We start from the raw sequence: 121,896 nt of genomic DNA, 5'->3' as shown, positions 1-121,896 counted from the left end.
TGATATCACAGTCACTTTAAGTTCAAACAAAATCAAAGAACAAACAAAAAATATCTTTAGAATGACTAACCTCATAGACTTGTACAGAAAGTGCATTAGTGATTTTTGCTTAGTTTTACAAATCAGAATGATTTTCTGTGGTCATCAACAGAATGTGAAGATGCAGTCCATACAGATAAAACATTGTATTGAACCTGAAACATTACTTGAAACTTCAGAAAGTATTTGAAAGCTAAATGAAGCGTAAATTTAGAGCTGCTAAAACGGCTTGCTACAGTAGAATAATAATATTTTATATATATATATATATATATATATATATATATATATATATATATATACACACACATACACACACACACACACACACACGCTAAATGAGTAACTAAAGAGTTTTCAAACATACACCAGTCAGTGCTTAGCAGTTCATGAAGATAAAGGTTTATTTGTTAGCAGTAGTATGAATTAGATCTATACATCTTAAACACAGCTCCTGATATCCGTACATAGATTAAGCTTGTCATGTCAGCCTATTCCCATTCTACAAGAAAAACACAACCATGATAACAAAAGAGGCTGATATAATTTAAATTTCCAAGAATGAGGTAACAATTCACAGTACAAATCCTTCAAGTTTTCTTTCTGAAGAACATAAAACTTGTATTTGCTTAAAACCAGAAGACAGTAAGAGAACAAAATGTAATGATCAAATAAAAATAACTTTACAAATACCCTTATAGCTGTCCCTACATGTGACAAGGCTGTGCTATCTGACCTTCCCTTCTCATGTACATTTACACTGTGTGTGTGTGTGTGTGTGTACATGAGTGTGTGTATGTGTGTGTAAAGTAGGCTCCTGAGCTAAAAGAAAGAGTAGTGGGGGACGGGGTAGGCGGGCACTTTCATGACGGGCAACAGAAGCATTCTCTTGGGCAAACCTAGAGAGAAAATGAAGAGAGCACTCCACATAAGTCCAGGACAAAATAAAAGACCTGAGGGTGTTTTGTTTAAAATGAAGCTAATGCCAATTGAGTCTCATTGTAGCATGGGGACATGAACCCAGGAGAGCAGAGGAGAGCGGAAGAACAGGAAGAGTGAGGTCAGGTGAAAAGAGAGGGTAGAAATCAAGCATTAATGCAGATAGGAGATGACACACATGTACCTGCTGCCTAATGTCATGTGATATGATACGCGCATACAGTTGACCTTCTGAACTACATGGTATACCCAGTCATCTTATGAATAATGGTTCTTGAGTAGGGCTGAATGATATACTGTACATTAAATAAATTGTATAAGTTGCCGAAATCATAGTATACTTATACTGTGATATTTTTTTTTTTTATTATTTGAATATTTTGAGATTTTCTCAAAGCCCTGGAAAATTTAACTGAACTATCATCAATTTCATCAATGTATAAATCTAACAATAAAACAGTAAAATTACAGTTAAAAAATAATCATAGTATGTTTTCCAGTTTTTCATGAAATTAAACTAATGCAATAGCAATAAATTATTTTATTCATAAAATAATTCATGACAAAAACTAACTAAATACAGAAAAATTCTAGTTAAAATAATCAAGTTATTGTTTTCAGTTTTTCACAAAATTAACACTAAATTAAAGGAATAATTATTTTTATTTAAAATCTATAAAAATCAAATATAGAGATAATATAGTTAAATAATAATTTACAGTTGGATCACATAAAAAAATCACATAAAATTAACACTAAATTAAGGGAATAATTAATTGGTTTTATTTTATTAATAATGTACAAATCTAATAATAACAATAACATTTTAAAGTCTAGGTATATTTTTCAGTTTTACACAAATTAACGCCAAGGTTTTTTTTTCATTTTATTCAATGTATAAATTAAAAAATTTTATATTAATAATTATATTAATACATTTGTATAAAATGTAAGAAATGTGATAAAATTCTAGTTACAATTTTTTATTTGTTTATTTTAAACTGTAACTGTTGTTTTGAAAATGAATTTAATTTAGAGTCTTTAATTTAAAACATTAAATTAGAGAATTAGAAAAAAAAACAGCTTAAGATTGTTTAGATCATGTGGTTAATTTTAAATCAACTTAATATTATACATAAATATTCAATATATTGCCCAGCCCTAGTCTTAACTACTAGACAGAACTATCTAATTGAAAATAATAAAGTTAAACTTAGCGTCTGAAGAATACATGTGAACTGTGGGTAGGGGAACATGGAGGGTTACAGGAGTGATCTGCCGGCTGGCGCTCTTATGTGGAGTGTTCATTCTGTGCCGTGTGTGTGTGTGTGTGTGTGTGTGTGTGAATAGTAGTCTTAGTCTCACAGTCGTTCCCATTTAGAAATCCCAAAGCAGCAACAGGAGGAAGAGGGTTGGACAGCGTAAGATGACTGGTGAGAATTACTGCATGCACACAGCTCTCAGGCACCAAACCGGACAGACGCCAAAGAGAGGGGCACACTGTTCTCTTACAGCAAAATACCGGGTTTCACCTTCCACCTAAAGGAACAGTCTTTATGTGGCAGGCAGAGACCAGGGCGCTGGGAGCAACTCCATATCTACCCCCCACCCGCCCCCTCATCCTCCGAGAAATAAACACACAAAACCCAGCAAACACCATCCAAATTCAGCCTGGTTCCCGCTGAGCCCACCTCACCTAGTCCCCCCTGCACATAAGGCTCATTCAAAGCATCTTCATCTGGGCCTGACCAGAGAGGCGCTCCTAAATCAACACACTACACAGACGGGTGAGGAGTTTTTGTTTAGAAACCCGACGGACTGTGTGCGTATTCCTGTTTGTGTGTTCAAGTGTTTATACGTTTCTGAGCTGATGAGTGTCCCAGAACGGTGTGTTTGCGCGGAGCATAATCAAATAAACTATAAAAATATCCCTGACATGACATTTCAAGGTTTCAAACAGTTACGATAAGAGCGCATGATGAATTTTAAACATAAAACATGGCAGTTATCTGAAGCTAATATTTATAAACGAATATATCACATGACTTTGGTGGTTTTCACACAGTACAGGTGGTCCCGCAGAGGTGTCAGACTTTGAGCTCTGTTTACATCGATGTGTGAGAAAGACTGAAGATCTGCATATCAGTGTTGTTATTGTTGAAACTAAAACTAAAAGCGCTGAAATTTGCTTTTAATTAAAATAAAGCTGAAATAAAATAACACGAATATTCAATGAAATTTTTTTTACTTGCATTCAGCTAGCTGCCAAGGCAACATTTAAGTTTAATTTAAATATAAAATAAATCCCAAAATAAATATTAAAAAAAACTAATAAAATTGATAAAAGCACTTGAAAATACTTAAATTAAAATTAAAACTGAAAATATAAAAATAAAAGCAAATTCAAAATATTAATACTTTAATGGTATAAAAAATAATACTAATCACTGTTCTGGATGTGCCTACTTCTCTACTGTACAGTGTGCAATAAAGCAGTGCATGGTATGTCTGAAATTACATGATATAAATCAATAGGTGAAACATACTGCTGAGATTTTGAAGTGCACATCTGATGGACAGTTTACTGTCCCATGAGGCCATGGGAGAGGAGCGGTGAATGTCAGGGATCTTGCACTTTTCTTAATGGTCAAAGACTTCGTCAGAGCTTTCTCTAGTATGCAGGTGGTTTTAGGATGAAGGAAAGTTTGGAGATTACACTGGTTTTACTAGTATATTAAGGGCTGTCAATTCAGCACATTGATTCAGTGTGATCAATTATTAAATTATGCCATATAATTTTAACCAAGAAACCATAATTTTCTTACTAAGAGAACAATTCAAGCACAAATTTGAGGGTTTTAACAAAAAGGAAGATAACTATGACATTTTAATAATTATCCGAATTCTATGAAAATAGCGAAGTCCACATCACAACTACAATGAAATCAACACAGAGGAATGATTTTGTTGTTATCACTTAGTGAATATTATTTTTTCCAGCTAATGAATGATAAAACTGACAGCAAATCAGAATCCAGCGACTCTTAAGAGTCTGAAATTTTCGCATGCGTTTTTTTTTCGTATTCGTCATCGTTTTCTAACAAAATGCTTGATACGGATGCGAAAACGCAGAAATTGAACCTAATCCGAATTTTTTTTCTTAGACAGACGAAAGTTTCGGAGGCAGCGTGTAAACGTGAGTGATAATGTGAGGTCATATTTATTTTTTAACGTGCGAAAATTTCGGATGAGAATATCGGACAAAGACCTGAGCATTTAAAGTTGATACTAATAAAGTTATCGTTAGCTATTTTTCTTATTGTAAACAGGTCTTTAGACGACACAGACTGAACGTTTAAATCGGTTTTAATGTCGTTCTTAAATTAAAAAGAAAATCTGTCATCTTTTACTCACCTTAAATACCAAAGTTTAGCTATAATCCATAAAAGTGTTCTTTTGTCTCTACAATGCAAGTCAGTTGTTATTTAGGTCCCACAAAAATGGTTGAAAATCACTTTTTCTTGTGTTTTACAGTTTGAAACAAGATGAGAGTAAGTAAATGATGACAATTTAAATTTTTAGTTGAACTATCCCTTTAAAATGTATATGCTCCATGTTAGCTAGTCGCAGCACTAGTCTTAAGACTGTGTTTAGCGTGATCTTCCTCTCAACCCATCAGGCCCAGCGGCTGTTTTGAATGGTGTAACTGTGTGCTGTAGACAGCAGCACTACGCTGACGCTTAGAGAGCCGGCCAGAGTCAGGAGAAACGGGCCAAGCGTCGAACAGGCAGACTAGATGAGCAAAGTCACACTCAGGCCAGGTGCAGCAAGTCTTGCTCCAACCACAGTTAAGAACCAAAAGGTTATGGTTCGTTTCCATCGTCCAGGGAGTCATTTCTCTACGGGATTCTTTGGGGATGTGATTTTGGGGTTTGAAAGCCCAATTTGAGAGCTGAATGGGGGGAGTAAGTGGGGGCAGATTTGGACCCTAGACCCTGACTGGAGGAAGGGAGGATGGGAAGGAAGGGGTACGTACCGTATGCAGGAGTGGCGGCCGCTGCGCTGTACCCGTATGGGGCTCCGAAGCCTGCGAGAACACAGCATTCATGATATATGGTGAAGTGTTAAGACTCCTTCACGTGGCCTCAACACTACCGGTGACCTTTGACCTCACTGTCATGAGTCATGTGACAGAGCCTTTCTGAAGACTATTATGCAAACTACATACACTGCCTGGCCTTGGCATTCTCATTCTTGAATATGGACATGGGTATGTCTTCTGACAAAGAAATGAAAAGCTACACACTGCATTAGTTAGGGTTAAAATAATTGTTGCCAGAAACATTTTAATCACTGCAATAATGATTTAATCCTTAAGTATTTACGTATTTAAATCCATACAGTGACTTTTTTGGCCAGGCAGTGCGATAATTATATGCAAATAATACATCTACTCATAAACAAGTAAACAAATGAAAATAACATAATATCATGCTAAAAACAAGAGCAGGTGCTCCCATTCAAAATTAAGGCATATTAACTCAAACTATGATACAACGTGACATATATTTAAAAACATTTCCTTATTCTATGAAAGTGTTCAAAATACTGTATCTGAAGGAATTATACAAAGTCAAATGTAAAATAAAAAAATAATAAAGTTTCATAATAATAAACTTGATCACCTGTGCAGTACACCATTGGCGATTGTAAAGATTGAGTATAGATATTGGTCAATAGCAACAAAATTATACGATTTTAATATTAAATGTATTATTTTTTACTTTAGACAAAATAGTATCCAAATTTAGTATCGTCTATTTATACACAACTGTTGAAAAGTTTGGGATCAGTACAAGTTTTTTGAAAGAAGTCTCTTATGCTTGCCAAAGCTGAAATCGACTTGACAAAAATACATTATAAACAGTAATATTGGGAAATATTAAAATTTCAAATAACCGTCATGTATTTTAATATATTTACAAATGTAATTTATTCCCATGATCAAAGATGAATTTTCAGCATCATAACTCCAGTCGTCAGTGTCACATGATCCTTCAGAAATCATTCTAATATACTGATATTTTGCTGCTTACTATTTTTGTGAAAACTATAACACATTTTTATTTTCAGGATTCTTTGATGAATAGAAAGTGCAAAAGTTCAGCATTATCTGATTTAGAAATCTTTTGTAACATTATAAACGTCTTTACTGTTACTTTTAGTCAATTTACTTTTGGACGCTAGTATAAATTGTAGCTCAATGGGTACTTCTGTAATATAAATACATTGTTGCATGAAGTTTACATGTGCCAAAAGGTAAACGGGTCTTTAGTCACTATAGAAACACTGTCTGGCATCAAACACACACCTGGTGTGACGTATCCAGGAGCTGCCGCAGCGCTGACGAAGGCTCCTCGTGTGAGGGTGGGTCTTCCTCGCCCTCGTGCTGCTTGGACCGCGGCGGCAGACACAGCAGCAGCTGCAGCTAATGCCCCTTTACTCTAAAATACACACACAGGCTTTAATCAGCAACAAGAAGCTACAGCAATATCAAGTGTAGGGTTGCCAAAGATTGATTTCTGGAGAAAAGAGATGAATTAGCCTGCAGGTTTAAAAGAGGAAATATTGATCACAGAATATCTAATAGAGCAGTCATGGATTACCAAGAGCTGACCCTGGTTATCCCAGGAACAGACTGAATACTGAACAACCCTATCTGGATGTTATTAGTCACTAGTCAAAGCAACTGATGACCTACCTGAGGGATTATTTTTTTCTTCTTGTTGCCAGCAGCATTAGGCCCGGAGAAGAGTTTTTCTAGAGCCGCGAGGGCAGCGCTGGCTTTGGCAACTTTCTTATTGGGCCCTGCACCACGAAACTTCTGCCCGTCCACTTCCACCTGTCCACGAGAGCATGGGATGAGGATTTTGAAATGACAACAATGACTGAAATCTGAGATTACGTGTATATTTTGGTAAAAAAAGAAAAAAATTTGGAATAATTATGATTTTTTTTTAAGTTTTTGAAAGAAGTGTCTTACGTATGTTCACCAAGGCTGCATTTATTTCATTTCATCAAAGTAGTATTGTGAAATTTTTTTCTTTTTTTTACTGTTTTGTATTTGAATATATTTTAAAATGTAATTTATTTCTGTGATGCAAAGGTGTGATGCTGAAAAAAAAGCTAATAAAAACAGTACCTTCAAATTCTAATATTTCACAATATTACTGTTTTACTGTATTTTGGATCAAATAAATGCAGCCTTGGTAAGTATAAAAGACTTCTTTCAAAGACAAAAAAAATATTCCTCCCACCGTCTAAAGCAAATGTGAATGATTCTTGTCACTGAAAAAGTAAGCTCTACAATGCTACATTATTGTGGAATCCCCAAAATTCTTAAAGGATTTATTGTACATTTTGTTTTCCACCAAGTTAAAAACCTATTTGATTTGGATAAAGTAATGGCACACCTCTCTTATCTAAATTCAGGACAGAGTAATTCATTAAAAGGGTCATATGATGCTCTTTTAAAGATCATTAATTTACTTTATTATTCATTTAATTAACTTTTCTTTAAGCCAAGTTGCTGCTGCTGTTCTTCTTCCGGTGGCCTCAAACCATGCCTTACTGTTTCATTGGCTTGTCACGTCACCTGACTCCACGTGAAGTCGAGTCGGCTGACTGGTCCAGATATTTGGCATGCTAGATATTTGTTTGGCGTCAGCGAGGTGCCGGCGACGCATCAGCGAGCCTCTTTGATGCATCGTTGTGTAGTTTACACATAAAGATTGCGGATTACAGCCCCAGGGCTCGCAAAATTTCAAAATCCCTGTTAGCCCTTCGGGCAGGTACTCGTCAGATTTTGGTAGCCCGAAAATGTATTTAACTAGCCCAAATAAAAAAAGACCATAAATGTCAATCAAAAACATTTTCAATACACAAATATCAACGAATATCAAGGAAAGTGTTTATTTGACTATTTACAGGGTATCTGCAGATTTGTAAAAAATCAATTTAAGGCAATTTATGACTGAGCTGCACAAGTAAAATGAACACTGTATGAGTGGGGTTGGACAATATCTGTGGTAACATATTAAGCCATAAAATGAAATGATTTACAATTCAGATACAGGTTTCCACAAAAATAAAAATCTTATAAAAAGGTATTTCAGCCTTTAAATCATTTTTATGAAAAGGGATAAGTCAAACATATGAATTATTATATTAATTTAAAACATAAATATTACTCTCTAAATTGTTTAGATTTTTAGAAGGCACCCCACATGAAAAAAATGCTATAGTAATTTATAGTAAATACTATAGTGTTTTTGAAGCATACTATAGTAAAGTGTATTATGCTGTATATATTATAGTATTATATATATATTATAGTAACACTTTAATGAATGCTACAGCATACTGCAGTATTAAATATAGTGAACATATAAACTGTATACTGTAGTATACTTTAGTTTTTACTACAGTAAACCGTAGTGTATTGTAGTATATCCTGTAGTTGTAGAAAACTTAACTTTTGTACAGTATTGGGTAAAGTAAATTCTTTATATTACTATAGTTGTTATATTACCACATCATCTATAGAATTACCACAACAAATTAATTCAAGTACTTTACTATAGTATGGTTCAAAAACACTATAGTATTTATTTACTATAAATTATTATAGTGTTTTTTCATGTGGGACATTCAATTCTTTCACATTGCGTAAAAACATGGGTCGATCTAAACATAAGATAGGCTTTTTGGAAATGCACATTCATTCTCTGCCATGAGGTGGCGCTTTAAGAGCGGCCTCTGAAATAAAGGAGTCTGTCCTCGCTGCAGCCTGTAGCACGATGACGTACTGGATCAGATTCAATACGCATGGATGTTTGACGCGCATACGCAGTATTGGATTTTAATGCTTGTGCAAAGTGGGGCTGACATTAAAGCCAGTATTAAATGTAAATTAATTACGAGATATATAGGTGTGTTTCATAGGCTTACACAAATTATAGTATACTGTGATTTTAAACCAGTAGTGCTTAAAATCCTGTAGTGTGATCTAGCCTTTAGTCTTTGCAACTTTTGGGATCTCATCTATGCACGAACAGCTTGTAACACTCCAAAGAAAAAGGAAAACTTGAAATCTCATCATATGACCCCTTTAAAGTCATGTCTACAGCACAAACTGTGTGGGACATGTTGCACAACAAAGATTAATTCTTGGGTTAGAGATTCATTCAAATCCCTCTCCCCCAGTATGAGTAATAACAATAAAAGTAATGCTCACCTTAACACACACCACTAATAAACAGTCTTATAGGCAAACAGGGATTAAGTGGTACATTTGTGTCTGGTGAGGCCCACCTCCATGACGAAGCGTTTGTCGTGACTTCCTCCGCTCTCTGAGATGAGCTCGTACTTCAGCCCGCGACGTTTCTCATTCAGCTCCATGACTGGGTTCTTCCCGCTGGCCGTCAAAATAGGACCCTGAGTTCGCACCTGGATGCAAAACATGTTCTTCAACAGAACTGAACCAACACTGAACTGGCTGAGAACACCACCGCGAGTGTCACACACACATCACGGGTCTGTGCCATTCATTCACACAGAGACACGCAGAACATGCAGATTCATATTTAAATTGTATTTTTGCGGATTAATATTTACAGACATATCACGTTTTGATTTGTGTATCCATTCCATTCAAAATTTGGCAAATTCCATGACATTCCTCGTTTTTGCAGTAAATACCATTTTTATGACTGGATTCCACGATTCTGTCTGTTTTCTGCATCGCGGAAATCATGTTATTTTCTCATTTATAACTGTGAAACTGCTTTGAAACAATCTTGTTTAAAGCACTATATAAATAAATGTGACTTGATTTGACTAGAACATAGTAAAAACATTTACTAAGCATTCAGTGAGTGTGTGTGTGTACCTCCAACGTGTTGGAGCTGTCTGAGGCGTGTAATGTGTTGTTATTGCTTGAGTGTGTGGACGTTTCGCTCTTGCCCTCCCCATCCGACTTCTCATCTGCACTCATGGAGTCCAGGTCTGTGTCAAAGCCTGTGGGGTAACCCATCGCCTGTAGCACCTACACCACAAAAACAGCATCAAAACTAATCCAGCATGGACGTCACACAGAACATGACAGAGAACTACAATGTAATAAGCGAGCAGTGGCTTCCGATGACTATAATGCAAGACTGTCTTTTATGTCTTTGGAGCAACATGACTATGAATAAATGGTGAAATATTGTAACTTTCCTCATTTAAAAATACGCCACATCAGCCCTCATTTTAATGAGGACTTTACTTTTGTATGGAAAATGACATCATGAGTAGAAAAGTAAAGTAAAAGTATCTTTAAACAAGAGACTTCGAGTTTTGGCATGAAAGATTCACAAAATGATGAAAGATGCTGGGAAAGTTCAGTTCATCTTTGTGGCCATCAGTGAGCAGGCGGAATCAAAAGTGGACAGTTCCTTGGATACCGAGGTCATTATTGAGAGTGAAATCATCACTTTGAACAGACTCGCTTATATAAAAGTTCACAGAAATATGCCCACACCACAGATGCGAAGCGGAGCTGCAGATCTCTGTAAATCAAGTTGGATGTTTAACCAAACAAAACCCTAAATAAAGTATATTACACAAAAATATATTACACATATACTGTATATTGGGGATGTACAATTTCTTATTAAATACTGTATCAGTTATCAGCCAATGGGATTTTTTTTTAATTATCAGTATTGATACATATCTCAGATCCAGGGTGAATACATGCTTTAAGTGTGAGTTTACACAGGGGTAAAGGATATCATAAGAGCACCAGTGTTCATTTGTCAGTCTGACCCAAATTGGGGCTTTCGTTGCCGTTAATGGCTGCGCTCTCACAGAACGAGGATTAGTGCGGTCCTATGCTCCAGAGCCTTTATTCACCAGCACTCTGGGATTACATGCAATTCAGTTCTTTTTGCATTCTGGGAATCACTGGTGTGTGTATGTGGGAACAAGCTTAACCCCTCTTCCTGAATGACACATTGCTTTACTGTCCTGCTACAGTGACAAGAGGGTTGAATCTACAAATCTGGTTGAAGAAGGGTCATCTATATCACTAAGAGACTGATTTAACCATCAAGTAACGGCTATACACAGCTAACAAGAGCTTAACACCAGCACACCAACTTGGTTTGCATATGTCAGAGATCTGATCACACTGGAAAATGTCTAGTAGTGACAACTGAAGAGTCAGTGTGAAATCAAAATTGACATTTTTTACTTCATTTTAATACATTCATGGTCTAAATGTGCACAATGTCAAAAAAAGTTTGCTTTGTAGTTTGTAATTTCGCTTAATTGAAATAAAACCAAAATCTTGATATGGCTTAGTACGATTAATAATAATATTACTACTGCAATATTGCACTGTACATTAAAAATAGTATTTAAGTATAATAATATACTATTTTGTAGTGCTGTCAAACGATTAATCGCGATTAATCACATCTAAAATAAAAGTTTTTGTTTACATTATATATATATATGTGTATACTCTGTATATTTATGTATATATACACACACATACAGTATATATTTTGAAAATATTTCCATGTATATATTTATATTAATATAATTTATATTATATATAAATATTTGAAATGTATAAACATAACATTTTTCTTAAATATACATAATAAAATACACAGTACGCACATATATATTATGTAAACAAAAAACAAAACAAAAACATTAATCGTTTGACAACACCACTATTTTTACTTTACAGTGCAATATTACAATAGTTATATTTAGATTTTAATATTTGTATTTAGTAATAACAATTATAATAATAAAAATAATTTGTAATAATCAATAAAAATGTTTGCTTTTTTATTTAGGACTAATCAATTTAATTGAAATCAAAATCAGGACCAATAAAAACAGTTGTTAGCTGAAGCTTCATTTTCATTTTCGATTACATAGAAAATGAAGAAGAAAAAAAAGGGGTCAAGAGGATCTGGGAATTATGCAAGCCAGGCTTGAACTCAGGTCAGCCGCATCAACGCTGTAGTTATTATTAAAAGGAATAGTTCATCCCAACATAAAAGCTCTGTCATTATATACTCATCCTCACCCAGTTTTTTGAAACTCGTATGACTTTTTGTTCACGAACGAAGAAATTAGGCAGAATGTTCAAGCTGCTCTTTTCCATACAAGTGTGTAAAGTTCCAGTATCAGAAGGCTTCAAAACACTTAAAACACACCACACGGGTCATATGGACTACTTTTATGGTGCTTTTTTATGCATGACAGCCCCTAATCAACATTAACTTTCAATGGATGGAAGCGAGCAGCTCAGACATTTTGTCTGATTTCTCCTTATACGCGTTTCAAAAGACAAAAGCATGAGTAAATGATGACAAAATACACATCTGTGGGTGAATTAGTCCTTTAACACCTTACATAATGGTCACCCCTCCAATCACATGATGCAAATACGACTGACGTCCAGGTGTACCTTTACAGCCACGTGCAGCTTGGCGGTCTTCTTAGAGGAGCCAGAGGCTTCGTAAACAGTGCCGTCGACGTCTACAGACATGGTGAAGACGGGGGCGTGAACCGGACCTGACTGAGACAGCAGTTTATACTGCAGCCCCGGCCGGATCTGGTTCAAGCGCATCAGAGCGTTCATGGGTTGATTTGAGTCTATTGCTTTACTGTCAAGAACTGCTGGAAGGGAAAGAGAACAGAAATAAACGTTAGCAATTATAGCGCAAAGGAAGTGCTCCTTAAACACACAGCTCATCTTCTATCTTTCTATGATCCCTTCGTTCCTAATTCTGCTAATTGCGAAATTCTGCTGCTTTGAAAGCGATTTATTTGAGTCCGGCGAGGAGCGCAGACTAGGGACAGCACCGCGGCTCCAAGAGAAATTAAGAATCAATGGCATTGATTTCCCAACGGTTGTCTGCTTCCTGTACGAGAGAGCAAGAGATGGAAGTGCAGCAGGATGAGGAGCGAGAGAGAAGAGACGGCAACAAATAAAAGAGCAGAGAAAACTGGACAGCTTTCCGAAGTGAAAGAAGGTGAGAGATTAGCAGAAAATATACATAAAAAAATGAGACGTGTTGTTCTTTAATCATTCTAGAAAGAGGCCAAACAAGGCCATAATGAAGAAGGAACGACGGAACGATTAGCGTTTCCTGCTATTTGCAATTTAAAGGGATAGTTCACCCAGAAATGAATGCTCCATGGTACTCTCATGAACGCATGTTGAAGACTGACACGGAAGAGAAGCATTTGTTGAATAAAGTCCTTATTTTTGTTTTCTTTGTGCACAAAAAGTATTCTTGATGTCACATGGACTATTTTAATGATATCCTTACTACCATTCTGGGCCTTGAGCGTGTTAGTAGTATTGCTGTCTATGCCGGGTCAGAAAGGTCTGGGATTTCATCAAAAATATCTTAAGGTTTTACGGGTTTGGAACGACACAAGGGTGAGTAATTAATGACAGAATGTTCATTTTTGGGTGAACTATCCCTTTAATGATAACAAATGAGAATTATTTTTCACAATGTTTAATAAAAACGTTTTTAATTAAAAAGGAAATTACCATTAATCAACTATCCGAACTGCTTTTGACAGATGCACACAATCTCAATAATTATCTCAATTACACATTGTATAATTACAAATGAACTGGTTTAACCAATATATGTCGATCGTTGCTTAGACTGACCTTTTCTCAGGTTGCGTTTCATCTTCTTGATGAGGTCTTTGTCGTCCAGCAGACCATCTTCATAAGGTCTCTTCAGCCCTAGACCTGATACAAAAGAGCAGAGTTAACATGCTGATGAAACACACCTACAATGAATTACTAAAACGCATCAAAAACAGACTCATAGAGCTGTATGACAGTGTAATATTTCAGATTTATTTTATTTTCATGACATTCAGCAGCACTAAATGGATTTGCAAAACTAATGGCAATCAGTTAGCCCCACCCCTAAACTCACACCAATGACTGAGTCTGATTTGCTGTTGTCAGGCAGATTAGGATGTTCAGACAAACAATGTTAAAACTAATGTTTGAAGATTGTTTCACACTTTTCAGAGAAATCAACCTACGAACAACTTATAGTTGTATCTACATATTAAACTAGACCTTGAGTATTTCAAAAAATATCAATATCACTTAATTGTGTGTTCTCACCTTCTTTATCTGACCAGGGGAATTTCTGTGAAGGTTTACTTGAGGGGAGAGGGTCCATTTCTAAGACCTTATAGATCTGCCCAAAGGCCATGAGCCGCAGAGCATGCTGGAACACACATAAAAAAAGTATCAAAGTTATCACAGAGCAAACCAAAATTAGCTGCTCCTGAAAGAAAAAAAGTCTCAAAACATACCCCGATGAAACACCCACACACTTATTTTTTAATAATAAAGCAATAACTCTCCGCTTGAGCCCACAGACCGCCTGTAGATGTGGAACATCGGCACTGAATCACCACGTTCAGAGGAATTATGGGGGACAGACTGCCTCACAAATAATTCATGCTACAACTAACTCACATTATCCCATCTCAACAGATATTGACAAAGCTGTTTACTTTAGTTATAGCCCGTTACGAAACCACATAAGGTTTGGTTCCAAAAGTATCCCTAGAAAAGATTTGTGAGCCCATTTTGGGAACCACCTTTAATTACAGTAATCAGACCATCTGTGTAAACTAACCATTTTAATACGGTCCCATACACAAACATTGACTCTAGATGAACTAATGGAATTGTTACATAATGTTTATTTGGGTGGTTCGTCACCTGATAAAACTAGATTGCTTACATTATAATCAACAAAGCTGTTATCACTGGAAGTGCCTGATGTTCTTTCACTTCTTTTTTGATGTTTGTAAAGGTTCATGCTTAAACTATCTATATATTTTTTCTATTTGCTACCGTTAAAAAGTTTGGGGTTGGTAAGATTCTGTAATGTCCTCTAAATAAGTCTCTTCTGCTCACATAGGCTGCATTTATTAGATCTATAATATACAGCAAAGACCGTAATATTGTGAAATATTACTGCAATCTCAAATAACTGTTTTCTATTTGAATATTTTGAAAAATTTAATTTATTTCTGTGATGCAAAGCTGAATTTTCAGCATCAATACTCCAGTCTTCAGTGAATGAATAAAAAGTTCACGTAACAGCACTTATTTAAAAAAAACAACAACAACCTTTTCTAACAATACAAAAATGTCAAATCTGATCTATTTGTTACAACAACGTTGAACACATAATTATTTGCCCACTTGTTTCCCAAGTTTAGCATTGATGGTTACATATTGTTCCTAAACTAAAGTTTGAAGTGATATTTTAGGTTGATAAGCCTTAAGAATAGCAATTTAATAAGATACAATTGCATTTCAGTGAAGTTAGATTTACATTTTCCTTCCATCAAATTCAGTGATTACACTCACAGGTCATTTTGAACTCATGAACTCTTCATCGAGTAAATTGCATCAATAAGCACCATCTTTCAGCCTCATGTGTGACGACAGAAACTCTGCAGGTAGGCGTTACTACGGCATATCACCGCAATGCATCTCATTTATGACTACGGCAAACTGCAGTAAAAACAAATGCACTTCATATACTGCTGTTTAGTTTTTTTTCAAGGAAAAATACAATATGATATACATGTTAAGCAATCAACCATATTCTTAGATACAGTGGTGTGTGTAGAGTCAGGAAGGGTGTGCGTGTGTGTGTGTGTGTTTGTACTGAACCTCTTCGATCTGCTGCAAAACAATTAGACACATTGTCATTCTGCTCTCGACTGCATGAGTGTTCAAAGGAAAAGCGCTACCGAAATCTACTCCGAGATGCAGCGTACGTACACACACACACAGTCCCCGGGGCAAGGAGGAAGATTCACGGGCCGGCACCGTATAAATTTTCCCACGCTCATTAGAGAGCCAATCATCAAGGTGCTCTATCAGGATAAGTGTGTGTGTGGGCGTGGGTGTGTGTTTAGTCTGGATGATACATGGAACATTCACAATATATTTTATACGATTTTACTGGTGATGTAAAATTAGATCATTTTAATGCGCAGGGTTTTTTTTTTTTTTTTGTCTTTTAGTTTCCTGCATTGTGTTAACACCATCTCTGATTTACTTTTACCCCCAGATGTTTTCCCAGAAGACAAAAATGTTAAAATATTTGTTCAGGACAAACAAGGGACTCAAGAACAGGATCATCTAGGCAATCAAGTGTATGTAAACTTTTGAACATGGTCATTTTTATAAATTCAGCTATTATGTAGGATAATATATAACCTTGTGGATTATATATAACCATCTTAAATGTAAAATATCTTACGACAGTACTAAATAAAAGAACAACACGCATTTTATAAGATAACTCTTATTTTGGTAAAATAATTAACATTTTGACCATAATTGTTTATACATAGCCATTGTTGGCAAGTAGGTTCCAATTATATAACAGATCTATTAAATATTAATATTCAATCAATTTGAATGGCTGTTTGGTCAAAATGATGCCTCAGGAATATTGTATCCATATGTGGCCCAGGATCACAAAAAGAGTCAATTTTTTTTTTTAATTTAGATTTATATGTCATCTGAAAGCTGAATAAATAAGCTTTCCATTGATGTAACGTTTGTTAGGACTGAACAATATTTGGACGAGATACAACTATTTGAAAATCTGGAATCTGAGGGTGCAAAAAAATCTAAATATTGAGAAAATCGCCTCTCAATAAGTTGTCCAAATGAAGTTCTTAGCCATGCATATTACTAATCAAAAATTGTGATATATTTACGGTAGGAAATTTATAAAAAATCTTCATGGAACATGACTTTTACTTAATATCCTAATGATTTTTGGCAAAAGAAAAATCTATAATTTTGACCCATACAATGTATTTTTTGGCTATTGCTACAAATATACCCAAGATACTTATCATTCCAGGGTCACATATAGGCTAGAATCACTGATAAGACCGGTGTGTGTGAGACATGGCAGTAATCTAGATAGCACAGCTGAGATAAGCATCGCTGAGAGCAGCACCGCTCTCCTTTTCTCACTGACACCTGCATCTCACACACACCCCAACACACACTGCTTGTACCTGTGCGTTGTACGTGATGGCCTCCGCCTCCTCGTCAGTCATGGCCGACAGGGTGTTCGTCGGCTCCTTCTCACAGGGATCATGCAGGCCTGGTCCACCTGGAGAGGACACCAAAAATATTTATATTATAAACGTGAAATACATTCTACAATTTAATATGATTTACATAGCTGACAAGAAAGACCCGGTCAAGAGTTGAGGTAACTACTGTAAACTGTAATGTTTCATTATTTAGTGAGTTACTCCCCATCACCGCAGGTGAGCAGTTAATTTAACTCTTATCGTTTAAATTATGCCCTGAAGGTACAATACAAATATATATTTTTATGTTCACATGAGTATATAACATTTTTGCTTATTTCCCATGCAAGCCAATCAAATATTACTGCCTGCATCTCATTATTAATGAATAAGTGAGAAAAGAGTATAAGAGTAGCGAGGGATGGACTAGTTATGTCAAGAGCAGATAAATGAGGCTCCATTATTCCTCTAGGCCTCAGAAAGGAACTAGAGCTTTGCAAATGAAACCCAGATCTGATAGTGACACCGCTGCTGTCAACACACCGCACAGGACTTATTCACATTTATCTTGCATATGCAGATATTTAGGAGGGTTATTTAAAGTCAGTTCAGATTAGGGATCTATTAATATACAATGGATAATTTTCTCTGTTTCACTTTTTTTTACTCTTTTTATTTTTATTAAAAACAGCATTCATAATCAAATCAGGTACCAGCATAGATTTAGTTTTAGCAATTATTCAAAAACTAAAAATATAAATTACCCACAGCACTAAATGACTTGCAACACAATTTTTTTTCTCAGCAAGGATGCTATAAATTGAGCATCCTGTTCCTGAAAAAATGTATAAAGGTTTTCTTAAAAATATGAAGCAGCAGCACAACTGTTTTCAACATAGATAATCAGAAATGTTTCTTGAGCAGCAAATCAGCATATTAGAATTAGAACAGGAATAAATTACTTTTAAAAATATATTCACATAGAAAATTTTTATATTTCACAATATTACTGTTTTTACTGTATTTTTATCAAATAAATACATCCTTGAGCATGAAACTTCTTTTAAAAAACATAAAAAAAAAATCTTACTGGCCCCAGCCTTTTAAACAGTAGTGTAGATATTGAAATTTAATTAACCATAAAAAATAACATGTTCCATACATAGAATATAGCTACTGTATATGTCAAAGAAAAACGTCTAAGAATTACAAAACCATAGCAATTAGAATTAAACTAAAGTCCCCTCTTTATTACTCACAAAATGAAATTGTCTGAGGCATCTGGAACTATTCTCTAGAACTTCAAACTGTTTTTACTGAGTTTTTGTTACTCATTTTATTGCTTCATTCTGGAAGTGTTCATACCTGGAAGCAGTATGCCAGAGGCGAGACACTCCATGACCCGACGCAGAGCCTCTCCTGCTCCCAGAGGTCTGTTACACGTGGCGATGGCCTTCTCACATATTAACTCCAAAGGCTGAGAACAAAAGAGCAAATCGCTTTTCAGAGACTGATTTATTACATAAACTATAAATTCATCTAAATTTTGCCTATGGGACACTGAAATGAGAGATTGCATCTGCGGTTACTGTAAAACCATTCAGTTTAATCCTTCAAATACAAGAAACTAATAATAGAACAGATCCAGTCCTCGAGGCTGAATGGCCCATACACCATTTCCTCAAAATTATGCTGCAGCTCAACTGTTTTCAGCCCTGATAATAACAATAAGTGTCTCTTGAGCATCCAATCAGCATATTAGAATGATATCTGAAGGATCATGTGACTCTGAAGACTGTAGTAATGATGCTGAATATTCAGCTTTGATCACTGGAATAAATTACATTTTAAAATATATTCACATAGAAAAATCACAAAATTCATCATGGTGATATTCTTGCTGTCTATGGAGGGTCAGAGAGCTCTCGGATTTCATCAAAAATATCTTAATTTGTGTTCCGAAGATGAACGAAGGTCTTATGGATTTGGAACGACATGAGGGTAAGGAATTAATGACAGAATTTTCATTTTTTGGGTGAACTGTCCCTTTAAGCAAAATATTTAATCTATGAGGTAATGTTGCATTTCAATACACTTAAGAATAATTAACCACAATAAATATCAACAACTGATAAGTGTATCGTCTGCATTACCCCACAGACCCCCAATTTTCAATAATTCAACGGTTCCTTAATCTATGGCTGAATTCTCTAAAGTTTTACTGTAGTGTTTGTAATGATATCAGAAGCCTGATACTCACCCATCCTTTCAGAGGTTCCCACGCCGGGACTCTATTGCACATGTCTCTCAGTATTCGCAAGACGATCACGCACGACTTTAGCCCGTTAACTCTAGCCTGAGGAAACCAGAGGGAGTCGCCCAGTGAACGGAGAGCAACAATCAAGTCCAACCTTTAACCCCTAAATCTCTAGATCTTGACTATGTGTGAGTGTGCAAGTGTGTGTTGTGCTTCGGTTCTGGCCTGTGTCGTGTGGATGATGGAGGAGGGCTTATGTGGGTGGGGTGGGAGAAGGGAAGATACGGTGCAGGAAAGCACTAGACAAATCCTTCATGATAACAAGCAGGTTATGGACAAACAAAAACAGGCAAAAGAAAACAAAAAGTGTAACAATTGCTTTTGTAGCCTTACGATACGCAAACGTTCGTGATGAGGTGTCGAGCATTTGGAGAGCTGGAGGAAATCGAGGAAAATGGCATGTAGTTTTGGGTCATAAGGCTACAATAACAATGAGAAGTAGTGAGCGCCAACCTGGAACCATTTGGCATGTCGCAGAGAGGCCAACGCCACCAGGCACCTCTGTCTATCCAACAGGTCCGCCGGCTCGCTCGACTCAACGCTCTCTATCGGTGAGAAGAACGGGACAGGAAATCAAATCACACACGCGTAGACACGCACGCTCACACACATACGAACACGTGATGAGGGAGGGGGCTGTTAAGGCACAGCAGGAAGGAGAAAGGAGGAAGCCAATCGGCTGAGGTGGTCCAGTGCATCCAAAAGAGATGAGAGCTCAGTGCATCTCCTTGGCTGGCTGGAAACTGGAGGAAGGATTCGCAGAAGGTGTTAGCATGTGCCGAGTGTTGCGAAATGCTAAACACGGCCTAGAAAACAAGGCTGAACAAAGCTGTTCAATTGGCGTTACGCACTATCCTAACCAGGCATGCCGTAATACAGCATCCTCTGTATTAATGTGAGTTCACGTGTGAATGTTTTGGCCTGATGAGCCGCAATAGTGACAAGCAACAATACATTTTTGGTCAATTTGCACTAATTTTTGGTTTAATGCTGGATAGCTCCACCCACAGCGCACTCTGATTGGTCCACAATCCCAACACACAGAGGCAATGGTGTTAAAGTGTTGATTTTGATGAAAACTAATAGTTCCCCCATTTTTTAATTGTATGCATGTTGCAATAAAACTCTTGGAAATTCACTTAATATTTTGTGGTGTGTAATTTACAGTCAAACTGTATTATTTTTATTTTTTAAACTATGCAAAAGTTAAAATATTATGGCGTTTAAGATTCATAAAATGCTAGCTATAAAATGAGAAAGATTAAGGGGTATAAGATTTTATTTCAAAATAGTTTTTTAATTAAAAAAATATTTTAAAAAAAAAATTCTAATTATTTTTTTTACTTTTCCTGTTTAAAGAATGACAATCCATCATTTGAAATGTGTAAATTAAATTTTTTGATTCAGAAAAAAAAAAATGTGAAAAATCATTAAAAAATTTGGGGTCGGTAAGATTTTTTTAAAAAAGTATTTGAAAGAAGTCTCTTCTGCTCACCAAAGCTGCAATTATTTGATAAAAAAATATAGTAAAAATAATAATACTGTAAAATATAAAATTTTGTATGGAAAATTTCTTCAGTGTCACATGACCCTTCAGAAATCATTCTGCTGGTTTGCTGCTCATGAAACTTTTCTTAATATTATCAATGTTGAAAACAGTCCTGTACAATTTTTTTCTTTCAGGATTCTTTAATAAATAGAAAGTTCAAAAGAACAGCATTTATTTCAAACAGATATATTTTGTAACATTACAAATGTCTGTCACTTTTAACCAATTTAATGCATAATTGCTGAATACAATTATTAAAATCTTTAAAAAAAAAACACTTACTGACCCCAAACGTTTGAACAGTAGTGTATATCCTGTGCTTGACAATGTCAATTGACAAAAACTAGTGAGAGTGTGAAAAGTATGTTTTAAGAGAGTTTAGTTTCTAAAAGTCCACAGACTGAAGAAACATCTGTAAATATAAAACATTCAGATTTCATCTCTTCACACAGCATTCCAGTAAGGACAGAGGCTAATTTCCTGTGGCGTGTCTGGTTAGGCGCTAACGTCAAAAGCAGCGACACACGCTAACAACTTCAGCGAATCAGTGCCAGTTTGTGCTTGGATTGACACTGGAATAATGAAGACATGCAGTGGGTATTGTTATAGACCAGTCACAACAAGAGAAGAGATCGCTCGCACACAACACACACTCACAATCTGAGCTGTCAGAACATTTTTCTTCATCTCTCCCACCAAAACAATACATAAGGGTCATTCTTTAGCTTGTTTGGTAATTGTTTTTCTTTCATTGTCTCGGCAGATGAGCGTCTATGTACCAGTGAGATCATCCCACGCTTCCTCTGCAGATAAACAAACAGATAAAACACAGAAAAGGCTGCCGCAGTGTAAATCCAGGACAAGGTGTGCAGGTGTACGGGGTATTAATCATGAGGGGTTATTTAGAGATTATATGACGATAACTGAAGCATTACTCTTTCATATTTCCTCTCTGGATTTTAATCAGAGCAGCCCAGCTGAGGAGGGTTAAAGAGGAAGATCTGTCAGAGTGATAGAAAGGTTTAGCCCACCCTCTAATCAATGACACACGCATACCGCAAAAATCAACATCAGTCCACCATTTATCTCCCCAAAACCTTACAAATACTCAAAATGAGATAAATGTTAAATATATACATACATACATACATATATACATAGTCATTTATTTGATATTTTTGTGTTACATTTTAACCAAAACAAAAAACCTGAACTGAAAAATGACTAAATGCCTGATTTGCGATATAGACTTTTGGAACCATCTGTTTTTCAAAAATAAATAAATGAAAAAAAAAAAGCCTAAGCCTATTTTTTAAGACTATTCGGAGACACTAGCTGTGTCTCATTTAGAAGGATGCATCCTCTGGAGGTCGAATCCTCTGTAGGATGCGTAACGAAGTGTCTTCAACCTAGAATTAAAAATGAGACGGCCTTCGTAGGACGGGAGGAAAAGGAAACAGGAAGTATCACGTTGATTTGCCAACACATTTAGATCATCGTTGCGCTCTCACACTACTTAAAATGAAGGAAAATTATTTCAAAATTTGGAAAGTAATTTGAAAAAAAAAAATGCTTTTACTTGTTTTATTTTGCTCAATGTTTGAGGAGTTGCAGCGTACATACAACAGGCATCTGTTAGAGAAAAAAGGAGGAGGATATTAAGAACAAAGTTTATCCGTTTTTACTGGAGGTACTTTAAGTTAAGTTGAAAACACCACCGCGCTTGTGCGTACATCTGCCGGCGCCGGCATTTTTCAAATTAACGACGGTTGTTTACCTCGACGCAAAGAATTGTGGGTTATCTGTAGCAGCGAAGGATACACCTGATGCATCCTCTGAATTCCTGTGAAAGAAGGTCGCATCGAAGTTCGCATTCGGAGTGTCCCACTTGCTTTTCTGAAATGAGACAGCCTCGATGACGTAGGCACCCTTCGAATGAGACTTCCGGAGGACGCATCCTTCTAAATGCGACACAGCTACTGTCATGACCTCAAGTGTGATTCTTGTAACTGTATGGCATAAAAAAAAAAAATTCTGTCATGGTGCATTAATATTTTACTTAAAAAATGTACTTTAAACCGAAAAAAAAAAAAATCTATAATTTGTATGCATAACTGTAAAAAGTATTTGAGAGGAAAATGTGCTTAAATGTCAATAAACAATGTCACAATGTAAAAGATCCTAAAACAAGCTTTATAAAGAACAGTTTTTTCTTTCTTTCTTTTGATTTATGAACTGAAATACAACCCAGCAATGTTCTAATATTACATTGTTTTGTGTGTGTGTGTGTGTGTGTGTGTGTGTCTGTCTGTCATTTATGCATGTGTGTTTGTGCACCAGCTGATGAGTACTGCCCATTCGGGCCAGTCCTGAGATTGAGCCGTTTCTCAACGGGACAGGGCCCTTGACCCGGTCTGAAAAATACGAGGTGCTCCTGTCGTGATCTACAACTCATCGCTCCATCTCTCCCTCCCTCCTGTCATCGGTCATCCCTCACTCCAGGGGCAGTGGCCACATCTGACACATCTGCTAGATGGATGAGGTGTGTGCTGCCACAGGTATTGATTCCTCAACTCGGACACATTCTTTCATTTTCCTCCCCCCACTTCTAACAATCTACATCAAACAGGATGGCAGAGTGAGCAAACCCATGAGAAAATGAGTCTGTTTGTGTCAGAGAGAATGAGATTAAGGCATATTGGCTTTAAAGTGCACTAAAAAAATCTAAATTCTACGATCATTTACTCAAACTGTTGCTGGTCCCCATTGGCTTCCATAGTATGGAAAAAATACTATGGAAGCCAATGGGGACTAGGAACTGTTTGGTTATCCATTTTCTTCAAAACGTCTTATGTTCAGCAGAAGAAACAAACTCATACAGGTTTGGAACAACTTGAGGGTGAGTAAATGATGACAACATTTTCATTTTTGGGTGAACTATCCCTTTAAAAGGAATACTCCACCCTTTCTTCTGATAAACAAACAAATATTCACAGCAAAATAATCCATCTATGTGAGTCCATATACCGCAATCGTACCATTGCGTACATATTACGCAGCGCCTGAAAATAGTCCCCAGCAAAGTAACTAGTTATGATCTAGCTGGGGACTACTTTCAGGTGCTGCGTAATATCATTGCGCCTGCTGTGCCCATGGTACGGCAGCAAAGTTCCTTGATTATTACGCCAGAACGAGAGTATAGTTCTTAGCCATTTAGGCCTAGAATCGCAATTTTTCATTTTCCGTCGGTCTTAGTACACGATTTAACTACAGAAGACTCTTAAATAGGAAAATTATCGAAACTCTTCAGTCATTTTTGAGCGAGATGCTAATGTCTGATCCGATTCAAATGATCGATGCTAAGCTAAGCTAAAAGTGCTACCGCCAGACCCGGAGATCCGCTGAATGGATTCAAAAATTGTAAAACTCAACTGTTTATCTCTAGGGAAGTTGTAAAATGAGTCTATTTCCAAAAAAAGTGGAGTGTTCCTTTAATGCAATGCAAATAATTTTTTGCAGTAGTGATTTTTCAAAAATCAATCACACAAAATAATTAGTAGTCAGCTAAAATACTTTTCCCAAATACTGATATCAACAGAGAGCAAGGTGATCAATAGAATGCTGAAAATTAATAACTTTTAAATAACTTTAACACAATATTGATTTTTTAGAATGTTTTTAATATAATCATAAATTTTGATATATAGAACAATATTAAATATTAAAATGTATTCATTTATTATTATTATTATTATTATTTATTTATTTTTACTTAAAAATTCATTAAAATTGATCATTAATCATTAACAATGCAGATTTCTATGTTTTTGTTTATTAGTTCAGTAGGTAAGTGGTAAATGGTAAAGTGTTCAAAACAGTTAAGGCACAAATTATTGCATTTAAATTCTGCAGAAAACTGTGGTACTTCATGGAATTCCATGAAGGCCACGCTAATAAGACATCTACCTCTATCTTCCTCTTTAGTACTGAGGTTTACTACTGCCACTGTAACGGATGAGCACTCAAGCATGTTCAGCCGGGCTGCACCCCTCCAATTCACTGGCAACACATTTGCATATTTGCACAGAGTGACAGAATGTGCATGAGAGTGTGTACGTGTGTGAGGGAGAGAGCATTGGTGCAGCTCTAATAGTTACAGCCTATACGCCGTCTTTTAAAGATGCAACCACTTCAGCTGTCAATGCGATCAGTCACGGGTCACGGCACCAAAAACTCCAATAACACACTCCCATCTCGACTTCACTCATGTGTTCGGAGCTAATGGACGGCAAGCTGAATCTGACTTCCCACGTTAATATTAATGTCAAGAGTAAAAAAAGAGTGAAAGGAGGAAAGTGACAAAGGTTACAATTATGAAAATCTGACTTTTTCCGTGTTTAAGTGCTATAATTGGGTCCCCGGTGCTTCTACCAACCCAGAAAACATGAAAAAGAACAACCCAGTAAATACTTTTTTGGTAAGCCTTTCTCTGCAAGCTTGTGAAAAAATGAGCGTGTGAGATTTCGCTCCCCACTTGATGCAGAAAGAGGATCTTATTATAATATTACCGCCCCTTTAAACTGCAAGTTTCCACCAACAGCACTGCCATTGTGTTTTCACAAGCGACAGCGGTGTAGCAGTTCTTCTAACGCCATGGCGAAAGTTTGAGCAAAGCATGCAAACTGTTCTGTCTTCGGCTGCACTGATGAGCACAGAACACTGTTTAGAGTCCCAGTCTCAGAGGAGACGAGAGGGCGGTGGATTTATTGATTTATTTACTGGATATTACACTGCTCCCACACAGATCTAATATAAACATGTGATTTCTTTCCCAGCTGTTTATCTTCACAGACATAACCGACTGTTTTTGTGACTCGTGTGTTTTTAACATACCTGTAAACTTGTGTGTATTTGACAGTTTAAGCGCAATAAGACATGAAAGAGAACTTAGTTTAGTAGGCTACTCACATGTCATGTGACAGCTGCTTTCTGTTTGCGTGCTTTGGATGCATGTTCTCAGAAAACCGTATATCAGAAGTTTAAACTAATATGGTTTAAAACACATGATTTCAGTGCGATAGACATGATGATAAAAACCAAACAAATGTTTTTAGCAGAGGTTCTGAGGTAGGAGCTGTAAAGGCACAGCCCTGTTCTGGAAAAGGGGCAGGATTTAAAGAGGCATGCACTAAAACAGCATGTTTCTGCATCCACTCAAAATAGGCATCTTCAAAATTATATAATAAATGATCTATGGGGTATTTTGAGCTGAAACTTCACAGACACATTCTGGGGACACATGAGACTTCTATAACATATTGCAACAAGGGGCATAATAGGTCCCCTTTAAATGGATAGTTCACCAAAAATTAAAATACTATCATTTCTTCACCCTCACGTCATTCCAAACCTGTATGACTTTCTTCTGTGGACACAAAAGTAGATATTTTGACAAATGTGTGTCCTTTTGTCTATGCAATGAAAGTAATTGGGGTTCAGTGTGCTTTTGGACCCCATTGATTTTCATTATATGAATTAACAAGTGCTTCTTTTGTGTTTTGTAGAAGAAAGAAAGCCATACAGGTTTGAAACGACATAAGGGTGAGTAAATAAAGACAGAATTTTCATTTATCAGTGAACTATCCTTTTAACCGACAGATGAAAGGCGTGAAAACAGCATGTGCACCTGGCACCCTTGCTAAAATTGTACCCAAAATGCACTGGGCTGATCTTACTGCCCTAAGTATGTAATATGGATGAACATCCCGCCCCACATTGTTCTTAACTAAACATTTGGTTTCCACTCCGTAATGTCCCAATATAGAACTAAACGGCTCTGTGTCTTTCATCTCTCTTATGCTCCTCCCACTCTTTTCCAGCACCTCCTGTGAGTGGCTTGAGGGTCAAGAGTATGACAGCACGAAGACCACTCAACCTGCTGCCGAATCAGCTCTGCGTGCGTGCGTGTGTGTGTGAGTGTGTGTGTTTGTGTGTTTAGACTACAGATGAGTCCAGCGCTGTGTGTGGCCCTGAGAGAGTGTTCTGGATACAGAGTAAGGAAGAGATGAAAGCTTCTTCTAATGGACCATCACTAACACACACACAAACACATTCATCCATCCCCTCCCTCATCTGCTGTTTAGCAAAAGAAGAGGAAAACGTTGGTCACATGCAGGCACAAACCTTGCTCCTCCGTCTCGTCGTCGTCGTCTCTCATCTGCGGGGAGGTGAGCGTCACCTTCAGCGTGAGTTTGGGGTCTGTTGTGGTGCAGACCAAGATGGCGGCCTCGGGGATAGAGCTCTGTACCTCATACTTCTCCTCTGTCAGCTTCTGTAAGGGTCAGAGGTCAAAGGTCAAAAACAAACAAAGATGATACAGCATGAATTATCTTGTACTTAGCTCTATAGAAGGGTATAGTTGTGATCTATTTAACTGGATAATATCATGGAAAAATTAAACTTCTTGCTGGGTTATTTGAAAATTATTTGATGCACTAAACAAGGGTTTCACTATATACTAGTATTGACGATGACCATATTTAAAAGATGAAACACTGATATCATGTTAAAAACACATATGAAAATGTACATTTACATTTGATAATTTAGCAGATGCTTTTATCCAAAAGAAATTACCAACAAGGGTAATAGAAGAGCATTAAAAGAGCAACAATATATAAGTGCTGTGACAAGTTCAGGTTAGTCTAACGCAATACAAATAGCAAGGTTTCTTTTATTTTTTATAATAAATAAAAAGGATAAAAAGTAGATAGAATAGATAGAGCTAGTGTTAGAGGGTCAAGCGTGAAAATCAGTTATGAAAATATGAAAATGGTTATGAAATAATATTATGAAAATGGTTCACTCCAATTTATTTTAGGTGGTGATATTGCATCTTATCACTGGTTGACAACCGACATAAACCTTTTTTGCAAAACGTCTATTGATATCTTCATAATATCATTATTGTAAATTCTTTTGGCCATTATAATCATGTGGTGAAACCGTGATAACATGCAGAAGTCATGTTAAAAAATAAAATAAAAATAAAAATTAAGAAGTTAATTTTAAAAATTAAATCTAAACTGTGGCTATTTTTGCTAGAAGACACCTCAATATAAATTATTATTTTTAATTTTGTTTTTAACCTTTAGACAATTTTTTTGTTTTTGAGCATCAGGCTTTTATGGCTCAGAGATCTTACAGAGATACCAGACTACTTACATAAATTCCATATTAATATCAATTGTCACTCTACATCTCCTAGTAATGTCTTCGTAAGATGATTTTTAAATGCTTAATTTTATGATTGATGCTCTGTAGTTTCAAAACATATAATGCAATGAAATACAATGATGATAGAGAAATGAACAAATAAACGTTCCACAGAACAGAGTTAAAAGTGCAGAACACAACCTTTCCATTCTTGTCCAGTTTGATTCAAAGTAGGTAAGTCTTTGGAATCCCATGGCCACAGCTGGTCGCAATACATTTACAAACCAGATTATAAAGTGGGACCTAGACAGCGCAGATGCTTGCTTTAATGTTTAATGTAATCTGGTTTGATGTGGGGGACGGCTCTGTAATCCATTCAATTAATTCCAGCCACACATTCTCAATCTGCCTGCTCTTTTCATGTAAATCAGAGATCAATTACATCTCCCACTGCAGTGACCCGTGTGTGTGTGTGCCGACTGCTATATAGAGCGCATTTCCTTCATGCATTCACATGCTGCTAAAGACAGGTAATGTGCACGTCTATCACTCAATCACTGATGTAAGGGCTCTGACGATAGAGAGAGAAAGCGGAAGCAAGTAGGGTAAAGCAGTCTACTGCCGTTTCCATTAAGAACAGATCCATTATACGGAGACTTGACCTGCTGGCAGTACGGTCTGCTTTAATGGGATTTGTGTCTGGGGTCTGTTGTGTGTGTGGGAGGCTCAGACTGGGTCACCGCTGATCACCCCGTTCCCTTGGCCTGTCCTAAGTGTCTAATTAGGGAAGCTGGTTGCTGGCAGGTTTATATTAATTACACATGATGAATATAAATAGAGCAGGTCTGTTTTGGAAGTTGCAATTTTTCTGTATTGAAATCTGCAATGTTTAATTTTCCTCAAAACATATGCGTTCATGACTACAGCAGAGTAAAATACATTCAAATATGTAGTATCAGATAAAATACATAGTCATAAAACTTTATACATGCTGAAAAAGTGCCGAAAAGTTTATATATGTTAAACTGAGACTAGCGTGATAGACTCACTGACTGACCTGTTATAATCACATAATATCAGTAAAAAACATTTTTACATATGAAAAGGGCAAGAAATCAGAAACGGATGATATATAACTATTGTTTACATGGAGCAAATTCCTTTTATAGGAATTACATGAACAAAATTGAAAGTTTATCTGCATGAACCAGCAGAATTATTACAGCTTTATAGCTCTATTTTTTTATGTCAGAATTCATAAGTGCAAAAATGCACATTTCACATTTTTGCTCTCTGCTTTTAAACCCTCTAGACTGTCTTGTCCCATAGAGACTTGTCCCGTTCTTGTCCCACAGACTAAATTAATTACTGAAAACATTTTTTTTTATTAGCATGAACTGATATAAGTGAAAAGAAATCAGTGTTGTTTTATAAGTATTTATATTAGTGCTGTGAAACGATTAATCGCATCCAAAATACAAGTTTTTGTTTACATAATATATGTATGTGTGTGTACTGTTTATATTTATTATGTAAATATAAATACACACACACACACACGTATACATTTAAGAAAAATATGTTATGTTTATGTATTAAACATTTATATATGATTTAATTTATATGAATATAAATATATACATGTAAATACATGTATATATTTTCAAAATATATGCTGTATGTGTGTGTCTTTATGTATACATAATAAATATACAGTGCGCACACATTATGTAAACAAAAACGTTTATTTTGGATGCGATTAATCATTTGACAGCACTAATTTATATATAATATTTAATCATATTTATTATACCATTAATTTTATTATTTACATTTTTAATTTTAGTTTAGGTTTTAGTAATTTAATGTGCTTGTCATTTTGTATTTCGTTTTTTAAAAATATTTCTATTTTAGATTTATTTTATTATTATTTTAGCTTTTTAGAACTTCATCTTCATCAGTACTTAGTTTTTCATCTAATATGTAAATGTTATTTTATTTCAGCTTTATTTTAATAAACAAACATGATATTTAATAGTTTTAGGTGATATACATTTTTTTTCATTTGTATTTATGTATTGCAAATAATGGAAATTTCAGAAGCCGTTGAGCTCATTTCAGGAAAAATTGCAGCAATATTGCAAGATCAATTTGGTAACAAATCACATTTACAAGCATATTTTAACGAGTGCATTAACATGAAATATGCTTGGCTGTTAGCAAACAACACATTAAATCCAGATAAAAACTGGTCAGTGGCAAGCAAGCATCTCTTGTTCTTCAGGGAAAACTAGCTGCAGTGTACCGCAGTGCAGTCTTTCAACAGATGAAACTCAAACAATAAAAAGAAAGTGTCTTTTGGGTGTATATTTTTATCCACAGCAGATCAAAACTCCCGCAGTACAGGAGGTTGTGTGGTCAGTGTGTATTTCGGTAGTTCATGTAGTTTGTGTGTGTGCTGTCACCTCGATCTGAAGCGGGAGGTTGTCACAGACGGTGCACAGCAGTGTCTTGGTGGGCTTCTCTCGGCACATGAGCACCAGCTCCAGATCCATGTCATCTTTAATCAGGAGGCCTTTGGCCACCAGACCGATCCTTATCACGCCACACAACACCCGTCCTTCACTGGGACCGCTACTACAGCTGCTGTCCTCGCTGAGACAACACACAACATCAATGTGATCCGAATTAATGATGTGCAATATACAGATCCAATAAATCAAAAGCAGCTTTTTAGCAGAAATCTGTCTATTTTCCCAGCATGCACTCACTTTGTGCTGCTTTCTGGTGATTCGTCCGCACTGGCCTCGGTCGTCTCCTCCTGTGTGCTGGATGAATTTGGTTGATTTGATTGGCTGGCTTGAGTCTGGTCCATCCAATCAGACACATGTTTCAGGGCACGCTCCACGGTGGAGACAAGGCTCTGTACCGCCTCCAGGGCCTCAGATGAAGGGTAGATGGTGGAGTGCTTGGCCATGACGTGACGGTCATCGTTCCCAAACGACCGAATGGACCTCTGATGGAGAGAAAACACTTGTTAGCTTGATTCAGTGTAGTGAGAAACAATACATAACCTTGTAGTTGTAGATGCAATGAATAGAGTGCGCACAACTTTGTCTTAGACGTTCATTTTAAGTAATTAACCGACTTCTTCTGTGAAAGTCGCATTACAAGTTTTTTGTAAACTTTTTACAATCATTCACTTAGCTTTGGCCTTGTCCCGAACCCAGTCTTTGAATTACGTAAATCCATTGAATATATATATAAATAAAATGGAAATAATAAAACATTTGGGGACCATTAATCATATTTGATAGTAAAAACATTTATAATGTTACAAAGTATTTTTATTTGAGTTAAATGCTGTTCTTTTGAACTTTCTGTTCATCAAATAATTCTGCAAAATTATGAAGCAGCACAACTATTTTCAACATGGCAATAAGAACTGTTTCTTGAGCATCAAATCAGTATATTAGAATGATTTCTGAAGGATCATGTGACACTGAAGACTGGAGTAATGATACTGAAAATTCAGCTTTATGTCACAGGAATAAATTACATTTTACAATATATTAAAACAGAAAACAGTCATTATAAATTGTAGTAATATTTCACAATTTTTAAAATGTAAAAAGTGTTTTAATTTAATTTATTTCTCCATTTGCACAGGTTGAAAGTGCCAGAAACGAGATACCAGTAACACTGATAAAGGTGAGCTACACGCAAACACACACACTCTGCTATGTTAACAACTTGTGAAGATCACCTTGGCCGACTTCTTCAATTTATCTCCTAAAGTAAAGTGCACGTGTGAGACAGACGTGCAAGGTTAGAGCGAAGCGTTCAGCGGCAGATTAAACTTTAATCAATCAAACTCACCTCTGCTTGCCTTGATGGCAAAACAAACGTCTAGAGAAGTAACATCTACAGAGTTCACTTATGTGTGTCCAAAGCCGTATGTCACACCCGAGCCACCGGGAACACGCTGTATTAACCTGTGTCTGTGAGCGTCAGCGTGTTACACATCATCCTCACGGGTGGAAATCAATTTGAGCTTGGCGACAGTCACCCGACAACCTCTTCTAATCAGACATCGCTCCCGCTTACCCACAATCCTTCAGTCTTTCATCAGTCACCGTCAGTCTCTCACCTTCAGTCAATCTCTCATGTAACACCCCCCGCTTCACGACTAGATCTAATAACCACCCAATCCTTCCTGCATTAGTATTCAAGGTGGTGGGACGCGACCTAAAAATGAGTCGCAGGTCTGTACTGAAAAATAATGATCAGAAAATAATGCAACTAACAACATAACAGTGTTATTTTAGTATCACTGACAGTTATTATAGTTAACTACAACTAAAACCATAAAGAATGTTGTTACTTATACATAAAATACTAATATACTGTATAAATAAAATAAAATAAATGTTAACTGAAAAAACTAACTTATTTTATTTTAGAAAAAAAACATGAAAACATTTAAAAACAACAAATTAATAAAAAAATAAAAAAATCACAAAAACACAACATTCACACATTAAAAATTAAAACAAAAATAAAAACCAATTCAAAATATTAACAAAACCAACAATAGTATCTCAACGACACTAAAATAACAGCATTGACTATTATAATGTTTGCTAATATTTTCATTTATATTTTATTTTCGGTTTTCATTTTCATTTTAAAGTTTGCCATTTGTATATGTTTTTTGCTTTGTTTTATGTTAAATGTGCATATAGTTTTATTATTTCTTTAGTTTTAGTTCTTTTAGTATTTCAGTTAAAACTAAATTAAATTAGAAATGTTGCTTTGGAAAGTTGGCAACTAGTTTCTTTAATATTGCTTTTTTTTTTTACATTAAAGCTTATTTTATTTCAAGTGCTTATTTTTTATGGGTTTTAGTTTTACTTAACTTTTAAAACGGGATGTTCTCTATGTATTTTGTTGCTTTCATTAGAGGTCAGGGGTTCAGTCAAAACACTGGTGCACCAGATAACAGCTATTAAACAACCTGGTCTCATAAAAATACGTACCTCTGTGCACTTTCTGTGCGACACCGTTTTACGTACCTTACTGCACGTTTCGCCGCAGTTTCAAAGAGAAATGTCCACTGAGTGGCACTAAAATACAGGTTAAATGCGTGAACCCTGGCATGTTTTTATTATGTTGATATAGGTACGTATTGCTGTGTTTTTATTATGTTGCTACAGGTACATACTACAGAGGTTCAGAATTCAAATATCCGGGGAATATGGAAATATGCCCTACACCAAACCCAACCCTAAACCTACCCGATAGTGTTAACAAATGCAAAACTGGTATAAAAACGTATTTGTTGATGCAACCGTGCCATTTCAACTTCCTTTTATGCAGATTTGAACAGTTTTGTCGAACTGTCGTTACACAGGATTCAAACCGGAACTCCTCGCCTGCTAAGTACGGCTCCATACTCCGTGAGCTACCAAGCAAACTTTCCGTCTATGAAAACCCATAGATACGAGGCTGGGTATGTGCGATGCTAACATTCAAAAGCATTAGTTTACAATTCTCCCAGCATATTAATATTGTTTTGAAGTCGTAACATGATATTCTTAAAAGTAATTGTGCGAAAAATACGCTTTATTAATCAAAACTGCATCTACCGTCTCCTACAATTCATCAGCACTACTTCACTGCAATTAATCTTTCTTGACACAATTTGCTCCTAGTTACAGTGTATGCGAATGTTAATTAGAGAGATAATGCAAACACAGGATAGTTTCATAAATGGTTAAGATGCATAACATTTTGAAACATGAAATTAATAGCGTTTAAAGAGGATGAGTCTTTATATCTCTATACATCTCTTTTCAGCCATCAAAGCATTGTTTTCGTAACAAATTCCCTTCACTAATCAATTTATATAGAAAGAAATGGTTATTTAGCTCATTAATTTGTTAAAAGAGCTGCACATTCTTGGATTCAGTCTAAAGAATTGATTCATTTCAAAAGGAAGCTTTGGCCACTACGTTACATAGTATTTATTTTTTAAAAATTGAGAAATGCATTGCATTTCTATCAGTAGTAGTAGTATATTTTTATTTAATGCTGTTAGGCTATTTTCATGGCAAAAACAATAAAAAAAAAAATACAATTATAACAATTACAATAAAAACAAGCAAACAAGTTATATTTACATTTACTTTTTTTTTTACATTTTGCATTTCTATCAATTTATTTATTTATTTTTAAATCACCTATTTTAAAATTTAGGTGACCTTAGCCATCATCTAACACAGGGGTCTCCAACAAACGTAACCGGTCTCCAACACGGACCGGTTACGTTTTCGTAAAAAATCTCGCGGACTGGGGGTGGGGGGGTGTCTGGGTGTGTTGTGGATTGGGTCTTTAAACAGGTCTATTAATTTATACTGTTATCAGCACATGTTGAAGTAGATTCGTCTCTTGTCGTCTCTGAGAGAATATGCGCTGTTAATGCAGCGGGTTTTTTTTTTACTTTCACTTTCTGCATGACAGAAGTTAAGACGTTCACCGGCATAACTATTGCGCAAAGTTTACACGTTGCTTGTGTGATATCAATCGGCTCGCCTTTATGGTTTAAAACAGAAATATTTCCAGTATTGCGACATAACCGCAAACCCCCATGCATATGTATCTTAAACGCAAGGATACATGAAAGAGGAAACAAATTGGTATGCCACGCTGTCTGAAACATGTCTCTATTCTTGTGAGCGCTGGTCCGTATATCACAGATCAACTGCGATCTGTTTAAGCCCTAATAGCCTATATGACAGATCAGAACAATATTTTATTTACTAATTTAACATGAAGTCGTCAAATTGCGTCTCCATATCAATAGCATACAACGAAAATACAGAATAATTAGAGCAATCATTTATGCAAAATAAATAACAGAGCATCATATCTATACACATTTCCCCCCGAACGTTCTCCCGGTGGTTGGGGACCTCAAACACATTTAAATCTGTTCAAAGATATACAGTGATATTGTAAAATATTATGCAATTTAAATGACCTGTTTTCTATTTTAATATATTTTATAATGTAATTTATTCCTGTGATGCCATGTTAATTTTATCAGCATTATTTAAGCTTATTTTGGTTGAAAAACACTTAATATTTTACACTAACGCTTAATATGGAAACTGTGTTTTTTGGATTTTTAATTAATAGAAATGCCAAAAGAACAGCATTAAAATATAGATTTTTTTTTAATAACAGATTTTTTTTTTTTTACTGACACGTATGATCAATAAATTTAATGCATTACAAAAACAATTCTGCTGACCCAAAACATTTGAAGAGTAGCACAATCGCTAGCAAATCTGAAAATAAATGTCCAATTTCTTACTGTACGTTATAATACTGTACATTATCATTTTTGTAATGTAGAAGTTAGATGCATCACAGGAGCCGTTTCACGTTTAAGCTGTTTTACTTATTTTTGAAGCACATTTTCAATATGACCAAAAGTAACTGAAAAGACTACGTAAAACCAATAAAATGTATTTTTTTTTTAGATTTTTGTGCATTGAGAGCTAGTCTCTGTAGTCTCTTTCCGGCATGCATGCAGCAAAATACAGAAAAACTCTACGTCAGATAAAAAAAAAGGTAGGTGTTTACCACCAATCAAAACTTCCTATCAGTTCATTCATCATCCTTCACAGGACTAAATCTCTATGATTTCAGCTCTATTCAATACCAATGCTGTCTTTTCATTCCCTCACTCTTCCTGTAGCATTTCTCCATTCGACAGCAGACCTGCTCAATAGCGTATCAAAGCTACATCAGCAGTGCTGCAGTCCCCGGGGGGTGTGACCTTTCACGCAATATAGACATAAAAACGACACCGTGCATCCATCTTCTGAACGGCAGCTGTTGTTTAACTAGCAAGAAAGGAAAAACAAGATTCATTTGTTTCAATCGGAGTTCACCAAGTGACATTTTTACACTGGCGGCTGCTACCAGACAGCCGGGCTTGTTTGTCGAGTGCAAAGCGCTGATGTTTGAAGGCTGCAACCTTTAGCGGAGTTGATCAATTAGCCTGATGCAGAGTGAGCACTTTGACACCGCTAGACAAACTACGCATGTTTGAGAAGAGTAAAGGCAGCCTGGGCGAGCGTAGATCAGGGTCTTTCGGTATCTGCAGCAGCGGGTGGCTGGGATATAAAGATGCATCGGTGAGGTGGCCTCTCGATGGCATCGGGCCAGTATTTAAAAGGCAGTGCGCAGGGTTTATGAGGCGCTTCTAATGGCCGCCTGCGAGCGGCTGTAAAACATACTGGGAAGTGTAAAAGAGTGTAAAATAGCTAAGGAGGAGCATCTTAATCACACATCCCACCAGAGACAGAGGGAATGGATGGATAAGGATAGAAAGACACTTTGTAGGTACGCACCGATAATGATGCTCGGTATTTTCAACTACCTCATAAAACACATGCTACGAAAAACAAATCGCAATACCATAATTGAATCGTTATTTTTGATGACCAAAACAAATTATATCATCATTCACTCACCCTCAAGTTGTTCCACACCTGTATGAGTGTTAGACACAAAAGAAGATATTTTGAAGAGTACGGGTAACCAAAGAGTTGACGGTAGCCATTGACTTCCTTAGTAGGGAACAAAATACTATGGAAGTCAATGGCTACCAACAACTTAAGGGTGAGTAAATGACGACAGAATTTAAATTTTTGGTTGAACTATCCCTTGAACTTTGAATAAAAGGACAATGCAATGGCAGCCTAGAGGAAGCACATCTGCATGAAAAAGTGAACTTGAATTTGAAAGAATAAAAAAACAAAAAGTCCAAACATGCCTACACTGTTTAAAGAAATAAAAGTTGCAAATAAAACGTATGTTTTACAAGAAAACAATTTCAGTTTATATATTTTATATGTTTAATTCAATGCTTTACTTGCCCTTTGTTTGCTAAATTTTCCAGCAATTTCTAAACCAAAATTTCTATACCAAATCTTTTGTTTGTTGTGAAAAACTGATACTAACCATACTAACAATATTGCTAAAGATCTGCACATTAAGGCTGTAGAAATTCTGAATGGCGTTATGCATTCCCTGCTCAGAAAATCCTAAAGGAAAGCAAAGACTTGTTAGTGGAAGTTCTATTGTAATTTGGAACCAGTCCCAAAGGATCTTAATAAGAACTAATCAGAGGTTAACAGAACAATTGGATTCTCACTGAGTAGGATATTATTTGATTCTTAGTAGATTCTAATAGCATCCTTTAGGAGGCATTCCAAATTATGACAAAAATCCCAAAAGGAATCCTGAATACATTAATTTAGGATGGTTTTGTGACACTTGGGGGCAGAGTGAGAAAAAGAAAAAGCAAGCATGCATGTGTGTGTGTGTGTGTGTGTGTGTGAGAGAGAGAGAAAGTACATTCAAGCAATGGAGGGTTTCATTAAACCACTAGTTTAACGAATGGCACACTGGGGACACATTAAGACAAACAGATCTCAATCGAATGGAGTACGATGGGCATACACACACAGAAGGATCAAGCCGTTTAAAATTGAGGGGGCATGTGGATTTGGAAGTGCTTACTTAAAAAATAATAGTGTTGTAGCAAAGTTTGCATTCAGTAATGTGTATTTATGGCTCTTGCTCTGCTAATCAGATATATTAAATAACCACAAGAGGGGTCCTGGCATGTTTTGTTGTCTCTGTGTGTATATTTGAGGTCAGTGTTCAGTATTAAATTAATTACACGCCCCTAATTAAAATGTCTGCTAGTCAGGCAATGATCTGCAAAGCTCTGCCGCTACTTATTATAGACTCATAGGCATAGACATGAGCTGACCACAAACAGCTGTTGACTGATGCAGGTCTTCTTGATGAGTGTGTGTGCATGTGAATGTGTGATGAAATTGACACAAACAGACTGTGACGGTGTGAGTGAGCAGCTCTCTGATGCCCAAAGTGTGTAAATCTCAAGCGGCCCCAGAACACAGGCCTGGGGAACACCACCTTACAAATGTGTATATACACACATCTTGTTTACAGAAATGCAAGCAATCAGTGCATGCTTTGCATAGATGGTCCCTTTGTGACATGCTGCTGTTTAGCACTGAAAATTATTTTTATTCGTTCCTAATTTTTAGTAAAAACATGGTTACATAAAGCCACTTACAATGAAAGTGCTTAAAAGGCTGAAACATGAACCTTGTATTTTTGTTAAAGCTTTTAAATTTGTCCCTAAAATTAGTATTATTTAGGCTTTAAAATGGTCTAAATTTAAATTTGTGCAGTGGTTATGTAATTCCAGAGCTTATAAAATAAAGGGTTTTTTTTTTGCAGATTTTCTTTTTTTTTTTTTACATTGACTTATTTATTTAGAAGGTTGTTTGTTGACCTCATTAATTAAATTTTGCACAAAGTCACCTGGTAAAATTGCATCATGTTGTATCTTTTGAGACTATATATTAAAAAGTATGCATTTTAGCATGTATTGTGTTACCTCCTTTACTTCCATTGTACGTCCAGAATGTTTGCTCATTTTTTAAACTGAGGAATGAGTCAAAATCATTTTCAAAATTACACAAGAAATGCTCTCGACAGAACTCAACAACAAAAAACAGAACCCTTCTATCAGCCAAAAACACAATACTCAGAATTGTGCATTAATTTTCAGACTGCCATTCGTTGCATAAGAGCACTGTGCACATTTTTTTCCCCCTAAAAGTCCATTTCTTTGGCATAGTGCAGGGTCAAGCTGACACACAGCCAGAGTGTGTGTTAGTGAGATTTTGTGTGTGTGTGTGTGTATGTGTTTCTGTGGGCTCTGCCACTTTGGCCACAGTTTGACAGGAAGTCGAGTGAAACCAGGAAGGTCACCTCGTTATGTGCAAAATAAATCAATACAGATACACAGAAGACACAGAAAGCCACTAGAGTGAGAGAAGTGGAAAGCGCTTGTGTATTTATGCATGTACGCGCTTACGTGTGCATATCCAAGGTCACCCCGGCAAAACTGGGTTAGCAATAGAGCACATGCTAGCAGGGCGCTCATTACGTTGGGTTATTTATGAACCTCCCCCCAACTCTCAGACTTTAATAATTCAAACAGCACAGCCCTACACTCCCATGAGACCCTGCTACCACAAGCCGGAGGTGAGGGCCATTAATCAAATGCTGATCTCCTCCCCCCTTTTCTCTTTTTCTCGCAAACCCCCATCACATTTTCTCGATCACATCTTGGCTGGTTTTAGATTAGAGCAGTTTGGACAGAAACACGTGTAAGGGAGATTTCGCAATTTAGACATCAACCATGTGCGATACTTAACCAGCCACAAACAGAAGATGAGGGGTTTTTACCATGGCGGCTGGAGGGTTGCAAGGCGCGGTGTGTCCGTGAACGTGTGTGCGCGAGCGCGGAGTGTGGAGACGGGGGTCTCGGGACACCCTCTCCTCATGCGCTCGCCTCTCTGTCCCCCCGCTGCGCCCGACTGCACAAAACCTGCGAGACAGACAGAGAACAACATTAATTACATGATGTATCCTGTGCATTTTTAGTATTATTAGCATTACACAGGGTTAGTGCACAAAATGGACAAACAGCATTGAAACTAGGGGACTAAATGTGTAGCATCACAAACCCTCACACACGCTTCCCTCAGGAAGTATCAGTGACTCTTTGCTTGAAAATGAGCAATGCAGTATATGGACGTTATACATATTTCATGATCTGGGTGCTGCCACACAACTGAGATGCGGCCTGTTGTTCTGTCGGTTTATTTCCCAACACAGCAAAGTGTTTGCATGTATATTAGTTTTACAGATCACTTACCTGAGACAGTTTATCAGGCTTATCTTGCAAAGTGCTTCCTCTGCTTAAGACAAATATGGCTATAATGTGAAAGTCATCTCAACACACTCGCCGGAATCGTTTTGAGTGGCGGCAATAACCATAATTTGTGGATCAAACATTGAACTGTAAATTTTCACTCCACTTAATCCCTTCTTATCTGGCCAAATGTCTTCCCTGTATTAATGCAATTTCCCTGGAATATAATTTCATTCTCTGGATTATAGCTTTCAGAGCTGAACAGATGTACTATAAAAAAAAGGAGTTCAGGCCAAAAAATGTTGTTGTTTTTTTTTTAAGAATATCCAAAAACTGTGAGGGTAGAGAGCTGATCTCATTCGTATTTCAAGATAATTTGAAGGCTCTGCTTATAGCATATCATATAAAACCTTCTCACCTAATGTACATATTACCCAGCAATCCATAACCAAGATAATGATGAATAGGAAGAAATAGTGTAGCTCAATAGGGCACAGCTTATCTCCTGAGTCCCTTTATACCCCAAACCTCTACTTTGACATCCTTTTAAGAGATGAACAAGTATATCTTGTGAGGGACTCCACACCGCTGCCAACAGCGCAATTACGCTCAAACGCAGCCCTGCAGATCTTCTGTAATAATATTCAGTGGAGTGTGTCCACACAGAGACATTCACAGTCTGCTCGCTGACGGCCCTGCTGTCACTGCCTCGTTATCAGCGTCACAATCTGCTGAAAACACACCGCATACCAAACCAGACCTTTCAGGGAGCTCATTAGCCCTGAACTGACGAACATTTAAACATGTAAATGACTATCACCTCACTAGACTGATCATTAAATGTGCTGCACGTATACAAACTTCAACGCTGTCTAGTTTACAACTGTACATCAATAATTACAAGACAAGTAGATTTCTGCATGAGGTTTACCTCAAACAGACGAACAAAATCCTTTCATTATGTTCAGTGACATGGAAATAAATATTATATTGACTTTCCACTTCCAATTACTGATTATTCACTACCGCACTCATCTGGCACAAAAACAATGCTTTTGAAACATCTTCATTTGGCGGGTTTTCTCAGTAATTATTGATAATGTGATTAATGAATCACCGTATTATGTAATTCAGTTAAATGTTTTCATCAATTAGTAATACTTCTCACAATTTTCCCCAAAAAACTCAAACTGTGACTCAAATAAAATGGAAATGACAGTGAATTCAGTGACAAATAAGAAAAAGGAAAATACTTAAAAGATCTAGTTTTAAAATAGTGCTGTCAAACGATTAATCGCATCCAAAATAAAAGTTTTTGTTTACATAATATATATGTGTGTGTGCTGTGTACATTTATCATGTATATATAAAGACACACAGTATATATTTTGAAAATATTTACATGTATATATTTATGTCCATATAATTTATATAATATATAAATATATTTAATATATAAATATATCATGTTTTCTGAAATATATACATGCATGTGTGTGTATTTATATACACATAATAAACAGCACACACACACATATATTATGTAAACAAAAACTTTTATTTTGGATGTGATTAATCGTTTGACAGCACTATTTTAAACACATGCCAAGTTGTATAAAAAAACTAAATTAAAAAACACTCTTTGTGTTCATATTGCATTCAAGGTCTTAGAAATGTTTTACACCATTTTAAACAAACATTAGGCCTAAAGATAAAAAGTCAAAGTCTTTAAGGTATCAGTTGCACAAGTAATACACTTTACAATCTCACTATAACTAACTTAAATTGCTTATTAGCATGCACATTACTAGCATATTGGCTCTTTATTAGTATTTATAAAGCACATATTAATGGCTTTAGATCCCTTAATCCGACACTATACCTACAGTAAGCTTAACCTTACTAACTTATTAATAAGAAGCAAATTAGGAGTTTGAGGGAAAATCCATAGTTAATAGTAAGAACTGGTCCCTAAACCCTCCCTTACGTATTGAATAAATGTTAACACATTAATTATTTTTGAAATGTTTTTGAAACACTGTATAAGGTAATTTTCTTAAATGATTCTTAAATATGAATGCATCCTGAAAAATTGTATACATCAAGCTGAGGTTCAGTTTGGGCTCATGAAGACAGCAGGAGATCATCGATTAGCATGCAGTGGTCAGATTGTGAAAAAGATATTTAACCTCAGTATTTCAGCATGAATAAGTAGACACATCCTTCAGCTTGGGGGGAACAAGTGAAAAGAATGAGATAAGCATTTCTCAACACTGCCCCCCCTGACCGACCTTCACTTTCACCTTCTTTCTGCCTGATGTCAATCCTTTAATCATTTTTTGGTTCCCTCTAGCAGTTTAGATAATAGAGGTATTAGAAGAGCATGAGCGAGAGGTGGCTTTAACTGGATTCTGTCATCAGGACAGTCTGTAGATAGCCCGCGGTGACATCGCTGCCCCGAAAACAATTACAGTCCCACTTTGCTGCAGAAAAATAGGGGGGGGGGGTTCCCACCCTTTAAATCACTGCCAGGCTTTAAACGAAAATAGTAAGCCATACTGTACCTTATGTGCTGAACTTTTTAATAAAGTACTTATAAATGTATATTTGTTAGCATTAAAAGTTTAGAGAATAAACAAACATACAATGTTGAGACTTAAATTCAGTGAGTGGGTATTAATCTGAAAGATAAAGATAACACAGGTTTGTTTGCTTATATGAAGTGCATTGTTCCAACAGTCAGTATTGTTTTAATATTGAGATCAGGGTTCGAACTCGGGACACCTGAAGCACAACGGCGCTATATGTTGGCACGTTGCCCACGAGGCTATCGGCACCGACCTATTATAGTTTTTATTAATATTTTGAATCATGTTTTATTTAGATTTTTTGCTTTCATGTTACTTTTCCTATTACTACTTTTTTTAGTTTTTGTTAAGAAGTAAATGTTGCAGTGTTAACAGCTGAAGTAAAATAAAATTGTTTTTTTTCTATTTTATTTTAGTTCAGTAAACATGTATTTTATTTCAAGTAAAGGTTTTTTCGTGGTTTTAATTTGAGGTAACAATAACCACCATATTTTGTGTTTGACAGTAGTTTTTTTTTATTACCCATAACTGCTCAAAAATCATAATTGGATGTTTCTTTTAATTGTTTAACTTCTTTATTTTTCTAAAACAGATAACAAGTCTAGTTGTTAAATTTCACCCCCACCCCCCCAGAATGTTTTTTAAATAGCATTTAATTGTATTTAGAAGACGATGCTAGTCTTACCAAGACAAAGGAGTCAGACATTTTATAAACAAAAATTAAAAAAATGCAATTTCCATCATTAAACAAATTGAGATCTGGGAAAAGACACTTTTTTTACTTTCAGAAAATGTCTGAAAAGGAAAGTGCTCATAGTTTAAGAATAACCAAATGATATTAATTTTGTTATAAATTGTCCTTTAAAGAGCTTAAAAAAATGTTCAAAAAATGACCCTTAAAACAGAACTTCTTATCACAATTCATTAATAACCAGCAGTTATTTTATCTATTTAAATGAATTGGTGTCAAAACTCATTAAAACACATCAATCCACCTGAGACTTGAGACAACAGGGAGCTAGTAAAGAAAAACATTGTTTTCATCTAGCAAACAGAAAGAGATTTCAAGAGGGGAGTAGGTTACGATCATATCTTTGCCCCAGCGCTACTAATTACACGCATTCATTTTCTTTTTCTTTCGTTCTTCTCTGCATTTTAAGGGAAGCTGTTAATTTCTTCTCTAGGGTAATCAACAGACAGAAGCTGGTATTAAACGAAAGCGCCTTTCAGTCAGAGCCTAGCAGATGTTTTCTACAAGTTTGCCATTTATTTACCATCCAGAGACTCCCAAAATCTCAAAATGAGCTTGTGTTCGCATTTGTGCTCCCTCATTACAAAACACCCAACCAGATTCCTCTAAGGAAAACCATTCTGGCCTGCAGGCAAAAGGCACTGGCATGGCGGATGGTGTCTCATTAGTACGAGGTTGCCAGATCAGCGCCACACTTCTCTGCACACTGATTATTGGATGGCCACTTAATGAATCTTACACATGGCAAACCGCACCTGCTCCCGCGGAAAAGACTCAGGCGTGTGCAATAAACAGATGTTTACAAACCATCAGTCTGGGAAATGAAACTGTAGGAACTGTTATGTTTAGGTTATCGGTGGCCGGTGGGTTATTCTTACAGCTGTATATGGAGTTGTGTATTGACGCTTCTATGAGTTTAAACACCATTGCACATGCAAATGTTTACTTCAGAGCCATTTTTACCTCTTTGGCTAAGTCTATTAATAGGGACCTCAACGCACCTCTATACTGAGAGTGTTTACAGAAGGAAATACTGAATTTCTGAATAAACCATACTTGTGTATTCCTCACTAGTGTGTTCTGCAGATAAACATGCTGGTTGAGTCCTGTTTTACACCCAGACAAAGGCACAAATAAATGTACATGCACAGAAAGCCAAAGAAGCTCTTCTCATGAAGCTTGCTGAACTCTATTCAAAATCGGAGGTTTCTAGATGTGGCTGCATAATTCATAACTGTGAGGTGTTTAATTTATATTTGTGCAGCAGTGAAGTCAAGGTTCCAGCTCAAATACATGTAAACAAATCATCGACACGTTGAGCTGAATGACAGCACTGAGAAACAGCCATCACCGTTTCCTATTCTTATGCTCAACAAACAAGACGTTCTGAAAGGAAAAAAAAACAGACAGATGAAAGAGAAGAGAAAAGTCTTTTGTTTTTTACCCATTTTAACCTGTATAAACATTCACTCAAAAGAGACGCCAAGGATTAATTCAGAGACATGAGGGGAAAAATGAGAGTCTAGGATAAAGAAAATATATATTTTTAACATTTATTTAACATTTTTTACACATTTATAATGTAATTATTATTTATTTATTATTATAATTTATAATATAATTATTTTCAGAAATGTGTTTTAATAATATATAGGTAAAAAAGGTAAAAACTACTACTTTTTTCACAATGTCATGAATTATTAGTAAGATTTTTAATGTTTTTAATGGAGTCTCTTATGCTCCTCAAGGCTGTATTTATTTGATCAAAAATAGGCTACAAAGAAAAACTTATATTGTGAAATATTGCAATTTCTAATAGGCCTATTCAGGGCTCCAGACAAAAAAATCGAGTAAGGAGCCATTGGCTCCTATAAAAGAAAAACTTAGGCGCCAAATTATTTTTTTAGGTGCCACAGAATAAAAGTGGTTTATTTTATTATTATCATTTTATTTTTCCCCCCTATTTTAACATTTCAATCATTTTGTCATGTGTTTGTCTTATCTTTTCTAGGCTTTATCAGCATTTTAATCCATCTTGTAGATGATCAGGTCGACCGGGGGACTAAGGTTCACTTAAAGTGTGAATTAAATGTCTTTTACAACTTGAAATATACAGTCACAAAGAATTGTTCGTTACACAGAATCTGTACCAATATCATGGACCATAAGCATCACTTGGCAACTGAGTGCAGTGCATCATATAAATGTTGTCACGTCTTTCACACATTCAGTCTGTTTTTCTTCATTAGTAAAATGCAATTTTATAGGAGGAGTTGAATCATGTACAACAGAATAAGTAAAAATATTAATATGCAACAGCGCATAAATATAGCAAAACGCTCCTCTTTATAGTTATTTTTCTAGCTGACTGATGAGTTTATGGACACTGAGTGGTTATTCTGAGGTCAATGTATTACAATGCAATGTTTACAAGCTTTATACATTTCCTCAGTTTCAAACAATGAGCTTTTACATAAAACATTTCAGTAAGTTGTACTATAGGCTTTCTTATTGCCTACCTTTTGATCATGTTCATTTCATACTATAGTAGTAAATCGAAATATATAATGGGTTCACTTGCTGCTTTAACTGAGGTGCTAAAGAGATCGCGCCTGAGCATTAAGTGCGATACTCTCCGCTCGCGCGATCCGGACGCATACACGGACCGTGTGGACGCGGGGTACTGCTGTTTATATTACCGAAAGTGTGCGCTTGTGGTCCGCATTAAAGAGCACCCAAACCGCATCATTTGAATTTCCTAGCATTTTAAAGCTGATACTTTGTTTATTAAAAAGTAAGACAGCACAAAGCTTTTTGCGATTACTGGATGGCAAGTGCGCTTCAAATAACAGGAAGCATTAACAGAACACAGCATATAGACTAAGATCTCGATAAGAAGATCGACCGGACAAGTGTAAATGCATCTGGTTGTTGAAACCACATATGGTAATTTTACTCCTCCCATAATATTAAAATAATAGACGTGTGAGAGCGTTTTATAGGCTATATGGCATGTTATAGTCAGATATGACAGCGCAATGCAACAAGCATCACCGCGGATGAGTAGCGGAGTATTTCTTCAGCAAGCGACGCGCAAACTGAATGAACCTGAAAGTAAGCCGCAGACGCTCAACACACAATCTTCTTCATTAAAAGTAGCGAGACTAGCCTATCTTTCCAGTGCTGATGCCGCGCGCTCTCTTGATATTGAAATTAGCTGATAATTAATAAAATTATCCATTGCTTTCATTGACGTGAACTCCGTTATATTTGCATATGAAGCAGGAATTGAAGAACGGATTTATATCCGTTTTGCGAAGACACATTTATGTGGCCAAGTGTAAATGGGGAAACGTTTTAACAAATCATATAGATATCCGATCAGAGAAAATGCATGAAGTGACCAGGTGTAAACAGGCCCTTTCAGGTCTCTCTCACTGCGTTCAGCAGACTGTGTGCGGCAGAGACGAGGACTGTTTGAAACTCTTTTCCAGTAAAACTTTGATGCGCATCGTCTTATGTAAGTTTAATACGTGAACATAACAAAAGATGTGAGCGCAAAACAATCGGGAAAAAAGTCCTTTCATGCAAATTATATATAGTCGCCAGTGGCGACCTCAGCAAAAACTTCACTCGCAAATTAATATTTTTGGTCGCAAATGCGACCATTTTAGTCGCAGTTTGGAGCCCTGCTATTGATTTCCTATTTTAAAACACCTTAAAATATATTTTATTTCTGTGACGCAGCACTAATTTTTTTACTCCAGTCTTTAGTGTAGTGTCACATGATCCTTCCAAAGTCATCCTAATATGCTGATTTATGATCAACGTTGAAACTGTTGTGCTGCTTAATATTTTTTTGGAAACTATGATCATTTTTCTTTGATTCTTTGATTAATAAAAAGTCAAAAAGAACAACATTTATTCAAAATAGAAATCTTTACTAACAATGTCTTTACTATCACTTTTTATCCATTTAACACATCCTTGCTGAATAAAAGTATTAATTTCTTAAAAAAATTAAAAAAAATAAAAAAAAATTATTGAATAAACGCTGTACTAAAAATCTTGAAAAAAAGTATCACAGGTCCCAAAAAATATTAAGCAGCGCAACCGTTTTCAACATCGATTATAAATCAGAATGATTTCTGAAGGATCACGTGACACTGAAGACTGGAGTAATGATGCTGAAAATTCAGCTTTGCAACACAGCAATAAATTACATTTTAAAGTATATTTATAATAGAAAAGTGTTATTTTAAATTGCAATAATATTTCATAAAATTACACAATTTTCAAATGCTTTTTTAAAGATCATTATCTTGTGTATTTGGTGTAACAGAATATGCTGACATGTTTTATTGTTCAAAAAAACATTATTTTTCAAATACTGTACATTATTGTAAGTCCTCTATGCCTCGCATCTCTCAAACGCTTCGATTTCTACAAAGCCCCTCCTTCTGACAAGCGCAGTCTGCTCTGATTGGCCAACTGGCACAGTGCATTGTGATTGGCCGAACACCACAAGCAGCGTCGGAAATGTAACGCCCCTTACCATAATCGCCAGCTTAAGCTTGTGAGGAGTCACTAATGAGGAGACGGCGAGTCAGGATCAGCAACTTCATCCTTGCGACACGAACTCAGAAAACATTAGTTTATTAGTAAATAATTCAAATATCTCCTTAGAATTTCCCGCAGACACGTTCATAGGTTATGTTTGATGGGGATTTGCAGTAAGCTTTAGCCTATTGCGTGCATTTGAACGCAGAACTATTCAGCTGCGCTGAAGTCACTTGTGCACACTAAACACCATCGAGCTGCTCTCAGTCGCGGCGCGGTCTTGTGTTGTTTCCACCAGCGCGGCAATTTTTTTCATCACTAATTGATGGATGTCTACAATATAAAATTAAGGAGAAACCCAAAACAGGCCCGAGGCCCGGCCCGCGTCTGAACTATGACGTGGAAATTGGCCCGAAGCCCGGCCCTAGAGGCGCAAATAAGTTGGGGGCCGAAATGCAGGGCTCTAACTGAAACACACTGCGTCTCCCTGACATGGCTTCATCAACACTACTGCGGTTACTGAAACCATGCCTTCTTTCTTTGCGTAAACATTTGGGCTGCATTATGCAAATATTTCCACATCTTGACGTCAAGATGTGGGGGCGTGTTTGAACGAGGCGTTTTAGGGGGCGTGGCAGAGTCTTAACTTTGATAAAGAATAGCTCTTTGGTTTTGAGACTTTAGTCTTTGCAACTTTAGGGATCTTATCTATGCACAATCAGCTTGTAACACTCCAAAGAGAAAAGAAAACTTGAAATCACATCATATGACCCCTTTAAACAAAAACGCCAAAAGAGGAAACTTTTCAATCCAGAATTGAAGAGAAAATTAATGAGATTTTAAAACAAGTTATGTGTATGAGCACTGAAGTCTTTTTTGATGATAAATCTGTAAAACAAAACAAAGACACCTTGAAAATTGAGGCACATCTCAGAAATACAGTTAATGGACAAAGAGAGGAAAGGCGTACAAAACTTGTTTAGCACTTACAGTTAAGAAGTGAACAAATACTTTCCTTCCAACTCTTCTAAACACAAGGCAACAGGATTCTTGAAATAAATTGTATAAAAAAACTACAGCAGATCTTTTTTTAACCTTTCACCTATTCTTCTCAGGGTGTGAGCACTTAAGTCAATTAGAAAATCTAGCATGCTTCAAAACACTCCTACAGCAGGACCATGCAGAGGTAAACTTAGCCAGCTAAAAAAAAAATCATCATGAACAGATGCATAAATCTCTTAACAACCTGCTCCATTCAAAGCAAGTGGGAAAAACACTAAAGGTACCAGTATAACGCTAACTGCTTACGATAAACACAAATGCAAACAAACACGCGTCATCTTCCAAAAATGATGTCCATTTACTGACATCATCTTCAAAGCTGACTTGTCTTCCTGGAATCTGGAGAGGAGTCTTGACTAAAAATGGCTTGTGTTGAAGTGGCAATGCATGAGAAATTGCAGCTTCACGCATTTGTTGATCCGACAGTGAAGAAAAACGCTGAACACACTATAGGGATAATGGATGCCATCAATAAACGAATAACTACATTGTCAATATTTAAGATGGAGAGGTGCTTCCTGCTGACTTTAGGTCGACCCTGTAGGGACGGAAACGAGGGAGAGGAGGATAACAAGGATAGAGAGATTACAAAGCAAAGAGTCCAGCAACTAGCGTGAAACTTCCTGTTGTCATCTGCCATCTCTCACTTAGACTCTCTTTTCCCTCCCATAATTCTCATTTGTCTCACTTCTACAGTATTGCCATTTCCTCAATCAACTTCGGACGGCCTAATGTGACGCCGACTAACAGATGCACAGCAGATGCAAAGATCCATCAGAGCAAACGCTTCCCAAACAAAACTCAATATTATACTGACAGGATTAAGCTGCTGTGTGTCATTTTTCACATGTTTGTCATTCATTTTGATGTGGCTAATGGCAGAGAAATGACACACTTTATCTTTAACAACTAAACAATCAATATTCCTTTCAAATGAAACAATTCAACTTAAAAGCTTCACTACACATTGGCTTGGGTTAAAGGTTTAGACATTAGTGTGGGCATAAACCTGATCTACAGTATTGGCTGACTCGTTTGTCTCGATAGCGCATTTCTAACGAGGAACAAAATGGCCTGGATTTATTATTAAATGAGATGCATCAAACTGATTCACACACACACACACACATAAACATGTTCAAACCCCCCCCACAGCGTATTATTCGAAAAACCTAAACTGCACAAACACACACGCTACAAATGCAAAAAGCAATCAATTGTTGTGGTATTAAAACTACAGAGAGCCTGAGCATGTATTCATTTAATGGGTGGTAAAGTAGTTGCTCTAAAATAAACCCACAAACTCAGACAGAGAAGATCTTTGAACTCAAGAGATTATGGCTGATTTTATAGACATTAAGATTATATGCACTTTTTTGTGTTTTAGGTTACGATAAAGTTCACAGAAGGCTGTGTCACAAGTGATGAAGAACTTTACAGCGTTCATTACAATTAACTTGAAAGGATTAATTCCAATAATTAAAGCAATGAACAATTACAAGTCGCTAAGCAAAATAATGAAATATTAAGAGCTTTGTTCGTTAGTATCACTCAGTAAAGTGTAACTAGTGTACACTGTAACAAACATAATAGCACAATATTACCCCCAAAATCCCATCTGAGCACACCAGACTCATTTACACCAGAAATAAACCATCTTTTTTTTTTTTTAGAAGTAGACCACAGACATTTACACAAAGGCACATTTCAAAGTTCACTGAATTTGAAATTAAGCTAATATAGAAATGCCATGAAATGTTTGGAGCAATATTACGCAATCACACAAAACACAAGCACAGTATCATGTATATAGTAAAAACTTTCATGCCAATCTATGCAATATTTGTTTACAAATTCTTAAAGGAAAATCTTACATTTTATGTTTCTAAGTGCTGTGTTACTAACTTCTCTGTACAGTGTATGTGTAATAAGCTTTTGCATAAATGACATGAACAAAAGTCCAGTTCACAAGCACAAAAACACTTCAGAGTTTCTCAAAGGCTGGTCTTGTTTGTGCATTCTGGGGTTACGGTGACACTTAAAAGACTTCCACAGACTTCCCAGGATGCTTTGAGCTGTAAAAATACAGCTGCCCATGTTACAAAACAAGAGCTTAAAGTGAAAGCCATTTAGAGTGGATTAGATCTCTGGAGAAGTGTTAATGGACAAAGAGAGGAAAGGCGTACAACACTTGTTTAGCACTTACAGTTAAGATACAGTATTGATGAAAACTTTAATAAAGGAAGGATGTACAAAAATGAAAAGGAAACAGAGCAGGGCAGAGGGAAAGTCAATGAAGTGAATAGATGCAGGAAAGACTGAGAAAATGACTGGAAACACCGCTGGACAAGAAAGAAAAGCAGATGATGGAAATATTAATGTGTGTGTTGTGTGTGTGTATATATGTGTTCACACAGGCGGATACAAGAGTGTGTGTGAGCGTGCAAATTCAGCGCGCTCAACATTTTGTACCCCGCTGATAAATCAAAGAGGCTCTTGAGTAGAACTGAGCCAAGACAACAGTTAAACAGCACAGCGGTCAACCCAAAATCATCATCTTCCCGTTTCCTTCAGACAGATTTCAAAGACATGATACATCACAGCTCACACGCTCTGTAGGTACACTACAAGTGACCATACTACTTCTTATAAAAGAGCAAAGTTTCCTTGACTAACAGATTTACATGACTGTTTTTAACCCTCTTACCGCACCTGGAATTAGGCCTAAACCTTTTGTTTTTGGTACTGTACCTTTAAGATACTGTCTGTTATGATGGCTACCCTATTATAAGTAAAATAAAAAAAGTTTTATTTTAACAAGTAACAAGTAAGTGTATTCACTTGTCTCAGTGTTTAGCGCATTTGCCGTTGCTAGGAAACGCTTATTTTTGTTTACTGTGTTGAGAGGTGCTGAAATCGCGTTTGGTCTCGTACTGTATCGCGTATCTTGTCAGTGTGTGCACTTGCTTGGCCATTTTTAGTTGATAAACAGGAAAGTGGGTCCAGCTGAATTGAAATGGTCATTTGTTGGATTGGTATAAAAAAGGTTATTATACTGCGGCAGCGGTCGTGTGAAGCCCTCGTAGTGTGAAGACCGAAGAGTGTAAAGACCTTCAACTCTACCGTGCGACTCCACCAAGGGATAGAAGTATCGCTTTTTATTTTAGTTTTTTCATTTATGTTTATTATTGAAATGTTATATGCATGTGTCAATTTTATTTAATTTCTTTATTTTCTTAAATATGTGGATATATAGTATTTATAGAGTTGTAACTTTTAGTTTTAGTTACTTTTTCTTATTTGTAAGTCGCTTTGGACAAAAGCGTCTGCTAAATGACTAAAGTAAGTAAGTAAGTAAAATGAATGACACCGGAGCAAGTACCAAATAGGTGTTAATGCGAACAATTTCTCTCAAAATATTTGAAACAAATCCTTCAGTCCAATTCGTGAACCGAATCTGTTGTTTTGCTGAAAAGAATCCGATTCAAAAGAACAATGTCCCCAAATCCAAAATCACTACAAGATGCCCGTAATCTGCTTACACACTGGATTTATAGAAAAATAAACTTTTATTCCTCAGACTTCCCGAGTGCATAAACATTCTAATTTTAAGAGGTACTTTTAAGCACTTCTCTACAATCTTCAAAGATAGACAGAAAATTAAATTTAATCATTAAAAGGGAGTCCAGAAAAAAACAGAATCCAGAAAAAAAAAAAAAAAAAAAAAAGTTGTTCATTTATTTCATAGGGCCCTATGTTTCCCATCATTTGACCCTTTGAAAGGACCCTTACACAACAGCACACGAGTCACGTCACTCTCTCTTCTGCAGAGCAGAGGAGTACATCAGCTCTCCGTTAGAGACGTGTCCAACCTTGGACCGCCGTTGCTCAGTATCACGGGCACCATCTGTTCATACTGCAATCAACCCAGTGGGCCGCCCCCTGTGCCAGCTGAGGAACCGCTCCTGCGAGGTGTGTTTGTGAAAGCGGTGAGACAGTTTATGCAGAAAGAGGAATTTAGAACAAGTGTGGCTAAGCCGAAAGAGGAAAAACAGAGCGTGTTTGTGCACCTCAGAGCCAAGTTGAGGCGGATCAGTGAATCCATTCATTGCGGGTCAATTTGGGCATGTTACTCGACAACACCAATTCATTAGCGCGATCCCTCACCATCTCGCTCAGAATAACCCACCACCTCCGCTATCCAGCGCTAACCACGACCCACAGTGCACTGGGACAAGCAGGCTACGGTCAATCAGATTGAGCGATGTTGTAAATATTTCAACGGCCGTCTCTCTCTCAAATATCCGTTTACTCCCTGCGTCTCTTTGGATTCTGAGCATGAATTTTTCACTGATTCGGCAGACGGAGCAGCCTGGCTTTCAGAGCCCCTCTGAAGTCGGATGGCGTTAGAAAGAAAGCAATGAAAAGAGCGTTTGGTTATCAAACAAAGGAAGTGAGTTTATTCAGACGCCCACACGTGCGCTTTCACACTTTCTGACCTTTTTTTGCGCTTTCTGACCTCGGGTGCGTGGCTCGTATGCTCCCAATAAAACGGCCTCATTAGACGCGGGGAATTCGTGCCGGATCTGGAGGCTGAATGGGTGTAAAGAGCTCACTGTACCACAGGAAGCAGGAGGAATCTGATGCCAGATTAAAAACTAAACATTGTTTTTCTGATTTCTTTCTCTTCGGTTTTCAGAGCCGTCTGCACTCCTGAATGGATCTCGAAGGGGAGCGAAAGAGTAGAAAGTAAAAAGGTCATTGAGGTCATGTCTGTGAGTTTGCACTTTCTGTCAGTTGATTCAATGATTTGAATAATTCTTCAATGTTTAAAGAAATCTATGCATGCCATTAAAATGTTTCAGTAAAACAGATATTTCTGTTCATTACTATATTGTTTTAACCTTACAAAATACATTTGCATAAAATTGCAAAAACAACCATATTTTTCTGAGACAACTGAACAGAAATAAACATGGTACCTGAATATATACTTATTTTTTTCAGTCTTTAGATGACATCCAATATCATATCACACATCTTGATATGAATATCCTCAAAAATGGATTAAATATTGTTCTCTTTAAAAAGGGAAACATCTTTTTGACCAAAGTCGTCAGTGTAGTCAATTTAATTAAAAATGTGAGTAAAAATACAGTAGGACAAAATATTCATTGACAGGCTATTATAGTTTGTATTCACATTTTGAATTTTTATGTCAATTTTAGTACTTTTGTGTGTCTTCGTCATTTTAAGTAGTTTATTATTATTTTTTATTTTTTTTAGAAATGTCTAGGTATATAGTGTTTAATTTTTAATCAATGTTTAATCAGTTTTAGCTTGTTATTTTAGTAAATCGAGTTAAACAATTAGTATGAAATTTGTTGCCTTTTATATTAAGTTTTTTTTACATTTTTTAAAAAGTATTTTTTTTTATTTTTAATGGTTTTAATTTTAGTTTCAGTTAACTATAATAACCCTTCTTAAGGCATATTTTCCACACAATTTATCACTAAATTAAACACATGATGTTTATTAATTTTCATTTGATTAATAGCCTACCACAATATGCAGTAACTATCAGCAATATTTACCTACACATATTTTTCCCCTAAAACATTTTCATGCCAAAAATCATAAAGCAATGCTAAAAAATGATTTTGTCAAGAAAAACGTGGTAAATATATTAAATGTTGTGTCTAGCGCTGGTACTATGCCTTTACAAACGTAAGCTCATTCTTAGTTATGGAGGTGTGCAGCTCCTGAGAGGTTCAATGACAGTGTGAATGGAAAACAGATATGGGGCTTAAGAGCTCTGTGTGTGTGTGTGTGTGTGTGTGTGTGGAGGTGAAAATCGGCTTTTCTCAACAAAGTGCTGAATTCCTAGCAGAGTTCAGCGACCCCGGGGCCATCAGACGCAGCAGCGGAGAGACAGGAGGATGTGTTCATCTCTGTGTGTAAGCTGCAGTTTTGACCCCTGACCCCATTTCCAGCGCACACCACTCTCCTCGTTACATATTCATCAGAATTAATTAATGTTTATAACTACTGGCCAAGCTAGTACACAAATACACTGATATTTTTTTCCATTTATAATCATTTATCAGCATTTTTATTTAATTTTTTAATTAGATATTTTTATAGTCATTATTTATTATGTTTTCTGTTCTTGCTGGCCTAACAAAAGAATGTGAATTTGTTTTACCCTGAAAAGCCCCAGTTTGAACAGTAGTTATAAGACACTGAAACACTGAAAGAAAAAAAAAGGGGAAAAAGAGAGAGATTGCATGGCAAGATGAGCAAAAAAAAAGTGAGGCCCTGTGCCGGCACGGGAACTGTCGTCATGGCTACATCCTTCCAGCAGCAGCTCCCTGATTCCCAGAGAGCGACGAATGCAAGACAGGAGCAGCGAGAGAGCGAGAGAGAGAGAGAGAGAGAGCGAGAGAGCGAGAGAGAGAGAGAGAGAGAGAGAGAGAGAGAGAGAGAGACAGATGGAGCGGCTCTTATTTCAGTGAGAGGCTGAGGATTGAGATGCTATATTACAGACAGAGGCACGTCTGACCGCTGACACAACAACACACAGAGATTAAAGACCGCATGAAACCACTCTGCATCGAATTCAACTTCCTTAATGCCATGAACTTGGTTTTGGTGTTGCATCTCGCTGTATAGTTTAGTTATGTTAACAGCTGTATTAAAAAAACTAGTTCTAGTAATTTTTCTATCGATATAGTTGCGCATAAGCTTATTCATCTAAGGAAGCGTGCATCTCTGGAGTATGAGTGTTTATCTGTATTCATCAGCAGCGGTCTCTGACTCCTCAGTCCCAGCGGCAGACAGAGTCTTAATCAGGAATTCAAGCAGCTCTCTCTCTCTCTCTCTCTCTCATGTTTATGTCTTCCACTGAACAGCCCTTTCAAGACAGACCTATTCAGCCCCGTCCACAACACATCTGAAAATGATGAAAACAGGTATGAGGCGGGAATAACAAAGCCTGGCAGAGAACTCACCCTGCATCCCAATGTTCATACTATCCATCCTAAATAGTATGTGAGATTACAATAAGTGTGTCCCAAACCATAGTATGTTGAAAAGAGTATGCCAAAAGTCCACGGATGGTCTACTATTTCAGGTCGATTTTTGAAGTGTGGATCCGTGCACACTCTAATGGCTAAAATTGCCCACAATCCATTGCACTTTGGTGAAGGATTCGGTCCAGAACTACAAACACGAATAAAACACGTTAGAAAAACTACAAACGTGGCGGATGCGCGCGATCAACGGTTAGGTAGGTTTACAAAAAGGAGTTGGAGTTACTAATAATCAACATTTAACCTGGTAAAAAATATTTATTTATTGTTATCCATGTTATATTTCATCTGCAACAGCAATGTGAACTTTTATAAACACCCATTTGGTCGTTACTTTTAAATGCATCATTATGCAGAAAATATATATGAAAGACCCGCGACTGGCAGATCAACGAGCTATTCTTTTCTCTCTAATACAGTAGGAAGTTAAATTAAATTAAATGCGGAGGATGTTAACTGTGACAAGATGACTGACAGGCTAGTTTACAGTGACAGGGAGCGTGTACCCGGTGCGGTAAAGACGCAGTTGTGTGACGTGATAGTATGTCCCAAAGCTTGAATACTCTTCTACTACACACTCAAAAGTGTGTACTTTTTCTTCACCAAAATAGTACATACTTTAAGGGCGTAGTATAAGTAGACACAATGGGACGCAGCAAAAGTCTACACAAACAAATACAGTAGCGCAAACTCCTTCACAGGAAATGACAGAGAAAGAGAGCGGCTCCAAGGAACTGATGTCAAACGTCAGATGGCCATTTCTGATCAGATGCAGATTTGGGAAAATGCCACAAAAATGAGAATACTGTGAAACAGGAAAATATATGAATATACTACAGTATACTACTGCATATATGAATAAAATTAATTCTAACATAAAAGGTACTTCAATGCTTGATCATCACTTACATTATAAAGTAGGGTCCCAGGTATATTATGACAATTTATATAAGGGAAAAACATAATTTGTTATTATTCTATAACTTGTTTATTATTATTATTATTATTATTATCATCATCATTACATTAAATAATAATAATAATAATAACATTATTATTACCAATCTTTATCTGTATTATCATTATTATTATTATTATGTATTTATAATAATAATAATAATAATAATAATAATAATAATAATACTGAACTGTATTGTATAATTGTTTCATTGCTATATTAAAATAATTTGTAACACTTTTGCTGTTTTACATTTAAAATTTTACATTTTAATATAATAAAAACTACATTACTGTTTTGTTTTGTTGTATTATTATTACTACTATAATAAAAAAACAATGTAGCTGTAATACTACTACTACTACTACTACTAATAATAATCATAATAATAATACAACTACATTGACTTTAAATATAGTAAAAATAATAATAATAATAATAATAACAAACCCGTAATGTATTATTTTAACACATTACTGTTGTTATATCATTATTATTATTATTGCTACACCTATATTTACTTTATATAACAATAATAATAAACTGATGTATAATTATTTTATTGCTATATTAATTTATTTAAAAATATGAGTTTAACACTGTTAATTTTCAAAATAAAACATTACTGTTATATTATTATTGCTACAACTACATTGACGTTTGTAAATAATAATAATAATAATAATAATACTTATTTTGATTTATATTATCATTACTACTACTACATTGTAATAACTACTATTTTTAATAATAATAATACTTCTCTTTTAGTTTTATTATTTATAATATAGTAATAAAATAATACATTACAGTTGTTATATTAGTTCTATTACTACTACACTGTAATAACCAGTATTTTTAATAATAATAATAATAATAATAATTATAATAAATGAATCTGTAACAGAAATAAAGATCTTCAAGGAATTCAGCTTACTAAATTTACAAAGAGGTAATGAATATTTCAATTGACGACAAAGTGTGTGGAGAATAAACCAACGTTACTCTGTCACTACATGCAGGACTAACAATTAACGCTGAAATGTCAGATGTAGTGAAACCGCAGAGATAGAGGCGCGGGCTGCCAAAGTCATTGGATTCTCAAGGACACTGCGGCGAAAGAGAGTGTGTGTGTGTGTGTTTGATGGAGACAGACGAGCGTGCAGGAATATGAGAGGCAGCCTGGGAATACACTCACGTGGATTGGCCGCACCGTGAGCATGCGTGTCAGCGTGTGTGAGTGTGTGGCTCTGAGGGCGGGGCTTGGCATCTGCTCCGCCAAGCATCCTGGGGGAAGTAGAGTGATGACGGCAGGCGTTGGGCAAGAGAATCACGTTAATTTATCTCTACGGCTAACAAATCGAGGATTATAAGACAGAAGAGTAAAGCGGATTCAGACGGACACAAGTTGTTAGTCTTCGTAACTTGCTCACGCTTGTAGTTCAAACCAACGGAGACTGATTAGCCCCCATTTGAGCAGGAAGTCAAAGCACGTTGGTCTGTCGAACAGTGACACACTCCATTACCTGAGCAGAGTCCGCTCTCAACATCCACTCCACCGCACAGAGCCAGAGCGAGCCAGAACCAACAGACCTAACACAATGTTTGATTGGTAAATTTCTGCCCAGGCCAAGACAAGATCAATGCCACCCACAAGCATTACTTGGTGATTTGTTTGCTCAAGGCCCTTCACAATCACAAGTTAGTAGGTGTGATAAATTGGCCTTTCCTGTGTCAGGGGATGCTTGAGAATGAGCCGTCCCTGTGCAGACATAAAGGTGTGTGATTACTTCACCAGTAGTCCGTGTTGCTATACAGGATTAAGCTGTAGATCATGAGCGATGCTGAGACTCACATCTTTAACCCATCAGAACAGAACAATCTGAGATCGTCCCAAAAACTCTTCTGGGAGAAACACAATCTGGGAGGGCTGCAAGATTGTGATTATACAATAATATGGCAACATTTTAAAAAGGATTACAATAAGAAAAAATATTAAATGATGATGATTATAAAAAAACTAATTACCACAAACAATTTTTTTTTTACCAGTTTAATATTTTCCCTGCAAAAAAGTGTATTTAATAATAATAACAATAATAATAATACAGCACTAAATTAAACAAAATAATAATTATTTTAATTATGCAAAATAAAATTGTGCATTTAAGAAAAAAATAAGAACAAACAACTATTATTATTATTATTATTATTGCTAAATTCAAATATAACGATGACTTCAAACTAAATAAATATTACTATTTTAGTATTTCACTGCACAATAAAATTGAGCATTTAAGAAAAAACAACTATTATTATTACTAAAAAACTAAATATTACTAGTGTAATATTTCACTGTAAAATATATAATTAGAATTAATATAATATATAATGATAAATCTTAATAGTTAATAACAAAAGTACTATTATAATATTTCACTGTAAAATTATATAAATCTTTATATAATAAAACAACTAATAATGATAAAAATATTCAGTTTAATTTCGCATTACAACTCAATTAGAATAATATTTATGGCTGTCTTAACGTCTTTATTTTCAAACACCAATCCACTGAACTTTTTTGAAAACAAATATTGCCGGGAGCCCTTAAAGCTTCTCCTTTTTTTCTTTTGTAGATAAAGCACTACTCCTCAGAAGTTTGGGAAGGCATATGTTACGTTTCCAAATGCACATTAAAGCGACCCATACTCATCATGATCATGAGCTGCTCGCATGTAAGAAAGCAGTGGCACACTTCACTCTGAAAGACGCTGCAAGTTCCAAACCATGTGTGACTTTTTCTTCTGTGGAGCATAAAAGATGATCTTCTGAAGAATGGTTTCTTCGGTCTTGATCTGTATATTAAACATCAATGATGTTTCAAAAAAATACAATTGGTCTCCATTTACTTTTATTGTACTGACAAAAAAACAGTGAGGCATTTTTTCTTTTTTCATTAATCTTTATCTGTGAACTATCCCTTTAAGCAACGCGAAGGCTCAAACAGACTCTCAGGAATAAACAGTTCACGTTTAACTAAAAATCTCCAAAGAGGTACACGGAAACAAGCATGTAAACCTACAATCCTCCTCAACGTCCAAACGCATCCCAGTGGCCATTTGGATTGTAAATGGTGTAAAACATGGCATTTCCCAATAACAATTATGTTTCATCAACAAACACCAGAGGCTGTGAGGGCAAATGCATTCTGACAAACTAAGACTCAACACTTGAACCGCGTCCAGACCACCCTGTACTAATTACTCCCAAAATAAGCAGTGGGGGAAGAGTTTCTGTGCTCCACACCCATAAAGCATGTCCTCAAAATAAACCTGAGCGAACAAATCCGAGAATGGTGCAGTGATTTGGAGGACTGCAGATTTATGAGCCTGACCCTGGCCTGACCCACTCAGGACGGCCTTGTTTGAGAGGTCAAGAGAGAGGGGTCACGTACCGTCAGCGCTCACGTCCTGCTCCTGTCCAGACCTTCTCACGGAGCACAAACGCTGTCAGATCTGGACCTGTAGAAAGAGAAGAGCATTTATTCAACCGCTCACTGAATAAGAATAACACAAACACAGACAAGACACAAAAGTGCTGCATTTATGAAAATCTGTGCAATACATTGTCACAAAAACATTTTGAAGGTTATCCCCGCATTATAAGTCACAGATAATAAACAGGTATTTCTGTTATAAGTCATTTAAAATATTCAATCATAACTGGTAGAAATAAAGTTGTTTATAAAGATAAAATAAAAGATTATGTATACAAAATTACACACACACACATACAGTCCCCTCCATAAGTATTGGACAGTAAAGACAAAATTGCTCTGTTGGCTGTGGAGTCAAGACATTTACAAATATGATTAAAAGATGAATATGAGACAAAACTACAGAATGTCACATTTTATTATTAGCCATTTCAACACATACATGTTTTACCAAATAAAAAGAACAGCACTTTTAGAGTTCATCCCACTCATTGATGTGAACATAAGTATTGGGACAGTTGAACATAAGGCAGATATAAAAGATTAAAAGCTATTATTTAGTTGCAGATCCCTTGCACACAATCACAGCAGTGAGTCTGTGACCCATAGACATCACCAGACTCTTGCTCTCATCCTTTGAAATACTTTTCCCAGCCTTTAATGCAGCCAATTCCAATTGTTGCTTGTTTTGGGGAGTTTCTGCCTTTACTCTCCTCTCCAGCTGGTGACATTCATGTTCAATCAGATTTAAATCTGGAGATTGACTTGGGCATAAAATATATATTACATATAATTTATCTAATTTTTTTATATGTGAAAAAATACATGTTGCTTTTAAGTTTATTAATATATATTTCTCAAAAATGCTGTTTTTTCTAACTTTCTGTTCATCAAGGAATCCAAAAAAGTATCACTTTCCAAAAATTAAAAATTAAATAAATAAAAACAACTGTTTTCAACACTGATAATAATCAGATCTGTTTCTTGAGCAGCAAATCAGCATATTAGAATGATTTCTGAAGGATTATGTGACACTGAAGGCTGGAGTAATGATGCAGAAAATTCACAGAAATAAATGACATTTTACAATATATTCCCATAGAAAAGTTTTTTAAAATTATAAATATATTTTCACAATATTGTTGTTTTTATTCTAAATAAAAGCATTATAATTATTATAAAATGTAATTATTATTATAAATAAATGTGGCCTCGAGAAGCAAGAGAGACTTTCAAAAACATTCAATATTACTGATCCCAAACATTTCAATGGCAAACTGTATTTATTAATTGTTCTGTCTGTGCAACTGTATTAGATTTCCTTTGTTTTAATGTACTAAGCCACATGCCACACCACAAACTATTATCACACTAGCACATCCAGTTGAGGCTCTGGGCTGAGGTGTGAGGGAGTTAATAGCAGTGACAGTGTAAAGCTCGGTGTGTTTGGATGCACAAGGTGGGCTGCTTTTCTCCATCACCTCAGCCGATCCAGCCCTGTTCTACATCTACATCCTCGGCGGGAGAACAACAACACCACACTCACTTTATCTCACTGACCCACCTCAGAGAGAGAGAGAGAGAAACACAGATAACTGGCGCAGTTCAGTATCACGCACCAGTCTACCGATGATCACTCAACTCCACGGCTGCGGGGGAGGAAATGACACGATCTCCCAGCTCTGTAAACACTAACCGCAGCCGTCATCATGAAATCACCATCCAGTGCTGCTGGTCACAGGGTAAATCCATTTCCACTGGACCACCACACACTGCACTGCTGCTCTATGATTCACATTTAGAGATGAAAAGAAAAGCAGAAAAAACAAGAAAAGCAAGGTCTCTAACAATGCTGCTGTAGTGCCGTCACCAGAAGCAAATGCACCTCAACAAGCAACCGTTTTTATGCTGAGAGTTGATGTGTCTAACTGGCCATCAAACGAGAGCACACAACATACGGCCTCTAGTATTATAATAAAACAGCACTTGCAATGTGTATTCAACACTTTACTGCTATTATTCTCTAATCTCATTAAATCTCACAGCAGCTGCCTTGTGTTTTTTTCATGGAAATTTCCATCTTCTGTGAATGTCTGTAATGAACAAATGAAAGCTTGTGCTCTCATGATCAAAATATTTTGGCCAGCGATTATCATCAGGTGTTAGTTTGGGAATTGCTATGTGGGGGGGCTCTGTGATTTCAGGCTTTTGAGGGGTGCACGTGTATGGGGTGGTGATGGCGCAGTGGATAAGACACATGCCTTTGGTGTGAGAGACCCGGGTTCGAATCCACTGTGAGACACCAATGTGTCCCTGAGCAAGACACTTAACCCCTAGTTGCTCCAGAGGCGTGCGACCTCTGACATATATAGCAATTGTAAGTCGCTTTGGATAAAAGCGTCAGCTAAATGAATAAATGTAAATGTAAATGCAAAGCCTACAAAATGATATATCAATTGACAACTGCAAAATATTTATTTTACTTAATATAATATTATTTATAATAATAATAATAATAATAATAATGTTTATAGTAATAGTTAAAAGAGCTTGAATTAATAAGAAAGAGAAATATGAAAAATATTAAATTGTATTTCTTCTTATTTTTTTCTATTTTAATTTTTATGGATTCCATTTTAATGGTTTAATTAAATTAGTAACCAACTAATAATGGGATCCTATGAAATGTTTACTTTTTTCCAAAAATTCAGTGTTGTGTACTTCAATTGTTCTGGTAATCAAATGATAAAAAAAAACATTAATTTAATTTATCTTTTGATGGGTTGGCTGTGAAGAGTTTTGCTTGTGTGTGTATATGATATGAAGGTAGTTCCTCAAATAAAATGGTCAAATGCTCATGAAGTGACCGTTCTGGAGATGTTCATATATATATATATATATCATTTAGGAGGACATACTCTCAAAAAAAAATCTCTCCAATCATTTTACAATGATTAATTATTTACAAAAGAGCTATTCAATCAACTCTTGAAAATTCCTTTATTTTTCCATATCAGAATATATTGCAGAAAAAAATATGGCAGTCAGTTTTTTGTTTTAGAAAACTTTGAAGTCTCGTTCATGTCATTTTCTATGCAAGCCTTTTAATTCATCAACATGAGACTGGAATTTAAAATGCTTAGTTATCACAGTCAAATAGCTGAGATAAGGCAATTATGTAATCATTTCAACTGGCCTGATGGAAGCGGTCAGCGAGCAGTTCCTGATAATGCATGAGTCAAGGATCAAGAGAGGAAAGGTCATACAGATCTGCCATTTATTAGTCCTGGATGCACAATGGATGAAAACAATCACTGTTAAACACCAGCTCATTCCCTCCAATTCCAAAATTATAATTCAGTCTCTAGTGGGCACTCAACCGCTGCGTCTGAGCACTCTTGAAACTGATCGACCGCGTGTTTCATGCTCCACCTCTGTCGATGGGCATCTTGCCAAGACTGAACTGGTAGTGGCGCAGCTCTCTGTGCACTTCAGTATCACTGCAGCACGCCTGATTGTGTGATGATAAATAAGGCACTGAAAATTGTTTTTGCCGGGAGACGGGTGACAATGGGCCATCTCTAATCTTTCCAATAGAAAAATTAATCTGCCAGTATCTGCGTTCATGAGCCAGACAGCAACTTTTTATCCGTGGACAAAAAAAGGGGAGTATTTAGGTCAAAAAGTTAACAGCAGGAATAAAAAAAAGGGTAAGAGGAAAGCCAGGGAAATTAGGAAGCAAGGAGAAGAAAAAATAAAAACAAGGAATGCAATGAAGGAATAACAAAAAATAAGGAAAGGAAAGGAAAGGAAAGGAAAGGAAAGGAAAGGAAAGGAAAAAGGAAAGGGAAAAAGATGCAACGGGAAGAAAGGGTGAATAATAGGAATTGAAAGAAGCATAATACGCAAATACAGTAAGAAAGCAAGAAACAAAGAAAAAAGTAAAGATGGAAGAACAGGAAGGAAGGAAGCATAAGAGAGAGAAAAAGTAGGAGAGGAGGAAGGAATAGAAATGAAACGTTTGTGCATTTTACAGCTGGAAGTCAGACTTTAATATCACCAATATTACAGTGAGCTGCAGAAGACCTAATGAGACAAGAAATACAACGGAAACAGCGTTTATGACTAAATACTGTGAAGATATATGGAAGCAGCACACAGTTGCTCTGGAAGACCGTATTGATGTGTTTCAACAACAAGTCCTAGTGCCACACTGATAAAGCTGCACTAAAATAGAGGCATTAGCAGAAGTGTGATCAATGCACAGAGCCTTAATTCAAACATCAATAATCACACGGTTACGTGAGCTGCTATCATACAAAGTGCTGCACACTCAATTATCCAGCAAAGCAAATGTGAAGACAGAAGTGAATAATGGCTCCTCATGAAGATGAAGGCCATAGCAATTTATTTCCATTGCTTTCTGTCAAGATTACAAACTAATCAAGGTTTTTAAAAAAAAAAAAAAAAAAAACGTAAAACAGAAATTAATAACAAAAAACAACTTCCTTGTCACCCTTTGAATAAATACACACTGTCAGTGCTAATTTGAAAATACCTCTTAATAATAATAATAAAAAAATTAAATATAAAATATATATGCACAGAGTTTTAGAAAAAAATTAATCCTAAAAACATTCAAAATAAAAAAAAGTTTAAATGTAAGGAAGAAAGACAGGAAAAGAACAAAATAGAAAGCAAAAAAAAGTCAGCAAGAAAGGAAGAAAAAGAAAGCATATATAAGAATGAAAAAGAAAAAAATAACTACAGCACATTTTTGTTTGCCACGTTTTATGAATAATTACGGTGAAAAATTACTAAAACTAGTATTTCAGTTATTTATCAAGAAATAAAAAAATCTAATTGTAACATTTATTGCATAAAATCATAACATGCTGTCAGCGCAGATTCCCTTCTAAATTAATTATATTAAGAAATATAAAAATATATACAGAGTATTAAAACAATAAAATCCTAAAAACACTTAAAAAAAATGTAAAAAATGTAAGGAGACAGGAAAAAAAATAAAGGAGAAAGGAAGACAGGAAAATGCATAAAAGAGAAAGAAAAAGAAATGAAGCAAAGGAAGGAAGCATAAAAGACAAAAAAAAACAGGCGGCACATTTTTGCTTGTCCCGCTTTATGAATTATAACTACATACAAAACCACAAAATCAACAAATATTTGGGTTGTTACAAACGATTAGTTATTTATATTAATATTTTATAAACTATCAAATAAATTTAATCAAAAAAATATTCCTTAATGCTAAAGTAACTAAATATTATATTTTTATTATTAGCCTATTTAAAAAAATAAGTTAAAAAGTAAATAAAATTCTGATTATTATTCTAACTTGTGTTTTTAACACAAGGACTTGTGTCCTTTTTTGGACAACTAGTCATTAGTAAGCTCGCTGCCCTGGATGCAGAACAGATTACGAAATCAAATCATGTTTCCAAATAAAGTTTTGATAACAAATAATCTCTGAAGGTATGAAAGCAATGCCAACATCAAAATGAGGTCTATATATTTGTCACAATGAGGAGTGCTATTCCCACGTCTAAACTCCACACACATGCGATGAGCCAAGCAGGATCGTCAGTAAAGAGGAGCATGTGGTGATGATGGAAAGTGAAATTCAATTAGCGCTCTCAGACGACGTCTCCCACACAGCGCTCCTCACTCAATGCTGGAGAAAAGGTCGCTTTCCAGATGAGGATAGCTCCACTGTGGGATACATGTCAAGCAGACGCTGTCTGTGCTAGAAATTTTAATTGGTAAAGGCCGATGTAATCTACAGACGCCTACTTGAGCGCCGCGATCAGATATCATATACAGCATCTTCTGCCATTGAGCCATAAAGCCCCGACTTATAAAACGGCACGGACGGAAAATCTAAACTACAGTCCCCTGATGGTTTTCCGGCTCATGACAGCTTTTTCAGGACAAACTTGTTCCTTGTCAGATAACGTTCTTCCTGTAAAAAAGACCAACGCCCTTCTGAACGTGTTGTGTCAGAGCTTTGTACGAAAAATGAAAACTTCATCATTCAAAAGAATGAGTTTCAATGCCAATTGACAAACCAGTCTGACTGCTACTCACTTAGAAGGATTTCAAGAAGAATCTGCCGAACCCTAATTTTCTGTTGTCAGCAGCTGTAAAGGTCAGGGATGCCATTATTATGAAGTACCAGTGGCCTTTAGCTTTCAGGAAATGCTGTCTTCAGCACTATTTAACATGTTTTATAGAGGAATTTAAAAGGACTTGCCATAAAATGTTGAAATAAAGTAATTCAGCCGGAAATTAACATCTAAATTCCTTTCCACAACACGTCTGTAAGCAGTTTTTAGTCAACTGTCCTTATTGCTTGAATTCAGTTAAAGCAGAAGCAAAAGCATATCTATTTATATAAAATTAAAAGCAGTACAGAAAATATTCCATTTGTGTTTCTTTTGCATTGTGGCAATACGAATCCCAGTGAAACCTGCTTGTAAGTCATCTAAGGATGGCTCGATACCATAAGTTTTGGCTTCGTACGATACCAGAATATAATACCTTGGTATCGATACTAAATAGACACCATAGGTGACAAATAACCAGCCTCAAAGGATAAGTGAATTTAAAAAAAAATATTAATAATAGTAATAAAAACAGATTCATGTTAATACCTTTGCATCAAACTGTAACAAAAAATCTACAGGGAACATAGGTTACTTTTTGACTGAGTTTGAAGAAAAAAATAGCACTGAAGTTGCACAATTAATGCAACAAATGTTGCTTTATTGTAAAGTGTTACTCTAACAGTCAAAGTAATATTCAAAATCACGTTATTATTTCTCTCTCTCAGATTGTTTTCAGATTTCAGACTCAGAAAAAGCATTTAAATCTCACTCTCTCGCTTGCTTCATATTAGCGGTCGGCAGCGCGTCAGAAACATTCCCTTCATATCATTGATACTAAAATTAATATAGTAAAACTCTTGCTCAATTCATATCCAATTAATATTCGATTGTATGAAATGCAAGTGCATGTATCACGTGACCAAAACTTCATTGGTTCTAGCATGTCTCACATGCGTTGATCAGTTGTAAATAAAAGGTCAAATCAAATCTGAATTTATGAATGATGCACTCACCTGTCAATCTCTTAATTCTCTGAAAAGATCAGGATGAGCAAGCAACAAATGCTTAAAAAGATTTGATGTGTTCCTGTGGCAACAAGGTTTAGGCCTATAGCAACGCTTGCATACAGGTGCAGTAAGGTCCGGTATTTTTCCAGTACCGGTATACCGCGCATCCCTAATGTCATGTGAATTGTATCTCAAATAAAATAAAATAAACTTAAGCTTCCTAAAAATAAGAATGATTTCCTTTAATCAAAACATAATTGGTTTCTTTCTTTGGATTTGTAAATATGACCTGGACAAGTTTTGATGGGTTTTATGTTCTGTGATTCCTCCATTAGTACAAAATCTGATTCAAAAACAAAGTAAACATTAACGCCAACAAAATTTTGGACACCCTACAACAGTGCTGCAAAGAACACAATCGCATATTCATTTTTGGCCAAGATTTGCTTCATTTCTGCCTTTTCACAGTTTTAATGGGTTTATGAATTCGACTGAACAGATTATTTTCTGTGTTAATTCAAATGACCGTGAAAATCCATAAAGACTTCAGTGTGAGTGAGTGAGTGACTGCAAAGAGCCCTAATTAACAGTGCCAGGCTTAGACATCCAGATGTTCTCCTCAGAGAGTGAACGACTGCATCTGAACACAGACAGAGGGATAAGCACAGGGATAAAAAATAAAAAAAGATGAAAAAGAGAGTAAGGCCTAAAAATACTCCATGCCAGCACATGAACAAAATCCCTTCTGACTTTGGAAGCTCAGTTTTGTGTTCTTTTTTTTTTTTGTAATGCAAATGTGCTGCATTTTCATAGTGATGCAATGAAATTGACAACTAATAAATAGGCTATTTGAAAAAAACAGTAAGTAAAAACTTTTGGCCTGAATTGTTTTGGAGGGCAGAAGGATCACGCAGAGGTCCTTGCCTAAAAATTTGGATTTTGATATTTTTTCTGGTCAAAGTAATAGATATAGAAGAAAGCCAAAACATTAAATGTCATGGATATATATTTACAGAGTAGATCTTTTGTAGAGTGGGGTCAAAATGAGATTTGGAGCCAAATTATAGGAGGATATAAAGGACTTTAGAAACCTGGCAGCACCATTATGTTATTTTTACACAGAGATTGGTAGGTCCATTAGTAAAATCTGTTGACTTTAGCAATCTTTTCTGCATTATAAGGTCAAAAAGGTTCAAAACAATGGTAAAAAAGCATGCCAATTTTTTTTTTTTTTTTTTTGCCTGCCTGCCTGCCTGCCTGCAATTCAAGAGGTATTAAAGATAACATTTGGTTATCAACCTTTGAATATGGGTAAAATTCAACAATTTGGACATGGAGCTGCATTGAAGCACCCATATCTCTGAAAATGAACATACAGGGTGTTAAAAATGAACATACCTAAAAAAAATGTTTAAGAACAAGAACCTAAAATTGTATTGAGATATCTTTAATCCTTTGAGATACAAGCATATGCAAACTTTTGGAAAGGAATACTTAAAGGTGCCATAGAATGAAAAACTGTCTTTACCCTGGCATATTTAAATAATAACAGTTCTGTACATGGAAATGACATACAGTGAGCCTCAAACACCATAGTTTCCTCCTTCATATGTAAATCTCGTGATTAAAAAAGACCACTGAAAAACAGGCGAATCAGAACATAACACCGACACAGTCGGGATCACTACGCCCCCAACATTTGCATAAACCCGCCCTTGTTCTAAGCCGGCCGAACCATCAGAAGCTCTGCAGGTATTGTAAATAAACAAGCGCGGACAACAGCGAAAATAACACAATAAATGTTATGTTCCAGGCCGTGCAGGGGGTGTGAAGTGCAGGGATGGGTTGGTGTCTGTATTCAGAAAGGCACAGAAAGCAAATAACGCGAGCCACTAAAGGGACATGGTTAGCTCCTTGCTAGCGGTAGCCTGTTACAGTACATAAGATTTCACTCTCAGTAAGGAGAGATGAGGATGATGGCGAATGACTTACAGATCCTGAGCACCACTGACAAGCATCTGATCTTGTGAAATGTGTGGTAAGTGCTGTTGCTCCATAATGTAAACATAGTTTGTGTGATCGCGTCTCTTGAAAGTGAAACTATAACGCGATCGATGGATCATTCAAAAGCAGTTTCAATGCCTCGCATATTAATAACGGCTCCCTGATGCCCGCGTTTTATATACAGTATAATTACCCGACGATATAACTGCGAGAGAAAGTATTTAAATATATATTTTCCTCCCTGTGCTTCCTTCTTGCTGATGAGCCGTACTGTGAAACAGCCAATCAGAGCAGAGCTCAACATTGAGCCGTACTGTGAAACAGCCAATCAGAGCAGAGCTCATTATTATTCATGACCCTGCCAAATAAACCAATAACAGACAGTTTCGTTCTAGGGAGAAATCCTAGGGTTGTAAATGGACATGTAAAATCGTTTCTGGAGATTTTTTGCCCTTACCTAAGCCACATACCTTCTGTGTAGATATCAGAGAACAATTTAAAATACTGTATCAATGCATTCTATGGCACCTTTAAGGCATTCAGACAGATTGGTTTTATTCAACTGTGTTAATAGAAGGAAAGAAGATTCATTTCTAGTTTTAACATTTAGTTTTTCAGACAATCCTTTTTAAAAAGCAAAAAGCATCAGCTGTATGTAAAGAGTATGCCCACATTTGGTTTGGACCACTGAAAATGTGTAGTTACTCTTGGAGCCACACTGAGATCCCAATATCTCTGGAACTGAACCACACAGGGCCATAAAATGAAGATACCAATAAAAGTAGTACAAATAAAGTAAAATCTAAAAGATCTCTTTTTAATACTTTGAGTTACATGCATGCAAACTTTGAAGAAAAAAAAAAAAAAAAAAAACTTGAAGTGCTTTTTCCCCATTTTTGAACTGTCACCACTGGCTTATAATGCAACAAAGATTGCTTCCATCAACAGATTTTACTAACAGACGTACCAATCTCTTTGCAAAACTAATGCTGCTGCCATCTTTCTATTATATCAGCACTTCAATTTATTAATTTATATAAACATTATATCAGTTAAGGAAATGTGTTTTTTTACTTAAAATTTTATCCAAATCTACTATATTTAGGCTACTTTGACGTTATGGCAACCACAGCTTCCCCTTTTTTTACTGTAAATTTCACAGATGATTTTAACGGTGTATCTTTTTTTAACACAGCAATCATTAAAAAGCAGAGTTTCTAAACTGCATTTCTTGTGCTAAATATAGCAGCGAGTTTCAGCGGTGTTGAAGCGAGGATTCAGACAGGCGTAGTCTCACATGCACCTGCGCCTTTATTGTGGTTCGCCTACGAAAGGTCAGAGTCGTGCCGCTGACCTCTGATGTGAAAAGCTCGCTAACTCGTGAATGATGAAACCATTCTCCTCTGCCATTCAACAAATACAGCTTCTCACCAGGTTCCAAGCGCCTTCCATGAGACCAGACGCGTCCTGCAGAGATCTCGCGCAGAGCGTTCCAGCCCTGTTTGAGCAATAAGGTGGTACTCTCCACTGCCAAAGCAGGATTGTTAGCCCCGACTCCCGCAGACAATGCCTTAGCAGAGCTATTATAGCAAAGAGCCACATCTCTCCCTGCCCGAGAGGAAAATAATCCTCAACAGTATGTTTTATCTGACAGATCGGGACTTTTGACCCTAGCTCAGCCACAATACTGTTTGAGTAGTAACGCTGGTTACTGAAGGTAGCAATTTGGTGAAGTGTGCCAAAGGGTGGAAGTGTTTAACAGTAGCTGCTCTGAAGACGGTTTTCACATGAAAATGGAGATTATTTGGCACAGGCAGTTTATCTTGCTGAACGATGTAACTGCCTTCGACTTTTAGTGTAGCAGCAGGCATGAACGGTTTTCATTCCATTTATTAACTATATTACGGTCATTATTATTAGTTCTAACAATACAAACATTGCAACATTATTAATACACTATTTTAAAAAAAAGTTATGTCTCTTAATATTATTTAATAGATCCAAGTTAACATGAACTAAAAAAGTATTTTTATTAACTTGTAATATTTATAAATACTGTAAAAATGTATTGCAAATTTTTGGTCATGTTAGTTAATACATTAATGTTAAATTAACGGGACCTTATTGTATGGTGCTCCCCATTTTTACAACAGATTTTATTCATTAATGCATTATGTATTATGAACTAACAACGTACAATAGTTATTTAATTAAGATATTTCTTGCACTTTATATTTTATTTGAACCAATTATTGCTGCCTCATTGCTATTATATGCGTATTTTAAGTCATTTTAAAATCTATTGTTCGCTTGGGTCTATTACCACAATAAATTATCCAATTACTCGATTAATCGTCAGAATAAATTGACCGATTACTCGATTACCAAAATAATTGTTAGTGATAGCCCTAGAGTCAAGGTTAAAAAATAAAATAAATATCACAAAATTCAAATGTTTTGATGTGAAAAGTGATCGTAAAGTCACTGAATTGTTTTAATAATAAAATAATTTCTCAATTTGTAATTATGCGAAAGTATCAAGAAAAAAAAAAAATTACTTTTGATTTTTCCAAGTGTCCAAGATGTCAGAATTGGCACTTCAAGGGGTTACAATGCATGTGACAAAACATAACTTAATTTTTTGATGAACTATCCCTTTTTAAGCTTTGCATTGTCCTAAAGATGAGGAAGTTCATTTAGCTAGTTCATTCACATGAACTTCTTGTTAGCGTGAGAGTTTAAACACCAGCTACTCAAGTCTGGCCTGAACAGCAACAGTGGACCTGAAATCGATAGACACTCCATCTGAATGGGTCACAAAGAGCTCTCTGTTCACCATTTAAAAGCAAGGCCCCCTGCTTAATATAGAGCTCAAACGAGGGCCATTTCAGCTTCAGCCATCCATTAAACAAGCCAACAGTCGGCGTCTGGCTCTCATTTGCCCAAGAGCCAAAATATTTACTTTTGCATGTTCTCTCATCCTGCCAAAAAAATCGTACACTGGTTTAACACACAGATGCAAGTCAGGCAGAAGGTGGGGGGGGTGCAAAATTATGGATATTATGTGACTTGATTACTGAAATAAAGACAAATTACCAAATTAAAAAGTGATGCAATAGCCACTAGTGAGGGTTAAAGCCATACAGATTACAGCGGTTAATCCAGTCATGTAGGACACATCTGTGATCTTGAAGTTTTTCACCTGGTATAAAAACAAAAACGTTGCACATCTAAATATGCATTGCTCAAAGAAAGCCAGAGTTAGGAACAAAACAGCAGAAAAGGGGGAAGAAAGTACATCACTCTTCACACAATCTGGGCCATGCCCAATTCTTTTACTCCTGCAGTTACCATGGAGACTGGCTCCCTCCCACTCTCGGGTGTTAAGAGACGTTGGAGGCCGAGCCTGACGTGCGATGTAGTGCGTGTTATCACCCCTCTTGTTTTTAACGCAGCTGCTGTCTCTTAACCGCTCCGCTTTACCGGCACAACAGGAAACAGCTGTGAACTCGCTAATAAGCAGAGGATGACTCGGTCAATGCCACCTCGTTCCATCAGAAACCCATGAGAAGCTGAGCTCATCTCGAGGTGTATGGAGTGTGACCGACAGTGTTAATGGAAATCATGAAATCGGTTTCATTGCGTCCTGGAATTAACAGACACACTGCATCACTGTACCAATGCCTGTAACTTTGAACGCTACAATTTTACAATGCAAAATTGAGTAAAATATATTCTCTAACAGAAAACACTTTTCAAGAACTACAACAAACGGGCTTCTTCAGACTACAATCGCAACTCTTCTGGATATTGTGACATCATCAATTCACTCATTTAAATAATTCCGGCCCATTGGTGAGGCCTGGTTGAGTTGCACTAGAGAAGACGAAGAATCCAGCTTGAATTGTTATGGCAAAGTTGCCACCATTGTCAATATTTAAACTCGTGGTAGTAGTAGGATGCGTGTCATTTCCGGAACAATAACCAATCAGAGCACATTTCTTGTTTTGGAAGGAGGGGTTTCATAGAAACAGAAACTAAACAGGTCGTTTGAGACAGACTGGGAGGAGAAGTGCTGCAATTATGGATGCACGATATTATCGGAATGTTATCAGAATCGGCCGATAATGGCTTAAAATATAAACATCGGTATCGGCCTGATATGAACAATTATGTTTTATTTACTTAGAGGGTGCTGCTGGCCTACTTGTAAGAAAATTAAAGTAAAATTCATAAATAACATTAAGATACTTGTGTTGCCGATTAAATAAAGCAGTAATCAATGTAATAAAATCACAAGTATGAAAGATCGGAACTATAGCTTAAAAAAAAAAAAAAAAAAAAAAAAAAAAAAGAAATCACAAACATGTCACTTGTGAATTCAATTTATATGAACAGATTTATTTAATAATGTGTTTTATTTTCAAATGGATTATGAAAACAAACACAAGGAGCTGAAGTTGATGAATAATGGAAAAATGTATGCTGTCATGTAGCAATTTATTTTTTTTCAGGGAATATTTTGTTACTAACTTGTATTGTTACTAAGTACTTTTTCAACTAGGTATTTACTTTTAAATGTAGTTTGTGTAAATGTATCAGTTGAAGTTCCTCATCTTTGTCCCAAATAAATGCTGCTGTTATTTTGAAAATCAATATTTTTCACAACAACAACATTTATATTTATTTGGCACAAACACACACACACAGATGTAAAATATCTTAATTATGGTCACATTATTAGACTTAAAATTTCAATGAAATAAAATCAATAATTAGAAACACATTCTATTTATATTTATTTAGATTAATTATTTAGATAAATTTATATTTAAAAACACTGACATCAAGATTTAAGTACACATTTCGCTCCAAAAAGACGGGAAATAAATTAGTGGATTTTTTTTTTTTTTAAACTGCACAAATGTTTAAAAAAAAAAAAAGTTTCACTAAAAAGAGACCAGTTTCTGAACTCTCTAATGCAGTGCTTCCCAAACCTGTCGTGGAGGACCCCTAGCCCTGCACATTTTGTATGTCTCCCTTATCTAACACACCTGATTCATGTCTTGCAGAACATGTCTTTAGCATGTCTCTACTAACGAGCTGATGAGATGAATCAGGTGTGTAAGATAAGGGAGACATACAAAATGTGCAGGGCTAGGGGTCCTCCACGACAGGTTTGGGAAGCACTGCTCTAATGCTAACTCTAACGCTACACCGCTACTTGTTGGGAAGATTTATTACTGGAAAAACTACACTTTTATAAAAATCAATCAGTTACAGTCACACTACAACTTGTTAATTTATATAACATATAAGGCTTCTAGAAAGCGAGAGCGACTGTCTCTCTCGGATACATTTTGCATGTATCCACGATTCTGGTACTTGACACGGGCATTACCAGCAGAAAGCAGGAGATACCTAAAGCCTGTAATCAGCTTAACATTAAAGGCTTATTATCATTGAGGTCTCTGTGTCCTAAGCCGTTGCTGAGACGCTTCCGAGGCCCGCACAGGACCGGCGGCATCTCAGGCTGCATGCACACGGTCAAACAATTCTGATTTCTGAGGTGCACTGTAGTTCTGACCAATCGATTTATGCTGCCAGCACTGCACCGTCTGCCTGGGTATTCAAGTTAACACAGTCAGTTATGTCTTAAATAAATGTAAACAGCCAGGAATAAAGATATGAAAATCGAATGTGTGTCAAAATATCAAATCTGTGCATTAGCCCTTCCAGTGTAAATGCAGTCCCTGTGACCTCTCGGTGAAAGTGGAGGTTAGTAATAATGATCGAGGTTTACATCAGTTCAGACTCGGCTCTCCAGAGACTGCACCATCTACGAATAATGCTGAGAAAGCATCCGCTGACAAAGACAATTTGTGCGCAATGCAAATGTGTGCGCAAGCTCGCTTTTGCATGTGTGCTTATTGTCAGTGCATCTTATCAGTTACACTGCAATCTCTAATCGTCACGTGGAACAATGTTTGTCACGTTGCAGAATGGCTGACAAAATACCAACACTTAAAAGCGGCATTTGACTCCCATCTACAGTACCTCAGAGCCGAGGTGTCTTGTTTTTGTTTAGATTTTTATAGGTAACTAACTAGTCCTTGATCCATTCCCCATTCACCACTACCTCCTCATTCCCATACAAAATAGACAGTGACAAAAGAAAAGAGGAAAAAGTAAAAGCAAAGACATTGTGAGGACTGCCATTGTTTTATTCTTCTAATATGTAAAAATAACTCCAACTGAAAGGCAAAGTGGGTCAGAGAATTCCCAAGGTAGTGCAGAGAGGCAGCCAGTCGTTTCACGGCAGAAACAGAGCTCAGCCCATCCCAGCTCTAGGCTCACAGACCTGGACGGCCAAATGAGCACAGAAACACATTATACATTGGTCATGCCAGCTATTCCCTAAAGCTTCATTCAACTGATGTATTACTGTTAAAGGGGGCATAGCTATCATAATTGTATTTCACATGAAAAATGCAGAATAAAAAAAAAAAAGAAAAAAGGTTTTGCTTAGTCTATTAAAATTAAGCAATTAAACAATTCAACTTAAAGGGGTAGTTCACCCAAAAATGAAGATTATGTCATTAATTACTCACCCTCATGTCGTTCCAAACCTGTAAGACCTTCGTTCATCTTCGGAACACAAATTAAGATATTTTTGATTAAATCCGAGAGCTTTCTGACATAGACAGCAACACAACTACCATGTTCAAGACCCAGAAAGTTAATAAAGACATCATTAAAATAGTCCATGTGACATCAGTGGTTCAACCGTAATTTTATGTAGCTACGAAAATACAATTTGAGCATGAAAAAAAAAAATGAATTCAACAATTTCTTTACTTCCGTGTTAGTCGACACGTGTTCACAAGAGTACCACGCCACATGCGTGCGTATTCCTCGAAAACAAAGTGCAGCGCATCCGGATTCTACATCAGAACGCCGGCTCCCGCATCAGCAGCATCACACATATGTGTCGTGGTACTCTCATGAACATGCGTCGAAGACTGACACGGAACAGAATTAATTGTTGAATAAAGTCTTTATTTTTGTTTGTTTTTTTTGGCACAAAAAGCATTCTCGTAGCTTGATGAAATTAGCAATGTACCACTGATCACATGGACTATTTTAATGATGTCTTTATTAACTTTCTGGGCCTTGAACTTGTCAGTTGCGTTGCTGTCTATGGAGAGTCAGAAACCTCTCGGATTTTATTAAGAATATCTTCATGTGTGTTCTGAAGATGGACGAAGCTCTTACGGCTGTGGAACGACATGAGGGTAAGTATTAAATACAAAATTTTCATTTTTCGGTGAACTGACTTAAAACAGTGCAATCCACTTACAGAAAGTTTACTCAGTCCATTAGTGTTGCAACTAAATTATAAATTTTTGCTGGCATTAATTGAACCAGGGCAGGGGCTTTCTAGTTCCCATCATGCTTTGCATAGGACTGGATGGGGAAATAACATGTTAAAATGAAGTGATATATTGTGTGTGTTTTAGCAGGATGAAAAAGGGAACTCTGTGTTTAATATTCTTTTGGGATTACAAACAGTTTCTATTATATTGGCATTTTGGGGATTACTATTGTGCTGAAGGAGTGAAGCTTGTACTTAAAGATGATAGTACAAACCCGATTCCAAAAAAGTTGGGACACTGTACAAATTACGAATAAAAAAGGAATGCAATAATTTACAAATCTCATAAACTTATATTTTATTCACAATAGAATATAGATAACATATCAAATGTTGAAAGTGAGACATTTTGAAATGTCATGCCAAATATTGGCTCATTTTGGATTTCATGAGAGCTACACATTCCAAAAAAGTTGGGACAGGTAGCAATAAGAAGCAGGAAAAGTTAAATGTACCAATTTGCAACTTATTAGGTCAATTGGCAACATGATTGGGTATAAAAAGAGCCTCTCAGAGTGCCAGTGTCTCTCAGAAGTCAAGATGGCAAGAGGATCATCAATTCCCCCAATGCTGCGGCGAAAAATAGTAGAGCAATATCAGAAAGGAGTTTCTCAGAGAAAAATTGCAAAGAGTTTGAAGTTATCATCATCTACAATGCATAATATCATCCAAAGATTCAGAGAATCTGGAACAATCTCTGTGCGTAAGGGTCAAGGCCGGAAAACCATACTGGATGCCCGTGATCTTCGGGCCCTTAGACGGCACTGCATCACATACAGGAATGCAACTGTAATGGAAATCACAACATGGGCTCAGGAATACTTCCAGAAAACATTGTCGGTGAACACAATCCACCGTGCCATTCGCCGTTGCCGGCTAAAACTCTATAGGTCAAAAAAGAAGCCATATCTAAACATGATCCAGAAGCGCAGGCATTTTCTCTGGGCCAATGCTTATTTAAAATGGACTGTGGCAAAGTCGAAAACTGTTCTGTGGTCAGACGAATCAAAATTTGAAGTTCTTTTTGGAAAATTGGGACGCCATGTCATCCGGACTAAAGAGGACAAGGACAACCCAAGTTGTTATCAGCACTCAGTTCAGAAGCCTGCATCTCTGATGGTATGGGGTTGCATGAGTGCGTGTGGCATGGGCAGCTTACACATCTGGAAAGACACCATCAATGCTGAAAGGTATATCCAAGTTCTAGAACAACATATGCTGCCATCCAGACGTTGTCTCTTTCAGGGAAGACCTTGCATTTTCCAACATGACAATGCCAGACCACATACTGCATCAATTACAACATCATGGCTGCGTAGGAGGAGGATCCGGGTACTGAAATGGCCAGCCTGCAGTCCAGATCTTTCACCCATAGAAAACATTTGGCGCATCATAAAGAGGAAGATGCGACAAAGAAGACCTAAGACAGTTGAGCAACTAGAAGCCTGTATTAGACAAGAATGGGACAACATTCCTATTCCTAAACTTGAGCAACTTGTCTCCTCAGTCCCCAGACGTTTGCAGACTGTTATAAAAAGAAGAGGGGTTGCCACACAGTGGTAAACATGGCCTTGTCCCAACTTTTTTGAGATGTGTTGATGCCATGAAATCTAAAATAAACTTATTTTTCCCTTAAAATGATAAATTTTCTCAGTTTAAACATTTGATATGTCATCTATGTTGTATTCTGAATAAAATATTGAAATTTGAAACTTCCACATCATTGCATTCTGTTTTTATTCACAATTTGTACAGTGTCCCAACTTTTTTGGAATCGGGTTTGTATAAAGATTACACTGTATGTTGCTTTAATCAATAAGCAATTACTATGCAAATCCCATCACAACACATTTAGTATGTTAGCGTGGCTCTTGCTAGCTAGTAATGAACAAAGATTTAGTTTTAGTTAATTTGACATCTGATTTTATCATTTTATCTCATTTAATTGCATGGCAATTTCATGTTAATAAAACTTATTTAAAACTGAATCAAATTCAGCAAAGCCAAGGACTTAATAAATGTATAAACTAACATGCAAACACATTCAAGATTGAGGGAACTAATTTAAGATTTAGCCTAAATTAACTAAAACAGTTTATGGTGGCTACAGATCTGGGTATCCACAAAAGCTGCCATCACATTGTTAAATCCTCTGCTCACCGCGAACTTAAAAGAATGGCTAACACGCGTATTTACCCTCTTAAATCAATTACAGGTGCAATAACAGAGCTGCTGTTTTATCTTGGCATTGCTGTTCACATCCAGCATGTTTGTTTATTTCCCTGAGAGTGACAGGCAGTTGAAGACTCCAGTCTGGTCTGTAAATAGACAAGAGACTAGGAGTGGGTCAAAATTAGCAGCAGCTGACAAGCTATCCACTGTGACGCAATCAGGGTTCGACCTGGAAAAATGAAGGGCTGCAACCAGGTTTACTGCTCTACATACAGTAAGCCTTCAGATGATTTAACATGCTAACAAAGCTAACCCGGCTACTGCCACCCACATTAAGCCTGAGCAGTGAATACTAATCAGAAGAGACTTCAAAGTAATCCAGCCAGGATATAACATCCACCGCACAGATTAAAGGGTGTCCCTGTGGATCAGTCAGGTGCAGAGCGACCTGTGCATATACAGTAGGAGTGTGCATCTTATGGGGAAAAAAAGAAAGCAGCAAATGGCATTTCTCTGTGTAAAGAAGTAACTTATCACAGATAACACAATCATTAGATCCCTATTGTTAGGGAGCAACCTTAGAGTCTTACGGGAGAGAGACATTCTGATCTCCTGAGAGAGAGAGAGAGAGAGAGAGAGAGAGAGAGAGAGAGAGAAAGAGAGAGAGAGAGAGAGCGAGAGAGAGAGCGAGATAGAGAGCGAGATAAAGAGCGAGATAAAGAGCGAGATAGAGAGCGAGATAGAGAGCGAGATAGAGAGCGAGATAGAGAGCGAGATAGAGAGCGAGATAGAGAGCGAGATAGAGAGCGAGATAGAGAGCGAGATAGAGAGCGAGATAGAGAGCGAGAGCGAGATAGAGAGAGAGAGAGAGAGCGCGAGATAGAGAGCGAGAGAGAGAGCGAGATAGAGAGCGAGAGAGAGAGCAAGATAGAGAGCGAGAGAGAGCGAGAGAGAGAGCGAGAGAGAGAGCGAGAGAGAGAGCGAGAGAGAGAGCGAGATAGAGAGAGAGCGAGATAGAGAGAGAGCGAGATAGAGAGAGAGCGAGATAGAGAGATAGAGAGAGAGCGAGATAGAGAGAGCGCGAGATAGAGAGAGCGCGAGATAGAGAGAGCGCGAGATAGAGAGATAGAGAGAGAGCGAGATAGAGAGAGAGAGCGCGAGATAGAGAGATAGCGAGATAGAGAGAGAGAGCGCGAGATAGAGAGAGAGCGAGATAGAGAGAGAGAGCGAGATAGAGAGAGAGCGAGATAGAGAGAGAGCGAGATAGAGAGCGAGATCGAGAGAGAGAGCGCGAGATAGAGAGATAGCGAGATAGAGAGAGAGAGCGCGAGATAGAGAGATAGAGAGAGAGCGAGATAGAGAGAGAGAGCGCGAGATAGAGAGATAGCGAGATAGAGAGAGAGAGCGCGAGATAGAGAGAGAGCGAGATAGAGAGAGAGAGCGAGATAGAGAGAGAGCGAGATAGAGAGAGAGCGAGATAGAGAGAGAGCGAGATCGAGAGAGAGAGCGCGAGATAGAGAGATAGCGAGATAGAGAGAGAGAGCGCGAGATAGAGAGAGAGCGAGATAGAGAGAGAGCGAGATAGAGAGAGAGCGAGATAGAGAGCGAGATCGAGAGAGAGAGCGCGAGATAGAGAGCGAGATAGAGAGATCGAGAGCGCGAGATAGAGAGCGAGATAGAGAGATCGAGAGCGAGATAGAGAGAGAGAGCGGAAGGCAAGACCTGCCAATTCAGCCTAGATTTACAGTGTAACAACTGCAGTATTGCTGAGGAAGAGACACAGCTGTATAAATACATTGGGACATGGAAAGAAGAGCATACATATTAAATAACTCAGATGGACAGAAATGTACAAGATCCATTTTGAGTAGGGTTGTCCAGTCCTGCTCCTGGAGGGCCAATGTCCTGCAAAATGCAGCTCCAACCTGCTCCAACACTTCTGCCTAGTACTAGTTTCTAGTACTCTTGAGGGCTTTTCACACTGCGCTTAACCCCGGGTTATCATCGTTCTAAACACCGCTTTTAACCCCGGGTAAAGAAACATTTCACACCTGCAATTTGAAAGCGGTGTTAGCACCGCTTCTTACCTGGGGTTATGAAACCCTGCAGGGTTAGCACTGCATTTGCGGTGTTAACCCCGCATTGCAGTGCAAAGTTTGTTCAGTGTGAAATGGAGCGGTGTTTGTTTGTTGCTGCTGGATACTTGGCAACAGACAGCCAATCAGAAATTGAGTAGCGAGGCTCATGTCAAATCCGTAAGCGGAAGCGCGCGTCGTGTAAACAGCAGGCAGTGAGAGAAAAGTAACAATTGTCAAAAGACGGAAAGCGTGTGAACTGGAGTGATGAGGAGACTGTATTATTCACTTAAAATAAGTTCCAAGAAATATTAACATACTTTGCTCTGTGTTTTCTTTCTTTTGTATTTTAGTCTTTGTTTTAGAATCAGAATCAGAATGAGCTTTATTGGCCAAGTATGTTTACACATACGAGGAATTTGTTATAGTGACAGAAGCTCCACAGTGCAACAGAAAAACAGCAACAGGACAGGACACAGATAATAAAATAATAATATCCAAATAGGCAATGTACAAAGCAGCAAAAACACAATTGTATTGCCTTTGTGGTCTCATGAGGCTTAAAACGTCTAAAGACCTACGCGGCGACTTTTTTTTAAATAACTGGAAAGATGCGGAAAAAGCCGGGTAAACAGGTTGCCTGCTGTTCATTCAATCAGCCACAGTGACACCACAAATATGCAAATAAGAACATTAACCCGGGGTTTAGGAATGTACAGTGTGAAACCACTGTTAATGAATACCCAGGATTAACGGTTAATACCAGGTATAGTATGAGCAGTGTGAAACATGATTACTGATAACCCGGGATTCCCTTTATCCGGGGTTTAGGATGACCCAGGGTTAACTAATTCAAGTGTGAAAAGCCCTTTGAACACCTTCATAAGCTGGTTCAGGTGTGTTTATTTAGGGTTACAGCTCTATAGCGCAGTCCTCCAGGCGCAGGATTGGACACCCCTGATTTTGAGAGGAGCTGTGTTACCGTTACCCTTCAAATTGAAAATATACCCAATGGAAACATGTCAATTTCACAAAAACTCTAATATATCCAAAAAAAAAATTAACGCTTGCATGAGGTGGTTTTTCAGGCAATTCAAAAAAGGAATATTTCCTAGTCATCGCTTGTGTTTACACCAGCCACGATTCAGAAGTGGCTCTCCATGTTGCTTTTCTAAAATTACAAGCCTATATCACCTTCGATTAAAAATAATGGCTAGATGTTAGTATGATGGCAACAGATGTTGGTACATTTAAGTGCATCACAGCCACCGTGGCTGTGATACATGTAAATGTACCAACATCTGTCCCCATGACTTATTGTGAGAGGAAAAAATTATGCTGCATAACATCGGTTAATGGAAACACTTATTTCGCAATATTTTTTTTTTTATCAACATTTATAACATTTTGCAAAAGTTTTGCGCAAATCTGTAATGGAAATGCAGTTAGGGTGTGGAAAGATGAGTCTTGCAGGGCATTCAACGTAAATGTAAACAGCCACGATAAAAAAGAAAAGGTAAAAATGAATGCGTGTGGAAATATAAAATCTATGCATTGGGCCTTGCAGAAAGCCTGTGACCTCTCAGTGAAACAGGTTAGTTTAAAGACAAGTAGGAATACAGCAAACTGTATTCAATTTGGAATTCTGGTTGGTCAATGGATGTCTACATCAAAAGTGCAAAGCACCAAACCTTTTTGGTTGCATGACAGAACATCATTTCCACAAGTTGTTCTAGTGAATGGGGTAGCCAACCCTACTCTAGTCTCGCGTAGCCAGACCTTCAGACTGACGGCTGAAGGTCTGGAATGCATGGCAGCTTTCATTAGCTTATATATTACCATTAAATCCTAATCTAATCATGACAAACTATATATCGCTGAAAAGGTACAAGACTCCTAAATATATATTTTACCACTCTTTGTTGTTAAAAATTATGTAGGAGCAGTAATAAATTAATTTATGACAAGAGCGCACCTCAAAACATATACACCATAACAGGCGCTCTGATCTTTGACACACAAATTCCATTCGCTTCCTTTTTTCCTATCACATATTTTAGTAATCATCATATATTATATATCATTTGAAAGCTTAAAATCTCAAAATTCATCCTGTGACAACTGTTTTGAAATCGGATATGCGTTACCATAGAAATGGTACTTTAAAATCTTTTAGCGGGCTCCTCCCCCTTAGTGGGAGGTGTCATATTCCAAATGTATTACGGTCTTATAGAATCAAAACTTTTTATAATCTTGACAACATACATATCATTGGAAAGGTCTGAGTCTCAAGATTCCATATTTTTTGATAGGAGTAATAGTAAGAGAGAAATTGATACATTTGTGACAGAAAAGTGCATAAAAAAATTCAATGGGGTTTGAATGGCACTCAATGGCCACTGTTTGTGGTATAACTCCGAAACCTCTTTTTTTTTTTTTAGATCAACTTCAAATTTGGAACACAACTTATTTAGACATATGGCTTTAATTTTATTCCAAATTTGGATTAAAACATATTTTGTAAAATATTTATTTTATATAATATAAAATAATAATTGCACTGTACATTTTATTTACAGTAAATATTAACTTTTATAACTTTTTTTTACTTTCATTTTTTTAAATGATTTCACTTCTGCAATAATCTGCTGATTGTCAAGTCTGTTTTCAAAAAGGGGGGGGGGGGGGGGGGGGGGTGACAGTTAGAACGCGACATGCACATCTCCCGGAAATCTTGTATAGTTCAACCAATCCGATGACGACTTTGAAACTCGAAAGTTATTAAAATTATTCTAATATACTGATTTATTATCAATGTTGGAATCTGTTGTGCTACTTAATATATATTTTTTTGAATCTGCGAGAATTGTTTTTCAAGATAGACATCAAAATAAAAATGCAGCCTTGCGCACAATAAACTTCTTTAAAAAAAAATTTAATATCTTACTGATACCAAATGAACTGCATATACTGTTCAATATATATTACTCGCATATTATTTTTTATTGCCCAAATTATGTATTTATTTCACTACTTTTCAACATTTATTGTCAGTTTTTAAATTAATTACTGCTTTTAATTGACAGTGGATCATTCCCAAAGGTAACTGTGATGATACTTCTTCAACTTGGTCACTCCTGTCAGCAGAAATCGGCAACTGTCATTGAAAACTATTTATTTAAAATTTCTTTAAAATCACTGTCATCAATGCAATCATTAGAAGTCAAGTAGAAAGGTCCTAGTAGGTGATCAAAACTAAATGGCAGTATCCAACTGTATGAAACGACATATCACAAATTACACCTTCTGCACTCCCATTTGTAGTTAACAGCATTGAATCTGGGCCCTATGAAAACCTTCTTATTTTTTCCCCCATTTCAATTTTTCTAGATTCCATTTTATTTTTTTTAATTTTCTGGACTCTGTTTTAATGGCTAAATTAAACTGTATTAATCAAAAAGTGTGTCTAATTAATTGAAATCACAAAACTTAATGGCAATTTATTAAAAGTTTAACAAAAATTACAATTTTATTGTCCTATAAAATACTTTTTTTCTTAAATTCCATTTTATTTTTTACCAAATTCTTTGTTTTTTTGGATTCCATTTTTATGGTTTAATTACATTTTATTAAATCACAAGCATCTCTAATTAATTGATTTAATAAAAACAACTTAATACTTTTTTCTGGTAAATGAATGGATAAAACATTAATTTAGCTTTAATCAATGGGCTAACAAAGTGCTGCACAACATAGGTTTATAGTTAAAACATGGAAGAAAAATTGTATGATTATTCCTTGTTTTAATAATAATTTTGTAGTACTATTATTATATTGAGTAATATTTCTTTCACCATTTATTCAAGTTATTCACATTTTAATAGTCCATATTGAGTTTTGATTTAAGTGTACTGACCTACTTTTGATTTATTCATTCAAAATTTTGCAAATTCAATGACATTCTGTGTTATACAGTAAATTCTGTAAAAAAAAATTTATGACTGGATTCCACGATTCTGTCTGCATTTTCCACATAGTGGAAATCATAGGGCCCCATGTATCCTTAGAACAGTCACCGTCACTCATGTCATAGTAAAATTGTCATCTCCTATTGAAAATTAATGACTTGTGGTCACCTTGACATTGCAAATCGCTGTCAGTGCCTTCAATTTCCATCCCTCAAGACCCTTAGGCAGCTTTTGGTTCTTGCACTGTCCTCCAGTATCTCAATTCACCTTGGCCTGAAAACATTCCAGCACAGAGGATCCACTCAATGACCAGTGTTTGACTGCATGTGTGTGAGAGGAAGCCAGTGAGAAATCCCTGGGATTTGTCAAACCCAGGAAAGGAAGAAAAGATATGCAGCACAGGGTGTCCCTTGGCGCAAGGGAGATTTCCAATTACCCGCTGCTCCTGAGAGCTTAGCAGGTGGCCACAGCTATGAAGAGCCATGAGAGAGTTAAGAAACACAGTCTCTGAGAATGACACCCTCAGGATGGAAAATGCTTTTTGGAGAAAATCGATATTCAAGAGCCAAAAAAAGGAGTCCAGCTGAGAGATGGAAGGTAGAAATCATTATCGTAATGAAGAGCAGCAGGTGAGACTGTGTTCTGTGAACAACTCTGGCAGGTGTTAATAAGCACTGTGGAAAGTTCAGGCTGGCCAGATGTTACAAGAGGTTCAGGATGTCATTAAAGATGAATTATTTTGTGCATTCTCATTAAACTCACCCTTTTGTCCCTTCATTTTCATTGATGCATCTAAATGTTGTTATTTCAAGAAAGCAATTAAACAATTAAAGGCCTAATTGCTTTATGACTAAGCTAACTGGACCCGACTATTTGCCTTGAGCTTTCTCTAAATCTGTCTCGACCTGCGAGTCCAATAACTTTGTTCATCTTCCAACACAAGTTTCCATCACTCTCCACAAACTATTAAAAAAAAGCTTAGTGCATATGCTCTACATATATCAAACTGTGACGCTCATGTGAGTGATGCAGGATTGATATCTTATTCTCCAACCCTACCAATCATTTTCAATCTCCAGAAGCAAAAACCCCAAATGTTATAGAAATTAAACAGGCCTAAATTCAAGTGAGCTATACACATGGAAAAGTAAGCAAAGATGTTTTGATGTAGTGTTTCATGTGATGAGAAGCAGAAAGTGGTGGTTTAGTTTTGCAGGGATACAGGAAGATGCCAGACAGTGCGGGAGTATGGGAATGAAAGGCAACAACACAGGTGGCTTTGGGAAAACACATGCCCCCAGTTTCACAGACAAAGCTTAAGCCTAGTCCCAGACTAAAGTGGAAGTCTGAGCTGTTTTAACTGAAAGAAACTTGCACTGATTGATCTTAAAATATATCAGTGCCTTTGTTTTGTCTCAAGACTGCTTTGCAACAATTTGTATCGTAAAAAGCGCTAAATAAACTTGAACTTCATATATTTCAACAACAAATAGAAATTTTATAATTTAGAAGTTAATTGAAAAAACTGCATTATGCAGTTTACATGTTTGCATACAATTGTTTTCAAGTTGAGTGTTGATATGTTTCAAAAATAAATAGTAATTAAATTTAAGTTTGAGCTCTGTTGTTAACCTTATAGTAATGTAAAAGGGCTCCCTAGTTAAGAACATAAGCTGAGGTAGATTTTTATCCCTAAGAAAAATTTAATTATAATTGACTATTTAAAAGAACTGTTTAATAAAAAAAGCAATTTTATGTTTAGTCTTTTTTCCCCCTGCTGTACTGTCTGAAACAAAACCGAACTGTGACATAAAAACCGGGGTACATAGCGAACCATCATGTTTGTGTACCGTTACAACCCTAGTAAGAAATCATAAAATTTAGTCAATACAACCAGCTAGATTGGCCTGTGATTTAACATTCAAGCACTCAATGACCATTGCATTTACTGGTTTATTAAAAACACGCTACAAGTCATTCAGATATTACTAAGAGTTTTTAATAAGATTAATTCTGCCACCTTACAGTGTACATACACACACACACGTTTCATACTGGATTCTTGTAATGGGTTGTTATATCACAAATACATCACTGAAAGCCTGGTCTTTATTTATAACTCAGCCACTTATGACTTCAACACACCCACATGCCACACAAATCCAGAACTGCGCAACATTACCAATTATCCTTAATGAACAGACCGACAGTCATTACAGGGCTTTCAAAAGTCACCACGGCTGTTCTGAGAACAGTGAATAAGATCACTGTCAGATAAGTGCAGTTCTGTCACAAAAGTACAATTCAGAGTGAATCACTTCCTACAATTAAGTTTGGCAGCTTAATTCTCACTACCATAACTCACACACAGCACTGCGGGTTAAAAAGAACTATGCAGTACTGTATCATGGCACAAAGGAACAAACGTGGCGGGGCGAACGCAATAACCCTCGCTTGTCTATCAATATTCTGCTCACTCGTTTATAGAGAGGGCTCCTTTCATCTGTCTAATAGTGTGGCCGGCAAACGTACCAGGCACAGTCTAATTGGTTAATTCTCAGAGGTGGCAAAGGGGTGACGACCATCAAGGCAGAACATATCAAAGTATCCTACACCCCCTCCTTCTTCCTCTTTATCTACCCTTCCCTTTCTCTTCCATCACTCCGTCGCTCATAAAAATCGGCCTGGTGATGCCACCGTGCTGGAAACCTCCCTTATTAAATTACACACACTATTAGATGGGGAAGCACTCTGCCTTCCAGCCTTTAATTGAATACCTATATCAGCTTTGACAGATTTGTTTTTTTTTAACAAGGAGGTCAAATGGGGATTAATTGCTACATGCAATAACATTCAAGTGACCAGAAAAAAAAAAAAAAAAGCCTAGAAAGCAGTCTACCTAGATAGCAAAAATAAACCATAGTATGTGTCCTTAACCATAATACAATTCTACAATGCACTGCATCAAAAAAAAAAACATGAATTTATGAATCTGTTGTGCTCTAGTTTTTAACGAAAAGGCGTAGATATTGGAGAGTGGGTTTTGGAAGAGATACTGTCACACCATATGAATCTTACAATCTGTAAAATCTTATCAGGCCAAAAAAAACAGATGTTTGGAGAGAAACAATTAGTTTGTCTTACTGATAGAAACAAATGTGTATCCTGAAATATTCTGCTTTCTCTGAATACATTTAGACTAAATCCACTGAGGAATGTGTGTGTATTTCTGATAGTGCTGCAGAAACAGACATTGTCCTTGAAGCCAAGTTCTGCCTTATTCATCACTTCACATTAAAATTCATTTACAGTACCTCACTATTATTGTTTTATTGTACAGCAATGAAACTTCGCAACTAATGTGTGATAAAACCAGAAAAAAGTTTTACAAAGGCAATACAAGTACAATAAGCATGCAAAATCTTGTTAAAATCTCTTAAAAATATCTCCTAAATACATTTTCTTATTCACAGGCTTTTGTTCAAAATAAAGTTATGATCTGCACAGTATATGGCAAGCCGTTTTGACTTTTATTCATTCTCAGGATATGAATTCTTGATATCAACAATTCAGTTTTTACTAGTTAAAATGTTAATTGTTGATATCAAGAATTAATTTCTTACTAGTTGAAATTCCAATTTAACATATCAGAAATGCAATTATTACTAGCAAAAATGTCTATTCTTGATATCAACAATTTTATTGTCACTAGTGACAATGTTAATTTCTGATATCTGAAAATGTATTTCTGATATCAACAATTGGGAGGGTAATTTCTGATATCAACAATTAGCATTTTAACTAGTAAAAATTGAATTGTTGATATCAATAATTAAATAGTTGATAAAGAATAAAATTGTTGATATCGAGAATAGACATTTTTACTAGTAAGAATTGTATTTCTGATGTGAAATTAAGAAATTAATTCTTGATATCAACAATTGATTTTGAATGGCAGCCTATGGTGACATTTAACTAGTGAAAATACAATTACAGATATCAACAATTTAATTCTTGATATCAACAATTAACATTTTAACTAGTGGAAATGTAATTGCTGATATCAAGAATTAGCATTTTAACTAGTAAAAATGTAATTGTTGATATCAAAAATTTATATCATGTGAAGGAATAAAAGTCAAAACGGCTTGCCATATACTGTACGCCTCCAAGATTCAAATATTAACAAGAGCATAAAATACATTTTTGCCCATAGAAGGAGGATTTAATGAGAGACAATATTTTCCATAAAAGATTAGAATTGGTACAATCAAATATAAGAGGAACTGTTCCCAGGTCAATGTTTAATTACTACGTTTGCCAAACTCAATAAATCAAAAGCAGCACATGGTTTCCTATAAACGCTAATCATCTTTGGTTTTAAATACCTTTATAGCTTTATAATGTGAAATATATTATTTTATAGCCTGTGTGGTGCAGATAATGATTTGTTTAGTTCAGATTGTTTAGCAATGCTGCTGCTTCATTGAATGTATGCATGTGTGTGTCTGTCTTCAGGGAATGGCGACCCACTGTGTGTGTCTCACTCTCGCTCTCTGACTCCCAGATGCCTTACAAGGCCATTCCTTCCCCGTGCCTGTGTTAGATCTGGTTTCTGCTCATCCCTGGATTCATTTCCGCTGCTCTTGTCGCCACATCAGCTGCTTTAAAAACACACGCGCATGCACATATACACAGACTGCCTGTTGACACAGCACAGGGCACTTTTCCACTGCACACCCCCTCAAGAGCTCCAGTCCCATTGTGCCCTTGCACTCACGACCTAGTGTACCCTTGTACCCTGCTCTCCACTTGCTCCTTTTGATCCCAAAATAGACAAAACTTTTCAGACAAGGGTTACCAAATGTTGTTTTGAGGTCTTTTGCTGCAGTGCAGCTTAGCAGATTGGCCAACTAACAATTACAAGGGCCCTATGACTTCTGCGATGCAAAAAATGCGGATGGAATCCAGTCATAAAAAATGGAATTTACAGAATTTTCCAAATTTCGGAAGAATAAATCAAAAGTAGGTCAATGCACTTAAAACAAAACGCAATATGGACTAGTGTCTGTGAATATTAAGCTGTAAAAATAAAATTTAAATGTGAATTCTGCATGCTCTGCGTGTTTCTGTGTGAATGAATGGCACAGACGCACGGTTTCATTTACTACACACATACTGAAGCATTCATGATGCTCGCAGTGTTTTCCTCTGCTGCCTCAATATACGAGTACAAGAACACTAGGGCTTTGCAATTAATCGAATTCGATTATCACGCGCATCTCGTCAGTAAAGCCGACAGTAAATCGCTGACAAGCTAGGCATTATCGTGTTCATAATCCCAAACAAATCGCCTTCGATTATGAACGCGATATTGCCCAGCTTGTCAGTGAACTATGGCTCTGTGTAGTAATTGCAGCTCCATCTAAAAGCAGGTGATGGTGATGGTGATTAACTACTAATCAAGAAACCGGCTTTACTGACTAGATGCGCATGATAATCGAATTCGATTAATTGCACAGCCCTAATGAACACATAATCTCTAGAACTGCTCTGAGAGTCACTTCATTAGCAGTTTACCATTTCTTTTGAGAAAACCTATCATCATATCATTTACAAACAGAAACTTAAAAGGTCTTCACCACTACCCGTCAAAATAAAAGTTCAGTTTAACTTGAAGAAACTGTGACAGAAATATAACTGCTTAATGTTATAGTATTATAACTACTAACATTATTTTTAAGGAATATTTGCCAGAAAAATTATTTACTTAATTTATTTACAAGAAAAATGTAAATACACAACACATTTCTAAAATTAATAATAATAATAAAATAAATTATTTTTTTGTAAAATCAATTAATTAGAGATGCTTTGGATTATTAATTTAATCAAACCATTCAAATGGAATTTATTTGGTAATAAATAAACTATGACAAGAATTTCATAGGACCTTAATTTAATCTTTGTTAATTTTAATAAATTGCTGTTAAATTATATACGTTTCATGATTTTAATGAATTAGACATGCTTTTTGATTAATATATTTATTTTAACCATTAAATCAGAGTCTAGAAAAAATTAAAATGGAAAAAATGGGATCCAGAAGAGAAAAAAAAAAAAGGAATTTGGAAAAAAAAATAAAAATAAAAGAATTTGGGAAAAAATAAAACGGATTTCATAGGGCCCTAAATAACCTAACTGTTTCCTGAGCCTCTATTAGCGCTGCCACTAGATGTAAAACGCCACAGCAAAATAAATTATTTTATGTTAAAACAATTTGCAACATCGCAATCTGAATTCAATGCAATATAAATGTGCTCATGGGGAACCGGTTTCAAGTCCAGCCTGGATCATATCTTTTACTCACCCCCCTTTTCTCTCTCTGTACTTTCCTGCCAGTTCTTTTATGGGATTGTTCACCTCTCCTCATTAGTCAGACGGAGTTAAATTCAGCAGCCAAGATGCAACCAAGTCACATGCCAAATTCAGCTGGCACAGTGGGACGCAATGCCCATAACTGGTTGTTATTCGGTTATTGCCAAACCTGTGATAAACAATGTACAATTGATAATGCTGCTCGCAGAGGACCTGAAGTAGAGGGAACCTTGTTTAAAATACTTCTGTTTTTGGAAACAAGGAGAGCTTCTTCCTTTCTGTTTGGTTCTCCCTTTCACAAACACTCTCACCAGAAAGGCTGTCTTTGTCATGCAAACAGCAGACAGTAAATCAGATGTCCTGATGGCGGCGGTGGCAGACGGCAGAGGGGTGGATGGTGTCTGGTGCATGGGCTCAGGAGGAGGAAGTGGGCTTTGGCTTGAGTCGAGCTCAAATTCCCCCTCTGTTAGCAATGTCAGCTTTTCCCATCAGCTCAGAGAGCAAGCCAAGAATAGCTCTGATCGGTTAGAGAGCGATGGAGAGAAAAAAAAAAAAAGAAAGAGAACAAGAGAGACGGGTGAAGAAACACTTCAGGTGGATACCACCTCATTCTGTCAATATCCTGCAAATCTATATTAGGCACTATCTGCATTTTGTGAAATATATAGCTACAGGCAATAATGATCTGGAAAAAAATTAAATGTGTTCTCTATAATTTATCAAGTGAAAACTATGTTTAATAAATTTATTAAACTGCGTTTAACACTGGAAATTAATGGTTTTATAAATAACAAATGACAAATTAATTCTTTCAGATTCTGACAACTCTTGCAGCTAAAAGCAACAAATTAATTTATCATGGTTTTTCAGCAATAACTGCAGTATTTTGGCAGGTCACAGAGTTCCCACGCTTTTCAATTTCCAAGATTTTTCAAATAACTTCTGGTCATTTCATTTCATCTGCAGCTCTGTTTAACCCCTTTATTGCTATCTAAACATGTATATACTTTATGTTCAAATGTTTGGGGTCAGGTTTTTTAATCAAAAGTGACAGTAAAGACATTTACAGTATACCGATGAAAAAGATCTACTTCAAATAAATGCTGCTCTTTTGAACTTTCAATTCATCAAAGAATCCTGAAAAAAAAAAATATCAGTTTCCACAAAAATATGAAGCAGCACAACTGTTTTCAACATTGATAATAATCAGAAAGGTTTCTTGAGCAGCCAATCAGCATATTAGAAAGATTTCTGAAGGATCATGTGACACTGAAGAAGAATGGAGTAATGATGCTGAAAATTCAACATTGCATCACAGAAATAAATTATTTTTGAAAACACAATTCACATGGAAGACAGTTAAATTATAATAATCTTTCACAATTTTACTGTATTTTTGCTCAAATAATAGCCACCTTGCTGAACATAAGAGACTTCTTTCATTATAAAAATCTGACCACAAACTTTGTGAATAAAAAACTGCACTAAAAACACTCCCAAGTGAAACTCTAGAAATTAAATCAATTTACCCATATTAAATTAGATTTATTATTAAAGCAGAGAAAGTGTGTTTGACAGTCTGTGATATCAGGAAGGAAGGGTGAGGCAGAGCAAGATTACAAAGATAAACTATTTTCTTTTTATTTGCATTAACATGCACCAATGAATCCTGTGCACAATGAGATCAGGAACATGCATTAAGAAAGTTTTGATTTGATGTTGATTTTAAGATTAACCTAAGATTGAACAAGGAGGGATGTTAGTAAAGCATCAAAGAAAGACAACAAATTCATAATCATGTTTATTTTGCCTCTCTAAATCCCTGCAGACACCCAGCGTGACCTAACGATGCTGAAAAGTCAGCTACATCTGCCAACGTCGGCTCACTCTGCCCTCAGGACACGCAGCGCACAAAACTCTTTAATGATTATTCAAGCACTAAAGCCCTGCAACAGACCGTGAGAGTCAAATTCAGACCTTCTGGGAGCTCTACGGGACATAACGGAGAGACCAAGACAAAGAGTGACCAGAGACAGGCCACATCCACCCTTTGACCTCCAGAACATCTGTCATCGCTTCTCTGAGCTGAATACACCTTCAGGACGATCAAAGATCAGTTTCACCGACTCTTCTTGAGGGGAAAAGGCAAAGGCAGACTGCACAACATCAGTCTCCTATGTCACACTGTACAATAGAAATCTTTAGACTCTATAACCAACACTGTACGGTCAACACAATGGACATCACTAGGTAACACGCATTGCAGTTTATATCTGTGTTTTCATACTTTTGTTTTGGCACAAACAGCTCGGACCCGCACAGAAATGAAAAATAAATAAGTTTCAACTTGTCTCTCACTCAAGGGAATTCGGTCCTTACAAACAAGTGCAATCTTTCGCATTTCAACCTGAGGCAATATGTGATAGCCACAAGCTATTTTCAGCCAACGTGCCAAGCAATTTCCAAAGCATTTCAGATGCTGGGCTCAACGTAGAGTCTGTCGCTGTCAGAGAACAGTGTGTGTGTGTGTGTGTGTGTGTGTGTGTGTGTGTGAGAGAGACAGAAGCGACGCATGAGCTGATCTCATGAGGAAACATGCATCACAGTTATGCTCTTTGTTCTTGTGAAAGGAAAGTGGATATTCAAGATTGCACAGATCACACACCAACATGATTATGAGATTCAAAACCTCACTTCATCATACCTATGTTACAAGTTAACCTTAGAAAGAAGCAAAAACTGATTTATGTACACTTTTACAAATATTAATAGTTTCCAAAAAAATGTTACGGCAGTTATGATTTGTAATATATATGGTGTATATTAGATTTATATTATCTTTATATTTGTATTAATACATTCAGTAACGTCCATTAATTTTTCATTTTCATGTGTTTCCAGGCCTGGAAATTTGAATAAAAAGGATTTCATGGTCATAGGAATGCTGTGGTTACTATGGTAAACATTTTAAGAAAAGCATCAATAGTAGGCTACATTTTTTAAGCGTATTTTAACCAAACAAAGCGGACGATAGTTCCCACAATACCCCACAGGTGTAACATTTGCGCTATTAGTGTATTAAAGCAACTTTTCACTCAATCAATCAATCAATTCCTCGCTCACTCAACGCTTCTCGGCTCATACGAGTCAATTATTCCCGAAAGAGACGATTTGAGTTCAAATGAATCAGACGAGGTTGACTCCAGAACAGTTTTTGGACCGAATCGCGGGTGAACAGCTCCGAATGGTTATGTGAACCGATTCAAATGATCCGACTCGCTACAACGACTCGTTCACATCCCCAGTGCAGAGTAGATGGGGTGTAAAACTGCGGAAGTCCCTCTACAAGACACCTGCTGCAAGATGATCATCAGCCCCGACTAACCGACTCTACATATCGGTGTCTGCTCCAAAACGAAACAAACCCACATCTTTAACACACAGCATACATTCGTCACTGACAGGTTAACTAAGACAAATACAACAACGTGATTCTCCTTCTAACAATTCAAAAGAAGAGCAACCGTGCAGTTCATAAAACACCATGCAACATGTGACAACAAACAAGTCTAAATGAGATGGTGAGAAACTCCTTTTTAGCGCCAGAGAAAGAGAAAGCTTAACTTTTTTTAATGAAACGTAACGCAAACGCTGAGTCTCAGACGCGATTCTCTCAGAGGAAAACCCGCAAACACAAGCTCAGAAAGACTCAAAAGCGCTACTTACTGGTGAAAGAAGAAATATTTAATAATCCAAACGTATCCTCAATGTGTACGAGTCGAGGTTCAGACCAATATTGTGGTGTCAGCAGGACTCGCACTCCGCCTGCTGCCTCTCACTCACGCGCACTGAGATGAATGAGGAACGCGCAGACGCGTGCACGAGCTCAATTCATTATTCACGCGGAGGACAGTCGACTGTCCTAACCCAAGTTTCCCAGCATCGATCTGGTGTGGTTATCACCTCAGTGTCTGTTTTACGCGAAATATTTACGGGATATATATATATATATATATATATATATATATATAGCTATATATAGGCCTATATATGAAGAGTTTATTTGCAAAAAACAGATAACTCCGTTTTTTTATTATGTATTATTGTGTTAGTTAGCTGTATATTTTAATCAAAATAACCCAACTGCAGTTTGATTGAGATTAATTGGAATTCACAATGAATAAACATGATTTTTTAGTTATGTTTTTGCAAATGAACACTATGTATATATATATATATATATATATATATATATATATATATATATATATAATACAAATCTAAAATGCCTTTCAAATATTTTTGATGGAAATAAATTAATAACAAGCAGTATTAAAAAATCTAATGTTTCAGCCTCACACATACTGTTCTTTTACAAGGGTGCAAATAGGACTAAATGTCCCTGGCGCATATTTAAAAATATTACATAAGAAAACCACCGTATCATTTTCCTGAACACTTTCACTCACACTTTTAATTAGTAAGAAATGGACTGGATGTAATTTCCATATTGATTAGGCTACTCCTGTCACAACAGAGATTTATTTGTGAAATACACACAAACTACAATGTAGCTCCAAGACGTCCATTAGCTACCTAAAAGCAAAATAATACAGATGTTATTTAAAACTAAAAATAAAAAAAAATGTGTGGGATTATATGAATCGCCAAACAAAGGCTAATTGAATTAAATAGCCTCAACACTTTTAGTTGTGCCCCAAAGTGCTCAAATTGTGTTATCCTACTCCATTAAATTCAGTTTAGAACATATTTGTCCATAGAAAAATACATTTTAAGATTAATGAAAACATACAAGGGTTTTTTTTAAACTAGAATTTTAATAATTCCTCGATATAGGTCAAATTTGCCCAAAGGATCACAGGTAGGTGCAGATTTTATAGGAAAATAGCGAGGGTCAATGCAAACAAACCACCGCTTCACACACTTGTCAGTGCCACTGCTATTGCACAACAAAATTTCACAAATGAACACAACCAAAGTTTACATTGACTAAGCTTTCCTTCCATTCCTTCGCCTCAATTAAAACAGTCTCATATAACAGCTCAGTGTTTGTTTCTCTCCTTCAGCCCCAGATACAGCCTAATAAATTATTCAACTACAGCAGATGCACCAGCACAACCTCAATATGCCCAAATGCAGCATCTGAAAGCGCGAGGTGAAGTTAAATGCATGCGCGTGCATGTAATTCCTCCATCTAAAAGCCGATACTAAACCCATCCTCCGAGGAGCGACTGCATTGCATTGCCAGATAGCATCAAAGAAAGCCACTACGGCATTTGCAGGTAAAACTATGAATTGCTGTAGCTGATGGATGTGCTCGGATCCGCAGATAGCCTACTGTACATTACCTAATGACAGCAGCACAGATGATGTCCTACATGAGCACATGACACAACGAGATACGCTTTAAACCCATCTGTGCGTCTCTTTCGCACCGCAGGATCTGAAAGAGTCCCGAAGGAGATGAATTACCGTGGTCTCGTTTGCCGTCCTCCCCCGCTGGAGCGATATACCTCCAGTCAAGTGTTTCTTTCTCCGGCGGTCTCTCTATCTGCTTTCCAACTGTCTCAAGTATTTGGACCACGGGCGCGTTCACGTCATGATATGCGCGTGCTCTAATTGGAGGGCTGCTGCTCTGTAACAACTGATACAGTGTTACAGTGTTTCACCTGCCAGACAGTGCTATCTTTCCACTTCATTAGCCTTAAGGCTAAGTTTATTTGTGGAAATTATCTTGATATTTCTACATTTAAAGGAAAAGCCATTTTTTTTTTTTCATTTATTTTGTTATTTATTGTTATCAAATATTATCAATACGTTATTATAGAGATATAATATAGCTTGCTTATTAAGAATGTAGACATAAACTAAGTAAAATATGTTTTGAATGTTTTAAACAGCTAGATTGAGAGACAAGATAAGACAATCGCTTTTAAAATTGTCCAAATGAAGTACTTAGCAATGCATATTAAGTTTTGATATATTTATGGTAGGAAATTGACAAAATATCTTCATGGAACATGATCTTTACTGAATATCCTAATGATTTAAAAGAAAAATCGATCATTTTGGCCCATACAATGTATTGTTGGCTATTGCTACACATATACCCGTGCTACTTATGACTGGTTTTGTGGTCCAGGGTCATACATTTTAAACAATAACTTCTTCAATTCAATTAACCACAGTGTTTTTCAATTCGCAATTTAAATGACTGGAATTAATTCATGCTAAGACACTTTCATCTTCTTGCTGCTTGCTCAGAGGTCTCAGATTCACTCTTCTTTTAGTTGCGTTGTTGACCATGTAGCACATCTTGTCAAATAGCTATATAACAATTCAGTAAGGTGAGTATGATCGACGAGACGCACGGTGACTTCAATGTTTATCAATCAGCTCCCAGACAAGCGCATGAATCTGTTACATCCAGAGCTCAACTGCATAATCCAATCAAGAGTATGAAAACAGGTATGTGTGCATTGAGAATAAATCAGTACTGTGATTGTTCAAGTATGGAAGACCAGAAGGAATGCAGAGTAGTTCCTGTAAGAGCAGTCTGCTGGAAAAACATCTCTTTGGCTGTTTCAAAGCAAAGCTGGTCTCTCCTGTAGAACAACATACCAATGATACAGTCTCCACACACACACACACACACACACACACACATGCACACAGTGTTTAAATTCCTGTTCATTTAAAGGTTGTGTTTCTGTGATACTAAAAGTCTCTGCTTACACACAAGAACAAAAGAGCATACTGTCCTGTAAGGACAAACACTTCACTAAATATACAGACACACATACACAGCGGTATTTCATAAAATAAAATAAAACATAATACACTCTCTATTAAACAGACACCCCTCCCCTCTAGAAAAACATAATGTCCCCAGTCATCTATATAAGAGGTGACATAATCTAATAAGCATGCATATTTTTGCATAAATGCATAAATTAGTGAGCTTCAACCTGCAATATTATAATTTGATTACATCAGATCCTCCCTCTGCAGTTTCTAAACTCAGCATCATAATGTACTATGCGATAAAATGGAGACAACGAGTACCCAATTTATAGCTACCACTATCCTATCCACTATCCACAAAAATGGAATGATGTAAAAATGATAAGAAGGAATATTCCCACGCAGAATATGCTCCTGGAACAACATTCCCATGAACCAGATTTTAAAATCTGATTTTATTCCTTTCACTGTCCTCAATATCTGTTTGGATGACGATGTTGCTGGTAGCTTAGTGGTTACAAACTGGTACTAGTAGTAACCCATACAAACTTTTCTTCTTGTAAGCTGCTTTGGATAATATAGCATTAGATAACAATCATCTCACAAATATTACAAGCAGTGTGCATCAGGGTTTGAATGATTTTTCATTGGTTCCGCTCAACACAGTTTCATGGCAACTGTGACAGGGACCCGAGCAGTCACAAGGAGGATCTCATCGTGATGGACACAGGAGCGATTTTGGTATCCAAAAAGATGTTTATTTAGGGCAAAAATGTGCAAATAAATATGTTTAAGGGCATAAAAACTAAGGTTTTTATAAAAGCAGCCTAAAACTAGAACTGCAAGGTACTAAAAACAATAGCTTGTAATTCCAGACCAGAGTTTACTGTGCTTAAAGGAATAGTTCACTTAAAAATGAAAATGACCCAATGATTTACTCACCGCCAAGTCATTCTATATGACTTTCTTCTTTCAGACAAATACAATTGGAGTTATATTAAAATATGTCCTGTCTCTTCCACACTGTAAAAAAAAAAAAAAAAAATTTTTTTACAGGTAATTGTCTGTATCTTTTTTACAGAATTTTTAAATTTTTTCATTATATGATGAAATACCATTGTTTTACAGATATTTTCTGTATTTTAAAGTTTCATAAAGTAATTTAGTTTCGACGCTAAAATGAGCATTTCTAATTGGTGTTCAGTCACATAACTGGTGTCGAGAGCTAAAGGACAAAACACTGAAAACTGCAGCATGCATCTTTCAATTTTCACTTAAGAAAGATCAGTTGACCTCAAAAGACTCAAAACAAGCTTTAGTAAACTTGTTATTCATATCAAAGTCCGTTCGAGAGTATATAAAGTCTTATCTGGAAGTACTGGTCAGTTTTTCAAACTCTTAACCCTGCAAACTCAACACCTTGTTGATTAAGAATATGAACGCAACATGGTAAATCGTAAGGTATGCGCTTTTTCCCCTTTCATATTCTCCTGTACATGTATACATAGTAACGTATATTTTATTAAGAAGTATAGACATTGGTCCACCATTGTCACTGTCTTAATTTGCAATTAAAAAGTGTTGCATTCACATTCTGGGTGCATTTGCTCACCTATGCTTATATTATGCATGTATAAGTGCCTATGTTAACCTTATAAGTAATAATAACTGATAGCATCTTTGTGTTTGATGAAAAGTGAAACATACATCTTGAGGCCTGAGGTTGTGAGTAAACTGTCATTACATATTGGATCGTTGATTATGAAAATTGCATCTATCCTGGACATTTACGCCCCTAGGCAGTAATATGATGCAGCTAAGCCAAAGTAAATAATGTAAATTTACTTTCTAAATTTAGCTAAAATCACATTTAGCAAACAACACTTTTAACCTTTCCTGCTCAGCTTCCAGATAATTGTCTCAGTGGAACATAGTCTGTGATGTGTGAATGTCAGCGGCGGACAGAAGTGGAGTACATTTACTTGAGTATTGTACTTAAGTACACTTTTTGAGTATCTTTACTTTACTTGAGTATTATTTTTTCTGGAAACTTGTGACTTTAACTTCACTACATTTGAAAGACAATTATTGTACTTTTCTATCAAGGTCCTCGAAGTAGAAAGTCGTTATGCAGCAGCTTTGAAAGTCAGTGCGTGATTTTTTTTTTTTTTTCGAAAATGTGATTTTTTTTTGACAGCATATCAGTAATCACTCTTGTCGGGTTACGTAAAGTGATTTTCCCAGCATTTATTTTAACACTGACCAGTTGCAAATGTGATATGTTTTTATGAAAATATTATTGCTTATAAACGATTTTTAATGCATTTGTAAATCAGTTATTAGTCATTTATAACCACCTTTATAAACCCTTTACAAATAGAATGTAAAGTGTTAATCAATGCTTAACACCCGCCAGACTCTTAACTCTCAGTATTTACCTTCAGTGTATAACTCACTTCTTTTGTGTATATATTTTGTGCTACTGACATGTACTGTGATTACTCAAATTGCATGGGTTGTTGAAGACAGGTGTGCTATTACCTTAAGATTAGACTAACAATGGACAAATTTATGGACAAAAATGAGAAGAAAAGGTCTGATAGACTTACATAATTAAAGGAACCTGGGCCATATATGGAGACCAGAATATCAAGGAGACTTGGGGGTTGATATGAACTAGTGAGCACCCACAGAGTACATTCTAGCAATGCCCTATCTACTACCAAGAGCACCCCAGAAATGGCATAACAATGCTTTGGCAACCACCCACAACACCTTGGCACTGTGGCAGCAGGAATTGCATTGGCAAGCACCACTCACATTAGTACAATGTAAAAATTCAGTTTCCTTTTCAAAGTTGAACAGTTGCCTGCAAGGAAGCTTTCAAAAATCAGCCGACTGGATATTTTGGAAGTCATGTGATTGTGTGTGAGTGTGTCTGCGTCCATATGTGACCAGCAGCGCTCCATGTCTGGATGCCCAAGACTGACAATCGGGTTGTCTGTCCCCATGAGGCTTCCATCCTGACCTGCCAAACCCAGAACATACAGTCCTCCTCTCGCCCCTACCTGAGACACAGCAGGACAAAAGCGGCACAGATGGCCAGCACTCTATCATCCCCCCTAACTCCCCCTTCCCAACCTCTCTCTCTTTCTCTCAATATGACCGCTTCCCTCTTCAATCGTATCACAACAAGCCTGACATTCAACACCGCCCTCAGGAGTTAGCTTTTATCTGTCCTTCTTGAGGAGGTTAGGATTTGAAAGCTAGGCGCTGGTGCACTTCCTGTCTGCCTGCTGACACCAGTTCAGCTAAATGCACTGAGAGGATTTCCACATAAGGGCCTTCTTCAATTCAATTTTCCAGTTGCATCAGGACCATTCCAGATGACTGGCCCCTCGTAGCCTGGAAGTACTAGTGATGTTAGACCATCACAGGAGGAGATAAATAGAGAGAGAGAGAGAGAGAGAGAGAGAGACTGGGTACGGGTATGAGTGACAGCTGGGTTGCAGGCCCCTGCTGCATTCTGACCTAAATGACAGGTGGCCATTTCAAATCTGAGAGTCTGGGGAAGCTGCATGAAAATAACCAGGGGACTAGCTGGAAGAAGACACACCTAAGAGGAATCAAGCCAATATACTTGTGGGAAAAAATTAAGCTGAACAGAAGCATCATCTCATCCACAAATTATATGGTTTATCAACAAATCTGATGTTCATACACTGTACGCCACTGGAAAACACATGTTTAAAGAGCTTGTTAACCAAAAGGTGAAAATTTGGTTATCATTTAATCATGCCGTTCCAAACATCCCTTTTTTTTTCTATGGAACACATATTCGGTAAACCTAAACTTTAAGGAGGTGAAGCTGGTTTTGTATCATGGTTGCTATTTTTTTTGTCTTGTCCAATGTGGTCTACCAGCCTACCTAGCTATCAGCCCAGCTGACCAAACCAAATAAACCAGCCTGGACCTCGGCTGGGATCGTGTAGAGCCCTTTGAAGCTGCATTTTGGACTTTCAAATCGTTGGCCACCATTGAACTCCACTATATGGAGAAAAGTCCTGGAATGTTTTCCTCAAAAAACGTAATTTCTTTGCGACTGCAGAAAGAAGGACATGAACATCTTGGATGACATGCGGGTGAGTAAATTATCAGGAAATGTTTATTCTGGAAGTGGACTTATCCTTTAAGTGTCCTTGGTGATGTCATCTGAAAGAAACGTCGTTTCAAAGGTCGAGAACGTTATTACATTTTGGTGAAAGTTTACAGTGACAAATATTTTGTTGGAATAAGACCAGGAACATGCATTTAGAAAGTTAAAAAGGTCAGTTTTGATTTCATGATGACTTACTTTAGTTATAGATGTTCAAGAGAAGTATAAACAAGTTTAAGGTGACTTTTAGGACAAGCCCTCAACCATATCTGCATTCTCGTAATCAGAAAGAGAGGATGTTGGGGGAGGGGTGGCACATGCACCACCTGGCCATCCACCCTGTGCCAGGGCGGCAGGAGTCATGATGACATTCACCAGATGGTAGTGGCCAGCGTGGCACGAGCTGCGGGGACCAGCAGCGGAGAGGTGCCGACGAGCCCAGCAGGTGGCACAGAGATGGAGACAGGGGTGATGGGGAACGAAGGTCCACCGGGCAGCACAGACAGACTGCTTGCGTGAGAAAACAACAACACTCGTCTGATCCCCTCATCAGCCTCTGTTTTTAATTTCCAGCAGATGCACAGTGTCAACAACCTTCCTATTCAACAGGTCTGATATACAGTGTCAGCTGTCGGCAGTAAATGGACACTGTTTTGTCTCAGCATGATTGATGAATCTCTCGTCTCATAGGGCAGCAAGGCCAATAGGAAAAGAAAAAGCAGGTGGGTTATTTGGTGCAGTTCCTGAGTTCCTGTATGTGGGTGTTAGATGAGACATTTTTTGGATACCTTCTTTGTCTATGTTTTCTAATTTACTTCTCCTTTTTCTCACTGTTTCTGTCTGTTCTTCTTTTCTGTACACACATTTAAAAAACACGCACACATACACACCTGTCAACTACCTTACAAAAAGTCTGGGTACTGAGTAAACCTTCATAATGAACATCTGTCACCATTAATGCATGAAAGCAAGTTGAGAGTTCAGCTCTTCAGACACAGGCATTATATTTCAGAACGTTCTCATTAGCTCCTCCCCATTGTCTATTAATGACCTCATTTGAGAGACATTTAAAATTGACCAATCCCGTTATTCTAAAAGAATAAATAAGAAAAAAAAAACGAACAAAAGCAAGTTCTACGAGTCTACACAGGCAACTGAATGATGCAAAGGCTTTATGCAAAGTGCAAAACTCAGCTTAATGTAAATAGAGTTTGACATTAGCATGTTGGTATGCTAACAATGTGATGCTCCAATTTACTTAAAAATACATTGTTTAGATTTAACAATACTTATTGAAGTATGTTTTTTTTTCAACATTTCTCTCAATTCATCTGAGATCTTGGATAAATGTTTTCACCCAAAACTCATTTCAATGCATTCTGGGATTTTAGTTTATTGGAAACATTACAGATATACATTTTTTTGAAAGAACAAAACAATAACGCCAGAAGGCAATCACTGTAATCTGCACTTTCCTGTTGGGCCAGATCAGTTTCTGTTCAGATGAGGGAACAAATAGACCTGGAAAGAATGTGTAACGTAAGAAAAAACAGGCAGCGATGTTCTGTCTTTTTACCAGTAAAGCACTCTTCACAAGTCAGTTTCAAAATACCGGTAAATTCTGTGACATCATTAACTGGAAATGGCCTCTAAATGGCTTTGCCTCCCTGACAGTGTTTTGCTGATGCTTTCATATTTGTATCAAATGTTCACATTCATGCAGATGACTTTGGCCCAGAGTCATCATATTAGACAACTTCAGATCGAACTACACGGTGTAAAGTAAATGCGTCATCTGCATCAGAATGTTATGATTGGCCCAGAGTAGACATCTTACGTCAAAGCATTCTGAACTCGTACGTGCATCGGTAAATTGCCAGAACAAATGTACCGGTATTTTTGAAATGGTCCTGTTCACACATGATCTCTTAATTGTAATTTATCAGTAAAGACTGTATGTGTAAAAGGGGCTTTTGCAACTACATGTCAACTAGCAGTCATTAGAGTATTAGTAGACTGTGTGCTTAAAGGGGTTGTTCACCCAAAAATGAAAATTCTGTCATTAATTACTCACCCTCATGTCGTTCCAAACCCGTAAGACCTTCGTTCATCTTCGGAACACAAATTAAGATATTTTTTCGTGTTAGGATCCTTGCTGTCTATGGGAGGGTCAGAGAGCTCTCAGATTTCATCAAAAATATCTTAATTTGTCTTATGGGTTTGGAACGACTTGAGGGTGAGTAATTAATGACAGAATTTTCATTTTTGGATGAACTATCCCTTTAATATCTGCTCACACTTTATTTTGCTGGTCCACCAGCAGAACTTTTACTGATGTTAATTAACCTTGCAAGTACATCTCCACTTATTCTCTTAACCCTAATCAAAACCACAATAGGCAAATACTCTAATGAGAGTTAGTTGACGTGGTTGCAAAGTGACTATGAAAATAAAGTGTAACCTTTTCTATTAAATTTAACAATATACAGTAAGATTCAGTAAGGATCAGTAAGATTTTTAATGAAGTATCTTATATATTTGGTTTAAAAAAAGTTCCTACATTATTAAAACAAGCTATTGTCGTGTTACTAAAATAAGTTTAGTAGTGTGTGATAAAGAGAAAGTTTGAATCTCTTCCTGCAGGAAGTTGTACTTCGACGGGACTGAGGATCTCATAGTTTGACACTGAGGTTCTGCCTGAGCATGTCAGTATTTCCTTGACCCCCTTAACTGTCGAGGAACAAAAATATAAGACCACCACCAAACCCCCCTCCACCCATCTCCCCTATTCTACAAGACCGAAAGATCCTTTCATCTTTTCTTTTTAATCCTCCATTTCTGTCTTTCTCTCAGGAGTCACTTCGGCCCTCAAGCCCACACTCTATCACTTCAAAGGATAAGCAAACAGGAAGGAGAGAGAGAGGAGGGCGAGCGAGAGGGAAAGTGATTTTGATCTAACAGTCAAGCCGGAAATAAGACAATAAAAAACACACAACAAAAGCCCACTACTTCAGTTTCACAAACAGATTGAACTTGAAGAGTGGATGACATGTAACCTACACTTTATCCAAAGAAAACTATTTATCTGTGGTTTTACCAAAGCCAAACACTGAAACATCAACTAACTCTCATTAGAGTATTTGTAGACTTTTATGGTTTTGGTTAGGGTTAAGAGAATATGTTGACACTACAAGAGTGAATTTCACCATGAAACTCCATACACAACACATATTACTTCTATAATGTGACATATTACTAATTAAAACTGAATTTTTATTAAGAATATCCAGTAAAAACACTTCAAATTTTTTAATTGAATTGATTACCTGGGGATACTGGATTGTGAAAAGTATGCATTACATAGCAGAATAGAGCCTAAAATGAAAATGGTTATGAAGAAAAATAATTATGAACTAAATAATTAAAACAATGTAAAAAATAGTACATTATATACACAGTGCCTTGGGAAAGTACTCATACCCCTTCATTTTTTTCACATTTTGTTATGTTGCTGCCTTATGTTAAACTGCTTTAAATTATTTTTTTTCACACATCAATGTACACAACACCATAATGGTAAAGCAAAAAAACAGGTGTTTAACATCTTTGCAAATGTATTAAAAATAAAAAACTTAAATAATTCCATTGCATAAGTATTCATACCCTTATCTGGGACAACTGAAATTTAGCTCAGGAGCATTCATATTGCTTGTAGATGTTACTACACTTCAAGTGAAGTTAACCTGTGGCAGATAAGTATATAAGAGAATTATTAGAATATTAGAATGTAAGAGAAACATTTTCAATTCACATTTGTTTGTAAAGGTTTTCATGTATTTATTTATAAAAATATTATCTGAAAAACATAAAAAAAAAAAAAAACTGGAATATTTATTTTATCATTTGTTATATCTACCCAATATTAGAATATAAGAGAAACACTTTCAATACAAATTTATTTGTGCATCTTTTTCTTGATGTTGCTGTTTACAAAATTTACATATAATTATTATGCAAGCTAATGAGGATACTGGCAAGGAAAATCTCCCTAAAATGATAAAAACCCAAAAGTATTCCAGTTATTCCTATGAACATTTCAAGGGTGGAGATGAACATTTACAAATAGATTAAAAATACTTTGTGATTTTTTTCTACGAAGGTGGAGAATTTGTTTATTAGAGTTGTATATTGTTGCTTTGTTAATCAAGTATTTTAATGGGCTAGTTGAGGGCATGTTGTGGCCAGTGGTGAACCACAGTTTCTCTTATATTCATCCCTTACACATTAGCCAAGGTCTTTAAACACTTGTAATCCTTTAGCATCCATAAATACAAATATTTTCTGTTCAACTTAATTCATGATCTTTCCCAAACCAGTTTATACAACCACACTGATACACTCATGTTCAAAATACTGTTTTTTTTTTAACGTTATTAAAATGAGACATCTCCACATGCATCAAATTAGGTCTCACACCTCAATGAAGCCACTGAGAGCGTGAATCAGGCTCTCTGTGAGTGTGTGTAAACCCAAACCCTGAATTGTGTGTGCCCTGGCATGAATCACAGTGCTTAGCGTAGACCGCCACTTGGTGAAGTTAGCTGTTAGCATACAGAAGAGCACTTAATCTTCCCATCTGTGAATATCCATCCTCCAGATACACACCAGCCTCTCATCCAACCTACACAGAGAATTCTCTTCCAGAGAGACAGACACTCACTCACAGGTCACGTTACGTTATACCTAGCCTCACCCTCAGATGGGACGCCTACGAGTCGCCCGCGGACAGTTCATAGACTGTCTGATGCTTATTACACACAAAATGCCAAGAGCCAAGTAAAATCACCAGATCTCATTGGCTGGATTCAGCAGGATGTGCGGTTTTCATCAGACCATTGGGAAACAAAGTTGTGTTTTCTAGGTTGCTACAATCAGCATTTCTGAAAAAGAACTACTTGCTACTTGCTTTTTGATGTTGTATTTTCATGCAAAGGGATCATTATTCACTCATCCTCAAGTTGTCCCAAACCTGTTTGACTTTCTTTCTTCAGTAGAACATAAAAGAAGGTATTTTAAAGAATGTTTCAGCTGTTTTTGTCCATGCAACAACATTGACACACATGACTTCACTTCAACAGATCATGTGATTGGACTAACCAGCAAACCGATCTCATCGCACACCATCTCAAATGTTATTTTAATCGTTTTGAAATGCCTGAGCTAAAGTCCCTCATCAAAATGATTTAGTACAATCACCTACCATAATGCCCTTTTAACATCTGGTATATTAAGATGTATTTTGGTCGATTGAATCACAAGCAGACAAGCGAGACACATTCCTGTTTACACCTGCCCATCTCTTTTGTCCACTTTCAGACACTTTCTTGATTTCTTTTAGGGGAAGGTCAATGGGCAGGTGTATGTATGGACTTTTTCTGATCTTTCAATGTAATATTGCGAAATAAGCTTGCACAATTTACTCACGAATACGATTGGAGAAAATGCTTAAGTAACAGTAGAGCAGCAGAGAATGCTGTCAGATTGTATTAGAATCAGGACAGGTATGATAACATTGTGCCTTTTACAGTTTTTCACCTTCAAACCAACCATACGATCTAAGCTAAGCTAAAGTTTAAATGCTGTCTGGCTAGCGCACTGTAGGTCAATAGAAGGAAAAGAGGTGTGGCTGTTTGAATGCATTCGATCACATGAGCATTTACATGAGCAAAAACACTACTTTGCCATCTCTCATTTTGACACTGTCGAGCACTGTTAGGCCGCTGAGGCAGAAAAGCCTAAATATGTAAATAAATAAACTTTTAAACCTTTTTGTCATTCGAAAAAAAAGCACTGTTTAATAGAGGGCAGCCATACACTGTAAAAAAATATGGACGAAGCATCTCCACTTCCTTCCATTATAGAAAAGTGAAACCAAAACATCCCAGTATGGCCACTGTCATCTTGCGAAAATTACGTTATTTGGAGCCCGAGTCTGCGTAGTAGTCATTTGGAGATCGAGTCTGTAGTGATCATGAGGTGGAGCCGTGGTATCAAAGTCCTGCCCAAACTCCCACAGACCCTTTTATAGCATCAAATAATTCACTGAAAGCAAACTTATTTTTAAAAAAAACTAACACTCGACCCTAAATAATTGTGGTAAAAACTATACCTAAAATGACAGAAACCATCTTTGGGAAAAATTTATTTGACATGTAATTTGATTACTTAGGTTGGCTCATGTCCCTCTCGTTTACATGGAGAAGGTGGGATTTATGACCTTTACTGTAACCGGCCACTAGATGGCGATCAAAATGTTTTGGCTTCACTTTGCAGGTCGTGTGTGGCACATTCGAGGGCAGCAGATCAGTGCAATAATTTTAAAGGTTTTGTACGTGAGTTTTTGACTACTAAAGCATAAAAATACCATAATATGTTTGCAGATATTTACGAAACATGCTAAGTTAACATACTTGTTTATCTGAAAAACAATGCTACAGCCAGTTATTCTCCTTTGAAAATGTGTGCTCCGGGCCGGAATGTCGGTCTCTGTTTTGGTTTGTGAAACCCGCCCACTACCAGTTTACCCAATTGTATTTTGGCACCCCGGGTTGCCAGTTGCCAGAAAACACAGCATATTTCAGTCACCGTCATGTGCGCTCGTTTCTGTTGGTGTTGTTAATCTGGCAACCTGTGTGTGCATCAAGTCTGAGGAGGAGGGGCCAGGTGAAAAACAACCCTCTCCAGTATTTTGAATTTGGACTGCAATACCTTGTTCAATCCTAGGTATGTCAATCCTACATACAGCTCCTTTAAATATTGGCGACACAGTGTGTTATTATTGCATTTGTCTGCACGCTCTGAGGCACAGGTCATTTATTGTGTAGGAAAAAAGTGCCACAGGCTTCCCTAGTTGTGGAAGTTTACCATGGAGTGACGATTTTGTTCTCTTGAACACATGCTATGGAAATGGTGCTTTATTAGCAAATGTTTTATGCGATATTAAAATTTTCGGCTTAAGTTAAATTGGCAACTTTGGAGGAAAATATAGCTAGTGTATGGACTTTTTTTGTGTGTGTGTTCCAAGTAATATGGGTTTGGACCGACATGAGTGAGTCAATGATTGCTCACTTGGTGCCAGTCTGATGGTAATTTCAAAAGGTTCTAATAGGATATAGCACAATACTCTAAATATGGGAAGAAATTGCCCTCCACCTACGTGTGCATATGTGTGACGTACGTGAATACCTATTTCACATCAAGCAAACAGGATGACAATGATTTGCACTCAAGGGGGTGGTTCATATAGGGATTATATAAGTGCTTCATGATTCATATTTCACTTCTGTGCTATATTCTGTTACATCTCTGCGTATTTTACAGGTTTGCTGTGAAGAGACCTGCTCTAATTGAGTGCTGGTGAGTATTTGTGTTTTGTGTGGCTGCTCAAATGAGGAGTGAATCCTGGGTTCCTCTGGGGCCAACTGCAGGTATTATTCAGCGATAGGAAGCTAAAATAGAAGTGAGAAAAGAAGAAAAGAGAAAATTGGCACTTTTGGTGTGGAACATTCAACACTGTGTGCTTGTGTGTGAGTTTGGGTGTTTAACATAATTAGACCATCATTTCTGGTGACAAAATCCTCAAAACGAAAATTTTGTTCATTAATTTTCATTAAAAAAATTCTGTAGTCATATAAAAGCTTTGTATGCAGCACAGACTGATATTTAAGTATTTATTCACAGAAAATATTCCCCTCAGGCTGTAGCTTTCAAATACTTGTGCATGTTTAAATAAGCCAGGCACATTTGATTCAATGGTGTTTGACATCTTTGGCGTCGAAAAAGGCACGTCACATCTTGATGTGGCATAACTGAATACACACAAAACATTTTCTAAAACAATGGCTAATGTTTAAGCTAGTGTTAGTCTGTTGTCACTATAATTGGGTGAATCTCATTAAGCTTGCCAAGAACATGTCTGGGTCAATCAATCAATCAATAAGGAACAATGTTGTATAAACAAAATTGAGCCTAGTTGTGTACATTTTTAAATTAACAGCTATAAATTGTTATCCATTTTTAGATCTGCAATATGAACTTATTTTCACAATAAGTAAATAAATAAGTACATTAAAATAGAAACAATATGTGTACCATTTTTTGTGTACACCTTTTGTGTACCATTTTATTTTATTTTATTTATTTTAGGACAGTTAAATACATTTTCCCTCCAAAGTCTCATTACTGTAATGTCTGAATATTTTACTAGTTTTAATCGCTTTTTAAATGCAGTAATTTACAAAATGATGTAGCAATGGAAAACAAAAATATTAATGGTGCTAAAATAGTTCATATGCATTATGCTAAATATTATTTATTTCTTCTTTTCTTTTAGTTTTTAAAAATATGACAAGGACAAGGCTTCTGACATGTTTTATAAGATTGACCCAATTAATTTTATTTGAAAACAATACTAGATTGATTACCCTGAACACAATGTTTGTACTGCATTTATTCTTTCAATCAATCAGCATTTGCTCTGTTGAGCATTGAGTATGATTTCTAACAATTTTATGCCAAAGCAATATCTCAGCACTTATTTACCCCTGGCCTGACTCAACACACACACACACACATCTGAGCTCCCTAATGGCAGCTCCGGCTTTGGATCTCTTACACTTTGATGAAAATGAGCTTGGATATTTACATATGCAAGATAATCCACTTTTAATGTGGCTGGGCCTTTAATCGGCTAGCTTTATTCGTGCGACTTGCTTGCCTTGTTTAAACGTGCTAATTAGTGCCACATTTAGAGTGGCATGTGCTGATCCTCTACTGACGATGATGGAAAAGCGGTGGAAGGCACGCTTCAGTTGAGAAGACAGCTTGTTTGTCAGGTTTCACATTCACACAGGTAAGACAGGTGAGTGAGTGGGTGTCTATAAACACACACACACAAAGAAAACGTGCACCTCTGCATTAAGTCTCTTTCAGCATTTGTTTACTCCAGTAGAGCGGCTTTGTAACGTTAGCTTTGGCGGCCATCATGCAAAACCCTCAAGGTCGCTCGCTTTCGCAGCTCATTCTTCCCCCCAGATTTGAATATGATTTTCATTCAAATGGGATTCTTCTCTTTTTTTCCTCTTCTACCCTCTGCTACTCTCTCATTCTCTCATCCTCTGCTTCTTTCAAGTGTCTGCGCCACAGAAATAAAATAAACAAATTAACTCCCATCAGTCAAATGCTCTCAGCGAACAGAAGGATGCTGGTGTGTGTGTCTGTCTGTGAGCATGTTGTGCCATATTAGCAAATGATGAGATTTCTCAATCATAACCTGCAAGCAATGCTCCCATCCCGTTCCCAGACTCATTTCAATTCCCAGATGAGCATCGGGAATCAACCTTAATCCCACTAACACACGCTCTCAGGCGTTTGCCTATCTTCTCCATTATCCACAGGACCTGACGCGTGTCTGGAAGCTAAACATAGCTGCCCTCCGGCCTGCTGCTGTCTGCCTGGCAGTCTCACTCCTGTCTGACCCCTCTGTCCGTGTCGCTGCCATAATCACACCAGATGAAAGAGTCCACATGTACTGTACTCGGTTTTGGGCTTTTTCATTATGTTTTGTTATTTTGGAACAGTGATGCATGAAAGTGTATGGATTTTCAGGGTCCCAAACAGGTTTCATGGGAACAGACATGAAAAAATTTAGCATTACATCGCTTGCTCACCAATGGATCCTCTGAAAACAGCTGATAAAAACATCACAATAATCCACACCACTCCAGTCCATCAGTTAATGTCTTGTGAAGAGAAAAGCTGCATGTTTGAAAGAAACAAATCCAGCATTAAAGTGTTTTAAATTAAATTGTTTACTTGTCCATGATCCATAATAACACTTCCTCCAGAAAGCAATAGTATGGACTCATAATTTAAGCCAGAAACAATTGTTTAAATTTAAAGGGGTCATGAAGTGCCTTGTTCTTTAAGGTCCCCTCATAATGTTATCAAGATTTTTCACATCAGACATCATAATTTAGAAGTAATAGGCTATTTTGTGTTAATTTTTGACCCCCCTCATCAGAACGCTCTGTTTGAATAGGTGTGGCAGATTGTAGACTCGGAAGTAAACGCCTACTGTGAAAAGTTGTGTATGTTTGACAACCCACATCCTTCACAGATGGACGCTGCTGTGTTTTAGGTAAAAACGCTCAAATACTCAGTACATATCAAACTATCTATAATAATAGACAAAATAGTGATCACGTAATGAAAACAGTTACTCACACTTATGTGGTGCAACATTACTTTCGGATCCAGTATCGTCCACAGAATCATCTTTTAGTTTTATTATTTCTGAAAATCCTGCGTTGAATTGTGCCTTGTTTGTAAACAAATCCGCGGTAAAATGAAGTGAACAAAGGACCAAGTTCTTACTGAAGCAGTCTGGAATTTTAATAAAAATAAAGTTCATCAAATAAAGTTTATCGTTTGGTTTCTGCATAGACCCGTGTTTGCCTCTGGCAGTGATGTAGAATAGGTGGGTGGGGCTAAACAGGCCGTGACGTAGAATCGGTGGGTGGGGCTAAACAGGCCGTGACATAGAATCGGTGGGTGGGGCTAAACAGGCCGTGATGTAGAATTGGTGGGTGGGGCTAAACAGGCCTTGATGTAGAATCGGTGGGTGGGGCTAAACAAGCCGTGACGTAGAATCGGTGGGTGGGGCTAAACAGGCCATGATGTAGAATTGGTGGGCGGGGCTAAACAGGCAGTGACATAGAAGCAGGTGTTGATCTTCTGCAGAGACAGTGTTTGGCCACACTATACGTCATAAAGTGGCACATTCCAAAACCTGTCATTTTGGCAGACTGGCTTCAGTAATCTGTTTTTAGACTAACAAGAAAAGTTTTGAGTTCTGAAACTTACAGAATGTTTTTATAGCACCATGACCTCTTATATATCAAGGATATATCAAAGAAAGATCAAGGAAATTTTGATTTCTCAGTTCATGACCCGTTTAAAGGCAGGGTAGGTGATTTGGTTCAAAAACATTTTTTGTTATGCTGGTTGAAAGTCTTCACATCTCGATAGCAATCACTAAATGAAGTGGTATAAATGCATTCATATGTATTTATATCATCTGTACAAAGGTGTAGGACCATAAAATATTCGTCCAATCATATTCTTCGGTCCGAGGGCTACAATAGACTGTCCTGCTTGCCTATCAGCGTATGTATTTGCACACCTCAGACATGATATATCATCAGCACGTTCATTGCACTACTGAAGACCGAGTGAGAATGGAAGGTCTTATTGCTGTAATATTATGCACACTGTACTGTAAATATTTCCTCCACACTGAATGAGGCATGAGGTAATCTAACAGCTCTGCATTCAACCCTCCACCAATGCTGTCTCTCATCATATAGTTTGTTAGCCTCCGCTCTGCCTGTGCAAGTTCATGTGTTTTGAAGGTGTGGCTTTGGAGAGTGATTTGCTGGGAGGGTGGGATCTTGTGTTTTCAAGCTTAAATTGCCTTTTATTTCATTACTACAGTACATTATCTGCAAGTACAGTTTTTATAAAATACACATTTAAGATTTGAAGTACACACAAACTGACACACATTTTAATGTTCAGTTTATAAACAGTTCAAAATGGACCAATCAAAGGTCACTACAAGTATTCAAATAATCTCACCAATCAATCAACATAGAGATGGTCCATCTGTTTAGCTTGTTTATTCTGACATCCTTCAGCTCCACATTTTCTCTCCACAGTTCAGTCTAGCGGTGTCACGTTACAGAAACGAGGTCTGGGTCCAAGAATGCAGGGAGGTGTCTTTAATAAAACAAACTAACACAAAGGCCAACACGGCACAATAAACAGAAACCAAAACAAAACATAACATAAGCAGATCTCAGAACAGGGAGCAGGACATGAATCACGGTAACAACATATAATGAAAGCACACAGAGTGGTGAGAAGGTGGAAGCTATATAGTCCGTGGTGATGGGGATCAGCTGTGGGTGTAATGATTAGCCAGGTGTGTGCAATGAAACAGGTGTATGCGTGTAATCCTGTGAGTGGAGTCCGGGAGGAAGGGAGATGGCGACCTCTGGTGGGGAAGGGCAGACCTGCAGTCCGGCCTCGTGACAGTACCCCACCTTAAAGGAACGGCTTCCAGACGTTCCCCAAGATCCAACAGTCCGGAGGGGGGTGAAACAGTGAACAGGGGGAGGGATGGCGGGCCAGGTCCGTGTGGGGGCAGAGGGTCTGGAGATGGAGGCAGCGCAGGAAGCCAGGGCGGGTCTGGAGATGGAGGCAGCGCAGGAAGCCAGGGCGGGTCTGGAGGAACGGACCAGGGGGGCTTCAGCCCAACAGGAACCCCAGGGCCCAGCCAGGGTGGGGCCGGAGGGACAAACCAGGCAGTGAGTTTAAGAACGGCCTCTGTGGCCGTGACAGGGCAGACAGTGAGTTCAGGAACGGCCTCTGTGGCCGTGACAGGGCAAACAGTGAGCTCAGGAACGGTCTCTGTGGCCGTGACAGGGCAGACAGAGAGCTCAGGAACGGTCTCTGTGGCAGTGACAGGGCAGACAGTGAGTTCAGGAACGGCCTCTGGCAGGGTAAGGAGCTCGAGTGGAGCCGGCAGGGCGAGAAGTTCGGGTAGAGCCGGCAAGGCGAGGAGCTCGGGTGGCGCCGGCAGGGCAAGGCGCTCGGGTGGCGCCGGCAGGGCAAGGAGTCTGGGTGGCGCCGGCAGGGCGAGGAGCACGGGTGGCGCCGGCAGGGCGAGGAGCACGGGTGGCGCCGGCAGGGCGAGGAGCACGGGTGGCGCCGGCAGGGCGAGGAGCTCGGGTGGCGCCGGCAGGGCGAGGAGCACGGGTGGCGCCGGCAGGGCGAGGAGCACGGGTGGCGCCGGCAGGGCGAGGAGCTTGAGTGGCTCTAACACGGCCTCCTGGCCAGCAGTGAGCTCTTGGGAGGCCCCCTGGCCTTGTGAGACGGAAGCCTTCTTCCGTCTCTTCCTCCGTTTCCGGGAGCGGGATGCCGTGGCATACTCAGCCTCCACAGTGGGCGCCGCTGCGGCATTCTCGGCCACCTCTGGGGGATAGAGAGCGGCCACCGCCACCTCGGGAGCGCTGCGAGCGTGCCCCGCCGACATCTCCGCCACTAACTCCACCCTGAAGGCTGAGCCGCTCACCTGAAGAATCCTGTCGATGTAACCATCCAACGACTCCTCAGGGTCCCAGTATGGTGCTCGGGACCTGAACGGCTCAGCTAGACCACTCCAAAAAAAGACCACGAGACACTCCTTCTCAACGGTCGACTGCCGAGCCAACCCGATGAACTCCTTGGAGTAATCCTCCACGCTCCGATCCCCCTGGCGCATGTTCAATAACCTCCCCGCTGGACCCATCGTTGGTGCTTTCATTCTGTCACGTTACAGAAACGAGGTCTGGGTCCAAGAATGCAGGGAGGTGTCTTTAATAAAACAAACTAACACAAAGGCCAACACGGCACAATAAACAGAAACCAAAACATAACATAAGCAGATCTCAGAACAGGGAGCAGGACATGAATCACGGGTAACAACATATAATGAAAGCAAACAGAGTGGTGAGAAGGTGGAAGCTATATAGTCCGTGGTGATGGGGATCAGCTGTGGGTGTAATGATTAGCCAGGTGTGTGCAATGAAACAGGTGTATGCGTGTAATCCTGTGAGTGGAGTCCGGGAGGAAGGGAGATGGCGACCTCTGGTGGGGAAGGGCAGACCTGCAGTCCGGCCTCGTGACAGTACCCCACCTTAAAGGAACGGCTTCCAGACGTTCCCCAAGATCCAACAGTCCGGAGGGGGGTGAAACAGTGAACAGGGGGAGGGATGGCGGGCCAGGTCCGTGTGGGGGCAGAGGGTCTGGAGATGGAGGCAGCGCAGGAAGCCAGGGCGGGTCTGAAGGAACGGACCAGGGGGGCTTCAGCCCAACAGGAACCCCAGGGCCCAGCCGGTGAGAAGGTGGAAGCTATATAGTCCGTGGTGATGGGGATCAGCTGTGGGTGTAATGATTAGCCAGGTGTGTGCAATGAAACAGGTGTATGCGTGTAATCCTGTGAGTGGAGTCCGGGAGGAAGGGAGATGGCGACCTCTGGTGGGGAAGGGCAGACCTGCAGTCCGGCCTCGTGACAAGCGGGACCTCTGAGCTTGACGTAACGTCTCATGCTTGATAAACTCATCTCCCCATTCCCTTGTCCCTCTTATGGATGATTTGAGCATGTAAATTAAGTGAGATGTTTGGTGAAAGAATTATGGGTAAATCAATTAAGACTCAGACTAATGGGGAAGGGCAGTAACCCACTTAGCTCAGCTGTTGCAACTGAGAACTACGGAAATCTGATATCGAGTTTGACAAGGGCAACATCTGGTCTGCTGCACCGCAACAGATGCAAGAGGGAGTCAGTACGAGAGACGGAGAAGGGGAGGGCTGGGAGGAGAGAGAGAGAGATGGATAGTGAGAAAGCAAAGCAAGCGAGGAGAGAAACACAGCGTATATGTGGTGGTGTATCAGTGATCGACAGACACTCTGGCTAAGGTTCAATTTGCACCTTCTGGTGATGATTCTATCTGAAGCTGACGCTGAGATGTGTTACCTCATCAGCTTCTGTCTCTCTTCTTCACTCCTCTTCCTCTCTCTCACTCTGATAGAGTTTTGTCTTGTTTCCCAGTTAAAAAAGATAAGAAAAGCAAACGAAACATTCCTTAAACAAGACAAATTTACCTGTGAAGCAAAGTTGTCAGATGAGTCGTTTTAGAAAACATAGCCCATCTTAAAGGAGACCTATTATGCCCCTTTTTGGTGTAATATAATATAAGATGTAATATAAGTCTCAGGTGTCCCCAGAATGTGTCTGTGGAATTTTAACTCAAAGTACCACAAGGATCATTTATTATATCATTTTGAAAATGCCTATTTTGAGTGGAAGCAGAAACATGCTGTTTTATTGCATGTCTCTTTAAATGCAAATGAGCTGCTGCTGCTCGCCCCCTTTTCCAGAACACGGCTGTGCCTTTACAGCTCCTACCTCAGAACCTCTGCTAAAAAACATCTATTTGGTTTTGATTATCATGTCTATTGAGCTGAAATCATTCAAACAAAATTCAGTAATCAACGGAACATTTTAGATTTTTGTGCAAACAACCACCTCGCAGCCACTCAGAACAACCAGTAACACATTAGCTAAGGACATAAAACACTCTTGCAACCAATGTTCATACCACATATCAATACACCAAAACCATTCTGAGCATTTTAGCAACTACATAGCAATGCACTGAAAACACTTTAAATATGCATAACAACCTTGGCAACCAAAAACCACTGAAAGGCAACACTAACTTTAAGTTACCACTCTTTTTCCTCTTTGTCTTTCTCAAAATAGATGATCAGGTATAGCGTGAATGTCAGTGAGACCGGCCCTCTGTCAGTCTCGACAATATTGTGAAGTGCTGGTGTTCCTGTGGAGAGACAGAAACACTTACATACTTCAGAGCAGAGCTGCTGATATGACAGGCTGAAGTTGAGAATAAGAGCGGGAGGGTGAGATGAGAAAGGAAAGATAACATCTGAAGTGCTGAGCACTGCATCTGTGCTGGCCGCTGAAGAAGAGCCCACACATATTGTCATTAAACACAAGAGACAGGCCACTGAGGTCAGAGTACTGGCCTGAGAGATGAGAGACAGCAGAGAACAGACTGACAGACTCGCCTGTACTGAGACCAGCTTACGGTACACACACACACACACACACACACACACACACTGCAGTACACAGAGGAGAGTTTTAGTGTGCTGTGGTTGCTCTTTCAAAGCCATAAGTTGTTCAAAATCCATCTTGGTTGTTTCACTGAAGTATCCATTTTCTCAGAAAATAATCCCATAAAAAAATTTAAAAAAGTACTCATGGAACAAGTAGAGAATAAAAATATAAAATGAGAGTCAGCATGAAAAAATAAAAAAATACATTTACTTTTTTTGCGATGTTTCCTTGCACTCACTGGTTGGTAGTCACATGGATTTATAAAGCATATGACTTACCACATCTTTATCACAAATGACAATGCTTCCATTAGTTAGTGGCTATGCAGCATTACAAAACATAACAGCATGACATGACATAAATCAAAAGTTAATATATATTGAGCTACTATGAAATATAAAAAAAACTAGTATGTTCACATATCTTAGCATTATAATCAATTATGGTATTTAAGAATATTTTGATTTAGCTTTTATTTTTAAATTTTTTTTGGTTAAATTTTTATTTTAGTTTAAGTTTTAAGTCTTTCCCTGCCAGTGGTTTTAAAAGTTGACAGCCACCACCCGCATTTATTTTTTTATTTTCACAAGATTTTCATGGCTCCAGAATATTTTGTTGTATAAATATCTGAACATGCAATATGTCAAAAGAAAGAACTGAGCCTCTGATTTTAAACAAAACAAAACAAAAAAAATAATTCTAGCTTCATGCATTCTTTTTTTAATCAACATTTGAATGTGCGTAAGTTTCTTAAAAAAGCATTTTGAACCAAAAGCTGAGTAAATCGTTTTTGTCAGCGACTACCTCTGTATTGGTGATCAAAACAGATGGAGTAGATCACTTCCATCAACACTCCCAAAGCTTCAGTCCTAAGCCACTTCCTGGGTCAGCATTTCATTCGGTAATTTTAGGCAGTTTTGATTTGCTGTTTAATGCTTGATGATCACGTTATTTTACATATGCATCTGCGATCGCTTGTTTCTGCTTCTTCACCGTGTTTTGATATGGAGATTCAGTACCCTTTCAGTAGATGTGTAATAGCACCCCCTACTCTATAACAGTAAAAAGATGGAAAACCAAAAAATTCCATCAATGGCGGGGAAAGAGTTAAAGTAATTTTATTACGTGTTTTTGCCATTTTTATTAATTTCTACTTCAACTTATTTCAGTTATTTGTCAAGGCAATATTTCTAAGGTCATCTAAGTTTTTCTATCTAACATTTTATTTTTATTTCAGCTTTATTTCAGTTAGCGACAATGGTTCTGAATAGTTTTAAGGCCAACCAATAGATGCAGATGCAAATGTTTCTTTACTTAAGTGACAACAAACCAGAACACCTTGATTAGCAATGGCATCTGCAAAAGATAACCTGACATGGCAAACTAGAATGTCTCTATAAAAAGATGTCACAAAGTAAAATGCAACGAAACAATGTGATTTGACCACCAGAATGCTCCAGCATACAGCAAAGTAACAAATTAAACGAAATAAAAACGAAAGGTATGTCCAAAATCGCAAACTGAGTAGATGCTACATTTGACGAGTAACAAACTTTGAGATCATTAAAAGTATGTTTTACAGTATATAGTGTGAATATTGTATGTGTAGTATAAATAAAATCTTGATGCACAACATCAATTTTTCATGTTGTAAAAAAATCTAACGATAAATACCATTTTGGTATCTTTAATATGTTGCGACAGATCACTATAGAGCCTCAGTTTGTTACATGTATGTGTCTTCTCAAGCCGTCCGCGGCCAACGCAAGCCCGTCTGTAGAGAGTATGGCAAGCCCTCCGGCAGAAAGTATGGCAAGCCCGTCTATAGAGAGTATGGCAAGCCCACCGACACTTGGTCCAGCAATACTGGATTTGGCGCTACCGCTGGAGTTTGCTGCGCCCATCCTAACCCCAGAATCTCCCTCACCTCCGCTGGTTCCGTCCAGCCTTTCTCTGTCTCCTTCGTCTCCGCTGGTCCCGTCCAGCTCTCCTTCGTCTCCTACATTTCCGCTGGTCCCGTCCAGCTCTGCGCCTTCAGAGCGCCCCCAAGAGTCCGCGCCTCCAGAGCGCCCACCAGTGCCTGCTCCTCCAGAGTTTCCCCAAGAGGTGGACATCCCCAAGAAAATTTTTTGGGGGGGTCCATAGTGCTATGGCCATAGTGGCCGGGCCAAGGCCACAGACTCCCCTGACCCGCCATGGCTGCCCGAGTCCCCTGACCCGCTATGGCAGCCTGATACCCCTGACCCGCTATGGCTCCCGGAGTCTCCTGATCCGTCCCTGACCTGGACCAGCCTCCAGGGCGCCTACCCCCCCTCCCCGGTGGAACTGTCCCGGCGTGGGGCGCGCCTTCCGGGAGGGCGGAGTAACTGTTACATGTATGTCTCTTAGTTTCTTGTTTGCCCTTTTTTGGTTTTGTTCCGGTTCTTATCATTAGTTCATTATTGTTATTATCATTGTTAAGTCTGCTCACCTGTGTTAATCTCGTTTGCTCCTTAGTTTGTATGTCTTTATAAGCCTTTAGTTCTAGAGTTTCATTGTCCAGTCTTAAAGTATCTTCCTGTTATTTGGAAACGTTGTCTTGCTCCTTACTCTTTATTATTAAATCTATTTTCATCATATCCTCGCCTCTCTTGTTTCCCTTAAGAGGAGTGACGTTACACAGTTCAAGCGGCATTCATATTTATTTAAAGCACAAAATAAACGTGAATAAACATCATAACGTATTTTATTTTAATCGCAGGGGAAAGATGTCAAGTTTAAGCCCACCGAAGTTAATCTACTCTCCTGTCTGATTTGTTAGTTGGTAAAAATGGATTTTGAATACCTTCTGACTAAAATGTAACCTCTTTCCAGATGTTGAGTCAGTTTCTCTTTCAAAACTGCTGTACCACATACAAATTTAAAATATACTGTAAACAACAGTTGGTGTGAAAATATTCATATTATAAGACCTTTAAAAAGATATTCAGTAAGCAACTACAGCATTTAAAGTATTCAAAACATACAAACAAACAAAACAAAGCAATGATGCATTTAACAACTAAATGGCTAATAGCAGTTTAGGAACTATTAGCTCTGCGCTACCCTCAAAAAAGCAGGATGTGCTTTTTTAAGAGCAGCACGCTCATACACAGGAAGCCATCAGCATGAACACATGCTTTTACTGAAGTGATAATGAGGAAATTCTTTTATTAGACCAAATCGACAAGGCAAGTTTTACATATACCCTCAAGGGAGAGCAGAGCGGCCAGAATATCGTCACACAGAAAGCCAAAGAATGTTCTCTCGTAAACATCAATGATACACAGGAATGCAGGAATCCACAGCCGAGACAGCAAAGGAGAGACCTGCTGTGGTTCCTAAGAAGGTCAAAGCCAGAAATAAATTACACCTTCTTACCTG

The 121,896-nt window shown here is 37.2% G+C and overlaps 1 protein-coding gene across 2 annotated transcripts; it reads right to left on the bottom strand.

Annotated features, from left to right (window-relative positions):
* Nucleotides 1-420: 420 nt before the first annotated feature.
* On the bottom strand, nucleotides 421-97,373 carry strbp (spermatid perinuclear RNA binding protein). 2 transcript variants are annotated; one of them, XM_079410956.1, is made up of 19 exons: nucleotides 97,262-97,373; nucleotides 60,563-60,629; nucleotides 39,627-39,768; nucleotides 31,031-31,275; nucleotides 30,725-30,914; nucleotides 27,228-27,375; nucleotides 19,949-20,040; nucleotides 19,439-19,534; nucleotides 18,544-18,655; nucleotides 17,158-17,255; nucleotides 14,213-14,318; nucleotides 13,739-13,822; nucleotides 12,515-12,726; nucleotides 9,929-10,084; nucleotides 9,352-9,486; nucleotides 6,740-6,880; nucleotides 6,350-6,482; nucleotides 5,015-5,065; nucleotides 421-938 (listed from the first exon to the last, which is right to left on the bottom strand). In XM_079410956.1, exons 3-19 carry the CDS (start codon nucleotides 39,627-39,629, stop codon nucleotides 862-864), a joined length of 2,079 nt encoding a protein of 692 aa, XP_079267082.1. In that variant the 5' UTR covers nucleotides 39,630-39,768; nucleotides 60,563-60,629; nucleotides 97,262-97,373; the 3' UTR covers nucleotides 421-861. The 2 variants fall into 2 exon arrangements, with proteins under 2 accessions (XP_079267082.1, XP_079267081.1); XM_079410955.1 differs by lacking the exon at nucleotides 97,262-97,373 and adding an exon at nucleotides 95,495-95,627.
* Between the last annotated feature and the right edge of the window lie 24,523 nt (nucleotides 97,374-121,896).

Source organism: Barbus barbus, assembly GCF_936440315.1.
Source record: "Barbus barbus genome assembly, chromosome: 47".
Lineage (NCBI taxonomy): Eukaryota > Metazoa > Chordata > Actinopteri > Cypriniformes > Cyprinidae > Barbus > Barbus barbus.
This window is presented reverse-complemented; position numbering and strand designations above follow the sequence as displayed.

Excerpts from the sequence above, each read along its gene's own strand:
- strbp (XM_079410956.1), bottom strand. Across the intron at positions 30,915-31,030 it reads TCACCAGAAAGCAGCACAAA|CGAGGACAGCAGCTGTAGTA; the intron begins GTGAGTGCATGC and ends GTGTTGTCTCAG. Across the intron at positions 20,041-27,227 it reads CGACGAGACGGAGGAGCAAG|AGAGCGTTGAGTCGAGCGAG; the intron begins GTTTGTGCCTGC and ends TCTCACCGATAG.